Source organism: Centruroides vittatus, unplaced genomic scaffold (assembly GCF_030686945.1).
Source record: "Centruroides vittatus isolate TY-2023 unplaced genomic scaffold, ASM3068694v2 contig_986, whole genome shotgun sequence".
Taxonomy (NCBI): domain Eukaryota; kingdom Metazoa; phylum Arthropoda; class Arachnida; order Scorpiones; family Buthidae; genus Centruroides; species Centruroides vittatus.
In genome coordinates this window covers 1,859,701-2,003,879 of record NW_027122655.1, presented here as the reverse complement: position 1 = coordinate 2,003,879, position 144,179 = coordinate 1,859,701, and the positions used below count along the sequence as shown (strand labels likewise).

General features: G+C 33.1%; 4 protein-coding genes and 1 long non-coding RNA gene across 5 annotated transcripts; all 5 read right to left on the bottom strand.

The window, feature by feature from the left end:
- Positions 1 to 2,266: 2,266 nt before the first annotated feature.
- Positions 2,267 to 3,286, bottom strand: LOC136986020 (uncharacterized). Its single transcript, XM_067283471.1, has one exon. The coding sequence runs from the start codon at positions 3,269 to 3,271 to the stop codon at positions 2,267 to 2,269; it is 1,005 nt and encodes a 334-aa protein (XP_067139572.1). The 5' UTR covers positions 3,272 to 3,286.
- A 23,018-nt stretch (positions 3,287 to 26,304) lies between these two features.
- Positions 26,305 to 64,889, bottom strand: LOC136986019 (uncharacterized). The gene is made up of 5 exons (XM_067283470.1): positions 64,489 to 64,889; positions 64,296 to 64,339; positions 64,064 to 64,219; positions 28,809 to 29,386; positions 26,305 to 26,605 (listed from the first exon to the last, which is right to left on the bottom strand). Exons 1-4 carry the CDS (start codon positions 64,698 to 64,700, stop codon positions 28,815 to 28,817), a joined length of 984 nt encoding a protein of 327 aa, XP_067139571.1. The 5' UTR covers positions 64,701 to 64,889; the 3' UTR covers positions 26,305 to 26,605; positions 28,809 to 28,814.
- A 2,330-nt stretch (positions 64,890 to 67,219) lies between these two features.
- Positions 67,220 to 69,902, bottom strand: LOC136985983 (uncharacterized). Its single transcript, XR_010882410.1, has 3 exons — positions 68,048 to 69,902; positions 67,886 to 67,986; positions 67,220 to 67,344 (listed from the first exon to the last, which is right to left on the bottom strand). It is a non-coding gene; the product is annotated as an uncharacterized lncRNA (long non-coding RNA).
- A 365-nt stretch (positions 69,903 to 70,267) lies between these two features.
- Positions 70,268 to 130,862, bottom strand: LOC136985980 (doublesex- and mab-3-related transcription factor 1Y-like). Its single transcript, XM_067283404.1, has 5 exons — positions 130,761 to 130,862; positions 130,331 to 130,683; positions 82,079 to 82,252; positions 73,842 to 74,266; positions 70,268 to 70,490 (listed from the first exon to the last, which is right to left on the bottom strand). Exons 1-4 carry the CDS (start codon positions 130,805 to 130,807, stop codon positions 73,848 to 73,850), a joined length of 993 nt encoding a protein of 330 aa, XP_067139505.1. The 5' UTR covers positions 130,808 to 130,862; the 3' UTR covers positions 70,268 to 70,490; positions 73,842 to 73,847.
- A 6,606-nt stretch (positions 130,863 to 137,468) lies between these two features.
- LOC136986018 (tigger transposable element-derived protein 1-like) lies at positions 137,469 to 139,022 on the bottom strand. The gene has a single exon (XM_067283468.1). The coding sequence runs from the start codon at positions 139,020 to 139,022 to the stop codon at positions 137,469 to 137,471; it is 1,554 nt and encodes a 517-aa protein (XP_067139569.1).
- Between the last annotated feature and the right edge of the window lie 5,157 nt (positions 139,023 to 144,179).

The following is a 144,179-nucleotide window of genomic DNA, read 5'->3' as shown; positions in this document are numbered from 1 at the left end:
GGTTATTTTGGTTTCTTTAGTTGTTGAAAATACGTAATGATTACAGGATTTATAGGAATGACTTAAACATATTTAGAAACAAATAGAACAGCAAAGCCATTTTGGGACGAGACTACGTCTCGGAAAGCGCGAGAAACGCATGCGCAAATTTCGCACTCGCGCGTGTTTGTAGAAACAGTCTCAGCATTTCGTATTTTCTTTTGACCCGGTTCTCGGTCCCCTGACTGCCTACAAGTCTGGTTTATTTTATGTGCGCATGATTCGGGCACCAAATACTCTATGTCAAATTGCAACTCCTGACGTGTACTCCTTCATACCTCTAAGATGTGCAGCCGTTGACAGCAGCGCGATTTTAGAGACGAGACATAGTCTCGTCAATAATAAGTCATAATAAACAGTGTGGATTAATTAATAATTAATTAGAACTACTACATATACTAAATTGTCATTCAATATCAGAAACTACTTGCTACAGTCCTATGTTTTGTTATTTCTATCAGACTTTGGGATTTAGAGGTTACTTTTAGGTAATTTGTATATAAATACATAAACACTGTGTCATAATCTGATTATCTGTGTTTTTTAGGCTCTGATTACTCTTTAATTTGATATTTACACTTGAATGTAGTTTTATGTTATAATCGTTTATATATTTTGAATTTTTTAAAGATATTATCTTTAGAGGAAAGATCACTGTAAATTACATTGTAATGAAATCCCACAAACATTTCACAAGTATGGTACTTTCACTTCTGATGTTAGTTATAATAAACTGATTTTTGTATAATAAATACTTTGTATATATAGGGGAGGGTGGGGATGAAAGGGACAAAATTCATATTTTTATTTTTCACCGAAAAAGTTTACTTCTAATCAGTTTTATTTTTAGTGCAAAAGATTCATTGGGCCTTTACTTTATTCTGACCATATTGTGAATTCATCCTATTATATTGGTAGTTGAACATGTTCATGCTTTTAAAGATCTCTCCAGGTGTCCCTTTCACTCCCACGTCTGGGTTGAAAGGGACTACCAGCGTTTTAATGTAAAACTTGGAATTAGTTATCTCAATGTTTTCAAATTTCGTTGTAACTGAAAAGTGATAGGCTAGAGACTAAAATTTTTAAAAATTACAGTTTTAATAATATGAATTATGTGACATCACATTTATTTTAAACAGTTAAAGACTATTAATATTTTTAAAACAATTAAAGAATATCAAATCTTTTCAAACAAAAAACAATAACTAAAGAATATCACAATCAGTAGGCTATCACATAATTAAACAGTCTTTCTTTGGTCAATAGAATGTTTTTCGCAATCTATCCCAGCCGATATGAGGTGAAATCGATGGGAAATGTAAACTGTTTGCTTGCTCTTGCCGTTCCTCCTGCTTGGGATGGATGGGGTAGCTTTAAAACTATATCTTCCGTGGTGACATCACTGATATCATCCTCCCCAGGAAATATAAACTTGAAACATCCTAATATTTTTCCGTAAACTTGACTTTCAAGTCTTCATCATTCAGTTTCTTCAAAACTTTTTCCACGAAGTAAACAACAGAAGTTTTTTTTTTTTTTTTTTTTTTGCAAATCTGACTAAAACGAAATCATTGGGCTGAACATGTTTGACACTGTTTTCGATATCAGATCCCTCACTGGATGTTGCATCAGATGTTGAGGAAGAGCTGCTTTGAGATCCTTCATCTTCACTTTCGGTTCCTTCTGGAATAGGTTGCAACAGCTGCTTTTTAGATTTTGTCCTCCTTTCTTTGGACTCGTTCTTTCGCTTCTTTGCCTCTTTTTCCTCGAATGCTTGCTGAATTTTATCTTTATCAGGAGTATCAGTAAAAATTCTTGTTGAGCCCCTTTTGTTAGATTTCGCTGTTTTCTGTGCAGACGCTTTTGGGAACGGTTTGACAAGCTGAGGGAAACGCTTGTTCCACTTGTAGACTCTTGAGGACAAACGGGAAGTGTCTTGGACAGAGAAGATGTAGTAGGTACATCAGAAGTGGAAGCGATGCCATTGGTGTTACGGCTGTGGGTGGATTTTCTGGATTAGGGCGATTAGTAACTTCAGATTGCAGGAAGTCGTCATCTGTGAAAACCACTATTGAACGGGTATATTCCACTTTTTGCAAAACCGGATAAAATGTTGTTTCATGTAAGAGATGCGTCAAAGGCCTCGCTAACAAGAGCAGGAACATCATGAATCGCCATAGGTTTGCCGGGATGATTGATCATCCAGTTGTTTGCAGCAACATTATTTTCAATGGTCCATAGACAACAACATCCAGTGGCTAGTGTGTGGAGGTAGAGTTAGCAGCACTATTCCGTTTTCTTTGACGAATTTTATCGATTCAATAAAAATGTGGCTGTCGTGATTGTCAAAAATTAGGAGTACTGTATGGCTATTGCTTGTAGATGACCAAGCGAAGTTTGAGAAATGCTGCAAACACTTTAGAAAATTTTCAGCTGTCATCCAGCCACTCTGATGGGCTAGTCCGAAACTTTGAGCAGGCGCTCCTGCCAGCATAAAATCCTTGAAATTAACTCTTGGGAATACAAATGCAGGGGGAAATGCATTTCTCATCGCATTTACGAAACAAAGAACAGTAACTAACTGCCCCCTTTCACCAGACGTCACTTGGGCTACTTGCTTTTCCCCTTTTCTAGAAATGATGTTTGGGGGTTTGTGAACAGTAGTGAAACCTGTTTCATCACAATTATATATTCTGTCTGGAGTGAATTCATATCTCTTTAATACATCTTCTAGATTCTTGAAAAAGTTTCCGACGTTTGTTTTATTGAAGCTTGTACTTCGAGCCAAACTTCTCGCTTCGGGTGTTCTTATAGACAAATTCTTATTCTTGGTCATAAAGCCTTGCAACCAATCTAAACCGGTTTGGTTATTAGTAAACCAGGTTTTAGGAATTGTATTTGATTGTACAAGTTTTGCATATTGAAAAGCCAATTCCCTAGTTTGCAGTGTCGTTAAACCGTGATTCATTGATGATGCTTGCATTAAATACGATGTTAATTCCGCCTCCTGCTCTGTAGTAAAAACTTCCCTGTTACCCACATGCGGTAAATACACCACATTGTCTTTTTTATATTTTGAAACGAGTCTAGCCAAATGTGATTTTGCAATTCCATGGGCACTGGCTGTAGCCCTGATTGATGCTTCTTTTTCGACAACTTCAATTATTGCCCCTTGAATCACTTCTGACGTCACACGTTCTTTCTGTTTCTTTTTCTTATACTGTCGAGGCATTTTTTTTCTATTAAAAAATTTTTCATTAGAACATGCCAAAAAAATGTCAAATATGGGGTTGAAAGGGACATGCCCCATTCATTCCCTATTTTACAGCCATTTTCAACCCCCAGGCCTCAAACAACAAAACTACAACTTAACCTTCTGACCGTGAAATATAATTTAAAACCGATTAAATAAACATATTCTAGAGGTTTCAAAGTAATAATCCCGATTTAAGTACATTATCCAATGTGTATGTTTGAGATTTTACCCCTAAATGTAAGAAATGAAGAAAACTTACTTTTGCATGCGGGCATTCCAAACACTGGTGCTATGTGTTGGACCCTACAAACGAGTGAAAACTACGGACTACTAGTGTCATCTATCTGTGAAATAGCGAAGCTCCATAAGTAATTTAGCAGCAAGTTATAGAGGCTGTCTCTTTCATCCCCACCCTCCCCTACATTGTGATTGTATTCAGGACTATTGAGCGAATGAACTTGGGATTTTTTCCTCGGTCCAGAAACCTGTACTGGTCCCTATTGATCAATGTTATTTTTTATTAACAAAAAATAAAACTATTATTTTTTATCAATAAAGAAATATTCTAAATATTTAATTTGTTCAGAAAAGAAATTGTAAAAGGGGTCTGTCTATTCAGGCCTCCATAAAGGCTATCAATGGCTGTATTTGTATTTAATTATTCATAACCGAGTGATTTATAGTTATTTTATATAAATTGTAATTATTTTGTAAACTAATTTTTATCTATTGTTATTTTTTATATGAGATAATTTGTGGATATTTTGATGAAATGAATTTTGTATGGATAAAGAATACTTATTCTGTGGGTATGCTTTAATGCTCATTAATGGTAGAAGCAAACTTTAGTAATATTTGAAGTTACATTAATACAGCTTGAAATTGCAGAATGAAGTAGTACATCTGCATGATTCAATAAACAGTTTAAAGCTAGTTTAAATTATAAAATAGGAGCTACAGTTCAAACATTCGATAATTCATATCTAGAATTATTAAATTTTATCGAATGATAGTATTGGAAAATAATATTACTTTTCTGACTAGTATATATAACAAAGGGAAAGTATGGCCATCGTCAAGAAATGATCCCCCTAAGATTTTTACATTTTTGTCGAAAATTTTGAAATTTTGCAGGGAGGTTCATGTATGGGGGCGTTGATGCTGTTAAATTTTGGTAATTAAAGGTCGAGGGGGTGGGGAGATAAAGTAGGTCGTATGTGTCTCCAGTAGGGTCGGACTTAATGACGATTTTACACGTTATTGACATTTATAATTTTTTTATAAAACCCATCCATTCTCTCAAAATTAAGTTTTTCATTTTATAATAGTTAAAAATATAAAAATTGTTTTTAATAAAATATCATAACAGATGATGCCAGCAAATGTGCTGGAAAGTTAAGCAACTAAATGCTGGATTTTTTTATCATTCGATTAAATGATTTTATTCATAAAGTTTTGTGTGTGGTGTAATGCATGACATGAAAGCAACACATGAACGGTCTGTCAAAGAAAAGTGCCTTCCAGAGAGATTTCCTATGAAAAACTAACCTTATTTAGATACTATAAAATCACATTTCATCTTCCCGGATTTAAAATTTTATATAATTTTTTTCAGAAATTATTTGTCTGTCTGAGTTTCTATAAAAGGCAAGAAAATTCTTCTATTTATTTATATTTTTAATTTAAAACTTCGTTATATTCAGAAAATTTTTATTTAACGAAACTCAAATCGAAGAACGACAGAAATCAAACAGAAAATATTAAAATTTACTTATAATAGATACAAAGAGCAATTCGATTTTGTTTTCGCTTAAATACATTGCACAAATAATTTTTTCACTTGATTACAAAGAGGGAAAAACTAAAAATAAATTTCTAAATTAATATACTGCTAGGTAATAACAAAATAAAATATAAATATTACAGATTTAGTAAGTGAACCTCGTTTTTATCTTTTACTTGATAATAAACTTTGAAAATAATATTATCATTATTACAATTACAGAGCAACTTGATGTAACTCTGTATGATGTATCGTGGTGAATGCTCCAAATATTTAGGAGTACAATTGTTCCTTTAGGTATTGTAAATTCTCGAATTTTGCAATCTGACAATGTGCTTTAATAGAATTTTATATTATGTATGCAAATTTAATCGATATAACAAGGAAAAAATTAGTTATACGTACTACCTTAAAACAGAAAGGTAATACTGTCCTCCATCTTTCTGCTTCCATGATAACTGCTTGAGTATAAGGTAAACGTAGTCTATCCTCCCAAACTGGGCGTTCAGTACCAAACACTACATCTACTTTTTCCTGTACTTTTCTCTGTATTTTAGGATGTGTCGCTAATGCTAATATTATCCACGATAATGTAGTATCGAATCCAGATGCTAATACTGTGCCCATATTAACCTAGAACTAAATTTATTTGTCTTGTATTGGCTGCCAACCGTGCCAACCACCACGCTCTACCTTTTCAATTTTGTTCAAACTACACAGTAAGATAACGACTGGCTTGAACTAAACTCTGAAAAATATTTGATTTGAATGTTTTGTGATTTTCAAGATACAGGCCTTAATTTCGAGATCATTTCCCTTTGCTCCACGTGCACAGCCACAAATAGTGAGTTTTGTGCTCCTATTGTGCATCGTTTAAGCCAGCATACATTGTCATATATGGAGGCTTAAGACAATTCTTTATCGCGAATTCAGCTTTGAAGCCAGTTGGCAGCCAATTACAAGACAAATAAATTTAGTCGCATTTTTCTGAGTAACGTGGCTTTTTATAATATTTTTACGAAATTACGAAAACATTATAATAGATTTGATGTTTTCGTAATACGATAGATTAGCATATTTGCGTTAGCATATATAATTAAAATGTATATACAAGCTTATTTATTTTAATTTACTTTTTTACCTGTAAAAATCTAGTTTTAATTGAATCTCGTTCGAATGTCGCGTTACGAAGACGAGTTCCCTTATATTTACATGCTATGTAATAGCAAACATTCAATAAAGAATGTTTGCTATTATTTTTGTAAATGTAAGGGAAAATCAAATTTTCAAATAATTAAGTGCAAACTTGAAAATTTTATTCCACTTCTGCATTTCTGCAAATTTTGCCAAAATAGGCCACATATTTTTCATCAAATTCGAGTATGGAGAACGAGCAGGCAGATCTAAAACGTGGACTCCATAACTTAAAAGTGATTTTTGCAAGATTTAATGACGATTTTACTGGTTATTAGCATTTACAATTTTTATAAAACCCATCCCTACCCTCAAAATTAAGCGTTTTGCTGTTTTATAATAATTAAGAATAAAAAGTTTTTAATAAAATATCATAATAGATGGCACCACATGCAGTTCTAAACTATTGTTTTATACTAAAATTACTTTCGAATTTTATCACTAGATGGCGCAAATAATCAAATAATTGTAATACAAAGAAAACCATTACGTGTTCCACTTTCCATTAAAACTGAATAGAACACAAAAAATAAAAATTCAGATAGGGAATGAAGAAACTTCTTACAACCGAAAATCTATTTACTGCTTTTCTCGTCTACAATTTATTTTATAACAATTAAACTTTTTTACACCAGAGGACAATTTTGCTAGGCATGTTTCGATCAATAAATAAAATGCAGTTCATAGCCAGACATTACTAACAAAAACTTCATTATTAATATTTAATTGTAGGTTATTAGTTTTTAATTCAGAAAGTAATCATAAATGACAAAAATATCAGAAAATTATTAATAAAAAATAAAAATAAAATAATAACCCGCCCAGAAATCAGTATACCATTATATAGACTAAATTCCTGTCTTACTTATATTGAACAAGCCCGCAACCAGTTGCATAACTTTCTACGCAACTTTTTAAATTGCGTGTGGCGCCATCTGTTACGAGATGTTATTTAAAACGTTTCATACATTTAATTTGGCAAAAGCTTAATTTCCAGAGTAGAGACGAGTTTTATTTTTAAAAATTGTAAATGTTAATAACACAATCTATATTGAAAAAAACTTTAAAAATTGAATAAGAAGGCTGCATTTTAAAGGTTTTTGTGTCGAGATTTGAATATTAATTAAGTGCAGTTAAAGAAGAATACAAAATGGTCCGTAATAGAAACTAGAGTAAAATCTTCGTTAAATTTGACCCCAAATAACGTATGATACGTCAACCCCTTTATCTCCCCACTCCGTCGATCTTTAATCCCCAAAATTTAATAGCATCAATCATCCTAATAAGCAAACCTCCCTGAAAAATTTCTGAAATTTTCGACAAAAAGCACAAAAGTTATTAAGCTTCAAAGAGGGTGAACAAAATCGTGCTCCCCCACACACACACACACTAACATCCATTCATACAGAAAAAACTCCGAATTTTTGCATTTCTCGACGTTTCAAGACGCTCTGAGTCCAAAAATGTAAAAATCTGGGGGGGTCATTTTATGACCTGTCGCCTAAAAAAAATTTTTGCACTCGGGAGACCTCAAAACGTCGAGAATTGCAAAAAAGGGGGATTTTTCTGTAGAATGGATGTTAGTGTGTGCGTGTGTTTGTGTTTGAGTAGAGAGAACACGATTCTATTCATCCTGTTTGAAGCTTAATAACTCCTTTGCTTTTTGTCGATAATTTCTGAAATTTTGCAGGGAGGTTTGTTTATTAGGGGGATCGATGCGATTAAATTTTGATTGTTAAATATCGAGTGGGATCGGACTTAATGATGATTTTACTGGTTATTAGCATTTACAACTTTTTTTTAAAAAAAATAAAACTCGTATCTACCCTCGAGTAAACTTTTTGCCAAATTTTAATAATTAACAATGTAAGGATTTTTTAATAAAATCTCGTAACACAATTTTAAATCTTACCAATTTTAACCCAACTTGTTGCTAGATTTTTTTCATATTTATCGATAATGACAAAAATTATCTATCATTGTAACCTTCGAAAATGTAATTAATATAGTATTAAAACAATCCTGTATATCGTTCCTGTGTCAATACCGTGATATATAACTTCTGCTTATCTCGCTTCTTTAGTTAATTTCCTTTCACTCTTAGTCCTAAACTGACTTTTCCACAGCGATACGAAGCTGTTGTGTTCGACTGTGTCGAAAGTAACTTTATAATTGATATTCAATCACTTAGCCTGTAATAAAAAGTCGTCGTTCCTGGTGATTGGACACGACGAAAAGTGGAGACATTTTATTTTCTTCTACATATTTTCACTGTGTAAATATTATTAGCCATTTTTTAATTAAAAGATACGACTGTAAATTAAGTGACAGCGATGAAAATTTTTCACCTGGCAATTTAGATAAAAGTAATTGATAGAAGAATATTTTCTGTACTTGTAACTGATACGATGCATCATTTTGAACATAATCGTATGATACAACAAGCAGCAGAACATTTTACTCAATGACAGTGATGTGAAACTCTTGCCCATTATCATCTAGAATTCTAAATGAGAGTAATTTAACAATCTAAAATGATAAACAACCTTCTTAAATTGTTAGAAAAGTTTAATTTAAATGTATTAATAAGAACGAGAAAATATAAGTATAACTTTATATCAAAATCTCTAGATTTAAATTTATTTTATTAAGATAATATAAGTAACAATTGTAGTGTATAAGTTTAATAGCGCTAAAATATGCAAACAAGAAAAGATATAAAGATTGTTAGGTAATTATGACATAACTCTATGATATAAATCTGTTAAATCTTACTTTGATTTTTTTGTGTGTACAAAAATAACGTGGTTATATTTAAAGGAACAATGACATCGCAGGCACACTGATATTCTTTATTTCTTTTTTCTTTTATCGGACTTAAAGTCCCTCTTCAGTTGGAGTGAATGATTATAGTCTGTAAAATACGTTAAAATAAATACGAAAGGTACATTGGTTGTTTACAAACAATTGACCACCGCGCATCTAGGAGCAAAGCTGCTTCCGGTTTCTCACTTTTCAGTACGTTGACGGCCTACAATATGATTAGTCATTAAGTTATACATGTTTTTATTTTTTTTTCTTTGTTAGTTATCCGTTATGATAACTTAATTACTGTATGATCCTTCTCCCGGGTAATTCGAATGCTATGAGATGTTACTAGTTTGATGCACACCTATCTAAACACACAGCTATACCAAGAAACTTAACACCCTCGAATTCTTTAAAATAAGTACTCGAAAATTTATACTGATATTCGAGTTACCGCGTATACTGTTATATTTATATATTTATTCTTCATCCTATCACCCAACTTCTTTTGTGATTTTGTGACCAATCGATAAGTTATACTTTACGAAATCTCTTCACGTATGTAATTAATTAACCCTTTCAATCTTCTAATATTCACCATTGTAAATTGTTTATGTTCCTCTCCATTTATATGATTTTAAGGTTTCTTCGAAGTTGTACTTCGAAGAAACCTTAAATCGTAAATCCCGGATATTTTTTCTGCTAGTATTTTGTTCTGATGGTGATTATTTAGAAGAACATCTGTTTAGTGGGTGGTACAACCTTTCGCGTAACTCTCAAGGCTTTTTTCGGCTCCTTTTATTCTTGAAGCATCGTTTAGATTTAAGAGCAGACATTTTTCTTAGGAAACCATTCATCTCCGGGCAAATTGTATAGGTGAACCCTCTAAAAACAACTCCTTTCGTTACTTTACTATTATTAAGCTTCTCTCTTATTGCCCTTCATAAATTTCTACAAATCTTTCTTCGAGGATGTTACGTGGCTTTAGAACACCCCACTAGTATACTGGTTTGTATTGTGGATACGGGAAGAAACGGGCTGTTTACGCTTCGCTACGAATTAAATGTATGATCTTCGTTAGAAAAATCGGTTAGTTGAGAAAGATGGATGTTGCTAATACCGAGAAGAGACACCCTTAAATCCTTGTGCCAAAAAATGAAGGAACAAGTGAAGGGTATATCCAGTTTCTAGTCGCAATTGAAAATCTGCACTTTTATGCAGCCATGTTGGAGGATTGAACAAGAATGAAGTCATTCTTTAATGTATTTAAACTGGAGGGAAGTAATGTATGGTTCTTCAGAATGGTATACAATATACTTTTTTCTATATGGAAGCATTTATTTTCATTTGGCTCTACCTGGTTGGTGCTATATGGACTTTTGATGAATAAGGCGATCGGTCAAAAAGATGACCCCCTCCCAAGATTTTTACATTTTTGGACTTAGGACACCTTAAAACATCGAGAAGTGCAAAAAAAATTCGAGTTATTTTTCTGTGTGAATGGAAGTTAGTATATGTGGGGAGGCACGATTTTGTCCATTCTCTTTGAAGCTTAATAATGCCTGTACTTTTTGTCGAAAAATTCTCAAATTTTGCAGGTGGTTTGTTTATTAGGGGAATTAATGCTATTAAACTTTGGTGATTAACAGTCAAGTGGTGGGGAAGAGAAAGGGGATCGTGTGTATCTGCAGTAGGGTTGGACTTTTAATAACGATTTTACTCGTTATTCATGTTTATAATTTTTTATAAAACCCATTCCTATTCTGAAAATTAAGCTTTTTGCCATTTTATAACAGTTAAAAATATAAAAATGATTTTTAAATAAAATATTATAACAGATAACTCCACCAAAATTTTAAATGTTGCCGGGAAAGTTGAGCAACTGGTTGTTGCTGGTTTGTTTATGAAAGGAATGAAAATTGTTTGTTTATGAAATAAAAATTTTTAATAGTTAAATTGATATAACATTTATGCCACGACCTTCTACGTTACGAAACACTACGTACACTACGAGGACTTTGCTGTCGAAACAGAGAAGAACGTAAAAAATTACAGTAAAATGTATGTCAAAATCGCAACTTAAAGGATATACTTTTCAAGGAAACACTTTAAGGTAACATTTAATAATATATTTCGTTACTAAAGCTTTAAAATTCCATGAATTTTACCGTAATCTTGTATAGCTAACTCGACACTTACATTGCATTCTTACCTGCAAAATAAAACAATTAAATTTACTTCTCTTCTATGCTCTTTGAATAAGATCATAAAATTTTGCCTAATTTCACCAAGATTCTCACATTTTTTGACTCGGGGGACCGAAACGTCGATAAATGAAAAATATTCGGATGTTTTTCCCTGTATGTATGTTAGTGTGTCTATGAGAAGGGGGCGATTTTGTTCACTCCGTTTGAAGCTTAATAACTCACGTGCCTTTTGTCGAAAATTTCTGAAATTTTGCATGGAAGTTTATGTATTAGGAGATTGATGTTATTAAATTTTGGTGATTAAAGGCCAACGGGGTGGGGAGATGGAAGGGAGGTCGTGCGTCGTATCTCGAAAGAGATCGATCTTAACAAATATTTTACTCGTGATTAGCATTTACAACTTTTTTAAAATATAAAATTCGTCCTTATCCTCGAAATTAAGCTTTTTGTCATTTTATAATTATTTAAAAAGCTTTTATATAAATTATTAAATATCATAACAGATGGCGCCATATACGCAGTTTTAACAATAGAATCTGCATGTTTTGGTTGTTAAATTGATTGAAAAATCATGCCTCTTAGAGATTGGAATTTTTAATATTTTTTCGTATTTTTGTTTATTTTTCATTACAATTTTATTCAAAATAATCGTTTGTACTTTTTAAAACACTAATTTTGATATATAAGAAAATAATTATTTTATAAAAATATTCGTTAGATTCACTGACAAAAAATAAAATGACGTTATATAATTTGCTACACAGAACACATATACCGTATTAATAAAGACATTGATTATATTAAAGTACAGTATTTTAAAGTATTATGTCATAAAATAGGGAAATCTCCTACACACGTAAATTTCTAAGCCCCCATTTCTGGACTTCTGTTAGGTCATTGTAATATTTACAAATGGAATTAAATAATAATATCTACTTGCGGTCCCTAAATCTGAAGATTTCCATAGAGCGCTCGGTCTTTTTAATAAGGGCGATTATATTTTAAATTGTGTTTAAATGTATATAAACTTTTAAAAGTAACATTGGGAAAAAACACTGAGTGCATCGAGCGATTTTGTTACAACTGGTGTTTCATAAACTCATTTAGGGTTGTATATAATTTCAATCATCCACAAATTTCATACTAATAATCTGTATTATCTGAGCGAAGACTCTGTCATCAGCTGGTGGGTTCGAATCCACCACTGAATTTGATTGTTAGAAGTTTTAGTGGTCACGATGATACAAAATGTCACTAATTTTAAGGATTACGTGGCAAAATATCTCAGTGCCATTTTTACTTTCTCTGCTGTTGTATATAACAGAGGAAAGTATGGCGAGCGGTCAAAAAATGCCCCCCCCAGATGTTTACAATTTTGGATTCAAGACACCTTAAAGCATCGAGAAAAGAAAAAAAGAAAAGAAAATCGGGGTAACTTAACTTCTTTATGAAAGAATGTTAGTGTGTATGGAGGAACATGATTTTGTTCACCCTCTTTGAAGCTTAATAACTCTTGTGCTTTTCGTCGAAAATTCCTTCAATTTTGCAGGGAGGTTTATGTATTGGGGGATCGATCTATTAAATTTTGATGATTAAAGGTCGAGTGATGGTGAGATAAAGAGGGTAGTGTGTATCTCCAGTAGGGTCGGACTAAATGGTGATTTTACTCGTTATTAGCATTCAGAATTTTTTATATCCATCCCTACCCTCAAAATTAAGCTTTCTGCCATTTTATAATAACAGGGACTTATCACATTGCTACTGGTAACATTTTGATGTTACAAGTATCAGTGTGATAAGTCTCTGTTTTCTCTACTATCGTATTTGAGATATCAGTTTCAAGGTTTTTCGAGACAAGAAGCTCTTTTATAATATAACATTTTATAACAGTTAAAAGTAAAACAATTTTTTTAAATAAAATATGATAACAGATTAAATTCGCATTTTAATTAACCCACTTGTAATTCAGTTTATTTCAATTTGTTTTAAATCTTACCGAATTGTACTTTTATCCATATACAGGTTTTTATAATATAGCCAGTTTAATTGCCCAATTTTAATATCAATCTGTGTTAAATAATCGAATAATATCTATATAAAAAAAAGACTGAAGTGGGGACATCAGAACCCAAAATGCAATTCTAAATATAGCAATAAAGCCTGTATCAATTAATGATCCCTGTGTGATTTAAGTTACTAAAAAAGCCAAAACTTAGGCTTTGTAAATATTTTTATTTTTAAATGGTAACAGATGGCGCCACCAACTGTTGCTGGAAAGTTAAGCAACTCGTTGCTGGATTTTTCTTATGATATTAACAATTTATAGGTGCAGAATATAAGAAAGAAAAGATGGCATCTAACATCTTATTATGCCAGATCTTGTTTTTATCATATACCTTTGTCAATGGTACTAAAATGATACGAATTTTAAAAACTCCTTATGATTAATTTATATATAGATATATATCATTGGAAAAGAGTATTCGTAAAGTGCTCTTAACTGATATTCTAATAGGAAAAAATGCGTGCAAGATACTCTTCATACCAAAACCTCTTTTTCCTCTGCTTTGCAGGCCCGACGGGCGTTTATTCCTGTCCATCGTGGGTTCAATGATCCTGATCGAATCTGCCATTAAAATTTGTAAGGATGCGACTGTAACGGTCATGTACCAGAGTGATAGACTGCATCGGTCACCTGGCTCCTGTTTGAAGACAGAATTAATGGTTGTTTAAACAAATCTGTTTTACAAGAACTTTATAACAACTCTTCGTAAAGATCTCTTTCGTAAGTGTGTTTTTTTTTTTTTTTTTTTTTTTTTAATGATCGTCTCGTGAAAGTTCAACGAGATTTTTTACAACGAAAATTATTTCAATACGTCATGTTAAGTAGTGTTTCAAAAGGTAAGGCTAACTGAGGAGTTTGCGTAGAAATAATGTCTAAAAAGTTTTTTGAATTCACTATGATTTGGTAAAGACGGCGCTCGAAAGGTTATATGATGGTTTAATTGTCGGAACGAAGTGACGACTAATACTTGACTTCATGCATTCCTTGTCAACATTATAACTCTAGAATGAGTTGTCCGATTTTGATGAAATTTTCTAGGACGACTCACCATCACTCAGGGATGAACGGATTAAAATTTCAACTCTCAAAAATGTTCCATTTTTGTAGAACTGGAGATAGGGGTCAAAACGAAGATCGAGTTTTTCTTCAGTATGGATCATGTTGAGAGTTTAAATTTTAATCCGTTCATCCTTGAGTGATGATGAGTCGTTCTAGAAAATTTCATCTAGATCAGACAACTCATTCTACAGTTATAATGTTGACTAGGAATTAGTCGCTTCCTGCACGCACGTGAAGAAGCGTCGTCTAGTGGTCGGAAAATATGACAAGCATTAAAACAGTAATTTTGAAAAGGTAAATGTTATCGCTAACCAGTTACACAACAACAAATATAAAGAATCTTTATAGAATATTAAGTTAAACAAAATTTTCTTTTTAAAACGTGGAGCAGCAGCGATCAATATTGATGGCTTTGCGATCCATTCTCTCCTTCGTCTTCCTATCGTTAGTACGAAATTTCGATCTCTAAATAGAGAAGCTGCACAGAGATTCCAGATTGAGATGAAGTCGCTCAAATTCATCATCATCGATGAAATGTCAATGATTGGTGCAAGAATGCTTTACATGATCGAGAGAAGATTGAGGGAGATAAACCCCGAGAAAGATGAGCCGTTTGGTGAATTCTTTATCTATTTGTTTGGTGATTTTCGTCAGGTTCTTCCTGTTAAAGATACTCCTCTCTACTCGAGTGTTTTTTACAATGTAATGTCCCAACAAGGTAGGGACCCTGTTGGGACATTACATTACATTTGCATTTGATTCTTTTGAGAAGATCATTGAACTTAGTAATTCTCATAGACAAAATAGCGCAGATAGTTCCTTCACAGATGTCTTACAACATCTAGCTTCGGGTGATTTCTCTGATACAGATCTGAACATTCTGACGACAAGAAATCGAACCTCTTTATCCAGAGATGAACTTGATCAGTTCCGAACGGCAGTAGAGCTATATCCAACAAACGAGCAAGTTAAACAAAGCAACGAAAACTACTTGCAGTCAACTGGATGCCCTCTTGCTTATATAGCTTCTGAAAACACTCCACATATTGCCCCGCTTTCGCCCAAAGATGACTCAGCTCTTGGTCTCTCCAAGTATTTGAATCTCTCAGTTAATGCCAGAATCATGCGAGAGTCAACTTATGGGCGCAAGGCAGTCTCGTCAATGGTTCACTAGGAACTATACGCTACATATATGCTTCTAATGCTCGCCCTCCAGCTCTTCCTCTGTTTATTTTAGTGGAATTTTCGATAGCTATCAGGGACCTTTCATTCATGGTAATCTGTTTCCAATAATCTCCATAACACGCTCTTCGAACGATGGCAGTATGTTGCGATCTCGTAGACAGTTTCCCCTTACCTTAGCATACTCGATGACCATACATAAATCACAGGGATTAACTCTTCCAAAAATCAAAATAGATGTAGGGAAAAAGAGACAGCTACCGGTCTTACCTATGTTACATTGAGTCGAGTGAAAAAAAATAACTGACTCAGTATTTTTAAAGAGTTACAATAAAGATCGCTACGAGTCAATCTGTAAGTCCAAGGCCCATAGTGACAGACAGAATTTCAGGAGACGTTGGCATAGCAATTAATTCATGGCTTATTCTGACCTTATATTTGTACCTTTAAATGATCCAATAGAAATCAAATATATTGTTGAGAACGAATGATTCTTTGTTTCTTTTTTCCCTCATAATCTAGAAAATAAAGGTGTGAGCAGCTTCGTTCCGACTACACGCTGAAGCAACGTTACTTAACTAGTTATTAACAATTGAACAATAAGCGAATACATGCTTGGTATTAAGAAAACAGAAAATTCTCTATCAAAACGAGCATCTCTATAATGTTTGATGAATTAATTAATGGAGCAGACGTTGAAAATGTTACGCTATCTTACGTCTTGTTTCGGCTCCTTGCCTGTTAATCATACTATTTTAAACACCCTATAGAAGTGTATAATATTCATAAACGAACGTTAAGTTCTTCTGAAAGGAAATTCCGAGTCAAGGCTGTTTATAAAATACAACATTAGTACCTCTATTCAAACTAGGACAAACTCGTACCTGTTTTCATTATACACATTATAAATTCGTGATTATATGGATCTTGTTTTCCTTATAATCATGTATTTAATACATGTTAGAACTTTTATACTGTAATACAGGTTCGTTCCATACATTGGTATCATCAATTTATTTGTCCAGTAAAATTACGACACGCAATTAATAAAGCCAAGATTCTTTCTTTCTTCCCAAAAACTATCGAGTTCGGGCCAAGGTGTTTGCATGTTCGGTTTTAACTTTAGTTCTTCGAGACTTGATGTCACATAAACTTGAATTGTTCCTCTAGTGTTTGAATGTAAGAATTGTTTCCCCACCATCGCTTACTTTTACGAATGTAACTGTTGAGAACGTAGTCCGTGACCTACCTGTTGAGAATTCATTTTTAGAAGTTCTCGAGTATCGAGATTTTTGTTACTTGTTTTCTTTTAATATTAACTTAAGTAAGCCGATTTTATATCGACGTGGTTACGAATCAATTTAGAAAAGAAAAATGGAGTAAATTACGTTCAAAGAAGAGAAATCGGTTTTAAATTGAAAACTAAGCTTCGTAACGAGGAAAATTCCTTAAGATTTGTGTTTATAAGATAAATGTGTCTGTGTACCTAAACCTTACGGAGTTTATGAATAAAAAAATATATATAAGATAAATATTTTCCGAGGCGAAAACTTTTCTTGAAAGATTTCAGATTCTCGAGGTAAATATCGATCGGCGGATGCCTAAAATATGCAAATTATACGTCTGGGTGCGCCTCGTCGCGACGTAAATCAATAAAAAGACCAAAAGCTCCACTTAACACGCATTTGAGTCACCAGATGGAGCGAAGATACAAGAACTGGCGAACACCGGGCGAGGACATCTCGCTGTCTGTCCTCAAACTACAAGTCAACCGCTTTTTCACACGTAAAATAATAAAATTAAAAATTTCCCGCAACAAGTTGCTTAATTTTCCCGGAAACATTTGCTGGCGCCATTTGTTACGATATTTTATTAAAACGACTGTTTTTATATTTTTAATAACGAGTAAAATCGTTATTATATCTGATCCTACTACACACGAACCCCTTTATCTCCTTACCCTCTCGAGCTTTAACCACCAAAATTTAATAGCATCGACCCCTTTCATAAACAAACCTTCTTGCAAACTTTCAGAAATTTTTGACAAAACGAGCAGGAGTTTATTAAGCTTCAAAAGAGTGAACGAAATCGTGCCTCCCTCGCACACAAACATCCATCAGACAGAAATAAACCATCGAATACTTTTTACATTTCAAGGTGTCCTGAGTCGAAAACTGTAAAAATCTTGGGGGGGTCATTTTTTTTACTTATCGCCATACTTTTCCTCTGTTATATATAACAGCCGGAAAAGTAATAGGAGCGTAACAAATCTTGTATGTCACTCCTAGATATTCAACACGTGCTACTATTGACTCAGCAGGAATTTTGTTTTATATTTTACTTTCAAAAACAAGGTAGGTGGTTCGGCACCACACTGTTCTAATACTAGCAGACGTATGTAAATACGTATGTAAACTCCTCCGTTTTTCAACAGATTGGAATCGTGGAAAAAATATGGCACTTACCAAATTTTTCGACGATTCTTAGACAATTGGGGAATTGGACACCGAGTAAAAGCAATTTCCTACGTAATGTAAGTAACGAATTTCATACTGATATCAGTAGACCTACAGGTTTATATATTTACATTTGTGCTTCTATACTGTACAAAGCAATCTCAAACATTTCAGTATTTAAATTTATATTATTTACATATTTCAGTATACTGACGTGTTCTTTAACGCCAGGTGTAATTATATTATTTTCTTTATACAATATTTTTGTTATTTCTAACAATTTTACAATTATAATGTTGCAACCGAGAAGATTCTTTATACTTTAGACCAGTGCTGTCCAACCCACGGCCCGCGGGCCACAATCCGGCCCGATGTGACTTCCCGTGCGGCCCGCCAACTTTGGTTGAATATTCAAAACTTTCGTTAAGTAAAATTTCCAGCAGTAAAAATTCTAAAAACATCCACATAAATACTGCAAGTTTCTGGTAGACAAACATAATTTGCGTTCACATTCAAAATACAGTAGAGACTCGTAAATCGGCACCCCGGTAATTTAAAAATATTTTTTTGTCTTGGCCCGCGAACTAAAATAAATTTACAAAACGGCCCAATCTTGATTTTGGTTGGACACCCCTGCTTTAGACCTATTGCTGCTTCGTGTTCTTTTAGTCTTTTTTCCAGCTTCCGTTTTGTTTCTCCTATGTAACACTTTGGTCGAGGGTGTATATACTACACCTGCGACACCGAGCTGTTGATTGTTTTCTTTTTCTTCTTTATTAAAAATATACCATTTTTCTGTTTATAATATTGTGTTGAAACTTTAAAATAGTCATTATTAAATACAAATTCAATTAATTCAATGTTATACTTAGGTATATCGTACTTACACGGGCTCTGTTTATCTACTTTGTAATTATATCGAAGGATACACAGACTTTATGTCCAGGCTCGTCAATTTATATGTTGGCTCTATTTGTCTCTTTAAAAGTCTATTAATTAATAAATCGGTCCGCATTCTTAATACTACAAGATTTGTAATTAATTTTTAAATATTTCTAAATTATTTAATGTTGAAAATCTAAAATCTACTAACAGTCTGCATATATCTATGTATGGATATTAGTGTGTGTGAGACACGATTATGCTCACCTTCTTTGAAGCTTAATAACTCCTGTGCTATTTGTCGAAAATTTCTGAAATTTTTAAGGGAGATTTGTTTATTAGGGAAAGCGAAGCTATTATATTTTGGTGGTTAAAGGCAGAAGGAGTGGGGAATATAGGGGGTCGTGTGTATCTCCAGTAGGGTCGGACTTAATGATGATTTTACTGGTTGTTAGCATTTACATTTTTTTTATAAAAGCCACCCCTCTCCTCTAAATTAAGGTTTTTGCTATTTTATAATTATTAAAAATATGAAATTTTATTTAAAAAACTTTTTATAACAGATGGAGGCACCAAATGTTGCCGGGAAAGTTAAGCAATTTTTTCTGACTTTTTCCAATTTATAATTAAATCATTGCTATAGAAATATTTGTAGTTTTATATATTTAAATTTATTATATTTATCAACTTTACGATTACGTAGAATATGACTGGAATACGTGGACCGCGAGATGACCCCACTACAGTAGTTAAAGAATTATAAATATGAAATTGGCTCTGCCCGAATTTCTTATTCGAAAAACAAATGATTAATTAATCTCGGTGCAAAAAGTAAATAAATAAAGAGTGGTTGGAGGAAGGAAATACGAAACGACCGAAATTAAGATTTAGGAAGAAGGGGATGGGGTTGACTTTTACACCATACAACTGCACCAGGTTTTTCCTTTTGTAAATATTTAGAAGCCAGAGATATTTATTCGGTGGAATATCTTTTTACATGACTAAATCAAAGTCATAAATCCTAGATGTAATATAAATAAAGTACTTTATATAAAAAATTTGTAATAAATAATTAACGTAATTTCTGAACAAGCAGTAAATTTGGGTGTGTTTATTATTTTTTTATATTTTATTCCTACTTTTCCGGTTGTTACATATAACAGAGGGAAAGTATGGCCATCGGTCAAAAAATGGACCCCCCCCCAAGATTTTTACATTTTTTGGCTCAGGACACCTTTAAACGTCGAGAAATGCAAAAATATCCGTGTTTTTTTCCTGTATGTATGTATGCTACCATGTATGTGGGGTCACGATTTTTTTCACCCTTTTTTGAAGCTTAGTAACTCCTGTGCTTTTCCTCGAAAATTTCTGAAATTTTGCAGGGAGGTTTATTTATTAGGGGTTCGATGCTATTAAATTTTGGTGATTAAAGGTCGAAGGAATTGGGAGATAAAAGGAGTCGTGTGTATCTCCAGTAGGGTCTGACTTAAACTTCAAAAAGAGTGAACAAAATCGTGGCCCACACACTAACATCTAAACACACAGAAAATACCTACCCCAATTCTTTTGCATTTCTCGACGTTTCAAGGTCCCCTGAGTACAAAAGTGTAAAAATCTAGGGGGTTCATTTTTTGATCGATGGCCTTACTTTACTCTGTTAGATATAATAGAGTCGGGAAAGTATACAATTCGCCAAAGCCATTTTTAACTTTGTAGAGATACTTTCATCTGTTTTTGGCAGTGTTTAAGAATGTGTAAATTGTCTTTATCTTGGGTTTTTGTAAAATATATCGAGCATTCTCTCCCATAAAACATGCTTTTTTTATTGGTCTATTGCCACGTTACAGCCGACCGAAGAATTACGACCAGGGTGCTGCTCTTACTCGTGTATCGTTTGTAGCTCCTTCGAACTTTCGACTTTGTATTGCCGAAAATTTTTAGATGCTTTGTCACGTAATTCTCTTGCCTCGCCTTTGTTTTTTATAGTAGACGCCAGAGGAAAGTTGAAAGGTTACGTCTGAATGAAACGTTACTTCGCCAGTGAAGTTGAACCAAAAGAAAACTTTGATTTAATAAATTTAGTTGTGGGGAGAAAACTTTCGAATTGATTGTTAGAAGTGTTCGGTTGCAAAGCAAATTTCTTAGCAGATGTAATTCTCAACCTTCTTTAAATTAATCGAATCAAAATGCAAAATTCCTCTTCAGTGTTCGGCTTTTTGGTGATTTTTTAGATTTCTTTAGAGGAGGGGTGGCGAACCTGTGGCACGTAAGAGAAATCATCTGGCACGTGACGTATCATATGATTTTTGTCTTTTTCAATCATCCTTTCTGTTTATCACCTGATCATCCTTTTTCCAATCAGAGTTTTTTACATTTATTCGAATTAAAGCGTATTCGTTTAATTTCTTTAAATATCATTATTCGAAGTCTAAGACTTTGTCACGCATTAACATCTTTAAAGCTAAGTATGCTTACAATATGGCACGCAGACTCAAAAAGGTTCGCCATCCCTGCTTTAGAGCGTAGGTTACATAAACATAGGCTTATCTTATTCGATTACTCTGCTTCACACTTAAAAGCAATACCAAAGAAAGAAAGAAAATGAAGGAATGAATGCATTAAAGAAAGAGACAACCGAAGTATCGATTATAAACAATCTTAATCTCTTAAGAGGGAAGGAGATTGCAACTTTTCTCCTTCACAGATTTAGTAAGTGATTATATTTAATGTAGGAAAACGTTGAATATTCCCACGCGGGATTAAAATGGAATGAAAGGTGTCTTGTTATCAACATCATTTAGTTACGCCAAATTAATGACTTAAGTAAACACATATTTCGACAGATAGAATACGTATTATATATAATGTACGATAATGTATCTACGTCTAACTTTCATCCTCGTGTAAATAATGTTAATGGTATAATGATAATGGTAATTCTTAACAATACTTAGACCTAAATATTAACTTAAAGTCATATGTTACGTGATAATTTAGATCCGTGGTAAAATATTTTACATTTAAAATTGGAGCGTAGTTACGCCAAATACATCGTTTTCCTGTGCATTTATACGCCCTTTTTGATAATCCGAGATAAACTAATGTTGGAAGCGCCGATAAATTGGCGTAAAATGGATTGTTTGGAATTTGTCACGTGATAGACGTGGGTTCGATTCTAAAGCGGGATCCGAACCCATATCTTTATTCGAGCGGTTTTATTTGAATTTGTCTATTCGTGCAATAGATCAAAAAATACAAATGAACAAATACAATCGATGCCACACGAAGAAAGCGTGGATTACAATTTCTTTACGTTCCTTCCAAATCTCAATGTAACCCACTAAATTGCATATCTTTATACGTAGAGATCCGAACCCACGTCTTCGAGCGTTTATTCGCAGTTTCAGTTTAGTAGATTTATTAGCAAGGTATAAGTGAATAAATGCAAAACGGTATCACTCGGAGAAAAGACTTGGGTTCGAATCTTTACTTAAACCACTCGTAATGACTCGAAGACCTTAATGACCCACTAAATTTCTGGATACAGAAATAAAACTACACGCCAATTCGTAATAAAAGAAGTTGATATATTATTAATAAAAATAGTTTTTAAGAATCGTCTTGTGTTAAAATATATTATATAAAAGGAGTTAAATTAAATTAGTTTAGGACGAGACAAAAATGATCGAAACCTTAGCGTTTTTCAGTTGAAAGATGAAGTCTGTCGATGGCAGAAACGAATAGAAATTTTAGTGAACTGTAAAGGATTTATGATGTTGGGGATTGCCAGGACATCGATAATGCAAACGTGATTTTATTAATTCGGTTATAAAATACATTGCTTTATTTTTATATTTACGACAAAATCGATATTATACTATATTAATGGCCGAATATATTATAGATTTTTGTTATTTTGTGATTCTTTTCTTCTCTGATACTGTTAAACAATTAATATTGCTAAGGTTCTGACCTTGCAATATTTCCTGGCTGGAAGATTTCCGAATAGAAATCTTCCAGCCAGGTAAATGGACTTGGAGATTCCGAACGGTTGGTTGACTGTACTATTTATTAGTAATTGTTTTGCTTTCGACTTGTTTCCATTCACTTAGAAAATAATGGCAAGAATCGTGGGATATCGTGCCTTTTTCGGTACCCTAAAAGGGGGATTACCAGTTAAAAAGTTTGGAAACGCGTAATTTCGGTATTTTAACGTTTATTTTGAACTTAACACTCTGCCGTAGCTAACCCCACACACCTAAATTACGTAAACGTGCCCTTTCTCACATTCCGTAGCGTTAACATAATCTGTAAATCTGTTTTAATGTCCAAGTTATTTTAAACGGTTTGCATGTTTTTTTTTTTTCCTTTAGAATTTACGTGATGAAACCAAGATTTCGGTAAAATCTACTGGTACTCCAAACACTCGAGATCGCTTCACAACTGGATTATCACGCAACAATCACTAAAACAATACACTTGGCAAAAAAGACACGAAACGTGAATAACAGGGCTAATACGGGGCAATTGCTATTACTAAACCTAAGTACTTACTATCATTAGTGATGCCAAGTATGTTGACAGCAAAGTGTCTTTTTCAACCGAAACACTTCCCGTCATTAAAAAACAGCATCTACTATGAACAATGTCACGCACTTCATTCGCTAAAAGAAAGCTACGAGTTGCGTAACTTTCCTGGCACCATTTGGTGCCACCATCTGTTAAAAATATAAAAAGATTTTAAATATCATAACTATTATAAAATGGCAAAAAGCTTAATTTTGAGGGTAGCGATGGGTTTTATAAAAAATTATGAATGATAATAACCAGTAAAATCGTCATTAAGTCCTACCCTACAGGAGATACACACGACCTCCTTTATCTCCCCCACTCCCTCGACCTTTAATCACCAAAATTTAATAGTACCGATTCCCTTATAAACAAATCTCCCTGCAAAATATCGTAATTATCTTTGACATATTACTTCCATATCTCACGATCCAAACTGATTAAAATGCGTTACTCAATTCAATTTACGAGCATTACGGCAGTAACTGAGTGTTACGCAATTCCATAAGCTATTGTATATATCAATAGTTATATTTCATTGGAAAGGAAATATTTAAGAAATCGAATAGTCAGAAACCAGACAGAAGATAAATAATGGGGAAAAGTAAACTATGGAAATGCCAAAGTAAATGGAAATATCCAAACAAAACATTTTTCATTGTCGTCTACTGTTCTATTATCGGAAATTAATCGATTTATGCTATCATAGCTGTATATATATATTATCAGACGTCAGACAAGCAAACGGCTCAATCAAATAGAATAAATTTTATGCAATTACTAAAATATACATAAATCTGTCCTGCTATTTATTGTATGCGTAACTCGGTATTTCATGCCAGACGGTGATGTTTTTCGTTTCTATCTCTATTTTATGTTAATGCCAATTAAACTATATTTTCAAGTTTATAACTTTGATGCTCCTCCTTTACGAAATTTATGCTTAATACGGTGACTTCAAAATCAATTTTCTTTATTACATCATCCTATTTTATTGTTTGGATTTTTCATCCTAAATGAAAATTTCGAGCATATTTAATCTCACATCGCTTTTTACATTTCTGGACTTGGGCGACCTTGAAACGTCGAGAAGTGAAAAACATATTCGGGGTAATTTCTGTATGTATGGATGCTAGTGTGTGTGGGGAGCACGATTTTGTTCACCCTCTTTGATGCTTTTTGTCGAAAATCTCTGAAATTTTGCAGGGAGGTTTGTTAATTACGGAGATTGATGCGATTAAATTTTGGTGATTAAAGGTCGAGAGGATGGGGAAATAAAGGGGGTTGTGTGTATCTCCAGTAGGCTCGGACTTGATGACGATTTTACTGGTTATTAGATTTACAATTTTTTTTTTTATATAAAACCCATCCCTGCCCTCAAAATTAAGCTTTTTGCCATTTTGTAATACTTAAAAAATTTTAAAGTAAAATATGATAACAGATGGCACGAAATGTTTCCTGGAAAGTTAACTTAGAATAGTAAGGTATTTTCATACATTCTCTCTCCAAGTTTGTGCACTCTTCTGTGAAGATACTTGTGAAAAAAGTCATTTTTCTTGCCTTAAAAAATGATAAACTGTATAAAAAATGTAATTTATAACCCACAATTGAGCACATTATGATTTAATTGAAAAAAGTATGACTTTAAAGCGTGAAAACTAGAAAACATTTCGCTATTATTAATATTTTTTTTTGCTGATTTCAGAAACCTTAATTTAAATTTTCTTGCCCGTTTAAAGTACGCGATTTAGCGCGAAATGTAGGTAAAAATTTAACAAAATCAAGTATTTTGTTCAATTTAACGCTCTTTAACATAAGAGGAATGATGTATTAGTTAGTGTCGTTCTCCCCGACAATGCTTTTTTAAGTAAGTTACAAAGTAGTCTTAGAATTAGTTTAATTTCAAATCAATTTATTAAAAAACGCAGAATATTTCTTATAAACTTCCATCGTCACCAATATTTACATAGCAGAAACATCATTTTTTAATAGATGATTCTTTGCAGAAACATTTTAAAAAAATTCCAGACACTTTCGAAATTCCATGAAATTAGAAAAATAAAAACGCATTTTAATAATGTTTTCATGCAGTAATTACTTTTATTGTTATAATTAAAGAAGAAAGTATAATAAATTAAGAATTTAATTACAGTATTTCGAAATAGAATTTTAATTATAATTTAACAGATTATCATCCGTCATTCTCGTAGACCTTTCGTTACAATTACTTATTTTAAAATAAGAAAATCGGTCCTTTTACCAAAGAATTCACCCATTGGAATATTTGGGTGTTTTGCAAAACGATAACTTTATCTTGAAAACCGGAACTGGGTTGTGAAAATACGGGTCAAGAATAAAATTTAAATACCTTCGCGAGTTTTACGTTCGTCTGACGTTTGCTAACTTCGTGACTTCTTGTTTGAACCTACAGAAAAAGAAACCATCTTATGTTGCCAGCATGGTTGTGGAATCACCCTGGCAACACACGTCGCGTCGTAGTGTAAGAAAATAAAGAGGAGGAAGGAATTTTGTCTAGTATCCTCGAATGTCAGTAATTTACGTATAACTATTTTAAACTGTATACAGAATGAGTAATTTAAATTTTGCACCGCCCTCGTGGTATCTACTTAGACAACGAAGAACGATATCGACCGTAACATCAAAGCTGTGACATTAAAAATTATAAAGAATATATTTAGTGTCTTTTCTGTGCTCTACTTACTTTTTTTGCGATTTATCACAGCAAATTACCAAATTTGTTGAAATAACACTTTGTTAACACATACACACACACACACACACATATATATATATCACTATATGTTCATAAACACAGAGACAAGCCCATATTTTTTTCATGTTTTTTGATTAATTTCTAATACGTGTATAGTTTTAATGAAGTACGTTATAATTATAATTATTTATTCATATTTCTAATTTTGATTTTCTAACGGTCGATCGTTATTTTTTAAAATTTTAAACATACTCGTTATCAATATCGATGGAACAAAAGAGTGAATTATATTTATCACAATTTGTATCCAAGTGTAGATATTTTCTTCCTTATTATATCCCTTCTTAAACGTGTTTAAGGCACTTCCATCCCTGTCAAAGATAAACAAATATTAATAATTAGTTACTAAAGTTACGTTAGAATAAGTATGAAACGTTAAAAAGAGGTGATGAGTTTTCTGTTTTGCTAGTGTGAGCTGTATGATATCGTTAACTAAGTAAAAAGGGGTATCTAAGGAATTTGATTTCCGTACACATCCCCGTAAAAGCAGTGATCGCGGGGGTATTCAAGTGTAGTATGTGCTAAGAACGATTATATTAACGGTTAAAAACACATTTTTCTAGGTTGTTCGAATTTTACCCACCCGGTTGTATAAAATAGAACACATCAGTTGGATAAATGGGATATATTTCGGCCTCAGAACAAGCTACATACTCTTATCGACAGAAAACCTTTATTAAGACTACGAAACTAACCGGTCGGCAATAAATGAATAGAATGTTTGAAATCGTACTCTGTAATTAAACTTTTTAGCCGACTTCAACGTTAAACTTCCACACAAATGAATAAATTAGTGTTTGATTCAAAGTTTACAGTTGAATTTTATATTATCCACTACACATTCATCGTGAACCTGATTTTTGCATTTGTTTCACCGAATCCAGCCTTCTCCAGCAGTAACTTTCTAAAATAAATTGTTGGAATAAATCATCGTCTTGGGTTGAATCGCTATCCTCGTTATCTCTTCTTCGTTGCTTACAAGGAGAGAGTCAGACGTTGTCCTCTTCGATTCGAACGAAACTTGGCGAGTACCTAGTCCTAAACACAAACAGATCCTTGTCCAAATAATAAACCCACTTTTCAAGAGTTTCCGAAAAACGGGCCTCTGTAAATAGTGGGCGCAGTTTATAAGTCTTTGGAAGGTTCGATTATCCAGTTATTTACGCAAAGAAGTAAGTGTACAAACAAAAGTAATTGTAGGAAGGGAAGTAGATACACTCCACCTTCGTCAGGAGTTCCTCAGTTTAAAACCTGTTGCAGACGAATACTCGTGTATGACCTAACCCATTAAAGTCGCCTCTGTAATCTGTTTGATCCTAGAGCAAAAAAAATAAATGATTTCTGTAGGTGACGTGGGACCGAATCTTTTAGTACAATAACGCTTTTCTCGTTTCATTTCGTACGACGCAGTTTGCGAATACAATTAAACCTCGATTTAACGGAATAATTCGGGAGAGGGGTGTCCGTTATATAATAAAGTAGATTTTTTCCCAATGCCATTGTTAAAAAAAATTGACAAATAATTTAATTTATCTGTTTTTACTTAGGTAGATACATACTTAAACTCATACGTTTGTTAATTAAAAATAAGTCCACAGAAAAGTTTTCTATAGTTATGTAACATATAGAAAATTTTTTTGTAACTGCTTATATATTCACATAGTTCTGAGACTGTAATAAACAAGTATACAATCTAAATCGAAAGAAAGAAACAAACATGTTTTAGAAAATACATTTTACCAGCGGTAACTCTTGGTTTTGAAAAATAACCTGTTAATTTAATTTTTAATTTTTAAAATACTTATTACAGGCCTATATAAAGTGTTTCTGGTCTTATCTTATGTGAAAATAAACTTCGTCCGTTAAATCGAGGTTTTACTGTATTTTCTTTTCATCTTTCCTTTGTTTCCTTCCCAAAGTAATAACTTCGATACCTTTCACCATCTACCAAAATTTACTTTACTTTGAAGCCGAAGCGAAAGGTGATCGTACCCGAAATATCAAATATCGTCGTCTCCAGCCCAGGAGAAAGAATTTAAAATATATTTGCAGTCAGAAAGGGTGACCTGCAGAGTCGGAAATTTGGACTTAGCTCGGGAAAAGTATAGGTCGTGACCCAGAATGCCTATGTCGCGCTTACGACCCTACTCGTTGTCTTTAGTGGCCGATAAAACCACCCATACGTTCTTGCCCCGCAAAGCGTTTATTTTCTTTATCCTCGCCAGCATAGCTAAAGATGGAGAATTAATCTGTCATTTAATCTACACAGACTTGAAGATAAGTATTTTCTAGCGCAAATGACAAAGGTATAATATAGGAAAGTGCGCACGGACGGGGCGTAAACTCCTTTCCGTCTACACGCAGTTCGAGCATGCATTTTTAATCAGCGCTTACGTTTATCGCTAACTAACAGGCATTTATAGTACAAGGAGTTGAATATAGCCTAGTCAAAGTATGTATAATAGATAAATGGTGAAATGTTCTGCTTATCTAAAATACTAACACGATACCTACCGACCCTTAAGTGTCCGGAGAGCTAATTTCTGCGCTCCTGCCGCCCGTCACCAGACCGGAGGCGAATGCCGTGTGATATCCCATGGGCACAATGCCGTGTGTCAAACCGGACAGCCCCAAATTGGGGTTTTCGCCGTCGGTGTCCTCGCGTTCCGCTAGAGGATAATCCGCGCTTCGGTCGCGGATGAGATTGTGATAGTTGTAGACGCCGGTAGTAGTGAGCGAGTGACAGTTAGCCACGGTACCGTTGCTGTTCATATCCGGGGGACAGCGATAGTAGGGGAGGCATCCCAAGGGGGGATAGAACAGAGACGACCCCGACATACTCTGCTGCGGCACGCTAGGCCGGTACGTGTTAATAATCGGCTGGACCACGGTTTGTTCTTGCAGGGCGTACGTTCTCATGTCCGCTTCCGCTTCCCTCAGTCTACCGTAAGCCTCGTCCACGTTAAATCTGCAATCTTTCAGAATGACGTAAAGGAATAAATTTGCTTTGGGATACGATTCGGGTGAATGCAGGAAACATTGACACAAAAGATCGTAGAGCGGACAATGCCTGTTGAGCTTTGGCCGGGGTTATGGAGGCTGCAACGAGACAAATAAATTTCCATAATTAATTTTATAGAATAACACATTTAACGTGTTATAGGGGAAAGTTATTGGCCATTGATTGAACAAATGTAATTTGATTTCATTTTACAATTGCCAAAATTCTTAAACTTTATGCGATTCTTTGGGAATTTGAAAAAATAAAATTAATTTGCCCTAGTGGAAGAAGCCTTTTTGCATAATTGATTTTAATACAGTTTATAACTAGAAAATCAAGTTTCGAATGAAAAGCGAAAACAGAAAAATGAAAACCAAATAAATTTCTTTGAGTTTATATTTAACTACCCGCTAATATATCACAATAAGACATTTGAATTTTCCTAAAAAAAAGAACAGAGAATGGCAGTTTCCTGCCTTCTAAATGTAAAATTTGAGTATAAAAGTCATGAAAGCATTCCTTCCAGAGTGTTTTTGTTATACTCGTTTAAGGCAATTTTTAGTTTGCTTTATATAAACACAATTGATATACTAATCCAATTTTGTTCTATTGAGTTCAGTAGATGTAGTGATGAGCGCCAGCTCCCGATAATTGTGACTGCAAACGTATCGTATTATCTCGAAAACCATATATAGGCCTAATTGATATGACTAATTTGTATCTTAGTTTTCTTGGGGTATTTAAATCGGATGAAACTTGCAAAAAACGAATAACGATTGTAGTGGGTCGGAGAAACGCGTGTCCATATTAGCGGAGTAATTTGCTTTTTTTTTTTTTTTTCGATTTTTGGGAAGATGGGACTCGTTATAATTTCGACATGTGGGGTGAACAAAATTAAAGTAATACAGTACATTGATGCAAAATTGATGTTTTACTCACGTTTTAATACGGTTGGTGACGGGCGTAAAACATACAATTCAATGTGAACATCGAGATATAATGAGTCTGCCAGTTGTCGGAAAGAGTCAAACTCGCAGACCACCGAGTCTCTAACTGTTCCTAGTGACGATCTGCAGACTTTCGGGATCTGAGAACCACTAAAAAAACAGCCTTCGTATAAAGGCTTTACTGAATTACGAGTAACTATGAACCCTTTAACTAATTCGTATTGTACACGACGAAAGATGTCTCATGTGATTTCAGTACAGAAGATTCCTTTTCTTCCGCTCATATCAGAGGGTGGAGTAAAGTTCGGCATTCTGCTATTCGTATTTTATGATTGTTCGCACCTTTCATTCTATCAATCAACACATTAGAGATACAGCACGAGAGAGAATTTTATTATTATTATGTTGGGTTAAGTGAGATATACTCGGTTAACACTGGTGGCTGTTTACTATGCCGGACCAAAGTCAAGGCATAGTAACCAAAACAAATAAAAAATTAAAGAACTGTGTCAGTGGGTGTGTGTGTGTGTTTTCAGGAATTTCTTAACAATGACATGTATTCAATATAGTGGCCTTCTGTAATGTGATATATGTGTTTCTATTCAATTGTAATGTACCCAGGCTTTTGTGTAGTGTGTGTGGTATGATACCTGTAGAGGAGAGAATGACAGGTACAATAAGCACCCAATCTATCCTCCACAGATGTCTTATTTCCTGGGCGAGTTCTGTGTACTGCTGACTTTTTCAGTGCATGTGTTCTGTACATTGTGAGTGTTTGGAACAGATATGTCTATAATGTATGTGATTTTATTGTGTTTGTCAATGAGTGTGATGTCTGGTCTGTTGTGGTAAATTGTTTTATCTGTGATTATGGCTCTGTCGTAGTACATTTTGTGCTTGTTGTTTTCCAATACTGTCTGTACTTGTAGTATGGTTCGTGGATGTCTACTAATTTGTGTTTCTCTGCAAGCTCTTAGTGTATTATATTTGCTACTTGATTATGTCTGTATAAATAATCTGTCTGTGCCAAGAGCTTGCAACCAGAGGTGATGTGTTGTACAGTTTCTGGCATGATATGACATTTTCTGCACGTGTCATTTGTGAGTGTTGTATCTTTGAGTATGTGTTTTCTGTAGTTTTTAGTATTTATTACCTGATCCTGTATGGCAATCATGAATCCTTCCGTCTCCCCAAAAAAGCATCCCCGAGCTAACCACTGTTTGACGCAGTTTTGTCAACACAAATCCTGGGCCAGATCATAAGGATGCCTGCCATGGAGTGCCTTTTGAGCCCACGATTGCTTAACGGTGTCTATGCATTTTATATGTTATGTCGTGTCCATATGATGTGAGTGTAAGTTTAATTGTGTGTTTTTCGAGTCTGCTAGAGTTACTGCTTTATGTAACTGTGATGTTTCTTGCTTTTTGTAGAAAAACTCTCGCAGTGTCTGTATTTGTTTGTAGTGAAGGTTAACTATGTCAATCAGGCCACAACCGCCATCTTTACGTGGAAGGGTTAATCTCTCTGTGGCGGATTTAGGATGATGTTGTTTATGCTTAGTAAGTGTTGTTCTTGTTTTCGTTTGGAGTTGCTCGAGATCTGTGTGAGTCCAATGTATAACTCCAAAAGAACATGTGAGTACTGGGGTGACATATGTGTTTATTGCTTTAACTGTGTGTTTTGCATTTAACTGTGTTCTGAGAATAGCATTTAACCTACTTTGGTATTCTTTAATTAATCTTTTCTTTATTTGTGCATGTTCTATTAGTTTGGCCTGTTGGAATCCTAAATACTTATAGAACTCACACTTTTCCATGAATTCAATAACGTCTCCATTTCCAAGTGCAAAATCTTTTTTCAGGATTCCTTTTTCTATGTGAAGTGTTTTGCATTTATCTAGGCCAAATTCTATTTGTATGTCCTTGGTGTATGAATGTGTGATTTGTAGTTGATGATGTTTTTGTGCGGATGCATAAAGTTTTATGTCATCCATGTACATGAGATGTGACAGTGTAAACTGTGTTGTTTTTTTCATGTCTGATATTGTAGCCATATTGTGTGTTGTTTAACATGATGGATAATGGGTTCAACACTAGGCAGAACCAAAGAGGACTCAAGAAATCTCCTCGAAAAATTCCTCACCTAATAAAAATTTGGTTTGTTTGTATGGAAGTGTTACTAACCCTGAGATGTAGTGTTTTTCTCCAGTGCTGCATAGTGTTTTAAAAGAATGCAATGAGTGATGGATGTATTTTGTACATGTGTAGAATATGTAGCAGCCAACTGTGTGGAACACTGTCGAATGCTTTTCTGTAGTCTATACATGCCATGTGTATGTTTCTGTGTTGTTTGTGTGCTTGCCGTAGAATGACTGAATCTATGAGTAACTGTTCTTTGCATCCCCTGTGATTTCTACGGCAACCTTTTTGTTGTTCCGTAAGAATGTCGTGTTCTTCAACATGTTTGTATATTTTGTTTGCGATACAGGATGTCAATAATTTGAATAGAGTGTTGGAAGACACGTAATTGGTCTGTATTGTGTGGGGTCTGAGGTATTGTTGTTTTTAGGTTTCATGTAGGCGATGCCCTGAGTAAGAAAATTTGGTATATCTTGTGGATTGATGATGACGTGTGTTAGGTGTTTAGCAAGTTCCTGGTGCAGTGATGTAAACTTTTTTGTACCAAAAATTGTGAATGTTGTCTACACCAGGTGTCTCCCAGTCATGTGTTCTGTTCACAGTGTAGCGGATGTCGTGTATGTTTATTTCAGCACAGGGCATAGTTGGTATGTTGTGCAAGTTTCTGTTCTCCTCCTCGATCCAGCTGCATCAGCATTGTGTGTGACAGCACTGGACCAAAGAGAAGATCAATATGTTGTGAGTTCTGTTGGTGTGCCACTGTGCTGTGTATCAGTGTTTGTTTTGTTACCAATTTGTTTGTAAAAGTTTTTCATTGTTTTTGAATAATTTATTTTGTTGTTTTCGTAGTGTACATGTTTTGTATCGTTTGAATCTACGTGCTTTGGCTGTAAGTTTTTGTTTTAGTGTATCAATATATTCTGTAATGTGTGTGTTCTGATGATCATGTTTTGTGTGTGTTTTTATTTTCTTGAAAATGTTTTTGAGCTGTTTCCTTAATTTGGGTGTTATGTTGATTTTAGTGTATTGTGTCAGCCTGCCTAATTGCTGTCTAATGTCATTTATTTGTGTTTCTATTCTTCTCTGCCAGGCAGGCTTGTGATAGAATTGTGTGTTTTCTGTGTATCTCTCTGCGATTGTATTTTCAGTCCATGGTGTGTCACAACTGTGACTGTCCCAGCATAAACTAATGTATGAATGTCTGAGAGTGTAGAAATTGAATGAATGTAGTGTGGTAGTAAGTGAGCGTTTACATAATTTAGTGTTTTTCCTACTTCCTTGGACATGTTGATTTTTGGTATTCGTGGTCGTTGTGTGGGATCTGTGCCTGTATATTTAGTGAGTGTTTCCTGAAATATTAGCGAGAGCGTATTAACTAAATCTATGTCAATGTTATCAGTGGTGGATGAGAAAGTATCTGTAGTATCAATAGTGGTAGTTGTTGTGTGTGTGTGCTGTAATCAGTGCATGTTGCTAGATTATCCTGACAGGTTACGTGATCTTCATTAATGTTAGATGTTTCTGTCTGTTGATGTATTTGATCAGCAACCTGTTGTTTGATAAGTTCAAGTGTTGTTTGTGGGATAAGGTTGTTGTGTATAATTGTTCTTTTTTGATCATCAACCCTTTGTTCGGTGACAGTGAGATGAGGATATTGTAGTGTGAATCTATGGTGTAGTTGTTGTCTGTATGCTGTCATGTTTGTTTCGAGTTTTGTGATGATATGGTAAGTACGGATGATAAAGTCGTTCATTTCCATTGTCCATTTCATCCGTTGGCGTGGTTTTCCAGCCTTTGTGGTCTGTGGATGCATTGCCACAGAAACACCAAGGCTGGGTTTGTTCCTCACATCTGTTGAGGGCATTGCAGTAGCCATGCTTGGGCCGGCGCTGCTTTCACCACCGGTAACCAAAGGAGACTGTTGTATATTTTTCGAACATGAGTCTCTGACTAACCCACGCATGCGGACCTTATTATTATTATTATTATTATTAGAATTTGATAAAAAGAATCGACAAAAGGTCATAATCGAAAGTCCTCGATCTTTCACCTTCTGGCGTAGCCTATATATCTCCAGCTTATATATATATATATCGTCACCTTTATTTGTGGAAATAAGTGGAACAATTGCATATTTTCATATGCAGTAGACATAGAGGCTGGAGATATATACACCGGAAGGTGAAAGATCGAGGACTTTCGATTATGACCTTTTGTCGATTCTTATCGACAAAAGGTCATAATCCGTAAATCGTATTCACATCGACACTAAGCAAAACGAAGTGAAAAAAAAACTTTGTTAACAAACGTCGCGAAAATTTTCATGTATTATGTGTGAAATATGCTTCTTCATAATCATCATCTTAGCAATAAATATGGGAATGACAAACGTTTTGAGTTATGATATTAATACATTAAATAATATGTAAACACTTGGACAAATATAAAAAAAAATCTATTATATAAAAATCTAGTTTTAAAATTAGAAATAATAAAAATCCACGAGCTCCTTAAAACATGGGGTATAAACTGGAAAGATACTTTATCGAAAGCTTTAAAAAAAAAAAAAAAAAAAAAAAAAGACTGCAAAGAAGATTTAAAGACTGAAAGAGCGAAGATAATACTAAAAAGTAAAGTCTTGAAATGAAACTAAAATTACTAGAAGAGTTAAGCCCTTAGAATTAGAGCCGAAAATAGAAAAACTGCATTCAGGTTATTAATTAGATCCAAAAGGCTAATCAGAGAGCCTTTAAATGCGAAATAAAATTTTAAAAAGAAGCTTTAAGCGAGGGTAAAGTAGAAGAAGAAATACAGCTCGAAAGAGATTGTTAAGATAGACAGAACACTTTAAAATACGAATATTTAGAGATCTTGTACAATAATTTATAAACACATTAAGGATTTATAGGATTACACGACTAAGTAAACACGTAATCTCCGTACGTGCCTTATAATTAATTTCAAGATTCGATAGTATAAAGTAACACGACCGTAGAATAACCTACAGCTTTCTGGCCTACGGAATAATATTTAATCATAATGATTATAGAAACATTTAATATATAGAAAAATTGTAAAAGGTTTAATAAGTGATGCGTAACAATCGAAGGCTTCCCTTATTTGTTCGAAAATAATTGAAACTTTCAACTCATCATTAAGAATTTTGTACGAGAAACCTTATTAAAGCAACGGTGATGATTTCTTTACAAATTTATTCAAATAAAAGTTCTTGTTTAAAGGCTAACTCGTCGACCATATACAAACGTCAGGATAACACTTTATGACTTGTGACGTTAAAATTTGAGTAGAGAAACAACAAGAGTAATGAGACATTTGTAATTCTTGGCAGTTAACGTTAAAAAAACAAAGAAAACAATAAATTTAACTGTCAAGGGTTACACATGTTTTACTTTCCCGGCAGTTATATGTAATGGAAAAGTATGGCGATGGGTCAAAAAATGACTCCCAAGAGTTTTACATTTTTGGACTTAGGACACCTTAAAACGTCGAGAAATGCAAAAAATATTCGGGTTTTTTTTCCATTTGTATGGATGTTGGTGTGTGGGGGGCGCGATTTTATTCGCCCTGTTTGGAGCTTAATAACTCCCGTGATTTCTGTCGAAAGTTTCTGAAATTTTGCAGGGAGGTTTGTTTATTAAGGAAATGTATGCCATTAAATTTTGATGATTAAACGTCGAGGGATGGGGAGATAATGGGAGTCGAGTGTATCTTCACTAAGATCAGATATAATGGCGATTTTACTGGTTATTAGCATTTACAATTTTTCGTAAAATCCCATCCCTACCCTGAAAATTAAGCGTTTTGCCATTTTATATTTTACAAAATTTTTATATTTTTAACTAAAATGCGATAACAGATGGCGCCACCAAATGTTGTCGGAAAATTAATTAAAAATAAAAAATTGATTTTTTCTGGAATATACAGTAGTTTACATTATTAAACAGTTTCGCTTAGCTTTTAACGGCGATTTGCGTTTTCACGTAAGCGAAAAAGTTACGGGGAAAGTTATCTCCAATGTTGTTGAAAGTTGCGACGTGTTTCGCTAGCGATTATCGAAAGTTTCTTCTCGCAAATCGCTGATCGCAAGGCGGCTGAGTAACTAGTTAGTCTTACGTTGTTTGTTTACTTAGAGAAAGAATGGTAATTTCTGTAACCATTCTGTGAAATTTTTATTCATTTATTAATCAGTTTAATGATTTATAAATTATTACTTCTCTATCAAATTAACTACAGTTCTTTAGTTTTGTATTAGGGGGCACACACAAAATACTCGGGTGTGTGTTTAGGGTACACACATCCGAATATCACCAGTTTCGGATAGATAAATTCTAGCAAATCGATCCTCTCGACTATTTATTTAGTTATTAAGAGGATTGTTCTTCGAAGTAGAAACGACCAGGATAAAGTATGCCAAGATAAATGGTATCCATAATTCAAAGTAAGTTTTAAGAATGTAAGAATTTTATTTCCTAGACTTCTCTTAAACAGACACCATTTAAAGATACATAAAAGTCTATATAGTTACATTTTAATCGTTAAAATGTTTAATTGTCCATATCAGAAGATAAAACTGGCACAGGACCACGGTGCGTTTGAAATGTGAAGTCAACACATCTCGTGTACTTTACGACGAGTTATTTTTATTGCCTGATGCTTCCAAAATAAGGAAACACTTTTGTATGTAAATAGTTTTGCTTTGTCTATGAGACAAAGCTGGGTAGCGTCTAAATCTGATATTTAGATATTCAAACACGTTAATAGCCAGACTCTCACATATTCTCTTCAACTTACCATTCTCAAATGAAGGAACCATACAAAAGTTCTTTTTCTAGAAACGAACAAGGAAAAGCATTGTTACGTTAAAGCGCGTGATAATTCTTGTGTTCTATTATTAATACATTTAATACACAGGAGACTTTAAATGGTTGTTAAACGAAGTCATAGTAGGGGAAAATATTCTAACAAAATAGTGTTCATTACAACCAAATATATATACATTCTGATATAATAATAATTGCAAACAGAAATTTAAATTATTTAAATAGAAAAATCGTCGTGGCGTTATCGAAATTTGAATTGGAGACAGAAGCGACTGTCTGCGTCGTAATTCACGCCGTTTGGCCGCGCAGACGTTTATCGTACCTGGAAGTCGGTTCAAGGTCAATCACGTGACTGTCTGGAAGGACTGTCGAGGCGGAAGTCTTTTATCTCGTTTTCGAAAACACAAATCGTTACCGCTATCATTACGTAAAACAAGGCACAATTGTTTTTTTTTAAAAACAGCTGCTCTACAACTTTGCGCCCGGTCTAAATACACTATTTTGGTTTAATTACAAATTAAACAGATAAAAATTCATTTTTATATTTATTCTCTTAGGAAAAAACTCGTGACATGACATAAAGTTGTACTTTTTTGTTTTAATCGTTACAAATCGATAATTAATGAAGTTAAATTCTAATTTAATAAATCTAAAGTTTTAAAGTTACAAAAATGTTTTAATTGTATAGAAATCTTTGTTAAATATGTAAATTTTAGCGATTAATAAATGTCATTCCTTACAACATTTTTTGGAAATGGGAAATTTCTTCAAAAATTATTTTAAATGGTATTAAAATTTTGGTTTACAATCAAATTTGTAACTCGACCCGTTTAAAGACACGTTTACCAGCTTAATTTAATAATAATAATATTTCTGACTATAAATATAAACCCATTTTTATGTAATAAAATCTTCTCGAAATGTGACTAAAAACATTTCGAATAACTGAAAATCACCATCTTCGTTTATTAACAAAGGAATTTTTGCAAATAAAAACGTACACAAACAGAAATTAAATAAGACCTTCCCGTTCTGGACAAGCTCAAGAATTTTACTTTATCACTATCAATAACGGCATAAGATATTCCCAGAACTGGACGCTAGTTTATTTCTGCGGCCATCGGTTGAGCTGTCGAGAGATGTGTAAGATATCCAATTGGAACGTGTGTTACGTGGCACGAAAGTTGCCTTTCTGTTATGTCTCGAGTGAGAACAGTTGTGCTTACCGTAGTATTTTGCCATTAGTTTTGTAAACTATTCGTACCTATCCCAACACTTCCCCCCAGATAAGCTGTTTATAATACAAATTGTGTGGTTGCCAGATTCCATACGCAAAAATAGCTCGACTAGTAGTTGGAACAAAAATCAAACTTTATCAAACGTATTTCAACCTGAAAACCAAAACTGACGAGTTGTCTACCACAGCTTAAGGCTTTGTTTCCTGGCAATTACGTCAGATAAAAACTACCCTTAAAGGGTTGTCCATAAATTACGTCCGCGTGTTTCTTGAAATTTTTACTCCCCTTCGTCTTAGTTTGTCCAAGTTTCCGTAAACCCTCCCCTCTTCCGACGTCCAACAAAACTCCCCCTCGAAATATACATTTTATTATTTTTAAAGTGATAAACTGTATAAAATTTAATAAAATATGACGTTCAACCTGAAGCTCAACTCCTCCTCTCCCCTCGTCACGACCCCCTCCCCCTTCCAGTGTGGACGTCGTTTTATGGACAGCCCCTAATCAACCAACCCAAATATTGAAAGTTCTCTGCATTTTCGACATAACATTCGTCGTTTGGGCTATATAAACCTTGTCTTATACTAAATGCGTCATTGTCTCGTAGTCAATTGGAAGATAAAATATGCTAATAAAACGGGAGTCAAAACGAGCTGTAATAAGGCAGCATACTCTCTAAATGATATTCCTTACAGCTGATTTCCACTCCTGTATTTTACATCTGTCCATGTAAAAAATTAGTTTTATTTAATAAGAAAATTTAATCAGGTATAATATTAAAAATAATTAACTAAGTACTAAACTTATATAAAAAATATGTTAAATATCGGATGTTTCTCGTTTCTATTTTTAGTTACGTACAGCACCCGCGGCCCAATAACATCTGCCAGACAGAAAAACAGGAAAAAATTTGCATATATCTAAATTATTACCGTACTCTTATCTCGCTATAATGGAACTAAACAGAAGTCTGTTTATTATAAATAAATTAATAATGGTGAAAACTTATAAGCTAAGAATTTACAGCCTCTTAATAATACGCTACATACCAGAGCGGATAAATAATACGAGTTCATAACTACTAAAATTTAAAAAGAATGAAAACTTTAAGTAGTTTGTTGCTAATTCCAATTCGATAGAGCGCAAAACAACTATAATTACATAATCATATTTTGAAATCGCATATCTAAATTTGTATCTCGTATTTTCAGTAGGTAGCTGCTGTTTAGTTAAGTCTTTAGATTAAACGTTTCTACTAACTTAAAAGTTATTTATATTAGGACTTAATTAGTCTTTAGATTATTCTTCTGTTTACACGTGTATGAAATTTACGTTTATCTCGATTAATAAGAAAATACGATAGCATAAATTGTTAGAAAGCAATAGTTTGTGATATTCTACCAAAGCAAATAAAAATTTATTTAAACAAGGAATGTTTAATAATAATAGAAAAATGAAATACGGAGATATTAGGCGACACTATCCAATAAAAGGCATAATTAAACAATAAATTAATTTCGAATTTCTTTATGAACACATTTAAAATTTAATTTCCCGGCTTAACTTTATTAGAATTGATTACATCTCTTAATAAAACGCTCGCAAGGAGGCGTTGCATCTACGCCAAATTAATTAGTTTTCATTTTTTTTTAAATCTCACTTATTATTATGAAAATCTCCACATCTTTTATGCGATTCGTTATTCTCTCGATTTTTATAATCGTAGTCGTAATGTTTAAGAGAACTAGTTTAAAAAAAATTCAGCAACGAGTTTCTTAACTTTCCCCGCAACAGTCGGACAGTTCCCATCTGTTATCGTATTTTATTAACCAGTAAAGTCATCATTAAGTCCGAACCTAGTGGAGATAGATACACATGACCCCCTTTATCTCCCCAATCCCTTGACCTTTAACTACCAAAATTTAATAGCATCGATCCCCTAATAGAGAAACCTACCTGCAAAATTTCAGACACACAAATTCATACATACAGAAAATTCCCCGAAGTTTTTTTTTTTTTTTTTTTTTTTGCATTTCTCGACGTTTCAACGTGTCCTGAATCCAAAAATGTAAAAATCTTGGTTATTTTTGGACCGATCGCCTCTGTTATACAGGGAGGGTGTCTCAAAAACAAACCCCTCACTCTATGAGTCCAATAGCAGATACAGTTCATGAAGATTTTGGAAAGTAATATTTCAATTAAATTTTCTGTAATTTAACTTATTAGACTTGTATCTACGTCAGTAAATACCTAAATCAAAACTTAATTTATTAGTAATGGTCAGTCAGAGTGAGTACGTTTCTTTTGGGACACCCTGTATATATAACAGCCGGGAAAATAAAAACACAATGTGTAACACCGTAACCCGCGGAGTAGATTGCCTGCTATCCAGGTCATAAAACTTCACTTGTCTGGTTAAAAACAGCAATAGACGAAAACCGTAACACGAATAACCTTGAGTCATTCGGTCTGCCAGTTGGGGAGACAATGACCTTCTCCCCCGACTATGTCATAACTATATATTATCGACCGATCTACGTACTGGCCAATAAGGTGCGAGCCTATGTGCTCCAGAATAATATAGGGCCCGTGGCACAGTGCAAAATAAGCGATTGTTAAATAATCTATGGAACACACTAAAAGTGTAAAACAATACAGTCTTATAAATTTCTCCTTAAAGTTAAAAAGTAGACTACCGTAAAGGTAATGTGGCCACTAGCCAGCACATAACACAACTTTTTTTATATTAAAATATATTCTAAAAATTACTCAGTTTAGTCATACAGACTTTCACTTCAATGGGATGAATATGCTCTAGAATAAATTACATTTATGCATGACCTAAAAATGACCGATTATATTTTAATACGAGAAAAGAAGAAAAGGCAAAAAAAAGATTTTATACCAAGAATATAATCTTAAAAATTTGCTTAAAAGAGTAGAAATTGCCTCCAGTTTGCGTAGTTAATTAAACGAAACGATGATAATTAAGCCTATATGATTAACTTAAAACTCACGTCAATAAATAATAATAATCCATATAAAATTTAATAAAGCATCTCTACTCCTGTGGCTTTAAGTACGATTAAAACCGACTATATCTTAGTTTTTCGAAAATTTCTATTTAAATAAAAATAAAAAAATGTGGTTTTTGAAATTTAAAACGTTCCAACAAGTGTTAACGACAAAATGGGACAAAGTTTTTGTTGTTAACATTTCTCTTTTAAGTGAAATTTATAAGTTTATAAACATCAAACGAAACTGCAATTAAGGTGAAACATTATCGAAGTAATCTTTGTTCGATAAAATATCGATGAAAGTTGATATTATTAAATTTGAGCTGAAAAATTCTGCTATAGAAAGCTTAAGTAAAAACGTCTCTGTCGAAAGAGTGAAGCTAAAAGTTTTCTAGTTGAAAGGTTTTATCTAAGGATCTCAACCCCGCTAAACAGGGGCAAATGTGTGACTTTCAATTAGCGTTTGTATTACAAAGACGCTTAAGACGTTGTGTAGTGTATACCGACTTAAAAAAAAATTGTTTAATATACACTAATGGAAATATTTGTTTGAAAAAGGCGAATCAAATTTTTACTCAATTTTTTGTTTAACAGATAAATTATTTTCAACAAATACTTGCCAAAAATCTTACTGGACAAGCATAACTTTGTTCGCCTTGCTCTACGAAGGGACTGTTAGTAAACATTAATAGGAACAGACTTTCAATATTTAATATTTAACAGTTAATTCTTATATGGTCTAAAAGACGTTCAGATAATGTTCGAACAGGGTTGGTGTTTCGTCGTAACATATTTTCACGAAAACTCGACACTCTATAGAAAGTATTATATAGAAAATTCAATTAAACAGTATCTGAAGGTAAGTGTTTAAAACCGAGACAAGCTCTGATTAGAAATGAAATTCAATAAATTCTATAAGTAAACTAGATTTTTAAAAGTTACTGTCACAAGCCAAATAGAAAATTATTATTATTATTTTGAATTAACTTATAAATTTTATATTAGGAAAGATTTTCCATGGCACGTTTCTGGGATTTCATTGACGTCATTTCTTCTATTCAAAATTTTTAAGAAAGTTTAGAATTTCTGCAATACAAGAGTATATACTTCATATAATTCGAATTTTTCCTTGTATCTATATTAACTCTATAACCAAATACTCATGCTGTTTCGGGCAATCTACACACACACACTAACATTCTTACATACAGAAAAACCCCCGAATTTTTTGCGTTTCTCGATGTTTCAAGGTTCTCCGAGTCCAAAAATGCAAAAATCTTGGGAGGTAATTTTTTGACCGATGACCATAGTTTCCCTCTGTTATCTATAACAGCCGGGAAAGTAAAAAATATCCATTTTCGATTTATAAGATGTTTGGATGATCGAATTTCTTAAATGTAATAAAGTTAATTATATATCTAAAGATGTAGAAAAAAGATTCACTAGATTTTTATGGATCAATACGTAATTTTAAATCCTAACTGTAAATACAAAGCTATCTGCGTGAAAATGTCGGATTCATTGCAAATATTTTTAAAGCTATGCAATGAAAACAAAGCTCCCGGAGTAGAGTACCGCTGATTTTGATTCCACAGAAGAAATTCGAGAGTGATAATATTTTCGAGTTTAGATATAGATATCGAAGCTTCATTTCATATATAATAAGAACCTTAAATTTATAAAATATTTACCTAAATTTTCTCATAATTTTATAGTTGTTATTATTAGCCTATATATAGGCCTAAACTTCGTAGAGAAGTTAGGTGGAAGAAAACAAAAAAAAAAAATCGTTTAAAAAGTGTAGTTTAGTTTTATAGTCTTTCCGTAGTTTACACGTTTGTGGTATTTGCATCGATTTTCTCTTCGTTTATCTTTCGAAATTCCAAAGAAAATTTTAATATCTGCGCCGATATAGCGGAGCAGCATGGAATGCATTTATGTATCCGTACATATACTATTTTAAAAGTAGAAAGAGATTCCGAAGAGAAACATATTGAATACTTAAAAGATACAATCAGACAACTGCAAGAACTGTCCAAATAAAATCAACAACTCCCTACACCGGATCGACGACTGCACGATCTTATCATCATAACTTTAATTTTAAATATAAGCTCTCCACCTCAAATTAGTAGTGTTTGGCCCGTGTACATCATACTTTTCATGTTAGCAATAGAGTCGTGCCGACCACCTACCTAACTCCTTTCGGGGAAGGGAGAATTTTTGAATTTAAATAACGTGACTTCCTGGTAACGTAATGTCTGGTCTTGAATTTCATCTAATGCCGTTCTGGAAATTAAGGAAAGACAAACAAACTGACAGTCAGTGGGAATTTTAAGATCTACAACTTTTTTCAAATTGCAGTCCAATAACTACCAAACTTTTCTAAAAATCCAGAAAAGTCTATAACAGTTACCGCATGAAAAGAAAAGCGTACAAATATTGTAATGAAAATATAAATAAAATATTTGCATTACAATGTTTTTAAGGTTAGTAGGTTTGCCGTCTTGCTGCAATACAAATTGTAAAAATATTCTTACGTATTTTTAGCAGAAACGGGGATTTAGAGGTGAATGCAATAAATTGAAATTTTTAAACATATTCTCTAAGTGTAGAAATATTATACCCCGGCATTTACCAATTTCTCGGCACTTATTAAATGTTTACCGGAACTACTTACTAAAATTATTATGATTCTAGAAAATTAAGTTACTCTAAAACTTTACACTTATTCTCGTTAAGAATTATATAATTTGATTGCGATTTTTCGCTTTTAGTAGCTAATCCTTTTAAGCATTTACAGTATGAAAAACATGTTTTCCAACTAACAATTTACTTCAATGTAAAACGTCTTTGTAATCCAAAAAATTATGGTAGACGGTCTCACAGCAATTCTCGGTTAGAAATTGCTGTGAGACCGTCTACCATAATTTTTTGGATTACAAAGACGTTTTACATTGAAATCTAACATACAGCAATCCAATTATATTGTTAACAATTTACTGATGAAGCAAAAAACAAGACAGCAGTAAATTTCAAGCTCGGTGCAGAAAACAGGATTTTCAGAAAAGTTTGAGAGAGAGAGAGAGAGAGAGAACGTTTTTGCATTTCTCGACGTTTCAAGGTCCTCTTAATGTAAAAAATCTTTGGGGGGTCATTTTTTGCCCGATGGCCACACTTTCCCTCTGTTATAAGCTATATACTGCCTAGAAAGTAACAAAAAGCTAAATTCGGCTTTCAAAATGCATGTAAGCATTCTACAAACTGACTTAAACGAGTACTATTCATCACTTAATGAATGTTAGAATGGTTGCCGACATGTTATGTTACAATATCTATAGGTTACTAATGATGCAGTAAAGAAGTAATTCTCTCTTATTCAAATAGAAGTCTTCAGATAACAGGTTACACTTAATAATTAAAGATAGCAAGTTAGTCTGATGGTTGTAATTTTGTTTTATATAACAGCTTTTTATCATTTTTATTCCTGTCGCATAGAGAAAAAAAATTTAAATAAGTAAACGTATCTTCGAGGATATCTAAACTATGCGACAAAATATTATATAAGTGTTACGAGCCTAACACTGTGTCAAGTTCCGATAAAATATGTTAAATGCGTACTTTTTATCTGTTGGAGTAGCTGCCGAGTAGTTTTATATAAGTTAGCTTAAGTCAACTTTCTTCAAAACAGTAGTATTAAAAAACCATACTACTTTACAAGGTAAGTGTTCTAAAAACTTTAACGGTAGCCAAACAGTCACGAGAAATTAAACAGTACGTGGAGGGGATTTTCCCCTTTATAGCCTAAAATAATAAAATAATGAAGTATAAAATGCATTAGTGTGTGATATTTCTCATAAGCTATATTTATATTAGAATTTCGAAAACGTTGGAAAATTACTCAAAAATTACAAAGTTTATGGAAATAACTTGCATGATAAGTAACTTCTACTATAAAGTATACTTGTACTATTAAAAAATAAACGATTTTCCACGTCTCATTCTGAGTTAGTATTTATCACACTACATTCTCCACCAACGAAAATCAAAACTAATCTAATAAAACTATCGAAAACTATTTTATCTACAAAAACCCTTCATTAGCGTTTTTGTAAATAAAATATTTAACATTTAAAAACCTGTTGAAAAATCTATTTTATTTATGCATATAGGCCTATACAATTAATTTCGAGAAAATTGAATGACTGATTGTTAATAGTTTAAAGTGTAGTTCTTAGAGTTACAATTTAAAAAATCCAGCAACAAGTTGCTTGACTTTCTCGCCAAACGTTTGGTGGCGTCATCTATTATCATATTTTATTTTAAAAACTTTTTATATTTTTAACTATTATGAGATGACAAAAAGCTTAATTTTCAGGGTATGGATGGGTTTTATTTTAAAAAATTGTAAATGCTAATAACGAGTAAAATCACCATTAAGTCCGACCCTACTGGAGATACGCACGACCACCTTTATCTCTCCACCCCTGACCTTTAATCACCAAAATTTAATAGCATCGATCCCTTAATACACGAACCTCCCAGCAAAATTCAAGAAATTTTCGACAAAATGCACGGGAGTTATTAAGCTTCAAAGAGGGTAAACAAAATTGTGCCTCACACACATTAACAACCTCCATACATATAGAAATTACCCCCGAATTTTTTATTTTTTTATTTATTTTTTTTTTTTGCATTTCTCGACGTTTCAAGGTTCCCAGTCCAAAAATGTAAAAATCTAGGGGAGTCATTTTTGACCCATCGCCGCACCTTCCCTCTATTATATATAACAGACCCGGGAAAGTAATAAGGCAATGTAACACGGCGATCTGCGAAGAAGGAAAGGCACTCTACGGGACACTGATGGGTATTTAGATGGAAATACGTCATAAAGAGCGGAAAACACGTGGCTGGGCCCGATATGAAGAAACGGCTATAAAAATAATTAAACGTAGGACGTCTCCACATTGGTTTGGATAGACTAAGACTTCAAATTTTATTTGGCATAGTTTCACTTTTCGAATGTTTGTAAATAATTTTGCCAATAAGGTAACGTAATCTCCATTTAAAGAAAATTGATATAGTTTGCCAGAAAAGTATAGCAGACATCGAAAGTTAGTAATTATCAGAAACTATGTTAAACGAGGTAATTGACATGTTTTTCTTCGAACCATCCAGACAATCCGTTTTTATTCTGTCTAGACTAGAATGGCGATTAGTATGCAGACGGGCCATCAACACGACAGCACAAAGACGGTCATCTACCCATCTACCGGATAGATTTTGGTAAACAACTGCAACCGGTATCTTCGTAGAGGTCTAACAATTCCGTACGGCCCATCTGAAAGCCAATACAGTAGATATTTATAGTAATTTACAAGAAAGCCACTTTGCCCGTGCGTCTAAATTTCATTCAAATTGTTAAAGATCGCCCCCTGCTTTTCTTTGAGTTGGCACGTTTTAATGTTTACTACTGTATTTCCAAATTTAGTTTGAATCGAAACGTAATTTCATTCTAATAAGGTACTTCCCTTCTACACTATATTATCACGAAGTTACTAACAAAAAACATATTCCTCTTCCATTATCGAGAGCAATTTTGGTAGAAAAGAGGTGAATGGAACTAATTTCATTCACAAAAATAAATTGCTCCCGTAGTATCCATCTACTATTAAAACAATACTTCTCCCTTCCCACTAGTAAAACTGATCCATGAAGACCCTCTCTTGTTAGAGCCGAATTATTCAAAAATAAAGCTTCATTTTTTGCAAATAACTGGAGGGAATTTTGAGAAGTAGAAAGAAATTTCCATAAAAATTTTATCCACTCGCACTAAGTTTCGCACGATCTCGCAAAAAAAAAAAAAAATAAATAAAATAAAAAACTATTAGGATTACTCAGATACTTCCGGTATTTTGTACTTTCATACACAAAGCGTATCGAATTACACTTATAAATTCCCATATTTTAATAACAAAAGGGACTTTGAACTGATTAATAAACAATAAGTGGGTGTTGTAACCTTTGTAGTGTAATTTGGGAAGAAAACTTTGTTTACATCCTGCCATTGATCGAGGGCATCTTATTAAAAAACCAAATAGAAAAAGTTTCCATTAGAGTAATTTGACCTATGTAACTTAACATAATAAAGTAATTTGTAGTTTATTGTTGAAATTTTTATGAAATGTTTCTGAATTATAAAAAAATCCAGCAACGAGTTGGTAACTTTCCCTGTTGTTAAGATTTTATTACTAAAAAATGACTTTTTTATATCAATCATACTATTAATGAATAAAATTGTGTGGCACCATTACAGATTTTATTTAAAACTTTTTGCCATTTTTAATAACTAAAAAGATTAAAAAAAAAAAAAAAAAAAAAAAAAAAAAAAGCTTAATATTGACAGTAGAGACGAATTTGCTCCCCCCTTCAAGCTTTAACCACCAGAAATTAATAGAACAAATGCCCCTTACACACAAACTGCGTAACAAATCTCATCCTCAAATTTCTTCATCATTACCCCATCCTGAGATATTAAACCAAATAAACGCCAACACACACATTTCGGGTATCTTTTTTTTTTTGTTTACTTTTTTTGGTTCAGAAGCGTCAAAACATCACGATTCTAAGAACCCGGAGGATAAAATGTGACATGTTTACAATATTATACAACAGCCGGGAATGTAACCCGTGTTACGTTAAAACAACCAGGAAAATAACAAGAAAGTAAAAATTTCTTATGATTACAATACTCCCCCTGTTATCGTATAAAGTAAAATAATATAAACCAATTTCTAGACTCTTAACCTTAAACCTACTTAGAAAAAAGTAGGTCTAAGTTCAAGGAGAAGTGAAAGCTGCGTATTTTCATTAAAGTAATACTAGTTCATTTGTGGTTTTTATCCTCAACGTCAGAGAGGATGTTTGAATGTCAAATCACAGAAAATGATAAGTCTACAACGATTTGTGCGTATAAAATAGTAATTAAAAATTTGGCAGCGACCAAAAACTTCGCAAGTCTCAAAACTACCTTTAGAAAATGAAAGCCATGTACTGTACAGTATATACAGTATATAATATTTTTTAAAGTTATTTCGGGTTGATTGCTCAAACTCGTATATACATGCGAAATAGGCGATTCTAATGATTCTCTAGTAACTTTAAAATTACACTACAAAATTTCAACAATTGATAGATGGAAGCTTGTTTAAATGAGTTTACGTGCAGCATGTTTCCAATTTGAGTGCATTGAAATTTGTCGCTAAAGTAAAAATGAACCCACTGTTGAAAGGACACGCTCATTCAAGCAGATGACGTAAACAATAGGTTATCGATCCGTGACGGATTATCGAAAGTTTATTTAACAATTTCTACGGATCGTAAAGGTCTTTTATGTTGTACAAATTTAAAAGTTCGTACTGTGTGGGCTGTAACGCCTCACTACAATCTTCAGTTAAATCTAAGGCGCATTAAATACTTTTCTAATGAACTTTTTATGAACCGGTAGCCTCCTTAAGTTTAAAAAAGGATGCTAAGGATTACTATTTCCTGTTACTAGTCGCGACAGATTTGTGAGACAGTAACTATGGAAACCAGACATTCGTGCCCGACATCTTGCCAGACATCACGTGATTGATTTCGAAACGGAAAACAAACGTCACAGATCAGTTAAACAAGAAAACTTTTCGTTGTGGCAGAGATTAGAAAAAACTAGATTTATTAACGATTTTAACCTTTTTGTTGATTCTAGTACATAACGAATACATTCTTATCTGACTTGTGACCAGTTAAGAATATTTTTAACTAACTGTTTACCATTTTTCTTGTACATCATTTCTCTATCAATAGATATACAGTGCGAGGAGAAAAATATTCCAAAAATTAACTGCAAATGCTAACGACAATCTGTTGAACTTTGAATGTAAAATTATGAGTCACAAATTGTCGGGATGGGCAGAAAGCTGCGATTTGCCATGCAATCGAGTTTGACTGTAACGCTCGCCATTGATCAGTTCACTTTCTAAAAGAAAAGTTTTGAGTGAAGAAACTTTAAAATTCGAACCTTAAAATGGATCTTAAACGCATTTCGAACAGAACTGGATAGTTTTGCAGCCATTAAAAGCTGAGAAAAACGAAAGCAAAATGCTCTCCTTCCTGTTGATAGCTTAAAATACTGCTTGTAACAATGAGGATTTATCTTAAAACATCTTTCGTGTGAAACGTATCAATAGATTTATGAGAAATTGTCTAATTGTCCGAATCAAGTACGGGATATTATTTTAATTATTACTTAACTAGTTAATTTTAATTTCTGTTTTCCCTTAATCTTTCTAAGAAAATTAACTATTCGAGGTTGAGAAATGGCTTTTTGCTGTGTTTTATTGTAAATGGAGATTTTTTTTAATGTGTTATATTACATTTTACGAAAAGGAATATCTCGAAGTTCTCGGAAATGGAAACATTCCAACTGTTTTATTGCACTTTAGAATAAACACATAATTCTTTAAATTTCATCACTTTTTATGAAAAATAAACATTCACGATTCTTATCCTGTTACGAAGAATCAGAACATTCTCCAAATATTCGAAGGGATAAGATAGGATCCGCCGATTGAAAAAAAAAAAAAAAAAATGTTTTAATATCTGGAAAGCTCGTTCGCGTTCATTGCTTTATGTTTATGAACAATGAAAAGAGCCCTATTTCCTCCTCACAGTCAGGAATATTACTATTAACTTTGCAAAGGTGCACCTATCTATTGAAATCCACAGAGCACAATTGAATATGCGTATTGCAAAGATAGGTGAATCGTTGCAAAGTTAATAGTAATATTCCTGACTGGTTGAGAAGGGAATAGGACTCTTCATCGATGGGGTGGATGAAATGAATTAATGGGATAAAACAACGCAATACGTGGTGATACAAAGGGAGAATTTCCCCACGAGAGAATTTTCTGAGAAATTAGCCTCTATTTAGGAGTTATATACCTGAATAAAACATAGAAAACTCCATGCGGCCAGCCCGTAGATCAGGTAGAATCGTCGATCAGTAGTTTGCCTACTGAATGGTGTTCAGTAGTTTTATCTAATCGGCTTCTAGTGGGCTGTTGTAAAAGTTAGGAATGTATCACCGACTTGGCATTGTTTTATGGTTTTCTAAAATCAAAAGGGAGATGTCTGATTTCCTGCCGAATGGTTATAAGTTAAATTATGTTCGTTCCAGGTTTGAAATTGATTCGGGTTCTCAAATCTTTTCATTTTTTGTTTCCAACAGGAGATTACGGTCCTGACGTAATTTCTTATTCCTCCCCTTGTTATCTAATTTTATTAAAAATTATAGTTATCTTGCATATGAGAAACGATATACAGTGATATTCTTGATTTATTAAATATAGAATATTGATTTAATTACACACATTTGGATTCACATTTAGGTCTAATTCTTTATGATTTCATTTGCAAGATACTCTAATTCTAGGAAATTATGTCCATCAATTCTTCTGAAACCACTACATCGATTATTTGTTAATGCAAAGTACTGAACATATTTTATGGCCGATCTCGAATTTTGTCAATTCTATAACTTAGTCTGCACAGATTCAACGAGCATTGGTAACGAGCACTATCTGATGGATTCGGGTACGCATTCCTCCATTGCAACGGCCTGGCCATGTGACCATCTGTTTTATTAGTGTAGGTCAGCGCTGTCCAACTTATCATAGCCCGCGGGCCATATTTTCTTCACCAAACATTTCGGGGGCCAAGAAGGTTGATAAATGAAAAGTCAGTTTATGTTAATTAAAGAAATATTTTATTTATACTAAAAAGAAAACTTTAAAATATTCGTAATATATTAATGAGAACATTGTGGCCGTAATTTTCACATAGTAAAATAATTTTAATATTAATAATAATAATTTAGTAACAAATTTATTCATAGTAAAATGTACTCGCGGGCCGTAAAAATAATTTGGTGGGCCGTATACGGCCCGCGAGCCGCCAGTTGGACAGCCCTGGTGTAGATAATGGACTTTCGTATTGTTTTTACTTTCCCGGCAGTTATATATAACAGAGTACGGCAAACAGTCAAGAAATGACCTCAGAAGACTTTTACATTTCTGCAATCGAGATCTTCAATCATCGAAAAATGCAAGCAAGTTGGGATTTTTTCCTGTATGTATGAATGTTAGTGCATGTGTGCGAGGCACGATTATATTCACCCACTTAGAAGCTTAATAGGTCTGATTCTTATGCCTTTTGTCGAAAATTTCTGAAATTTTGCAGGGATATTTGTGTATTAGGGGCATTAATACTATTAAAGTTTGTTGGTTAGAGGGGTCGAGGAGTAAGGAGATATCACGCATCTTATATCGAGTTGGTCGGACTTAATGAAAATTTTACTCGTTATTAGCATTTACAACTTTTTTTTATTATAAAACTCGTCTTTACCTCAAAACTAAGCCTTTTATAATCGTTAATATAATATAAAAATTTTAAATGAAATATAATAGCATCGTACATAATTTGAATTCTTGCCGAGAAAGTTACGCAACTCGTTGCTGGACGTTTGTCTCTAGTTACCTCTTGTAAAGGTTATACAGTATATATCCAAATACGGTTAAATTCTGATCGCGACGTCGATCTACCAAGTCATTGTCTGGTTTATGTTTAATGAAGTGAATCCACATGTGGGATTAACTCCAATAAACAAAGATATTAAGTTAATCCCGGTTTGAATATCAATCAAGTTTTATAATTCTAGTCCCGATAATCTTAGAAAACTTTTTCTGAATTAACTACTTGATAATGATAACATTTATCAGTGTGAATTGAAGTATACACCTATTCAACGCTGTCACATCACGTGGTTTATCGTCTTTTGATCTTTGGAATTCATGTTCCACTTATTAATTCTAATTATAAAGGTTTTTCTTTGAAGATAAAATGTATATCGATTAAGTCAATGAGCATTTCCGTTTTGGGTAAGAGAATCTTACCGTTTTAAGTATCAGAAGACGATAGTTTACCGAAAATCCTAAATTTCTGAATCAGGAAGAAAGATGAGAAGTAAAAATATTTTTGAATAATATTCTAACCACAAGTTGCCCTTTCTAATGATGATTTTGTTGTGTTACATCGAAAATAATCAACTATTCATCCAGGCATTAACCTTTACTTGCTGAGCTATTAAATAAAGAATACAAACCTCATACAATAAATACATTTATTGTACATTATCAAGTTTGATTCATTGACTGGGAAATGTGTTGAATTCCCAGAAAATATAGAAAAGCAATCTCTTGCAAAAATACTAATTCTGGATTGTCGTCTCCATCTATTTGAGTATTTGTGTTCATAGCTTGGTTGTCTATCTTAAGGACTTCACAGAACATAAAAGAATCGTCACGTTTATTAATTATAAATTCACCGTAAAAAACACTATTTTAAAGTATTCTACGTGTAAAAACATTCTATCAATCAAACAATAACATAATTGATTTTAAGTATAAAAACTTTTCCTTTAGTTTTGTCGAACTACCAATTGTTCGGAAATACAGTATACTCGCTATTTGAACAAACGTAAGTGATTGACGAGCTGGAAAAATTTCCTTTAAACTATTCCTCATTATCAACGTCTGAATACTTTGGAAGCAGATAAACACTAGAAAATACTAATAAATACTACGCTAAGCGGAGTGGAGAAAATGATAAAATTACGTAAGAAACAGCAACAAGCATCTTATGGATGTTTAACTGATTTTTTTATGATACATTTCAGTGAATTTTTAAGGTCAAACACGTGCAATTTTACCAGATTTATATAGATTTATATATATATATATATATAATGTTCGAAGAGGATGAATAACTAACATTACACACGAATATGATACGTAGGCTATTATTCCACAAGAGAAAAATTGTTTGTAAACTATTACAGCTTTATAAATTCTTACATCTGATAAGATTTTGACGTATGAATTAAGTTTCTAACAAAGAATAGTCTTAAGAAACCGGTATGACTAGTTTTTGTTTAGTTTATTAGTCGAAACTGCGATGTAACAAGATCAGAGATACAAGAAATAAGACAGTGAATATTTCAGTTTGAATGTATTATATTGTTATATGAATAAATTACTGTTTAAATTTATTGCTCGATCATCTTTGTTCTCTGCAATCGTCGTCGTAAGGATAGGTTTAATAAATAGAGATCAATTTGTTTTTATTTTGTAAACAAGGAAAAAGAAAAGATAGAATTTACCAGCAATAATAGGGAACGAGTCATGATGAAAAGATTAATTACGTACAAAAAATTCAGTTTTAAATAAAAGAAATTTATTCTCTAAAAAAGAGATGAAATGGTATATCCTTTTCTCTTATAAAATACGTAAAAAATTAAACAAGTAATTAAGAGCGATTTGATTCTCAATTTTAAGTAAATTTAAGGAAACTTCGCTATCAGTTACGTAACCTAAGATCAATCTAAAATTAAATTCCCACTGTCCAGTTGCAGATTAAAATATACACTGGCTTAGTCATAGGCATTGATCAAAACATCTGAGATAAATTTACTCTAAATCTAAATTTATTTTTAGGCCAACTTTCGGATAAATTAATTACTAGGTTACTTTAATGATATTAACATCTCATTTTTTACGTAACCTAAGTTTAACCTTGATTAATTGATCAGCAACTTGATCAGAAGAGAGTTATGAAGAATAAGTGTTAATTTAAGATCAACACCCACTTCTTACATTGTAATGAGTAAAGGTTACTTATCCTATTTCGTGGATGATAGAAAATATATAAAATATCAATATTTAACATTTTTCTAACATGGGGATCCTAAATTTACGCGAGTGTCATTTTTAATATCTTAATAATGGATCAACAACGACTTAGAAATGTGTCCTATATTTGTTCCGAATTACTTAACTCGAAAATCTGGAAATATTAATAAACCACAGGCTCATTTAAGAAACAGAATTCTTTTTTTTCCAATGAAAAGTTGAGTACTAACACGTATCGATAACAGTCTACTTGTGTAAATATCGTCTACTACTAGAAATACTAAAAATTGATCAACACAAAAACCAGGAAAGATTCAAAAATCCAGAATTAATTAAGAATATTGATAAGTATTCAAGATACGTGAGAGAATGAGGATAATTGAAAGGTTGAATCGAAAGGTATTATGTTACATTTTTTTTAAAAAAGTCGATTTTTCTGCACGAATCAGTGTTATGTATCGAACTTTAGTACACAATGGGTGACAATGATGGCTAGCCTTTCAGAGCAGAGATATTCGGTAGATGAAGGAGATATGTTAGATTGACTTGTTGTTTTCCAATGGAAGAAAGTGATATGGGTTGATACCACCTTTTTACATAGACTTCTGTCGATTCTGAAACATAACACCTTTATCTATTAAAACAGTGTTAACAATAGCGCGAGATTCTACTATCGTACAGTGATGTTAAGCATATTTTAGAAATAGAGTTTGCTGTCTAAAGCTAAAAAGCTTGCCCTAGATTCTATGGGACAGAAGTAATGCAGATACAGAAGATACTGAATACAAACCTATCTCACGAATAGAAAAAGTTCTGGGAAAACACCAAAATCTCTCTCTCTCTCTCTCTCTGAGCAATACAAACTAATAATCATCGAATCCAATAGAAAAAAAAATCTGGAAATTAATATGAAACTGCATTTTAGAGATATTGAAGTCCTTGCATCAACAATAAATCTCGCTAACAGGAAAAAAAAGATGAATTAGGTGAACAAGTTCACTTCAAGGATGCAGTCAAACGAATACAAGTTGATAAATTTGGTTGATATCTATTCAAAAAAAGTTATGATCTTTATGCGCCAGCATGTTAATATTCTTCGATACAAATCTGTGCCATAGGATGATAGCATCCCCAGAAAAAAAAAAAAAAAAAAAAAAAAAAATGGAAATCTTACGAAAGAACTTTATGTTTCATAACTTTTCTTTCGTAAGATTTCCAATTCTTTTTTATGCAGATTAAGTATATTCTTGGAAAATTTCAATGGTATTACCACAGAATTTTAGAATACAATAACCATATTTTACACGATGAGTAAAATCATGTATGAAATGACCAGATTAAATAATCAATGATTCATCAATGATCAGATCAATGATTAAATAAATAAATTGTATTTCGTATTGCCAAGAGTTGTCAGCCTCACTTATTCTCTGAAAGAATATTATTTTTGTAATGTTGCATTTGAAACATTTGATTTTTAGTAAGTCGCATCTTTTTCAATTTTTGTTTACATTGCATGATGCACCCATTATATTCTAGTTAAGAAAATTACTCTTAAATATAGAAACATAATTTTTATCTGTATTATACTACATTTGTTAGAAATATAAAATAATAAAATGTTTTATGACACCCGCTTTCAAACAAAATTGGTTGATTCGTATTGCCAGTGTAGTAAATAAAGGTTTATGTGCAAATAATTTACTCTAAACCACAGAAAGAAGCAAATAAGTGAAAATATATGGTTAAAAACTTAAAACTTCAATAGCTCAGAACTTACTTTTTGTAACATAACACCTTCATCCATTCATCTCTCCCATTTAAACGCTATAGCTCCATCCAGGAATTTATTATTACAACCAAAGTTCATAACTGCGGTCAAAGTAAACATCCGGGTAAGTGCCAAACGACACACATGCGAACATAAATTTCAGAATAGTCGATGAACTGTTGCCAACTGGTTGATACGCTATTATTATTATCATCATCATCAGCACCAGCAGCATCGTAACACTCTACTAATGAAGAATCGACACTAAATTATCATCTGATCACGTGTAATAATAAAACGGAGTTTGAGAGAGAAAATATTGAATTATGATAAGGTGTATTCATTCTCCATTAGATATGACGGTTCTAAGCTAATCCAGATTCCCTTGATTTCTCACGACTAGTTCAAATCAAAGTTTGGTTCCCATTCTCTATCCTGAAGTGGATCTCATAAGTCAAGCCAAAGCACCTTAGGAAAATTCGACAAATCACATAATTGATAAACGAATAGTGGACTTCTGGTAGACAGAGCTGAATTACTTTTATCTTATTTACTAAGGGACTTTCCATAAGTGACATCACACTGGAACGGAGGGAGGGGGTTACGACAAGGCAACAAGGGAGAGGGGATGGGTAGAGGTTTAGTAGAGGTCCTTTTATTTGATTAAATTGTTTACATTTTATTATATTTATTTCAAAATTTCTTGTATGTTTCTTTTCTAATTATGGTATCTATCATTAATAAAGTGATGAGGGTTTTAAGGGGGTTGAGTTTTGTTGGACGTCCGAAAAGAGGAGAGGGTTACGGAAACTTGAACAAACTGGGACAAGGGGAGAAAGGGGAAGTAAAAATTTCAAGAAAAATGCAGACGTAATTTATGGACAGTTCCTAGTTTAATTTGTTTTTAGAAGAGCAATAACGTAATTTATAATCATACGAACAGGAAGTAAAACAATGCAACTGAAGTCCTCGACAGCTGTCAGTGTTTTAGGCTGTAACTCAATTAATTACGGTATTATATGTTGTTAGTGTCACGTTGATTCTCACTAGCCATAATTTACCATGTAAAAAATAAAAATTTTCGACTATTTATACTATCCTAAAAAGCAACAGCTGCTGTATGTAAACCCTACATGTAAATAAGAATGCCTTGAGGCCTTTACATTCAGAGATAAGTTTAGAACTCGAAAAAATGTTTTTTTTTCTTTTTTATAGCGTTAAGATACTAATGAATTATTCCACCCTCAGAAAAACAAATATATGTATATTAAAGAGAGACACCCAGGTAAATTGTCAGATTAACTGCCAAAACCGACATACAGCTATTCTTCAGACAGGTATGTTAATGATTATAGTTGTGATCCAACTGCACGACATGTAATGCCACAATGCCATGTAAACTTCTAAAAAACATAATTCATATGCAAACCAAAATTGTTTGCATTGGAATTCGTAAAACGAGGAAAAGTATTCTTTAATAGCAATCTAATTAACCTAATATCCAACAAAAACATAACAAAAAGCTATGAAAATACAGTTCGTCTTTTAATAGGAAATATTTATTAAACGATATTTTTAAAAGACCAAAATTTACACATAAATTTAGCCCATATACTGTATTAATTAAATTGAAACAGATATTGAAAGATGGCATCTAACAACATATCACGCTGTATGTTTTTACATAAACATTCAAAAAGGTTAAGTACTTAACAATGACAGTTCAGCATCTTTGCAAGATTAACAAGATTTTTTTCGTTACATTTGCTTTCTTGAGATGCGTAAGTGTTTGACTGATATGTATAAAGCAGTGTTTTTCAACCGCCGGTCCGCAGAAAAATATTACACCGTACTGAAGCTGGCGCGCTTGATTACGGGTGATATTTAAATAGTAATGCAGAGTTACTATAAGTACTTTGTTACGTACAGTAACTCTAGGTAAGAATATATAAGCTTAATAAATAGGCATAATTCTAGTCGCATATAGTTAGGCCTAATTGAAATAATTACGGTCCTCTAAAACAGTGGTTCTTAACCGTTTTATACTCGCAGCCCACCAAATATTTCAAAATGTTTTTGTGACCCCCATTTTTTTAAATAATAATTTATATTTATTAAATTATCTATAATAAATTGATTTTTTTATTATTGCTTTCTTTTTTTTATGTATTAAATGTAAACCATAAGTTTATTATTTCATTATCTATTTAAATAACATTCAAACTTCACAATTAAACATGAAAACTCATTGATTTTTAACAAAAAATAAAATAAAAAACATGTCGCTAAATCGATCCAAAGTCGATGCTAAAACTAAACTAAAACTAAAACACCCACAACTTGTAGTAAAGATTTTGCATATCTTATTTTTTTTTTATTATATTCTGAAGGAAATTTTGCATAATTTGGCGGCCCCCTGGCAAATTTCTTACGGACCCCCGGGGGCCGCGGCCCCCTGTTAAGTATCACTGCTCTAAAAGAAAAAGGGTGAAAAACACTGGTATAAAAAAACTTGTTTATTGCTAATCTTTTATATTATTGCTTTTTTTTCAATTACAAGCGTTACCTTAATTTCTTAAAAATATATACAGTTTATAATAATGAATTTTAATTCCTATTATCATAATATGAAAGGAAATTCGAATTAACTAGGAACAACATAAAAGACAATTTTACCCAAGGAAAATGTGTCTTTTTCTAAGCCACATATCGGGTAAAGATCCATTATAATCCTTCAAGATCTTAATTTTAAAATGTTTCACTGGATTTCCTGATCTTGCAACATAATTTAAGTTCAAAAAATACTTTTAAAACCCGATCATCAAGCTCAGAGTTTTTGAAATATTTGAATATGGTCCGTCAGTTTGCAGGTTACAGTATGAATTCAGTGATTTATACCATATCTCTGTGGGCTGGTTTTTCCCCGGGTTTGGTCTTCTCTGCTGTGGCTCTTATGATTAGGCCACACTAGGCTGTCGCGGTAATAGAAAAAAAATTATGTTTAAACATAGTTTTGTGGTGGCCCTGGGCACCGGCCTCTGGCCCCAAATGCCCTTACGTAAATTCGGCCCTGCATAAAAGTTTTTTCAATTTATGTATGTTTAAAGAGATCTCACTGGTGCTTGAAAAAGAATAACTTTAACATGAAGACTGAGTGATTTTAAGTCTGGTTAGTCTGACTAAGTCTGATTAGTTAGAGTGATTCGATTAGCTAGGTGTATACAGCAAAATACGTTGATTTTTGTCTAAATTTTAATTTATTGATTAAAGAGTTGATTTCTGTAAGATTTTCTTATTTTTTGTTAACCCTCAATACCAAAATAATCCCGGGATCGACTAAGTATAATTCCGAAATCCCGGGATTAGGAATAAGGGCCGGAATCGAATTCCCTACCTACACCTTACTAGTAATATAAGTGATATAAAAGTGTTTTTGTATATGATATGGTTGTTGAGTATATTCTAAAAATTGAAAAACATTTAGGATGTATAACTGGATTATTTCCATACGGAATATGTGATATTCAGACACTATGGAAGGATATAAAAGTTTACTATTCATGTAAGAGGAAGGAATTCCCAATATCCGACAGCAGGATATAAGTGAAACCTAAGTTTTCGGAAGAAAACTTTTAGAGAAGTGTGGTGTTTTCTGGAACTGCAGACACTAGAAATAGTATAAAAATGAGAGTAGAATATTCTTAGCTGTGGAGTCTGATTTAAATGGAGGTAACGATATGAAAGCTGAAAATTATCATAATTCCGAATAATAATTTAGTTAAAATTCAAATTATATTGAATAAAAAGCAGACGATTATAAGTTGTATTGAAATTATGGGTTGATGTACCGAAGATTTGCATCGCAAATTCTGCACTGATGATGTAGAAAGTAAGTCATACGTTGGTATAAAAATGATTTATTTGATTAAATATTTCGAACTAAGAGAAATCAGCATTCAAAACTGTGTTCGGGAATTTCAACGGATTAAAAGCACTACTTTGGAGGAATATTTTATATATTTATAACTACGAATCTTCTGTCAAAAATCCAAAATTTAGTTATCAAAAACTTTGAAATTATTATATATAATTAAAATATGAACGGTTACATTATAGACCTCTAAGGGAGTTGAGTTTTTCAAAAAGAAAGTATTAGATATACTAACGTAAAACAAACGCCAGTAAATCTAATACTTTCTTTTTGGAAAACTCAACACCCTTAGAGGTGTATAATACTATAATAGGTTTGAAAAACAGTTCTCTGGACATTACTTTTTTAAACATTGAAACTCTAAAATATATATCAGACATCTTAGCTCAACCATTATCGCACCTGATTAATAAATCTTTCGAAAATGGCATTTTTCCGGAAAAGTTAAATCAAAACTTAGTTTTGCCGTTACATAAGAATAAAGGATCTAAGTGGGAGATAGAAAACTACCGTCCAATCATAATAGTATCTATTCTGGAAAAAATGTTTGAGAAGACTTTTCAAAAGCTGGTGGTACGAGATCGCTACATGCATTCAATTCATAATTTACATTTTAGGGAATCAGTGTCGGAATCCTACCGCACTGACAATATTGGTGGGATATGTGAAATTTACACGAAACAAGTCCTGTTGGAGAGTTATAAACACATAAAGGATAACAAGGAAAACATCTGTCTCGGAAATAACATTGGTGAACATCGAAAATCATCAACACGGGATACTCGCAAGATCTGTGGATATAATCTTCCAATCATTAAACTTAAGGTGGGAAAATCTGCATCGATCTTCCAAATGATTTCCTATCGAAATAGTTTGAGTAATAATAATTTAAGGAAGACATCATGTTATAAAATCTTCAAAAAACAATGTAAAAAACTTAAGTTATAGTGATTGTTATTAATTAATGTAAAAGGACATGAAAATTTTCAGCTCGCGTCTTGGTTATTGTTTAACTAACCCTCTTACTGCTTTGTTTTATTTGTTTTAACATACTTGAGAAAGGCCTACTTGGCCACAGTGTTTTTTTGAAAATAAAATAAAATAAATACACGAGAGAAAACACTATCAATTATCGAAAAAATGTTGGTTTGTTATTAAAAGAAGGACTTCAGATATTTAAAATATTAAATAGAAATAATCTAATTTATAATCATTCATGATATTAGTAATTTTCACTATTTTAAATTGCAAAATTAAAGATTTACAAATGGATTTTTTAATGAGATTATAATTAAATTGACTCGAGTTTAACACGTAAGTGATAATAGCCCAGGTCTTATCACTACACTTTACATACGTATAGCAGTTCTTCTTAAAGCGCTCCTTTAAATGATAAACACGAATAATTTTCTGTAAAACAAGGCGTATAAATTTTTGATAAATTGAATATTGACGGTTCTATATTAAAATTACAATTATTACAAAACTAATTCATTTAAGACTATCATCATCCTTAAACGAAATTTTTTCTCTCCCCTTTTTTCAATAATAACTCGTTAAACTATTTAAATTAGATATTTAACAATTCATAAAGGCATCGTTATAAAAGGATGATATCAGACTTGAAATCTATGATGATATTAATTAAAATGAACAATGCTGTATCATTTATTTGCATATTATATGAAAAATTATAATATATCAGGGTATTGGTAATTTTTACTTTTCTAAATTGCGAAATTAAAGATTTAAAGATGGAATTTTTAAAATGAAATTATAATTAAATTAACTTGAGTTTGTGATAAGAGCCCGAGTCTTATCACTCTCTACACTTTACAAGAAACAAAAATCAAGTAAAAGATTTAGCACTATGCGTTTAAAATTATCATCACGTTTTGCTTATCTTATCGGGATGTTAAATTCATGTACTTCTCAACAATTATATGAATATGAACATGAAAACAACAACAACAAAACTATCGATAAGGAAATGGAGCAAATTAACATAATTATAAATATACAAGTTAGTAGGATAACTTGTCCAATGATGCCACGTACTTCGAATTTAATTCATTCTAGGAGGCTGTTCGAACTCCGAATCAATTTTCCCTATTAGAAATAACAGAAGCAAATGAACCGTTCCCAGACCCTAAACGATACCTATTTCGATAAACGGATAATATGCGTAATTTAAAGTAAAAATAACAGAACTAAATGCGAAAACACTGTATAATAAAATAAAAAAATACCGTACATTTACGGCTGCATCCTAAACGTGGCCACCAGAGTGACTATAAGTCTACCGCTTTCGTGCTTGGCGATAAATTCCTTTTTCATCTCAATCGTCGATACTGCCACCTTCCTCTTAGGATTCGTTGCTTCCACACACTTGACGGATGCCACGGTTAATAGGTAGGGGTTATATACTGTATGTTACAGTGAAACAGTTTGGTCAATCTGTACTATAGCATTCACAAGATCTTAATTTTCGGCTTGATCCGAATAATTGATGGCCGAATGTGAAGTTCCTCAGACAAAACATACTTTAAGTCTGCCATTTGACCAATCTTGAGGTACAAGACAAGGCATTTTCAAATGTTCTTGCACTTTGTAACGCCAAACTATGGAGTATAAATGCAAGAAGAATGCATTTACACTTCACTTTATGCAAATCATTAGTGAATGTGGATTTATTATTTTAAAATGAACAATTTGTTTCACATTCACTGATTACTTTCGAGTTTCTTTCGAATTTAGCGTTCCAATTCTGAAACGTTCGAAGTACGAGGTACCATTGTACTTGAATTTTCAATTAGTCTAACTGAAAATTTGAAAACATATCCCACAATTAAAACTTTCATTTGACTATGCAAAGTTACATTTTAAGACAAAATCTTACGTATCAACTGTTATATAACATAAAAATATATAAACAACGTTAACTAAATATATATCTGTGATAAAAACGATATAATGTAGTAAAGATTTTAATTACTTTATTAAATTGTATACGAAAACATGATTTAAAGAACTTTTAGAAGTATAAAAGTTAATAAACTGTCCCCCATACTGTTTATCCGTAAGACAAATTTTTCTTAACATTAACAATAATAAATATTTAGTAATATTTATACACAATTCAGCGCTAAGAAATGACGATAGACATTAAGCTTAAACATTCTTTAAGAACACAAATAACAGATCGGTTTTATAACTCTTTTCAAGAAATTGATCTGACTTGAATTACATAGTACTTTTAAAATAAACCAGCAACCAGTTGCTCAACTTTCCCGGCAACATTTAAACTTTTATTTTAAAAACCTTTTTATATTTTTAACTATAATAATACGGCAAAACGCTTAATTTTGAGGGTAGGGATGAGTTATATAAAAGAATTATATATGCCAAAATAACCAGTAAAATTTTCATTAAGTCCGACTCTACTGAAGATAGGATGTTCCTTCTATCTCCTCATCCTTCGAGTTCGTACTCGACCCCCATTTTTACATTTTTAGACTCGGGGATCTTGAAACGTCGAGAAATGCAAAAAATTGGGTTTTCCCCTCCATATGTATGGGTGTGTGTTTGTGGGGGGACACGATTTTGTTCACCCTGTTTGAAGCTCAATAACTCCTGAAAATTTCTGAAATTTAGCAGGGAGATTTAGGGGATCGATGCTATTAAATTTTGGTGATTAAAGGTCGAGGGGTGGGAGATAAACGGGGATGTGCAAATCTCTAGTAGGGTAGGACTTAATGACGATTTTACTGCTTATTAGCATTCATAATTTTTTTTATAAAATCCATCCCTACCCTCAATATTAAGGTTTTCGTCATTTTATAATAGTTAAAAATGTAAAAAGTTTTAAAAATAAGATATCTTAATCGACAGCGCCATCAAAGACTGCTAGAAAAGTTAAGCAAATTGTTACTGGATTTTTGACGTGAACTTAATGACCTTGAAATTTAATTCTAAAGATTAATTATGATAATTTTTGAAATATATTTAAATGGCACTTTTAAAATTAAATTTAAAAACTAATATATGAAAAATATGTTTATAAAATTATAAATATGAGGAAACAAAATAGTTATAATTACCACGAAAGGGTTTAAAACTGGAACTCGACTTATTGGTCCAGGTGTCTAAGATGGGCGACAAGGAGCGACTTATGGGCAACTGGTCGGATTCGTCGGAAGGGGGTCTACCCATTGCTTCATCTTGTTCTTGGGCTCTTCTAAGAGCAACTTGGAGAGCTATATATAAATATATACACATACACACATATACTATACATACACATATATATAACATAGCCATTAAAAAACATACCCATAACGCGCTGTCGATGAACTATCAAAGTGCACTTTGAGCACCTGCACAAAAATAATTTGGACAGTAGCGTTTATATACATATATATAAATATTGTGTTGTCGTTATATACGTATATATAACGACAACACACACAAACACACACACACACACACACAGACAATATACATAACACAACATACACGCACACACCTGCAAAAACGATGTGGACAATAGCGTTTATGACCCTTGATTGCAATGTTGGCATTGTGGTTTCTGCATCTGGCACACACCGGAACCCGCCTGTTGGTACTCGTCGTCGACGGTACTTGCGGTCCATCATCGTTCGGAGTAATCACGCTACTCTCATTATTTTTCCGATTATCCACACCCACGGGATCCAACCGAATTTCGCTATTGTCCATACTTAAACGTAGGTTAATAGTTCATTCATATATATATATATGTATGTATATATTTCCTAAATAAATAAAGCAGCTACTGGTCTAAAGATCTGTCAACACATCGGACATTTGCTTTCGATCCCACCTATGACACGGCCTCCAACGTTCACTTCCGTTAACTGCAACGGATTTTCACGCGACATCCTTCGCCTAGCGACGGTGGCGATCCTAGCGTTTGTCTCCCGGTTACGCTTTCCGGAAATGGTTACCAGATGGCGCGACACGATTATAACATTTAAACACTAGTCCGTCATCGTATTTAATTTTCGCTAATTAAAAACAAATAAAGAAATGTTTCGATGTAATTCCAATGAATAATTATATCTGGCCTTGTTTTTTTTCCACTAGAATTTGTAATAATTATTGCTTTTATACTAAATATTTAAAGATGATATTTCTACCGTATTTTACAAAATATGAAAAATTTTATAGGCAATCTTTATAACTTTTAAATTATGTATTGTTTATTTTTTGGATTGTTTTATTGTCTTTAAAAGTAACAGTGGAAAAATATTATCTTTCTTATGTATTTTCTTGTATATTGTTACGGGTTTTATTGTTACGCGCAGGTGGAAATCTTTAGTATTAAACAGACTTTTCCTATTGTCTCTAAAATAAGTAAATAAATAGCTACTTTTTAATTTTTACGACAAGAAAATTACTTTCGTTTTTAATTTTAGTGTTAAAAAATAGTTTTAAATGATTAATCTCTTTATTATTGCATCGAGCGATAATACTGTATTCAAGTGTTATCGTATTCAAAATGACTGGAAGCGTATAAAACATCGCGTCATATTATCTTACAAAAGATACGAAGTAACACAGATAAATATGCAACGTGGTATTCGTATTAGTTTGCAGAGTCTGACTAGATTAAAAAGTTATTTAAATTATTCATTTGTAAAGTATGTAATAAAAGAATCGAAACAATTAAATTAGCTTGGTATATTTTGCATTGTAAATACGAGTTTAAAATAAACTTTATCGTACTGTCTTAATTGTTAAAATATTAACGTAATAATGTTTTGCTTTCGTAAATGGGTTCTAAATCTTAATACCGAGATTACGCTTACGCGGATTGAAAAATATACTTTGTAAAACTTAATTTTCTTTTATAAGAAATTCGAGTCTAAAACGTTTTTCAATTTCGTTTTCTAATTTTTAAACCTCGAAACGTTTTCGTTTTTAATTTGTTAATAATTAACAAATAAAACGCTAACATTTATTAATATTTGATCATCGGAATGTGTTAACCATTAAATATTTTTATGCATGAAAGTTTGATCCGTAAAGTTATTTTAATCTCCAAACTCAAACTACTATAATTTTTGAATTTATAACATTAAATTTCAGCTGAAAATCGATATTATTTTGGCACGAAACAGAAAATTCAATTTTTCGAGATTTCATTTGCGTAAGGAAATAAAGTTTTTACCGTTTGAAGTATTTACTATTCTGTTTATGTAACTCTTTAAACTTTTTAACCTTACGATAAATCGGCACCTGTAACTATTAAATATCCGTTACTACCAGTGCCTAATTTGCTCTTTAAAAGCATTAATATCTTACCATATTTTCTCGAGCTTGTCGAGAAGAATGACGTCTAATGAAGAAATAATAATAATAATAAATCGTATCTTCTCCAACCTACAGAAGTGTTGACGACACACATTTTATTCTCGTTAGATTAAGTAATAAAAATTCAGTACGTTTTACATTACAATGTAAAATTTGAGAACATAAATTAACGACGGTTACATTATAATATTCCATCAATTATTTGACACGAAAAATTTTCTTCTTTAATGAACGTATTGTAATTAAATTCTATCATTCCGGGCAAAATAATTTAGAATTTTACATCTTTTACGAGAATATTTATGGAAATTTGAAGTATTATACAAATCCAAATAAAGACGTTTAAGATGTAAAAAAAAATTGCGCCAAGTAAAACTTATGTTTTACTTTCTCTTGGATATCAATTATTTTCTGAGGTCAACTGGTTTTACATTGAAACCACCTATTAATAATTTTTTATCTCATGACAGATTGGTTTAGAAACAAAATTATCTTCAGTTATTTGCTCCAGATGACTCTACCTGTCGTTTCTAAAAGTTTCTTAGGTACAAAGCGACTTTATATAAATTTATTAACATTTTATATTTTAGTTGTCTTTTTGTGATAAGAAAAACTGTATTTTTTGAAATTTTTTAATTATATTGAGGTTTTTTTCAATTACGAGCTATGTAATTGAAGGGGCAATGAGGAAGGAACATCGGAAGATATGTGGAATGACCCCAAGTAACACGGTGACGTGTTACCCACATAGTTACGCAGTATACCAGTGGAATACCAGTACTCTTATCAAGATCAGTATATTATGCTAAGTAATTTGACTGGCTATTTTATTGTATTACAAAGCAACTCAAAATTCAATGCATTTTTATACACAAACACACACATATTTATACTTTTAATAAATCATTTATTTGCTGTATGTAAAAAATTAATACATTTCTCTGTTATCTGAATAAACTATACATTTGATACATCGAAATATATTTTCTTGCTGGTCGTTAATTAATAAGCTGATCTTTTTCTGTCCCTACAAAAAATAAACTCGGTAATCATCTGTTAACATAACATTCTTAAAAAGTTACTTTAAATTTTACATTCGTAGTCGTTTAAATCAGCAAAAAGGTGTAAATTTATTTTTACCCGTAGATCTGATCTTTTTTTATTTGAATTTTTTAGCCAATTTTTAATTACATCTTCTATGTTTACTATTTTTGTCGAGGAAAACGTGACTTAAACAGCAATTTATTTAATAAAAAAAAGCTCAATATATTTGTACCTTACTCAATTTTTTTATAAAAATTTTTCCACTAATAACTGCATCCTTGACGTTTAGTGCATGAAAAGATACAGTATCTGTAGCAATACTCAAAATATTAACGTTAAAGTATAAATTTTCATATTAGCTAATGTAAATAAAGAAATTAAATTTGAAAATTATCAAACAAATTTAACAAACTTTTTGCTGACCGTGCTATCGAAGTATTCTTTCGATATTCTCAACCGCGAATCGGCTTCTGTAATGCTTTTCATACTTTCTAATAGAAAAACAATAGGAATGTCAAGTTTACCTAAATTATTGCTCTGTTCATATTTTCCCAGAATTTTTTCTTGGTTTATGAGCACTTGTAGCAATTTTGAATGGTTCTCCAATCTCATTAGCACGTGTATTCTATGTAAAACAGAAACATTATAATAATACAGTACACATATTAAGTTTTTGTTATTGTTACCTTCTTTTTTTCCTTAACCCAGTTAAACTGTAACCGAGCTAACTTTTTCTTCGTCTAGAAACTCCACGAGTCTAAAAGACAAGAAAAAACATTTGTGAAATTTATGCCTACACGTATTTTAAAAAAAAGCATTGTTTATAAATGTAGCTTTAAAGTCGAGCTTACTTGGTATATCACTGCAGGTGAAAAGGTGAAAGGTCACCATAAAGTCCGGGAATAGCTTTGATCGTTATACAATCCGGGAGTATAGAGATAAGGGAATTAAAAGATTTGCGGTACACAATTAATACCTTATGGATAGCAAATATAGTATCAGGTTACCTGCTATTTTAAAAAAATATTATAAAAGGTTCAATCCTGTTTAATTAATAACGTTACAGTCTAAAGCCTTGGCCGGTTAACAAAAGATAAATACAGTAAACAATAAACAGTTCTTAGAACCTAATTCGTAAAACGTACTTGTGAAAGTATTGAAAAACTTACCAGATGTACAATATACAGGAATTGTTTTCTTGCATAATAGATTATAGCAATGTTTTAGCAAAAACGTTAAAATGACCGCAATTAAAACTTGGAAGTGAGCATGTGTATATATTGTACTGCCACTTTCGCACAACACAATGCGTTTGACGTGATGTAAATTATGATAACGTCACACGTTGTTAACATGGAAACAAATTTCCAAACAGGGTTTATAAAACATGTTTTTTTGCCAATAGTATATTCAAAAAGATATGATACAAAAAGAAAATTACAAATACACGAAAATATTATATTAGTATACAGTACGAACACTGAAGTTTAATAAAACTATAAGATTAGTCTTTACCACACAACTAAGTGCATAGATAGACACGGCTTTTCTTTACATCACTCTTTATTTTACGATATCTTAGACGCCGATACGCGTTTCTAACTTACGCCCATCATCTGTCGGCTACAGAATAGAATTTAAACATATATCGATCATATTACATTTAATTTGTTATAATAGTAATTTACAAACGTACCTTTATCTTATAGACATTTAGCGTAGTAGTACAAACTACTATACATACTTTTGAAACATACATATGTACACCGTTAAAATTATTGTGACTTAGTGCACTAAACAGCACTTAACATTCGCCGGCACTACCGGTTTCTACCTAGTTGTGTGATAAAGACTAACAAATAAAAGAAGACATAGGGTTTAGACAAAGGCATAAACTAAGACTAAAAAGATACTAAAAGCAAATTTTTATATTTAATTTTACGCAAGTTAATTTTTAACTTGCGTAAATATGAAATAGCAATCACTATTTCATAGTTAAATAGAATTATATAATTGTTTTTTATACTGAAGTTTTAGTACTTAATAAAATGGAGCACGTAGCAAGAGAAAAACACGAGTTTGCCCCGCAAAATTTCCACTGTGCACGAGTTAATCAAAAATATCCAAGAAATCCACGTGAAAAACGCGACCCGTGTTGGTCGGGAACATTCTTCTATAATAATGGACAAACCAATTATAGTCAATTACAGAGCAACCACGATTAGAGACGAAAGAATCTTCCTCGGCTTCGTCACCTAAACATCTCCAACTTATAAAAATCAGATGTAAATTCTCGCATAAATGAAGCAACTTCGCGACCACGCGAGTCAATAATTAAGTTTACATTTTCTCTGTTTAGGACAATTAACACTATAAATATTACTAAACGGTTCAGGAATCACGTTTCTCCAACGAATTCTAGCATTAAAACTACCAGCAATCAATATACTCTCACTGTTTTCCAATAACATACCAACTAAAGTATGCAAAGAAAACTATAAAATTTCCTAGTTCGGCACGAAACTTAACAGGGATGAGAAAAATCACTCTGATATATAACCACATGAAAAACAGGACCGTATCGTTAATAACGCTGTTCCGAGATAAAGACTAACCCTCAAAATATTCACTTAAATTCAGGCCTCTATTAGTAGAGCCATACCAAGTTTATTTCAACAAATCTGAAAGAACTTTGGTAATGAATATACATATAAGTACATATAGGCCTATGTATGTACTGTAATATAATATATAGATATATATTTATATACATACACGCGAATATATAGATCCTACTTATATATACATCTGCAATGTTCGTATACATACGTAAGCAAACCCTTAACTGTTCTTTTTGTTTCATTTATATCGATTGATACAGACCACACTTGATAAAAAGTGAAACGTTTTTAAAGTTTTAAGGAAATACTTTATAATTATTTATTCAATTTTTATTTTTAACTTTATAATTTGTTAATTTTCTATTCGTTAATACATACATATATATTTTTTATTTTGAACATAAGATAATATCAATGAAATAACAACACGTATTATATTTATCACAGCTTGTATCTCCCTGTTGATACTCTTCCTTTCTTCTTGAACGTATTTAAGGCACTTTCATCTCTGTCGAAAATCAGAAAAAGACAATAATTAGTTACCTTCCTATTAAAGTTACGCTACGCTAGAATAACTATAAAATGTAAAGAAGTTACGAGTTTATTTCGCTAGTGTGAGGCTTGACTTAAATGTTATAATGTCTATTCGACGTAATGCGTAACGATAATCGCATATACTTTTATCTACTAAAGCGATTACGTAGTTACCAAGCCAATTTTCGTAAGTATATCACGTAACTGCATTACGATTACAGATCGCGATATAAGTCCTACAGATAGAGACGACTTTCTGTTTTGCTCCTCATAACCCAAGTATCGTAATGTTACAACTCTTTCCGTATCAAGAAAACTTGCGTGAAGATTTCCGTTAGTATAACTAGTATAACACGATATGCTGGCGTAACGTTGTTTTTTGTTGGTATACTACAAACCGAAAACAGTTAATGGTTATGACAATTAAAAAATTACTTATTTCCAGATACGTTATACGGAAATGTAGTGTTATCAACAACTTCATTTTCTACTAACTACTATTATATCTGTGCTATTAATGCTGGTGTTCGAAATACCATTAAACTATGACCTTAATTTCATTTTGACTGTAACTACAGCACCTAATGCACTTTAAACAAAACTTTTTCAATAATGGTAAACAGAAAGATTAATTAGACATTCATAAAAACTTTATACTGAGCTGAGAAGTAGCCTACTTGAACAAAGATCGTACTGTACAGTACATCCTTGATCATCTTCTTTGAGAGAATACTTTGTTGTTATTACCGTATTTTACGGACTATAAGACGCACTTTTTTCTTCGAAAAATTGCTTAAAAATTAAGGTGCGTCTTATAGTCTGTAGCGTCTTATAGTCCGTAAAATACGGTACTTCGCACTTGGTACAAACTCCTGCTTTGTAAGATTTGTAAAAAGATACCGTGTCCTTCGGTTCGTCTTTTCGCAGAGATGTTCTGTACCGAACGACAAGTTTGCCTCCTCTTTCATATACCCAATGTTTTTACTTTTGCGTAAGGCACATTTTTTGGGGGAATTCGTTTTTTCGGAGACGGTGTTGTAGTTTTTAAGTACGTTCTTGTATAAATGCGTTAATTCGTACAGATTTTTCGACTTGCACTTTGTCATTGCGTTTGCTACATACAATGTATGCAGCTGAGATTTTTGAAAAATTTTTCGATAACGCTATGCGCAGCATCTATTTCCCGAACATTGGAACAATAACATTCCATAACGGCTGACGACATCGAAGCATTTTCTGTTGCATGTATGAATCCGATCATAGTACGATATACAGTACACCAGGTGCGGTCCGCCGGAACAATTTTCAGTAAAATATTCACTAGTACGCTTGCTATATTCTTTAGTACACTTCTACTTGCTATATGCTATCTGTCTCCTAGTGCTTCGTGATAGTTCTATTTCGTCACCAACATTAAACTTCGCCAAGTTGAATATTGCAAATTTTCTTTTACAATAAAATACAGAAGTTTTAGATTCAAGACAAGACTCTTTGTAGATCAAAACAAATTACTGCTATTTCAGGATCGACTGTCTTCTTGTCGACATTTTTTCTTCGTTGTGCTTCGAAAAACCTTCCTCGATTGTTCTCCGAAATGTCTTCGCCATTGTTTTTTTCCTCTCGTGTTTCTTTTTGTTTACACACTTCATACCGATCCTTCTTTGATAGGAGAAGCCGACATTAAATTTGGTATTAAAAATGGTTTGTAAAGCCACGTTTTTCTAGAACGATATCATCAGTGTCTTTGTATATGTTATACATGAGCGAGAGATTTAAGTTACCTTCCAGGAATTCGTAAGGATCGGCCTACAATAATGAAAAGGAACGTTCGGAGAGCTATCGAGGAGGGTTTTTCGGTATATGCTTTCGAATTCTTTCTTATGCTTCCTCACTAAATTTTGTACCAAGTTTCATTCCCTCTCAGCAGACGATCCAATTAGTGCCACCCTCTTTTTCAAATGAAAGTAATTAATTCTGTGTTGACTGATTTCCAGAGTGGCCAGATAAAATTCTTTACATACACAAACTTTTCTTTGCATACACAAAGTGCAACAGAAAATGCTTCGATGTGTTCGCCTTCGTAATCGTAAGCATAAGGATATGTCGTAAGTCTCTCAGAATCAACACTATCTGGTCGGTTCCTCTGTTTTAGATAACTTTCTGTTGTCTTGTCGTAGAAATTTCACTATCAGAAATTTTCCAAAATTTCTGGAATATTATCTTCAATTGTTCTGATGATATCTTCTCCCTGCATAATTAGCGACAGTTTCGAAGACAGTCTTTACGCTATTGTTCTTGGCATGCAAGAATGAGGCCTCCACGAGAATTGACGCTATACTTTCCTCACAGACGCTTTCCATAATCTTTCTACCTCGTGGTTCTGGAAAAAGCATAAAAATGAACTTCGGGATACAGCATTATTTAAGGAGTATGCAATTTTCTGTATTCGTATTGCTGACAGCATCAGTATCAGTTTTAGGTGGGTCAACATCAGTACAAGGGACAGTACGATCTCTGTATAAAATATACTGTAGGCCCTAATATAATAGTTCAGACTAACAAAACAGATCTTTTAAATCGAAATTTTGGCGTATATCAACGTCAGAAAACAACAGAAAATCGCCTTCGTAATCCCAGATGGCCTGTACGAATTTCTCAAAATGCCTTTCAGATGAAGTGAGCCCATCGACGTGCCAAAAATTAGGAAATCTAAAATAAAAGAAAGCTGTTATATATATGTACAGTACGTGGATGACACGATAGTATTTTATAGTAATATATTGAGTCATCTCGATTTATTGGACGAAGTATTCATAGACTTTGTGCAACACACATCAAGGCCAATGAGGAAAAATGTATTTTTTGCTATCACCCATATAAAATATCTGGAATATGTAATCGAGGAATCGACTTGCAGAATTGATTCAGATAAAGTAAAGGCTATTGCCAGTATGAAATTTCCCTAGACTGTAAAAGTATTCGAGTATGTGTAATTACTGGGTGTTACTTTAGCCGATTTATTAAAGATTTTCTACAATAGCTTCACCTTTAGTCTCTTAGAGGTTCAACTAGAGTTAGTGCTTTGATGAATTAAATTTTAAATCAAATCTTTGCAGGTTTCCATCGTTTTATTACCAACCAGAATAAACGTGCTATATACATTCTGATACATGTGACAGAGGACAGAGAGGTGCTAGAAAAGTTATTTTGCTGCGTTATCTTTGAGCTGTATATATATATACATACACACATACACAGCTCATGTAATATGTTCATGAGCTGTGTATATATATCATTTCATGTTAGCTATATGTGCTGTACTTACCAGTCATTAAGTTTCCAGAGAGAGAACATTATTGCTCCTATCGATTGCCACCAGGGTGGAAGAAGTGGAAGAACAAGCCGGTTGGTATTTCACGGGCACACTTCCGTATATTAAACCGGGCAAACCCAAATTCGAGTTTTCGCTGTCGGTTTGGTCGCGTTCAGTAGTAATCGTATGATCCGAACTCCATTCCGGAATTTGACTAGGACAATTGTAGGCGTTGGAGACGAACTGAAAGCTGGATCCCATGCTGTTGCTATTCATTTCCGGAGGATATTGGTAATATGGAGGGAGGCACCCCACGGAAGGACAGAGATGAGAAGTTCCCGGCGAACTTTGCCGAAAAATGCTGGACAAGGACGCGTTAAAACTCGTCTGGGCCATGGACGATTCTCGAAGAAAGAAAATAGAGATGTGTTTTTCGGCTGTAAAATAAACAAATGAGATTTTGTGACGAACTAAATGTAAGCTATACTCAAATGAACTTATTTAAAGTGAAGAATTATATCTTTTGATTATTAGAGGAATGTTATTATTGAGCCAATGTTATGTTTTTATATAGTCTATCTATGTTAGTATATACACGCAGCAGCAAAACGCATTTATATATGTATACGCCACATTAAATTTACGTTTCTAACGCGAATACTCTTCGTTACGAACACGGACATACGAAATGCACTACAGTTCATGTTAGATTCTTGTCGAGCCGACTTCTTTGGAGTGTCATCGGATGCAATCAAATCGATTTCAAATAATTTTCTCAATACTGTATTTTCTGTCACGTTCTTAGAACTCGATTTGACTGCACAATTTTATTACGACATAGAAAATTTCTATGTTAGCTAAACTGCCTCTATCGGAGTTCGTTCAGTGTCACTGTTGACATCATTCCGCATGACTGTTCTGTAGACAACGGTTTAGTCCCAAACCCGTCGTACCTGTCGATCCTTTCATTTACTTTCTCATATTATCGCATTGCTTACGACAGTCTGATAATTTTCTACGTAGTCAATCGGCGAATGACGTGTAAGCTCCGTCATAACCTGGATTGGCCGGCGACAATCAACGAGCTTACACGCCAGTCACCGATTGTCTATTTACAAACATTCTATCACAATAGAAAATACTAACGGTATATGGCATGGGCAAATGCACATGGGCAAATGCGGCTTTTTTTGAGTTACATGCGGCTCTTGCTGAAAGTGTTTATTTCTGTTTTTTATTATTATTTTTACAATTTATTTTTATAATTTTGTGAAAACATGTTTATTTAAAAAATTCAATATTTGTTTTATATTATATTTATATTATATAATAAAATCGCGCGCCTTACCATACTATCCTCCACGACAGTACAGAACTGCGGCTCCCATGCATTTTGCAAAACCTACATTTCGGCTTCCATTGAAGTCTTGCTTGCCCACCCCTGATATATAAGTTGACGAAGCACTTGCAAGTATGTTTCTGTATCGGGGTCGATCACACAAGCCAAAGCTTCAACATTTGTGTCTGAATTTGATGCCGTGAATTTTAGTCTAAAATGGATGGTTTGGAAAGTTTCGAATGAGACATAATATCACATTCGTCTTCATTCTCTGTTTATGGAGAATCGTCCGGAGTCGATTATAATACAGTAGCACAGTTGAGGTTAAGCTTCCTTTCATTATCATCACTGGTTATTCATAAAATATTTTTAATGTAGACAAATAACATTTTTGTTTCGTGCTCTCCCTAACAGAACTTTTGTACTTCAAGGATGAATTATGTTTCGGTAGCAGATTAGCAAACGAATATTTAATAGTTCTGTTGTGCAGAGAATTTGGCAACTGTAAAAAATTGCCAAATTCTCTGCGCAATAGAACTATTAAATGTTCGTTAAAGCTGTCAAATCAAGAGATTTCGAAATATAGATATTGCAAAACTTCAAACTGAATTGAAATGAAACAGAAAAGTCTGAATGACAAAAGAAATTATGATAGAGTGGCTGCGAAAGCTGAACAGGAAAATATTCAGCTGGATATTGAATAGATAATGTTTCATCGTATCTAGCTGGAAAATGTCGAGATTATATTGCTACCGGCAAATGTCACTTCTCTCTCTAAATCTTTGGAATAAAATGTAATTTTGACTTGATCAAAATTATATTTTTCTGTATTCGATGAAATCAACTACGATTATGAAGCATGTGATCGAAAATGTAGATTGTGTAGTATCTTAACGGTAACAAAGCAACTTAATGTCTTCGAAGTCGTTTCACGAATTTCAACTGTTTGGAGATATGTGGCAGAACCTTTGTACTTATAATTTCGCGGCAGCTAGTGCGACGATATGAAGACAACTCGGTCTCGTGAATGCAAGATTTACCATTACCGCAAGCAAATGTTCATATCGATTCTGTCATTCCAGCCAAGTGTATAAGTCAAGATAAAAAAAAACAATCCTTCAATCACTTTCTGAGAATCGAAAAAGGCAGAATGAACATGACTACGGCGATGGCTTTAGAGTGAAAATGACACCCTTATATATCCACCAGGAGTACGTGGACAAAAGCAATATTATGCCAACAGTAGTGCCACAGACGGTACAAAGTTAGCAGAAGATTTAATTTTGCATTGTCAGAAGATTACTACCATCAATTGTAAAAAACGAACAAACTTAACTGGGTTTTTAAAAAATACAGACGACGTTTTGATAATTCATCACTTACTATAATGTGTCCCTTTGATCTCACATAAACTAATCTGACATTTTATTCTTGCCGAAATCTGAAATGATTTTTCAAGTCAGCAGTGAAGTTTGCTTTACATCCCAGCTCTTGTTGATATAAGAGGAACTGAATTAGCAGAAAATGCTGCCAGAAGAGTTCATTATTCTGGGCAACCAATGCCTATTTAGGCTTACGTAAGTCTAAGATATGACGAGTCGAATGAACAAATTTATAATAAACTACACGATATAAAATTAGTTATAAATTGGACACTAGACGAAATATATGACAGTAGATATAAAAGTTATTACAGTATTACTCGGTTGAGAATTGGTAAGACACAATGCACTCCCATAGGAAACGGAGGAACAGGAGAGGATATTGTTCGTCCGGTATTTAACATCTCGTACACAATAGTCGCAATAAGTAGCATTATAAAATACATTTACCAGAAAAATTTAAATTGTCTAACCGTTGTCGTTATCTTTTATCCGTTATAACTTAAGATATAACGGATAAAATTTTGCCCATTTACAGTACATAATACCACCAAGGGCCGTGGAGGCCAAACAGGTAGCATTAGGGACAAACTTCTGTCAGGAAGGCACAGGAAATGAGGAGTATACGTTCGGTTGTGACGGGTACCGTCGATATCTCAACAATAGCAAAGCTACAGATACATTTCGTAAATCGCACAACGTAGTCAGGTAGCACGAGGCAGTCGGCTTCCAGTGCTGATTCTTTTCTGCGCAGAACTACGCAAGTGAGAATCATACTCTGTTGCCGGACGTCGAGCCTGACTAGAGTGCACGTTTTGTGCCACGAAATATTCTACCAATCGGATCGGTGACGATTGGCTTCAATGCCATACGTGTTGTGGACTTGTGGACTCGCCGGCTGTGTGATACAGCCAGCAGAGGCGCCGGAAATTGGGTCACTTGAGGCACGTCCTAACTCCCCAGGGGCCCCAAACAACAGAAAATTCGTGACTTCTAGCCTATTCAAATATAAAAGAAACTAACGAACGATATTTGTCCATTGACCTATTAAGAGTTTGAAGCTCCGTGAGCAATGTACAGTACCGTGCCCTTTTTCATAGTTTGGGGGCGCCGCTGGCAGCCAGCGAACAAAATCTCAAAAAACAGATTTGTACGTTTTGTCTGGATGGTTAGACGATTGGTTTATTTCTATTTTCTTATATTTATAGTAGTGCATACTTTGACGTGCGTAAATGACATTTCTTTTGATGCTCGGAAAGTCCCAAGACGTTGTTGTTATGGTACTTTTATTATTGTTTACAACAGTGAATGGAGGCAATGTTCTTTATGCAAAAAGGCGTTCTGTTAATTTTCCCAGTTCAATAAATTTCGTTCTCTTATTTCGTATCGATGGCGTTCTGTTTTTTTCCCTCGATTATCTGATCAGAATTGACCATATTTTTAAAAATAATTTATTATGTTATATTTTCGACATTTTATTATTATTATTTTTTTCCTACGAGTATTTTAACCGAGAATTTGTTTAGTTGCGGGCAATAATCTTTAGTCCGTACAGAATTTATTGTGATAAAGACTAAGAGCTAACTTTTGATTTTAAATTTGACTAATCGTTTTCAAATGTATCTGCTTTCGCTTTTCATCTATCTCACTCCCTTTCGAGATTAACGAAAGACGGGCGGACAGAAACACGACGGTGGAAATTTGTAGGTCAAATTTTTATTGGTCTTTTTTATCAATAAAAATTATATTTCTTCAAATATAACTTTTAACATATTTTAAATTTTTATATAACTTTATTTTAATGTATCTATGGTATCAAAACAAAATTCGATACATAAATTTAAGTATTAATAATATTTCTATTTTAACATTTGGAATTGCTTTGTCTCCCTGTTTTTATAAATATTTAAATTGAAAAATAATTCTACTCGCAATGTTCTTTACACAATAGTTTTCATTCTCTTGTTTATTTAGCTTCGCGTGTAATCCAATCTTTCGATCTTTTTCCGAAATATGTTTTGTCATATAAACGCATCTTAAATATAAATAAGCAAAAATTGACATTTCGCATTACGACAATTTGGCCACGTGACAAATTCGTGCCTTTTTACAAGTGATGTTATCGACAAGCTTATTCCAAATGTTCTTCGACTCTTCGATACTCTGAAGGCGTTATCGGAAATGTAGCCTACTTCGTTTCGCCCGTGTCTGTATATTCTCCAGTAAAGTATTTTTATTTCTGTTTTCTTTACTTTTAGTTTAAAAAAAAATCTCGTAAAACTTGCTAATTTTCTTCAGGTATGTTATAAGATATTCTCCTATTTAATATATAATACTCTTAAATTGTGTGATGTATATATATGTCAAAGCGCTGCATTCCCAGTTAATTTTGTTTACACCAGACGAAAAGATATAAATCGATACACGCATTTTTATCCGTTTACTTATGCGTTTGTAAACGGATGAGCATTTGATAATTCTCTTTACTTCGTGTTCAGGCTGCCGGGAGAGTAAAACAACTTAATAGTATTCTGTTAATTATTTTGGGAAGAATGGGGAATAGTAAAAACATTTAAATAATGGGGAAGGTTGTGACAAGTCGGACAAGCGGGAAAGCGGTTGAACTTCAATGGACGTCCGTTATATTTCATTAATTTTTATACAGTTTATACATTTTATTGTCGGAACGAAGTGACGACTAATACTTGACTTCATGCATTCCTTGTCAACATTATAACTCTAGAATGAGTAGTCCGAATTTGATGAAATTTTCTAGGGCGACTCACCATCACTGAAGGATGAACGGATTAAACTTTCAACTCTCAAAAATCATCCATTTTTGTAGAACTGGCGATCGGGGTCAAAAAAAAGATCACGTTTTTCCTCAGTATGGATCATTTTTGAGAGTTGAAATTTTAATCAGTTCATCCTTGAGTGATGATGAGTCGTTCTAGAAAATTTCATCTAGATCAGACAACTCATTCTACAGTTATAATGTTGACTAGGAATTAGTCGCTTCCTGCACGCACGTGAAGAAGCGTCGTCTAGTGGTCGGAAAATATGACAAGCATTAAAACAGTAATTTTGAAAAGGTAAATGTTATCGCTAACCAGTTACACAACAACAAATATAAAGAATCTTTATAGAATATTAAGTTAAACAAAATTTTCTTTTTAAAACGTGGAGCAGCAGCGATCAATATTGATGGCTTTGCGATCCATTCTCTCCTTCGTCTTCCTATCGTTAGTACGAAATTTCGATCTCTAAATAGAGAAGCTGCACAGAGATTCCAGATTGAGATGAAGTCGCTCAAATTCATCATCATCGATGAAATGTCAATGATTGGTGCAAGAATGCTTTAAATGATCGAGAGAAAATTGAAAGAGATAAACTCCGAGAAAGATGAGCCATTTGGTGGATTCTTTATCTATTTGTTTGGTGATTTTCGTCAGGTTCTTCCTGTTAAAGATACTCCTCTCTACTCGAGTGTTTTTTACAATGTAATGTCCCAACAAGGTAGGGACCCTGTTGGGACATTACATTACATTTGCATTTGATTCTTTTGAGAAGATCATTGAACTTAGTAATTCTCATAGACAAAATAGTGCAGATAGTTCCTTCACAGATGTCTTACAACATCTAGCTTCGGGTGATTTCTCTGATACAGATCTGAACATTCTGACGACAAGAAATCGAACCTCTTTATCCAGAGATGAACTTGATCAGTTCCGAACGGCAGTAGAGCTATATCCAACAAACGAGCAAGTTAAACAAAGCAACGAAAACTACTTGCACTCAACTGGATGCCCTCTTGCTTATATAGCATCTGAAAACTCACCAGATATTGCGCCGTCTTCGTCCAAGGATGACTCAGCTCTTGGTCTCTCCAAGTATTTGAATCTCTCAGTTAATGCCAGAATCATGCGAGAGTCAACTTATGGGCGCAAGGCAGTCTCGTCAATGGTTCACTAGGAACTATACGCTACATATATGCTTCTAATGCTCGCCCTCCAGCTCTTCCTCTGTTTATTTTAGTGGAATCCGATAGCTGTCAGGGACCTTTTATTCATGGTAATCTGTTTCCAATAATCTCCATAACACGCTCTTCGAACGATGGCAGTATATTGCGATCTCGTAGACAGTTTCCCTTTACCTTAGCAAACTCGATGACTATACATAAATCACAGGGATTAACTCTTCCAAAAATCAAAATAGATATAGGGAAAAAGAGACAGCTATCGGTCTTACCTATGTTACATTGAGTCGAGTGAAGAAAATAACTGACTCAGTATTTTTAAAGAGTTACAATAAAGATCGCTACGAGTCAATCTGTAAGTCCAAGGCCCATAGTGACAGACAGAATTTTAGGAGACGTTGGCATAGCAATTAATTAATGGCTTATTCTGACTTTATATTTGTACCTTTAAATGATCCAATAGAAATCAAATATATTGTTGAGAACGAATGATTCTTTGTTTATTTTTTCCCTCATAATCTAGAAAATAAAGATGCGAGCAGCTTCGTTCCGACTACATGCTGAAGCAGCGTTACTTAATTAGTTATTCTTAAAGTGATAAAGATTTTGAGGGGGATTGACTTTTGTTGGTGGTCCGAAGAGAGGAGGGGCTTAAGAAAACTTGGACAAACTGGGACAGTAAAAGAATTTAGAAAAGTAGGATAAAAATTCTTTCTGTCGCGTTATTTAGCGCAAAATACAAGCAGAAATCGAGAAACTCGTATTAGGGGATGGGACAGATGAACATATTTCAAGGTGTGAACTTTGGCTACATAAATGAAGTGCGAACAACGCACATTTCGAGAAAGCATTTGTAAAGAACGAGTTTGTCTACGAATGCAGCATTTGCCACCATTTATTGTTCGCGAAGGAGCGAAGGATTTAACGAAACCCACCGAGAGCACGTGAATATTCTTCGAAATGACACTCGAAATAACGACACCGAATCACTCTGGGAGTTTAAACTTTGTCCTGTAGTTAGTCACGAAAGGTCGTATTCGCGTTTGAACTCTCGGCAGTGTACTGACACTGGCTATTTGGTTTTTTTATGCTTTCGCTATTTTTATCTTTTTGTGCTGCAATTTGAAAAAAATTGTACGCACAAATTTCCACTGTCGTCCGTCTGTTCTTTCTTAATCTCAAAAATGGAGTTAGATAGATAGAGTCCGAGACCAGATGAGGAATGATTAGGAGGAGGAACCCCGATTAATATATACGATCTTCCAATGCAAACCGAAAGTTACGTTATTTCAATTCAAAAATTTCCCTTCGAAAGGAGATAGATGACCGGCACGACTCTATTGCTAACAGAAAAAGTATGATGTACAGGGGCAAACCACTACTAATTTGAGGTGGGGAGCACATATTTCAAATTAAATAAATTTAAAAAATACGATTAAAAGTTGTAGCCCGGCATTGTGACCATGACATAATAAATAATTGCTCGTTTATAATTAATTTCTATTTTACTTTGCCTAATATTGTATAACAATTAATTTCTATAGTACCTTACCTTCTACTATTTTACCACGAGCCGCCAAGACATCGAATCTGCACTGTTTCAAAATAGTGTAATATAGGAATAAAGTTATTTTGGTGAAGGATTCTTGCGGATGGCGAAACATGCCCACGAGAGAGTGTAGACTGTCCAATATTTGTTGAGACTTAGCGGGGTCTACGGGTCTGACTACAACAAAAAAGAAAGAAACAAATAATTACCAGAATTGATTTTTTAATAACAACAACAAATATCAAGTATTACATAAAAGTTTTTGATGAATTGACTAACGAATAAGATATATTCAAACACAATTTGATTGGTTTTTGTGGTCACTAAAGTGTTAAATTTGATTACGAGATTCTTTTGTAAGTAGAAAAAATAAAAATAAGATTAATTTAAATAAATATTTATCACCTTCTTAACGACGTTCCTTCTATTTATAAATTTATATTCTATTAATTTTATTATTCTGTTCATAAAAAGGAAGCGAAATAAAAATATTTTTACATATTTAATTTTTAATAAATTTTAAAACTAGAAGTTTCGTTAAAAATATTAAATAAAACATCAAATATTACAAACTCTCTCCCTCTGTCATTTGCAAATATATACTATATTAAGACATTTGATTTGTTTTTTTAAATGCAAAAAACATAAGAATTTTTTCTTTTCTTATTAATCAAGAATAAAGCTTTACTCTATTTTCCCAGTTCTATACATAAATTCTATATTTATAATTTTCAGAAATTCGACTAAAGCATCACTTTTAATATGTTTTATATTTGTTTCGGTGTTTCACGGGGCTTTTTTTTGTACAAAAATAGACTCCTCTATATAGATCTGTTATGTTTCTACTCCTGTAGTAAATAAAGTAGTGACGGCGAAAAGTACGACAAAGTCTAAAATCCGCGGTCCTGCAAACGTCTTATTATACATTGTCTGGAAAGCAACGTATAACTCATTTACAGTTTTGGACTCAGCGGACTTTGAAACGTCGAGAAATGCAAAAAATTCGGGGGTTTTTCTGTATGTAGGTATGTTTGTGTGTGGGGGGCACGATTTTGTTCACCTTCTTCGAAGCTTAATAACGCCTATGCTTTTCGTCGAAAATTTCTGAGATTTTGCATGGAGGCTTGTTTATTAGGTTTATTAGGTGCAGTGACGCTAATAAATTTTGGTGGTTAAAAGTCGATGGGATGGGAAGATAAAGAGGATCGTATGTATCTTCAGCAGGGGCGGACTTAATGATTTTACTGGCATTAACATTTTTTTTTTTTTAAATAAAAACCCATCCCTACCTTCAAAATTAAACTTTTTGCCATTTTATAATAATTAAAATTTAAAAAAATATGATAACAGATGGCACCACTAAATGTCGCCGGGAACGTTAAGCAACTCGTTGCTGGATTTTTACAATATGAATAACTCTCACCTATAAAAACATTATAATTTTGGGAAATATTCAAATACACAATTCAAATAGTATTTTTATACAAAATTGGTCTTTATTTACATTTCTAATCCAGTTTTAATATAAAGTTAAAATAAACAATTTAACACGTACGTCAAGATCTAGATGTACAGTACAGTACGTTTAACCAGAGCTGAAGGATGTCAAACAGAGCTAGAGGATCACAGACTGCTATATCTCTAAATGCAGCCATTTAGAGTCTAAGGATCCGTAATGCAAACAATGAAATAACAGTAATGCTGCATAACTCTCAATTCGTGTCGAATATAGTCTCTGGCCAGATTTACTTCATCCCCGATACGAATAGAAGATTCGATAGTGTAAAGTAACATGACCGTAGACAATTTTACAACTTTCTGACGCAAGGAATAAGACAGTGTCGGTAAAAATAGCAAGAATATTTAATTTAAAAAAAAAAATCCTTCACCGTAATGAGAAGTTTAAAAAATTTAATACAATAAGTGAAATGATTATGGTTAACAATAGAGAGCTTCCTCATTTCATCGAAATTAACCTATCAAACAGCATATTTAATGAAGTTATGTAAGAGAAACCTTATTACGGTGATTACTTTTTTGCAGGTAATAAAATTCCACTTAAAATAATTTTTATGAATGTTTAAGAATTAATTTGTCACCGACAGGAATAATAAAATGCCATTTGTACGAAAATTTTATGACGCGCGAATGACTTTAAATTTGTTTGGAAAAAGTAATTTCAAGATCGCACTGATAGCTAATGTGTAAAAAACAAATTAAACAAAAAATTTGACTGTCAACAGACAAAGATGTCTTTCCTTTTACTAATTCGACGGAAAAACGATAAAATATGCGACAATGAATTACAGTTGTTGGAATTCTGTAAAATATTTATATAAATATATTTTTCTGCTTTGTTTACCATATGTTAGTCAATTAAACATAGTAAACTTAAATAATTAAACTGGCTTAATATTAAATGTCTTTGCAGTATACGATTAGAGAAATTGATAACGATAATGATGTGCAATTTGCTAATTGACATTAAGAAAATTACTTAGTGACCGGCGTAGATGATGACGATAAACTTTGATTATTTTAAAAACTTTTTATCTAACGAGATAACATCACCTTCTTAATGCTAAATAATTGGTTAATCTAGCGATTTAGCTACTTAAATAAAACGGATGGCGATTTCTCTAGCGGTTTTGACAAACTTTGTGCATTTCTTAGTTTTATAAAGAGATTTTTAAACGATACCTTAGTGTAATTTTTTAAATACATATCACATTGCATTATTCGTATCCACGCATTGCAATCTATGCTTATAGTACAACAATCACATTTACAGTTCATATACTATCAATATATAGCAATTCCTGTTTACCGTTCGTGGTCTCGTACGAACCGTAAATCTACGTTTACGGTTCGGGTTCAATTACAGAAATTCACGTTTACAATTCTTTCTATTGTATTCGAGTAATTTTTTTGTGTTTAATAATGTTCGTGATTCATATTTACCAGCTTAAGTATTTAATAAGAATAATAATTCCTATTTTTTCTACTTAAAACAATTAATTACAAATGAATTTTCCTCTTTAGCTAAGCAATAATTACGTACGCGAGTGTACGTTTATCAGCTTTAATAGACGTTACGTCCTCGCTACGTAAAAAAAAAATTCAATCTCTGCAACGAATTATCTAAAACAATGATCCGTATCAAATTTTCTCAAATATCAAAATCGTCGTTATACATTATCCAGAGTATACGGCAATATCCCGTCGTATTGCTGTATGACGATAGCACCCTAAAACTAATTTTCTCACAATGTTTGAATCTGCATTCGAAAAATAAAATAGCATCTACATTACTCAGTATCATTCAATCTACGAGACGTTACAACTTCTTAAACGTTCCTCCTCCTCTTATAACTGAAAGTTTACCAATTTATTTACCAGAAAATTGAACCTTAATACATATTTGAGGAAGGTAAACTTTGAACTTATCGCGTAATTGAGAATTTCAGTACATTTTTTAATATGAAAGATCTCTTATTGAAGGTAATGACGGCATGGACTGTGGATTATGAAGTATGATTACCGAAAAGAACACGAGGAAAAAAATGTATTTAACGTTAAAGTAGTCAAAACGGCGAGAGAGTATCGAAAAAAGTATTTGTGCCTTGTTTAGCTTGTATGAAAGAAAACCCACCGAGGAAGAAAATATTGTAATTTCAGCAAAGCATCTGGATGAAATACAGTTGTTGATTGGCTATTATTTTTGGACTCTGTGAATGTTATAATTCCTAGAAAATAACGGTATCTGAATCGATTATATATTCGACTTTAAAAAACGGAATAGAAGCATAAGAGCTAAATCATACATAAAGTAAGGGGCGTCCATAAATTACGTAAGGTATTTTGGGGTGGGGGGTCAAAAATTTCTTACGATTTCTTACTCAGGGGTAGGGGGTAATAGATCTCGTCTTACGTAATATTCTTATTTTTTGATCTCGTTGAGTGGTGGAGTTTTGAATTTGGCTTCAATTTGGCGGTTTCTATTAAGAACGCTCGTTGTACTAACGCCATCTCGTGTGACGTGATAGAATAATAACGCTAGCAGACTCACTCTCTACACATTTTTTATCATGGGAGAAAGGCCGTGTGGTGGTTTCTCGCTCTTTTTTTTTCCTTTTTTTATTAGAATAAGCGCACCACTACTACGGGTGTATAACACTAAGAATACATAAACCAAAATACATGATACAAAGTAAACATAAAATTATTATTCGGCTTTTAGTGAAAACTAAAATATAATTTCTAATTTATAGTTTTACAAATAGTCTTTTCTTCCATATTTTTTGAACATAATTGTAAAAAGCATCAAACAGGCTTCTGAACAAGCTTATCGAGTGGATCTAAAATTACCATGCTCAGTAAGTAGTTGAGCAGTAGCAAACGTTAAATCTCTAAGTGGTGGTGAGAACCTGCATTCAACACTAGGAAAATATAGTCTTGTTATTCTACCAGTTTTACTGCTCAACCATTGTTGATTCCAATTTTGCATAACGTTGTCATGAATATAAATTTTAAGGCTGCTGCGTGAGAGGGATGTGAGTGTAGTCCAAGTTGCAGCTGACGTGGCCTCAAAGTCGGCCTTCTCATTTCCTAGTATGCCAGTATGGCCAGGAACGAATATAAAAGTTATCTTATTAACAAGATTTTTAATATGGTGCTGGATATATGTGATTTTATTGCTATTGAAATTGGGATTTAATAGAGCTTTTAGGACAGACTGGGAATCACTGTAAATGTTGATAGACAGTTTTTGTTTGGTAGTTAAGTGGCCACTGAACAGCTTGGTAGACAGCATCTTGTTTCAGCTTGATACCATCTATCAAGGTATCTGCACAGAACCTTATAACATATTTTGGGCAAAATATGTCAGTTTGGAGGAAGATACAGATACTTGAGCCGATATGAAGGGGGCTTTTGGACCCATCTGTGTAGATATTAATGTCTGCATGGTTATCCGTGGAGGAAGCAGATGACACCAAATGTACCCTGAGGATAACCTTGTTTACAGGGTGATGATCAGGGATAGGGTAATTGCAATATGGTAGCATTTAGCCGTAGATAGGAGTAGAGCCCGTTGTCGAGCCTTTGATGTTTGTAGTTCTGATGTAGTAGTTTAGAACCTTTTCTACAATGCATAGTGGTAAAGGAAGGCGCTCTGCTAGTATCGGAGAGGTATTAGTACAAACAGTTCTGCAGCACTTTGAAATTCTGATGGAAAACTGTCTTTGAAGAGAGAGTAATTTAATTGCTACTGAATTTTTACTAGTTACATGATCCCAGCTAGAGGCCTCGCAAAGTAGCATTGGTAATATTTCCCCATTATATAGAGTTTTACAAGCTTTATGATTTAGTCCCCAGGTGCACCTAGTACATTTTAGCAGCATGTACAGTAGTTTATTTTCAATATGTAATATGTAATCAATATGGCAACGGAATGTGGTTTCTCTCTATTCTCTCTTCTATTTTGTATGACATTTCTGTTTACACATGCACTAGTTAGTCGATCTGTCAAAGTTTTCTGCGTCCTTTTGTGAAAATTAAAATTAATATAAAAATGAATATTATGACGTGCATTAATGATGATAATAATAAAAAGATTCAAGTATCGACACAAAATCCTTTATAATGCAGCCATTTAATTCAAATTTCTAACGTTTTCGGCCATTTTGAAAGGTTTTCGTGTCGATACTTGAATAGTAATTAAGTGCAATTAAAGAAGAAAATAAAAAGATTGTTAATAATTAGAAAAATAAAGTTCTTAAAATAAATTGTTCATTCGAATTCATTAAATTTTTATATTTTTAAATTTGTTCACGTAAAGTGTTTAATAAATAATAGTGCATATTAATTAACTAATTAATAATTATATATTTTGGACCTAAGGTTTTTAAGGTTTCATAAAAAATTTTTTTTTGTTAAAATCTTTCTACAAAATAATGCCTAAATATTACATAAGTTAGGGAAGGAGAGGGAGATCAAAGAAAATATTACGGTTTCTTACACAGAAGTTGGTGGGGTCTAGAATGGTCGAAATCGCCCTTACGTAATTTATGGACGGCTCCTAACCGTTTACAAATGTGTTTAAAATGTAAAAACTCATCGTGTAAAGACTGTTCCACAAAGTCCGTATTCTGAATAGACCGATAGAAAAAAGAAACGACCAGCCTAATGGATGGGGTAAAAACAAGTTTGACGAGTAGCGGAACTCTAAGGTGTAGCCAATCAAAACGAATAGAACCACGAAAATATTTATTCTTATATACAAGTCAACGAGTATTTGACACGATCAGAAAAACTGGAAATTCCCCATCTGGACCTAGCATCATTAGCATTAGGGGTAAAAGGAAGATTAGAGAGTTTATTTAGAATAAGAAATATTTTTACTAAATGGAAAGAGGCAACAGAAGTTCATATTGGCAGATAAGACTGAATATTGGCGAAATAAATGGATCTTAATACTGTTTTAGAAGAAACTGATTTGCAAAAAACGCCAAAGAATTCCGCGACGAATAGCTAGAGAATTAATGATTTTATCAACATGTCCTTTGAATGTAAGCTTGGGATCGAAAATGACCTCGAGGTTATTAAAAGAATTAACATATTTTATGGGATTATTGTAAATATATGGGCAACTGAGTACTATGAATTAGCGAAAAACACACCATTACAGGTTTTGGACGTTAATTTTAAGATTAGTATTTCCCAGAAGGGAAGTCAAACAGAGTAAATCAGTCTAAAAGGCATTAGAGTCTTGGTTAATCAACTTAATATCGTCGGCACAGAATATTACAGGTGAAGTAATTTGATCAAATATATTGTTTATATAAGCTGGAGGAAAAAAACACTGCTTAAAGTTGAACCTTGCCGAATGCCGCATAAGAGAAAAAGATCCAAAAATTCAAAATCAAGTTTAATTTTATAATACGTAGGAAATAGAACCTGCATATCAATCCTAGCTTAAAAATTACTATTTCGAAGTATTCACTAAGACTTGAGAGGAGGAGATTGCGAATTACAGAATCGAAGATAATCAGATATAAATGTTATTGATATAGAAATGCATTTCGGGTGCTAAGACTCCTCATCGGCCAATTTAAAGAGTAGGACATGGCAGTTAACACTATGAATATTTAAAATATTGTAATAGGACAAAGATTACAGTCTGGTATCAAATAACTCAGTGCGCGAGTATACAAAATATTAGATATTTTTGTGGCTTAATTTTAACAATAACGGATAATACAAAATTTAATATAATTAAATTTGTACAATAAACGTAATTGGTGGTTGTAGTCAGTCTTGTACAGTTAAATAGAGACGTTATCTTAATAAACATGATATTAGTTTTTACTGAATTTAATTTTTCTATTAGAAGACTACGTTGAAATAAGTTCGCATTTTATTCTTATTGGCCTTTTACATTATGTTATTTATACTGTTAAAATTTTGCCAGAAATAATAGGACTTTAGTTGTTGAAAGTTTAGACAAGTAGGTCCAGGAGAGCACAACTGGAGAGCGCTCTCTTATGAGTGGAGAGTACAACTCCAAACGTAAGAAGGCAGTGTTCTCTTGCAGTGCTGAATTAAAAGTAGTAATTTAGAAGAAATTGTTCAGTTTAGTCTACAATATAAACAAATTTCGAAACTTTCCAGCATGGCAAATGAAATAGAGATGTGATGGAAAGAGTTTTTGTCTTTAGATACAGCTATAATATTTGATGAGAGCCATTGTTTGGAAACAAAACTATTTTGAACAAATCTAGAAAATAATCTGGATAGAATAACTGCAGATGTTGGTTTTAAGGATTTATTAAAATATAGCAGGAATTTGATCAGAGCTATTATATGAGTTATTTAAGGTATCTAGGCTCTAGAACAGGGTTGTCCCAACTTTTTTCCTAATAAGCCAAATTAGAAATTTACGCACATTCAGCGGGCCAACGGGACGCATATGTTTTTAAAAACTTCAAAATGTTAATATCAAATTTTAATAAAAATATATAATTACAAAAACTACTGTATTATTGAACATAAAAAAAATTATACTCACAAAAATAAAATAAATTCAATCGTCAATATCTGCTTTTATGGCACTAGTCTTAATTCTAAGAATGTTAGTTAAATGTGTATCAATAACCTATTTCTTTCAGCAGTTTTGATGTTTTTCATGCATCAATTGTTCACAACAGTATGTTATGCATGTGGGGTAGTACAGTTTCTAGTAACCCAATTATATCATTACGACATCAAAGTGTATTCAGTTTACGACATACCTATCAAAATAAATAAAAATGTACCTAAAAAATTTAGGGTGCAGTAGGCAGCATAAAAATTTTAAGTGGGGTCGCGGGTTGGACATCCCTGCTCTAGAACTTCGTTAAAACAAAAAAATAAAAAAAAGGCATGTGCATGGTACTTTGATTTACGAGTTTAATTCGTTCCGTGACGGAACTCTTAACTCAAATTACTCGTATGTCAAATCAATTTTGTCTATTGAAATACAGTAGAGCGTCGATAAGTGGAACCAATTGGGGACTGGGGTCCTTCCAGTTAATGATTTGTTCCAGTTTCCGACTTTGTACGAAAAAATACATTAACCTGTCCGATGTTCAAATTTTTCTCCGTTGCGTGTCGCTTCGTGTTGAATTTTCGTCGATTTTAAGCCTAACGAAAATTTTTATAATAATCATCGAGGCTATCGTATCGTTAAAAATTATTTCTGCATTTTGTACAAACAAAATAAATATATTAAAGAATATAAAAAACATGAAAATTATACTTTAGAAGTAAATTTAGTATCAAAAACATTCGATTCAGCACGACACAGTCCGACTGAAAATCGTTCCACTTTCCGGCCATTCCACTTACCGACGTTCCACTTATCGACGCTCTACTGTAAACTGAAATGCTATTAATCTGTTCCGAATCCACCCCTAGAAAACATTGCAACTTTTTGTTACTTGTTTTTAAATAAGAAAAATGTACTTATAAATAACGAATAATGTATAAAAATCACAATAGAATGTACTAGAATAAATGTTGCGATGTTCGTTGCGTAGATAAAGAAAGATAGAAGATGAAAGATTCGAGAAATTAAAGACGGTGGCATTGCACACAACAGGGAAATGAACTAATGCCTACGTCACTCGATCACTAGAGATGTCAACTCCCCATACTTCCTATGTTAAACAAAGTCTACGGCCAGACCAATCCACGACAGGACTACAGATTCGGAAGTTAGTAACTCCTAAATAGTCTCCCTTTGTTAGATGTCACGACACGAATAGTCGATAAATCAGATTTCAATGCTCATGCGGGAAAGATACTAATTCCATTTTTGGTACGCATCGCAGTTCAATTAAATCAAATTAATTAATAAAAGCCGCGTTAATTGACATTCACCTAATATAAATTGTACCCAAGAATTCGTGTTTAAAGCTGTTTAAGTCAAATTATATTTAATAATAAATTTTTGTACTTTTTATCACTTCTCATCAGTACGTGGTTGGCGGTCGACATATTTAACAGTATTAATTAAAAGCAGAACTTTTAATAAACATATTTTAGAAAGGTAATAATACAGCTATAAAAGGTACTAAACCAGCAACGAGTTGCTCAACTTTGCTGGCGAAATTTGTGGTGGCGGCATCTGTTATCGTATTTTATTTTAAAAACTTATATTTTAACTTATAAAATGGCAGAAAGCTTAATTTCGAAAGTAGAGATGAGATTTATAAAAAATTGTAAATGCTAATAACGAGTAAAATCATCATTAAGTCAGACCCTACTGGACATACACACGATCCCCTTTATTTTCCCATTCCTTCGACCTTTGACTACCAAAATTTAATACCATCGATCCCCCAAATATCCTGCAATCTTTCAGACATTTTCGACAAAAGCACAAGAGTTAAGCTTCAAACAGGGTGAACAAAGTCGTGCTCCCACACACACTAACGTAAATACATACAGAAATTACCCCCGAATTTTTTTGCATTTCTTACGTTTCAAAGTGTCCTGAGTCGAAAAATGTAAAAAATCTTGAAGAGTCAATTTTTCACAGATGGCCATACTTTCCCTTTGTTATATATAACAGCCGGAAAAGTAAACAGGCTTTATTTTTGGGGTCAGGAACGGATTAATCCATTTTGTATTGTTTCCTCCGGAAAAATTTGTTTCGGATTTAGAACAAAACTTTTAGGAATGAATTATGTTCGAAAATCGAAAGTTTGACTGTATTCTACACATTTTAAACATTATCATCTTGAACAATATAAAAATATATGTAATCTAAGTACTTTTTATTTATTTATTGTACCTATTGGTCGATACGACGAGTTTTACGGAATTTAGAATGATCGAGAGCGAGTTTCCGGGAATCTACTGTATAATATTTAATTTAGATTAAAATATCGACTATCAAGAGCTTCCAACTGACAAATTCTAGCAAATCAATCCTTTTATTTTTTACAATTGTTCGTAGGGACTAAATTAATGAAAGACTAGACGACAGAGACGGTATAGACCCGCGGTCGCCAACCTTTCTGACCGCACGGACCATTAAACTCGATTTTGAATCATGGGACCCCTATCACAAATTTTTTTAAACGATATAAACATCTATAGAATAATGATCATAAACGTTCCATTTTACTTTATTAATATGAAATTCACTTGTTTAATTAAATAAATTAGTGTAAAGTTTGTTGCTGCTTGTTTGAAATAAGTTTATGGATTCTTGGCTCTTTTCCACGAAGAATGACAATCGCACTCAACATTATTTATTGATTTATTGACATTATTATTTATTGATAACGGTCATTTAGTGTTTGATTTTAGAGTTGAATAAAAAGCCCCCAATGAGTGAGAAGATGCAACCAAGCATTGGATTTCTTTCGTAATACTTTGCGTAACTTCGAGTTCATCAATGTCCAAATTTCTCCACAAACCATCAAAATTTTCTCGTGGACCACCGGTTGGCGACACCAATTATGCAAAGATGAAAATGATAAATGATTAGTTCATTTTCATTCTGTGATGCTTTCTAAATAAACTACACAGCCACAAGAATTATCAGAACATTTTTTAAGGTACATTTTTGCTCCCTCCGAGAAGCAAAGCTGGGGGTAACGCGTTGTTTACGTCTAGAAGAGATACGAAATTGAACTGCCTGTTTAAATATTAAAAAATACTAAGAGCAAGACCTCCCCAAGTTCTCTTATTCCCTTGAATTTTGTAGGCAAAATTATATCCTATGCTAACGAATAAAATACTGTGTTCAGTAAAACGTGTGTAAACAGGAATCGCAGAGTATCGAATATTTTTTCCGGTTTGGCAGGTTTTACCGTACACTGTAATCTAGGTAAATATTTTAACTTTCACATAACCAGAAGAAATAAATACTTATAAATCCAGATTCGGACAATTACACAAATAAGGGATTTCCAAATTCGAAATTCCCATTATACATTTTGTGTCCAGTTGCATGTTATAATATGCGCCGAAACATGGGTAAACGTTACATCAAAAACGGCATACGATAACCACGTTCTTTTTACATTTAACAGACAAAATTATAAAAATCCAGCAACGAATCGCTTAACTTTTATCTTTTGGTGATGCCATCTATTATCATATTTTATTTTAAAAAACATTTTATATTTTTAACTATTGTAAAATGGAGAAAAACTTAATTTTGAGGGTAGGGAAGGGTTTTATAAAAAAAATTCTAAATGCTAATAACGAGTAAAATCACCATTAAGTCCGACCCTATTGGAGATACACACGACCCCCGTTATCTCTCCACCCCTCGACCTTTAATACCCGAAATTTAATAGCATCGATCCTCTAATACAGGGGTGGCCAACTTTTGTGTACATAAGATCTACTTTTTATCTTAAAAATGTGTCGCGATCGACTTGTGGTAGGCATAGTCTAAGTGGCGAGGGGGGGTGTGAAATACATACTATGTTTATACATTGTGCTTCAGTACGAGGTGCACTCCCGCGAGCACTCCATAAAGAAAATAAATTTCCAGACCCAACTTTTGATATTTGCAGTTACGAGTTCATTCCATACAGGCGGCACCTAAAAAAATCGATTTTTTGACACTTTCAAGATAGATTTTTATTAACTTAAAATATAATTTAATTTTTTTTATCAATTACAATGTATAAATTGTGGTACTATTGGTTCGTAAACTTGAAAAACTTGTTATAAAACTGCACAGTACGGCTGATAATTTGATTATAAAATTTTACTTTCGCGATTTTTTTTTGGGCGAGGAAAATTTATCATGGAAGAATGATATAAGATTTTTAGACTTATTTTTTGCTAATCTATCAAAAGCTCGCGGGAGTGCTCTTTGTACTGAAACACCCTGTATATCTATCTACGTAAAAAACAACGTAATTATTTAACGGGCCAAAAAACTCACGTCCAGGGGAATTAAAACAACATGCGTAATTATTAACAATATTTATTAATTCAAATTAGCTACTGATGAAGACAGATTTAAAATTTATTTTATTCCGTTACATTAATGGGAGGACTGAGTTTGCACGTCTCTTACCAAGGAAACATAATTAGGTGTATATCCTGACAAAGATGATAATAATGATTCTTCAGTATGGAACTCAGTCAGGACAGAATGTTTAGTCTTCGTTAACTTTAAGTATGAAAATGCCAATTCACACTGGTATGTAGTTCCGAAACAGGAATAAATGTATTTGCTACATTTGGTGATACTGGGATATTTTTCTGAATTGACGTATTTCCAAAAATCCAAAAATATAGAGGTCTGTTGCCAAAAACGCTCACTTATCGAGTAAATAGATAGGTAAGAAAAGCCATAATTTAATTTAAAACATAAAGAACAGGTACTTACATTTTAAACAAATGAAAAATTGAAACTCAACGTTGTCACCGTGGATAAATAATATTGATTAATAATAATAATATTGTTAATACTAAAGAAAAGAAGCTACCGCATGACAGTATCAAATATTCAAGCTAAATGGCTGTGTTTTCTACGAGTCCAGTCATAACTGCATGCATATTGTTGCTTTTGTGCGTTACGTTTACAAGTTGCGTTCAGTTACAAGTGTAAAACATTAAGTCAAAGACATCGCGAGCGATCGACCAAAATTGGCATCGCGATCGACCGGTCGATCGCGATCGACTTGTTGGCCACCCCTGCTCTAATACACAAACCTCCCTGCAAAATTTCAGATTTTCGACAAAGTACAGGAGTTGTTAAGCTTCCACACACACATTCATTTTTCGATGTTTCAATGTGTCCTAAATCCAAGAATGTAAGTAACTTGGGGGGGAGTCATTTTTTTTGACCGATGGCCATACTTTCCCTCTGTTATATATAACAGCCGGGAAAGTAAAACGCATGCTAACATTACACAACGAAAATATTCAAACAAAATAAGAATGCTAACTAATGCGAGTCACTAGCCTATATTCCAATATAACGGCATCGCAAAAAGTTTATTAATTGAAATAATCATCTTTAACCACAATTTTAATTTCGATTTTTAATACAAGTGGAGAACGCTCTTTAGAGATAAAAGAGCAATTAAAAAAAACACGGCGAATATCTCAGTCACGCTATCATTGAAATTTGAATTCGAGACAGAAGCGACTGTCTGTGACGTAATTCACGCCGTACAGCCGCTCAGACACGTTTATAGCAACTGCCAGTCGATTCAAGGTCAATCACGTGACTGTCTGGAACGAAAACTCTGGCGTTTTCGAAATACAAATCAACGCAACTACGGCTACGAACATAAAATACGATTCTTAAAAAAATTCCTGTTCGCCATGTCCCTCGCGCCTGTTCCACTCAAGGACTCGCGCCCAACTATAAAATATCACTTAAAATTATGGTACCAGTACGTAGAAGAGAGTTATTTGTAATAACAAACTCATTTTTATTAAATTACAACTTCAATACATGAAAATTTATTTATATATTTATGATAACAAAAAATGTGTTCCTAGCCCAAAGTGCTTTTAACTTAGGGAATGTCCATAAATTACGTCCGCATTTTTCTTGAAATTTTAAGTCCTCTTCTTGTTCCGGTTTGTCCAAGTTTCCGTAACCCCCTCCCCTCTTCGGACGTCCTACAAAACTCGATCCTTCTTAAAACCTTCAAACCTTCATCACGTTATTAATGATAGATGATATAAGTAGAAACAAAACAAACAAGGAATTTTAAAATATAATAAAATGCATAAACTGTATAGACTTTAATGACACACGGAGCTCGACCTTTCCCCTTCCGCTTGTCCCAATCTCCCTCCCACCGTCTGTAAGTCATTTACGGACAGCCACTTACAAAGTCAGTAATTTAAGAAATTTAAAAGTTGTTAAATTCATTAAGTTTAACATATCTTTAATTTGAAATAAAAATATCAAATATATATAATAAATGTTTTTGTCTGTTTTTCTTACTCGGTTAAGTATGTGACTTTTAAAGATCGGTAAATGTCATTCGTTAAAGCACTGTACATCTTTCATGATTTAACTCGATTGTTAATCATTTTTAATTACTTTAAAAGTCAAATTTATTACTTAATCCGTTTAAGGACGGGCATTAAACATCCCGAAATGCTATCAAAATGTCTTGAATGGAGTCGAAACGAGATCTAAAGTATCTGTAGGGACGTTACTTGCCCCGCCCTTCCGTTAAAGCCGATTAAAGTCCCGTTTTGTTTAAAAGTTTTTCATTGCTAAATTCTATTATTGATAAAAGTTGCTTATTTACTAAATATAAACCAATCTAACATTTGTTAGTTAATTACTTTTAATCTATAACATTAAGAGTTAAATACTAACTATTGTATACTTATTTACATAAAAACATGTCACATGTTTGTCGTTTTTAATTTTGATTCTGCTAAGCATCTGCGGCCCAAAACTACGCAAATTAACAAAATTTAGGATATTTTTATAGTTTAATGTCAATTCCCATTCGATTGCGCTCAAAAGTAAATATTTCCATAATAATTTTAGGAGGTTGGTAGAGAAATTAGGGAAAATTTATGAATCGATGGTAAGTTTTATGTTTAAAAGTTCGTTTCTGTTTCAGATACGAACTGTAAGTCACACAAGATCTGTCAACCGTAAAAACACCTTCGGTGCTCCAGGGCGATAAACGTCAAAAATCAAAAAGCACGTAGGCTACGTAACCAACAGCAAAGAACTTATTTACACATCATTTTCTAATATTAAGCATTCAAATCTTCCAAATTAGAAAAATGTGTCTGCAGGATATCCAGCCAAATTGATTTACAGAAAAAGAAAATAATAAAAAAGTATTCGAATAAAATAATAAAGAAATTTAGGATTGCTCTACGAAACAAGCACTTAAGATTCAATTGTTCGTCTCCTCGTTTAACAATAGAATAGTTGTAATACACTGTCGTAAACGCCAGTGAGACGTTGTACCTAACCATTCTTAGAAGTAACTTTCATTCCGAGTTTTCAATTGCTATTTATACGCATTCATGTTTTTTTCACTATAAAATTTCGAAGCAAGAACCCAAATAAAATTTACGATCATCATTTTCTTTGATTGTTTAGTTATTAAAAACATTTATTTTCAACTTAAAAATTACATAATAGCAATAAAAAATTGGAGGCATTATGTTTCGAGCGAGTGTCAACACATCGTAAAACTTGGCCGGGTCAATTTCAGACGGAAGTTAAAAAAAATCATAACACGAATAACCTTGAGTCGTCAGTCTCTGCCAACGTAGTAAAAAAGCTAGCGACCTTCTTCCGTCACCTATTTGAAACGATGCCAGCACCTCCGACCCAAAATTGTTTTCTTTAATATCTTTGTTTCTACGATGTCGTTAATTTATCTTCCATTTTAAAAGTAATCGTTGAAATTTATTGGGTTTGAAAAACAAAAAAAGGCACCGAGTAGGAAGAATTCATCCCTTCTCTCTAATCTAAATAGTCTTGAAACGAAATTGTGGAGGAATCTCTTAAAATTGGACTTTATTTTGTATGTAAGGAAATATATCCAAATGTCAATAACGAATAAGGGTTTTCACTGTTTCACCTTCACACAAAATAAATTTTAATAACGTTGAAGCGGTACTAATAGCATGTCCATTCAGATATATTTGTACAGTAAGATAAAGCCAAGAATAGCGAGGTTGAGGCCGAAGTTTTCAACGCGAAAACCTGTACGTCGGACGTTCAGCGCCGCTTTCCTGTAAGCTTAGAAGTTTGACAATGGCGTTTGGAATGTCGAGCATGATTCCACTGACTTTCCAAACGCTATTGCCAAACTTCTAGGCTTACAGGAAAGCGGCGCTGAACGTCCGACGTACAGGTTTTCGTGTTGAAAACTTCGGCCTCAACCTCGCTAATAAGATATTTCCGTAAACTTTGTTAGTTTAACAACTTTCCAATAGAATCGTTTTTAAAATAGAATTAGGCCTATATTTATAAAATTTGAACGAAACTTTTTATTTGACGATATCATTATATCTTTAAGGTTTTTCTTAGGGATTTTAAATTCCAAACACGTTTAATTGTAAAAACCTATTACTCGCTCGAGAAATTCTGAACAACACTAACGAGTAAGATATATTAAGGCAAAATTAAAATCGTCTGTGGCGCCATCCTTTAGGAAATTCTGTTAAAAAATAAATTTCATATCATTAATTATTCATAAAAGGCAAAAAGCTTAATTTTGAGGACAGACGAGGCTTATAACAAATGATAAATGCTAAAACGAATAAAACCTTAATTAAGTATGACCCCTTTCATTAAGATACCATACATCACACACCCTCTACAGCCCATCCCCTCGAACTTTAACCGCCAAAATTTAATAGCATCAATGCCCCTTACATACAGATTCCTAGCTAAATTTCTTTTCTTAATAATTACCCGTCCTGAGTTATTAAACCAACACGTACACACGTCTACGGAGTTTTTCCAGTTTATTTTATTTATTATTATTATTTTTATGATATTTTTGAGTCCGAGGGGTCATCGAAAATGGGTATTAATTTACATGTATATATTTGAAAATCCGTATCAGTTCGGATTTTTCAAAACTCGATTGTATTATTGTTATTACTATTTGCTGTAGCCAAACAGCTTTTCCATGCATCTGTGAATATTTTAATAGTAAATTTTAACTGTAAGCGACTTTTTTCGACTCCTCTTTTCCCCTGATAAATAAAAGGGAGTTTAATTTTAAATTTAAAAAAAAAAATCAAAATATAGTAGAAATTTGGACCCGAGTGTCAAAGACCTCGGATAGCTTAAATATACTAAATACAGGGTGGTTCGAAAGTCAGAAATTTAAAAAAATTAATAACTCACAAACTATTTACAGTAAGATGATGCGGTTTTCACAGAAATGCTTAGAAAAAAGCGGGATTTTTTTAGGTGTAATAAAAATTTTATACCGAAATTGTTACATTTCTTGCCATAAATGATAAGATTACATCATTTGGGTAGTTGTTACTAATTTATGGCAAGAAATGTAATTATTTCGGTATAAAATTTTTATTACACCTAAAAAATCCCGCTTTTTTCTAAGCATTTCTGCGAAAACCGCATTATCTTACTGTAAATAGTTTGTGAGTTATTAATTTTTAAAAATTTCTCTGACTTTCGAACCACCCTGTACTTTTTCCTAAATATCTTATGCCGAAATGGAAGTATTATTATATGGCGTCACACGCAGTTTTAATGCAATTCATTGTTGGATTTTTTTCCAATTATATTTTTATTACTATGATCAACCATATGATTTCTATGATTTTATTCCTACGACAATGATATACGCCAGTTGACGTATGATATATGTCGGTATTCTCTAGAAGTCTAGATCAAAGTATTCCATTATTTTCGTTAGCTTTCATTTTTAATGCAGTAGAGAAATAATAAATTCTAGTTGATTTAAAAAACAAAATCACGTCTTTATCCACGAAAAGATGGCGGATTATCCGACTAAAACGAAACTCTAATTTCTTTATCATCTTCACGACTAGGTGCATTAATAGACACAAGGCATTTTTACATCATCTTTATTCTGGATCTTCTATAGGCCGATACGCGTTTCGAGCAAAGGCCCCCCCATCCGTCGGCATGACTTGCGGGATTTTCCTCAGGTGATGCTGACACGTATACCCGTTAAATACGTAATTTTTAAACGGAATGTATACGTGTCAGCATCACCTGAGGAAAATCCCGCAAGTCATGCCGACGGATGGGGGGGCCTTTGCTCGAAACGCGTATCGGCCTATAGAAGATCCAGAATAATGATGATGTAAAAATGCCTTGTCTATTAATGCACCTAGTCGTGAAAATAAAAAATAATAAAAGGAAGACACGGTATCGGAGTACATAATTCTTTTCCTTATCCAAAATAAAGTGGATAAAGTCTGAATTTTGTTTTGTTTCTGCTCTATTTATACCTTTTTGAATAATGTCTGCTTTATCTGCCCGTGACTCGGATAAAGTTCCAAATGAGTTGACTGTTACTTTCTTTAACCCAAAGACTTGGATTAGCCGAAAAATCCGGTGGACGGGCTTTAGCCTAACATATACTGTATACGATATTGTATGCACGCTATTGTATGCCAACTTGGCTTGGGAGAAAAGTGAATTTTGTTACGAAAAAGGATATAACGGATGGAAATAGTAACGTTAAGTTTTATTTATTAATTTTATAAAAGTTGAGAAATTAAATAAAACAATGAAATGTAAAAATAAGAATGAGTTTTTTGGTACTTGTTTTATCAGAACGTTTAGAATTACTTAGAATTATATAGAATTACTAAAGATTTGCATTTGCAACTTTTGGTCGTAAATTTCGTTTTACACTGACATATTTTACAACCTTGGCCTGCCAGAAATAAATCAGCATTTGCAACGGAAATAGTGATTTCTTTTTAGTAATACTGTGATTAATTAAATAGATTAGGTTTACAACAAACTATAAACTAGTTTCTAGAAATGCTTTCGGCAATTGTCCTATTTTCTGCTTAATTACTGTTTTCTAACAGTAATTAAGCAGTAACAGTCAACTACGACAGCAGGAATGCTGCGAAAATCTCCTTTCCCTCTTCAACATCCAGGATTTGAACTCGAACCGTGCTGTCTATTTCAGCTGGCGGAAACTTAGATTTAAGTATTAATTAGTTAAGTATTTCGTTTTCTTTGCTTTATTTTACGAGTTCCCTTTTGATTTCGTCTATCATCGGCATTTTTTCATTTTGCAACTTCTCAAATTTTTTTACGCGTGTCTCACTGCAGAGCTTGCACAGACCCTTAGCATTTTGTCCCTGCGGGTTTCTTTCAATTCCTTCCACTTGGTTTTTTTCAACGTATATACGATGATTTCCGCCATTGGCTGACTGTTGGTAGTCATCATCACTGTCTTCAATCCACTCGATATTCTCCCGATTCGCTTCAATTACCACTTTGGCCATCGTCTTCGATTTCAAGACCAACAAAAGTAGCTTCGGAAAAGTACGACGAGAGTAAACAGACTTAACATCACAGTAAAACACAGCTTGATAAGGAAAATACTTTACTCCATCATGATATGCTTTGTTTGGACAATGCAACACTTGGGCGATGTCTTCGGGAAGTCTTTTAAGGATAACTCGCTCCTATTTAGGCGTTAAAGACTCGGAAAACTCCACGTGGCCAATGCATCCTGGCCAGGTGAGAACCCACGTCCGAACTACCAGTGTTCGGGGCTTGGCCACTGGTGGGCCCTAACGAAAAAATGAAAAGATATGTTAAAGCCTACGACTAGTTTTACCCAAGACATTTTTGAGAATAACCGGAATTGTTTATGTTTTTATCAGAAAATTTTCATAACGATCACTCATCCATCGCCAACAGGTAGCCTTCATCGTGCGTTCGACTGAATCACAATGGACACAGGGGAAAAAGGATTCATTTAGCGTCCAGAGAGAGGAAAGAGTAAAAAATAATAAGTAAAATTTAAAAAAACAGACGTACGTCAAAATCAAGAAATTATTTATAAGTAGTAAAACTACAATTTTTACAATTCTCGCGTTATAAAAATATATATTTGACCGATCCAACGTTTTGTATGACGAACCTTATCGGCAGGGACAAATGCATCAAGTTTTTGCATCGAAACTCACGGAGATAATATAAAGCCAGTCTATTGGCGACGATGGATGTCCAAAAACGGAAACAATAACGTAATAACACAGACAGAGACGAAAACTAATACTGTAATAATAAACTAACGTGTAGAAACGCTAGCACTTAGTCTTCGATGAAAGGGTCTGCTCCGAACAGTATACCAATACATTCAGGTTCCGACATTGACGAAATTTGAAATGTTTACGATAAAACATTTCAAAAGCATCTTATTTTACGGCATATAAAACGCAACTTTCATTTTCAAAAAAGGGTATAACATCGCCCTAAGGGGCTGTCCATCGCATCTTTCCTGAAATTTTTACCCCCTCTTGTCCCAGTTCATCCAAATTTCCGTAAGCTCCTCACCTCTTCGAACGTCCAACAAGACTCGACCCCCGTTAAAAACTTCTTCATTTTATTAATGATAGATACCATAAGTAGAAACGAAATAAACAAGAAATTTTGAAATGAATACAGTATAATAAAATTCATAAACTGTATAAAATATAATGAAATAAACAGACGTCCACTGAGCTGGACTCCCCTTGTTCGATTTGTCGTAACCTCCTCCCTCCCTCCAATACTGAGATCATTTATTCCAATTTCCTGAAAAATAAATCAATTTACACCAAATATAATGGTTTCGTAGACTACTACGAAGCTTTGTGACGTCAGCAGACGGTGGCAGAACGGGTGCCAGAAGCGCGCGCGTAATCAGCGCCATTCGACAAAATAGCAATTTAAAACGATTGTACCATAAAAATACCATTCCTTGTATTCTCTTCATTCATCTCTGCACCGCAAAAATCAATTCCAATTCGTATCAGATGAACCGTTGCATTCCCTTGTGACAGCGCATCGCGTTGTTGTAGCGCGACAAAAGTATAAAAATAAACTGCAAGTTGTAAAATTTTCTTTATTTCGTAACAATGTTATTCGGACATTGTGCAAATGCATTTATTTGATGAAATTCTGAAATTTTTCTTATAAAGATAGCAATTTACGCATTCGACATCATGTCGTAATTACCGAATTTTTGATAGTCTGCGCTTTATTTCTTCCCAGTTAAACAATCGGCTCGGCGTTACGGTGATTATCTTCAGCCTTTTGCATTGACGGGTGTAGAGATTGATCGATCAGATTTTTAAAATCAAATAAATTAATTTGATAGCATTGCTTATTATTTAGAACAAGAGGCCTCAAAAAGTAGGTAGGCCTACGCTTGAGGCCCTCCAAATGCTCGCGTAAACTGCGTGAAATTTCCCGATAAGGGAATACTGATAAAGAGGATTATTCACACCAATGGTGGAGACATCTACGTCTATTTTTACCACTAACTAGAAATGTTAATACGAGATGTCCGTAAGAAGAGTTAAGGGACAATTCCCAAGTATCCTACATGTAACATTTGGACAAAAAAGTTAAGTTAGTTGCCCGAGAGACATTTTATTTGCAAGGGATGCCAACCCAAACGTATAGTAATTTCTACATTTTGTTATTGATTAAATTCTTTGTGTAATATATCCACCAGTAACTGCATATTCCAGTCATCGTCATTATAATATTTTAAAACTTGCAGAAATAATCCCTAAAACAAATGAAATAACACTTAGGAAAGTTCAGCAGTTTCGTAACGTTTTACAATATATAAAGTATTAGTTTATGGAAATTAAATCTTTATCTGTATAAAACTATTTCCATTAACTAATACTTTATATATTGTAAAAACACTCCGAAAATAAAATTAAATTTAGTAAATTGCGTAAGAGTATTCTTGATCGTCGGCCCTCAAACAAACTCGTCTAAATCTCACCTTAAAGGCCACAAAATGACGCAGACATAAATCGGTCACTGAAAATAATTTAGTGAAATTTTAAACAGTAATAATTTAGTTAAATGATATAGAAAATGTTTGTATTTTTCTAAATATGTCAGAAATGGCTTTATATAAAACTCATTCCTTCCAAATTTTACGGTTTAGTAAACATCGGATTTAACGCTTCGTACGAGTCGTGTCCGAAAGACTTCTACACAGAATTTAATACTTCTTCAACAAACAAATGTCATTCTTTGTTGAGAATGACATTTAGCACTTCGCAAAATTCTTGTGTGGAATTATTAAATTAGAAATTATACCCGAGGTTGAGAAATCCGAGTCGTTAATTCATTCGAAACATTCTTCATAATTCTTTCATGCTATAGTGATTTTGAATGACTTATACTTAAACAACAACCAGTTTCTTAACTTTCCCGGCAACATTCGGTGGCACTATCTGTTATAAAATGGCATGTTTTAATAAAACATGATAATAGTTAAAAATATAAAAAAAAGCGCAATTTTGAGAGTAGGAATGGATTTTATAAAAAAAAAAATTGTAAATGCTAATAAATAAAGAATAAAATTGGCATTAAGTCCGACCCTACTGGAGATAGGACACGACCCCGTTTATCTCCCCACCTCCTCGACCTTTAACCACCAAAATGTAATAGCATCGACCTCTGTAATAAACAAACCTCACTGCAAAATTTCAGAAATTTTCGACAAAAAGCACAGAAGCTTCAAAGAGGGTGAACAAAATCGTGCCTCCCACACAAATCTCCATACATACAGAACCCCCAATTTTTTTTTTTTTTTTTTTTTTTTTTGCATTTCTGACGTTTCGATGTGTTCCGAGTCCGAAAATGTAAAAATCTTTGGAGGCCATTTTTTGACCATGGTTATACTTTCCCACTGTTATATTAGCCGGGAAAGTAATTAAATTTTAATTGACGAGAGTTGATTTCATTACGTACTAGTTGAAAAATTTCTGTTGTATCAATCTAAAATTAAAGGTATTTTCTCGAGAAGTTAAACTTTTAGTTTCAAGCCGAGGGATTTCGTTTAAGGATTTCACTTCGACGAAAGATTAAACGGAAGTAAATGTGAGATCTTCAATTACCGTCTACATTACAGACAATGACTAACTTGAGGTGTTGTGTTATACTGTATAAACTGTCTTAATAAGAGATTGTTTAACAACATTAATTAATTAAACGTTCTTTCGAAACAATACGAATTAAATTTTACTCAATTTCTCTTACCAAATAAATTACTTTCAAATACAACTTAAAACACTCGTAAAACAAAAATCTCCTTGAACAGAAACTTTTTCGGCTTGTTTGATAACCAGATTCTTTTAAACAAACATAAACAGGAACAAACTTTAAGTATTTAATATTTAATTCCTGGGGATTCAAAAACTGTTTAAAGTCTTATGAGATACAGCTGAAGTTTCTCATCATCACACATTTGTCAAAAAGCAAATTTCTATAGAAACTAATCTCTCTATAAATTAAATACTGTACTATCTAAAAAATTAAGACAGCATTCTATTTAAACAGATATCTTCAAATAATAGAGTTTATGTTCCTGAAATAGAGGTTAAATTTCTCTACGAAACTAGAAATTCTTGAACAAGTAACTAGATTTTTGAAGTTACTATCATAAACCAAACAAAAATAATCTTTTTAGCGAAAAATAGTTTTAGAAAAAGTTTTGGTGGAATGTTTCCAGAATTTTATTGGCGCATTAAAAATTAATAAGAAATTCTAAGCATTTTTAAGATTAAAATAAAAGAATGTCACTTAAAACTTTCCAAAAAAAAAAAAAAAAAGCCATCGTCCAGACATTTTGCAAATTTAAAAACTTTTTCCGTAATAAAACACAAGTAAATTAAAAAGATTTTATGGATAATGTTGGTTTTAAGTTTTGCTTATTTCTGATTATATCGGTATAGTATAAATATATTGTCTCGAATCACGGAAGAATTAATCTAAAATCTGGTTAACTCTAGGTCATTTTGTTTACTTGGTTTTCTTATGATTTTTTGCTTACTGTTTACAAATTAACTGCTTTGACATATTTCAAGTATTTTTTTCTCACAAGAAAGGAAAAATGTTTCATAAAACACGCTTCTGCTTTAAAAATGTCTCGAATTTCTTTTCTTAAAACATCTCGGATTCTAAATTGGAATCTTCAGAAGAATTCAGAAGTTGCTTCTGAAGATAAATACATGAAATTATAGTAAAATTTTAAATTTGGAAAATACAAACGACTAATTTGAAAACCATCGTAGGCTATATAATACTTAGAAGTTGAGATTAAAATCCTTTTATTCTTGCAAAAAAAAGTCGATTTTCAACTTGTAAGATATTAGAAATGATAGTGTTCAGGGCCGTCCCAGAGTTGTTGGACGCTCAGATACAAAAACAACATCGCCGCCTTAATTAAATAATATTAAATTATGAATTCGATACGCGAAGTTTACTTTTATAGCTGTACATACAGTACGTAATAATTAACTGTTTAAAATTAGTCAAAATTTTACATATAATAAACGATCTGCAACCGTCAGCAACGGCCCAGATAGTGTTTTACGAATTAATTCTTAGTAATGTAAAAAGCGTCTTGACCGACGAATAAAGATATTGAATAAAGGATGTTGAACAGTCTAGTCTTTTCGTCTGCACTATATTGTTTCAAATAACATGCAGAAATTACAAAAACGTTTTTCCGAAAGGCTTGAGAAGTAGGTCCTATTATTTGGACAAATAACTATTTATGTTTAGGGTTACGTGCTGGCCAAGTTTCGTTCGAATAGGAGGGGACAACGTCTGGCTGTCTCCTTGTGAGATATAAAGATCGACTAGTGGCCGAGGGAAATTCACAAAAACGAGGGGTATACTGTACAGAAACGTTCGCCCCCAGTGGCATAGTTTGACACAATCAGAACTCTACTTTCAATAGCAATAAACCAAGGCCTCTTGTTAAAGCAATTTAATGTCAAAACAGCCTTCCTGGATGGAGATTTCAGGGAAGAGGTCAACGGTATATGCATCAACCAGAAGGTTTTGATGGATGAACTAAGACAGTTTGCAAGTTGAACAAGAGTTTATATGGTCTAAAGCAAACATCTCGTTTTTGGAATGAAAGAATACAGACTTTTTTAATTAAAAGAGGATACATGTTAAGCCAAGCAGACTCTTGTTTGTACAGAAAGTCTAAACTGTGTTAATACTGTACGTAAATGACATCTTGACCTGCAATCAATCCATCAAGATACAGAACAACAGAATGTTCTAGAGGAATTGAAGTCAAAATTTAAGATTAGATATTGCGAAAGCAATAATCAGTTAACAAACACTTGACCAAAGTTCTGCCTACTGCCAGCCTTGAGCGAAACAAAGTCAGTTTGAAAATTTGCTAGAATTGTTGCCTTGAGAATTTGTTTCCTTGGTTTCTTTGGCTTAAGAAAGTGTGTTGGAGATTGCATTTAATATGTAAGCAAACACCAAGGAAAACTCGAGTGGGCGCTGTATTCGATCGGCTCCAGAGGGTTTCGTAGTGTATATGAAGAACGGATAGCTTTTCGTTTTGCAATGATATAAACAGTAACGTTTTATAGTAATAAAGGATTGATTTATTTATTTTTGATAGGAAAAGAAACTCAATAGCTCTGTATTGCGAAAAAGAAATTATTTGTTGGTAAAATTCAGAATTGTTTTGCTAAAGGGTTTTAGAGTTATTTTCGTCGTGTTAAGAGGATATTAGTTTCGTAATATTAGTTTTATTTCTATTGGCCAATGGTATTTTATTCTTTTATTTATTTAGTTCTTAAGATCTTTATTATGTGGATAATTCGGGTTTTAGTTACTATTTAAACTGGTACGATGATCTTCTGGATCAATTTAGTGTATTTGAGTTGGATACTGCTTTGAAAAGATTCATGTTTAAATAGTACGGATTTTGATGGGATCCCTGTGGAATTTTAGAGTATTGAGGCTTTGAGGCAATATCTTATAAAGATTTGATACTGGAGAAATTCCGGAGTCGTGGAAATCAAGTATTCTAATCTTGATTTTTAACAACGGGACGTGAGATGTCTCTGGTAACTATAGAGGGATTTGGTTGTCATCGCTTCTTTCAAACTTGTTCTGCACTATTCTCTACAAATGATTGATTCTATGGTCAGATAAGGTATATTACATGAGAATCAGCTTGGTTTTCGGGCAAGTTATTCAACGTAAGATATTTTTGTTTTAGGTTACGTTCGCTGTGTCGGATATGCGGTTATTCAAAACACCTTTTTAAAAACGCGTAAGAAAGTGTATGCCTTCTTTATTGATTTATCTTTGCATTTGATAGTGTTTGTAGGAACTTGTTGCGGGCAAAATTATTATGTTAATGTTTGTGTCTTTACATGCTTCTTTGTACGAAAATTCTTCGCTTATTAGTAAGAGATGGAGGTGTCTGTTTTTCGTTAATGTTTTCTAAGACCGTTGTACTTAAGCCCAATTTTGATTGGTATCTTTTTGAACGATCTTATTGATGTTATTAACTCCTCAAATGATAGCATATGGTTTTCAAATTAAAATACTTATGCTGACGATATTGTAATTTTATCTGATTCTGTGGGAGGGTCTCAAAGACTGATTGATTTGTTGACTACTTATTTACATAAAAATTTTTTGAAATTAAATTTGAATATTTCCGAGATTATCGTTTTCCGAAGAGGTAGTAAAAATTCGAAGGCGGATAAATGACGGTTTAAAAGATTCCCTATACAGGTCACTTCAAATTACAAATATTTAGGAGTAACCTTTTCGAATAACGGTTCATTTTAGACGCATTACTCTAATAAGAAGATTCGTTCTGGACTACTAACGAATAAAATTTTTCAATTGGGGAAATTGCTAGATTACGAAACTTGAACGATTACTTACACTTATTGAAAACTGTGGTTTTGCCTTCTTTGTTACGTGCTTCAGAAATCTGGGGTTTTCATTTAATAAATGATAATGGTATACAGATCGAGTTTATTAAAAACTTATTTTGTTTACCTCGTTGCACACTGAGCTGTTTACTTAGGATAGAATGTTCTTTGACTCCTATAAAACTTTAAATTTTTATAAGGTTAAGAAATTGGCTTATTCTGAGTGGATATATATATTACTGGAAGAAAAGATACAGGGAAAAACCAGTCGTGGAAGACCTAGAATGAAATATGGTATAAGTGACATAAAATTCTGTAAATGTCTCCAAATTCTTTGTCTGGAAGTCTGTATATCTTACCGGGAAAACTCAAAATCCGCTAAAACCCGAATTGTCTACTTGGGACTGTTTCAACAAAACTCTCGTAAATTGTAACATTACCTGATCAATACCAGGTTTTAAGAGATTTTCGAGAAAACCGGAATTGACAGCGAGAATTGTTTTATTTTCAGTTATTTACAGATTTTACTTGTTGAAATTAATTTTGACTGATATGGATCAGTTAAGTGTTTTTGCATGTTCAGGCCTGCACGTACTGTACTTCAAAGAGATTGTTTTATCCCTCAAGCTACTCTTCCTCTCACAAGTAGCAAGGAGCCCAGCAAAACTGCTCCACCTGTACTGACTGTCCTGTCCTGGACTAGTGGAAGTATGTGTGGGACAGTAGCTTAAGTCTATTGAGAGCTGATGACAAGAGCGGATGCATTTCTTATTGTGGTTTCGCTTTTTTGATTGTATTCGGTTGGAATGCAATAATTTATTCATTTTCACCATGAATAGTCCAGCAACCTAATGAGGATCAAAATCAATCGGAGAATGGGAGTGTGTCGAAGGAACGTTTTCTGGAGCAAATTCTTCGCTTGGAGAGTGAGAAAGACTCACTACAACGAAATAACCAGAGAAGTTTACAACAGACTTTAGAGTGAAGTTGAAAAAGCAAAATGTGCAATGGAAAAAACACCTTTACATTACACACCGAACCACGTTCGGTATTGAGCAAAGAGCAGGGCTCAAGACTTCAGCATTGCCATCAGACGTTATGGAAAACATAGATGATAACGATCCCCAGATAGTCACCGAGCACGACAGAACAAAGGGCGTCAATTACTCTTAAAAAGACCTCCCGGACGGCATTCCCCTAGGTAGATCGTCGAAGTATTGCGTTGCCGTAACTTAAGAAAACAAACGAAAAACAAAGACTACCTAATACTAGAATTTGGAAAAGAGCTTTGCTGAAATTAGTCCCAAGTAGACAAATCGGTTTTAACGGATTTCGAGTTTTCCCGGTAACATATAGACCTATATAGATTAAAAAAGATTTCTTCAGGTCCAGAAATTTCTCTAATACAATTCCTAGTCCTTGAAATTAACTGACACTGGAAAACAAGTTTCATTAACAGGAATGCTGATCAAACTTATCTTTCTTTCAGATAATAAATATATTAATAATTTCTAAAATTTGGATATTTTATTATACAGGGTGTTCCGCTCGGAAGTCCAGATTTTAATTCGCCATAAAAAAAAATGAATGGTTTAAGAAATATAAAAGAAGAAGTGGCATTTGGTGGGAGAATAAGTTTTACAGATATTTGTCTCGTACTGCAAGATAAAGCAGAAGTCGAATCGTGAACATTATTGTCCAGTCATAGCTTTGCCATAGGAGAAAGCGCAGGTCATGATCTGTTATGCCTGATAGCGTGATAGCGTGATCGCCAAGATCTCTCGATCTGACCTCATTACATTTTTTTCTGTGGTGTTACACTAAAGGTATGGTTTACAGGGCCTCACGCTGAATAGCGCCAAAATATCCACTTGGCGATATTTTTATTAAAGTGGCTATAAAATTATAATACTGGCGATCCCCTGTAGTTTGATCCCCTGGCATTTTGCAATGCTCTTCTCCCTGTTGCATTTTATAATTCTTCACACAAACAATCAATATTAGTTTTTAAAATTAATCTGCATTATCAGTAAAAGAAGCGAATGTCTGTAATAACTGTATAAACATTGTGTATTATTTTTATTTTGTTTAAAGTGATTACAATTTATAAGGTCTGATTTTGAGTGATATTAAATTATTATTCTATTGCATTGTAAGATTGTGTGTAATAAGACTTGCTTATTAAATCTAAAACTATAAAAAAAAAAATGTAAAAATTAAAAGTAAATTTTGACTGACGATATTTACATTAAAATATGTATGAATGAAATACATCGAAGCTATACAATTGTCTTTGTGTTCCGTTTAACGACGGAGGATGAAGACAATTTTGTAACTTCGATATATTTTATTTGTTTATATTTTGATGTAAGAATTAAAATTAACTCATTTGATACGTTTTGCAAAGTTTAAAAACTGCTTAAAAACTTGGTCTTTAAGTCTAGTATCAAAACATAACAAATAAAAATTGATGAATAGCACTTGTGCATTCATTACATTTCTATTATACCCACTCTACATATTAAGTCAATATTTCACTGTAATAGTTTTATTCTTATTATCAACAAGGTATCTTTATTTCAATTGTAAAATAATACAACTTTTGAAAAACTGGAAGAACGATATGTCTTCAAGTACAAAATACCCCAAAGACATGCATTAACCTAGTGTTTCTCAAACTTCACCTTCTGGTAACCTGTTTAATAAATTTTAATGTCCCATTTACCTAATTTGCATAACTTGCTGTCACTATATTTGCCTACATCCACAGCGATCTGTGCACACGTTGTTGAGAAATCTGCTATACGAATTATCTCAACCATCTGGACCTGAAAATGTCTCTATTCAGCACTACACACTGTGTAAACATTTACGGTGTTTTCAGATGATGCTTTCAATGATGTCAAATAAATAAAGAAAGCAGTTAAATATCTCAGAATGGATAGATTTATGGGAGAAGGAAATTACACTTGGACAATCTGCCAAGGAGAGATACGTTCCAAGACGACTTTCTATAAGAAACTGGCCCTATTTATCTGTTAGATATGCGAAGAAAACGTGGAAAATTCCAAAAAACCAGCCCGAGATGCAAACCTGCGACCAACTACCAGCCATTAATAGAGTAAGAATATAAGGAAGCCAGTATTAACAGACCCCAGACTCAGCTTGTGTCGTTTTAAAATTTCAAGTAATTTAATTTCTGTCTTTGCTAAACATCAAAATAATCATTCATGACACTGCAATTTTATTTCTATTAATCAACATATTGCATGAAGTTTATAATTGTATGTGCTATCCTATGAAGACAACATATGGTTAAATTAAAATGTTCTTTTAATATGAAACATTTTAAATATGAAACAACCTGAAAAGAGCTACACTTTGTCAACCATATTGTAAGTAAAATAAAAGAAAAAAAAAATCAACAAGACAGCCAAGGAAAAATTCCCTGACTTTTTCACAATTTTTGACGAATTCCCTGCGTTTTTCCACTAATAAACATCACCGATTTTCCCTGACTTTCCTGATGGGTAGGAAACCTGTATATAACAGCCGGGAAAGTAAAAGTACAAAAAGAATATTTCAAATAGACATAACACTTGCAGACGACAGTTGTAGATGTAACATATACATCGAGTTGCGAGCTTTTAACACAAGCAGACTACTTAACATCGACAACAGAAAACCAAATAGAAAACATACATAAAAAACTTGCATGCAAACATAAACTACTTCATACCTAGCAACCATACTACAAATACATACCTCATACGGTCATAGAAAAAAGCACACGCATCACATTCCAGAAGTTTGCTTTATTAAACACAAACACAATCAGGAAATATGTACATACACGAAAACCAAATAACTGCTTTTTCTGCATTATGCCTTGAGTTTTGTCCGGCGTAATACAGTATTTCAACACTGGTATCAACACGAAAAACAAAATCCAGTAGCAACGTAATAATAATCATTACATAGTATATTGAAGTATAGTATAGTATAGAAACATAATAAATATATAATAATTACGCAGATATGATTAAAATATTTATTTATATTTCATTCAAAATTTCCGCACGTACACAACTCATCAAAATAACGAGACGGTCATAAATTAAATCTAAAGCTTTGCCACCTTAAGCGTGTCTCACTTGGCTAGACAGAAGGTGCGACCTGAAATTTTATTCAGACATTTTTTAAAATGTAACAAGAGTTTAACTGTCATTTAAACTAAACTTTTATGTTTAAGTAATCAAACTTGAAGTAGCCTAAAAAGAAAGGTCAAGTTGTCGTGGAATGTATTTCGGAACATGGAAGTGAATAAAAAGATGACTGTTTCGATGGGCTTTGCCTTCGATTTTAATTAATTTAACATGAAAAAATATAATCAGTAGAGATTTTCTAAATTAAAGTTTTACAGAATTATAATTTTAAAAAGTTCGCGAACTGCGTGGTGTATAACCCTTTCCTTAACTTTCAAAAAATTTTGGCATGGTTTATTCCTTTGAATGTTTGTAAAGAAAGGCGATTAATTTTTAAATGAAAATAGACTCATATAATCCTCACTTAGAGTAATTTAAAACAATTTATTAAAAATATAACCGGTTTCGAAAGTTAGTAATTATTAAAAACTTAAACGAGGTAATTTATGTGTTCTTCCTGAATCATCCAGACAATCTGTGTTTTTATTCCGTCTAGACTAGAATAGCGATTTGTATGCAGACGGGCCATCAACACTACAATGTAAAAACGGTCATCCACCAGATAGATTTTGGTAAACAACTGCAACCAGTATCTACGCAGATGTCTAATGATTTTGCTTAGCCGATCTGAGAGTAACACAATAGCTATATTATTATAATAAATTGTTTTAAAAAAAAGTCCTTTTGACTCTACGATTGAAATTCATTACAACCAATAAACACCCCGATATATTCTAACTGGCTACATTTTGATGTTTATCATTTCTAATTTTGGGTTGCGTCCAAACGTAGATGCACTGTGATAAAGTGTTTTCTTTCCTCACGGCAATATTACGAACTTAGTCATGAAAAACACATTCTTCTTCAGCCATTAAAAGCCATTTTTGTAGTAAAGAAGTGAATGAAATGAATTTCACCTATAAAACAGATTTTCTCCATTAGTAAATATACACCCGTTTTATGAAAACAACGATTCATTTTCAATTATAGCTGATCCACAAATTTTCCCTTTTGCTAGAGCATAATCATTCGAAAAGAAAGTTTATCTTGATTTTTCACGGCTAAGCCGAGAGTAAAAAGATAGTCATGAAAATATTAATTTCCCTCTACGTTTTTCTCGATGTCGTGAGTAAAGCTATTAGAGTAACTCGGATTTTCCTGTTATTTTGTACTTTTATTCACGAAGCGTATCGAATTACATATAAAAAAATTCCGTAATTTAATAATAAGGGTGACTTTGAACTGATAATAAATAATAAGTGGGCAAAGTAACTTCGTAGAAAATAAAATCTTGTTTACATCCTGGCATTGGTCGAGGACAGTTTATTAAAACAACAAAATAGGTCAAGTTACCGTGACAATAACTTTTTCCTTGTAGCTTAACCAAACAACGAAAGTAATTCGTGAGTTATTGTTAAGATTATTACTAAATGCCACTGAGGCATGAATCAGTTTTTTGATTATTAAAAAAAACCGCTTTTAGATAAAAACTAAAATAAAATTTGAAAGTCTCACCAAACGTTTCTGTTAACAGTTGATTGCTCATGAATTTGTGAAGTTTTTATATTCTCGGAGATATTTTTAATGCCAAATCCGACAGAAAATAACTTTTTATATTGATTACACAAATCAATATAAAAAGTTATTTTCTGTCGGATTTGTGTGTTTAAAAATTAAAAATCTGGGCGTATCCATTAAAAGCTCGCATGTCTAAGGATTTTTTTTTTTTCCAAATTTATCGAGTCGATTGCTGAAGGTTATATACAGACGTACAATTTGGACTATTAAGAGTTACGCAAGATTAAATTATGACAGAAACTTTCAACTTTTTTCAACGTGTGTGTAAGTTTTCGTGCTAACGTTAAGAACAGGCACACAAAACGCATGATTTCTATTTGGAGTGCATTAACATTTGTTCCTAAAGCAATAAAAATCGACGGAACTCACTATTTAAGGACTTATCGTTCACGCCGATGAAGTAAACAAGAAGTTATCAATCTGTAACGAATTATCGAAACTTGTTTTTAAGATTTGTACGGAGCCTACATTTGAATGAAGGCGTTATTCTCCGTGTCGTACTGTACAAGTTCATATTGAGCGTGAGTTACATCTCACAGTAGTAACAAGGCCACGTTTCAGCTGACGTAAGTCGACGAAAGCTTTAAATACTTTTATAAGTTTTTTTTAGGAACCGGTGATCTCTCATTATAAAATTTTTCCATTTTTGAGACTAGATTAATAAAAGATGCGAGTCGCGGAATGATTCGACGATTACTATTTCCAATTTGCAGCCGCGACAGATTTGTGAGACGGTAACTATGGAAACCAGACATCCGTGTGTCTGACATCTTGCCAGACATCACGTGATTGGTACGAAAGAAGGAAAACAAAAGTCACAGATTATTTAAAACAAGAAAAAGGTTTGTTTCGACGGAGATTTAAAAAAAAGATTTTTATTAATGAATTACCTTCTTGTTTATTCTGTTCCTCTAACAACAGACCTATAGTACGAGCGAGAGGAGAGTAAACGAAGAAGAAAGGAACGCGAAAAGGAAATACGTGAAACAGGTCTACTTTACTTTCGAAGATTAATTTAAAATCGTAATGACAGGGCCGGTTCAGAAGTCGGATTGCCTTTCGGACCTCCACTGTGAAATTTCTAAGAAAATTTAATAACGGAGGGTTTTCTTTCCATGCCACTCTGTCCAGTATATAACTATGTGTAGTTAATATTCGTAAATTATGTTTTTTTCCATTAAAAAAATTCTTTGTGAATATTTTGGGACCCCACTAATATCTTTTTCCCCAGGACCCACAAACTCTCCAGCTGGCCAGCATAATGATTGTCTTTGTTCAACCCCGACCATAAAATTATGACTTCATGAATTGCTAAGATAATGTAAAAAAAAAAGTAGGGTTTTTCACAATTAGTTGTGTTTAACGACAACAATGCTCTGATAACGCCTCTTCTAAAGCCGATATTTCCATGGGAAAAACCAAAGTTCAAAATTTCATCTTGAAATGATGCTTACAAGTAAGATACATTACATTTCTAGCAGAACAGTTTTGATGTTGTGACAATCTTTGACACCTACTATAAACTAAAGTAAAACCTTTTCTCTCCTGTTGATGGCAAAAATATATAGGCTTATATATATTTACAGCAGATAGTGCACCTTTGCAACTGACTTCTGCGCTTGTAAAGATTTATCTTTTAAATCTTTGCATTAAAATAACATAGTAATAGACTTATGGAATGTCATACAATGTGACTCAGCACAGAAAGACTACCACGTATTACAGAGTTGTTATGCAGATTACAATCTTGTAATAAGACTTAAGTGTTTCAGATGTCCGAATCAAATTACGCAGAATGTATTTTCATTAAGTATTACAATATCAAATATAGTCAAACAGTTAATTTTTGTTTTAATTCTTTCTGAGAAAATTAATTATTGAAGAATTATAAATGGTTTATTACTACGTTTTTGCTGAAATAGAAATTCTACTAATATGTTATATTAAATTTTTGCGAAAAGGAAAACCAACAAAGTTTTGAGAAGGGAGGATTTTGTTTTTAATTTTATTATGATCTGTAAATAAAAAATATAATAAATAAATACAATAAAATGCATAAACTGTATAAAATTTAAAACAGAAATTGATCCTTATTTCGTTATGAAGAATCAGAAGCTCAAAGATCATCTTGCTTCTGATTCTTCATAACGAAATAAGGATCAATTTCTGTTCTCGAAGGAATAGAATCCAATAACTTTTTGTTTTGATTGTTTTAATAAGGAGCTGTCCATAAATTACGTCCGCATTTTTCTTGAAATTTTTCAATTAAAAATTTCCAAGTTTCCATAATCCCTCCCCTCTTCAAACATCCAGCAAAACTCAACCCTCCCTTAAAACTTTTATCACTATTAACTCTTTCATATGGCCATCTTCTGTGGCCAGGAAGATGGCTATTAATTTTTTTAAACAATTTTAAAAAATTGAATTGTTTTTAAAAAAATTAATCTTTGGTTGTTCTTTTTTAAAAAATTAAATTTTGGTTTACATTTGTTAAGTTAAAGTTTACTTTACATTTGACCGAATTCCCGTCAAGGAGAAGGAAGCGTTCCAAGAAACAGATTAAAGTAGGTCTTTTGTTCTTTCCGCACTGTGCGCACTAAGAGGGCCTGTTTTAGCAGGCCCGTCATGGGTTCGATAGGGGGCGACCAGGTGATGAGGGACAGGGATCCGACATATCCGGACGGACCACCACCTGAAAAATTTTAGGGAATTCGACTCGTCCGGATTCGCTCCCCGGTCCCCTAGATTGATAGGCTGCCACCTTGACCGCTTGTCCATCCGGCCGTCATAAGAAAGGTTCGGTCAATAGATCTTTCTATCTGGAACTATCTGCGGGTCAGAGAGCCAAAAATAAAGTTCTGAATTAGAGGATCCGTCTGTTTTGATCAGTCCATCTTGTTCGATCCGACTCTCAAGTTCGTCCGGCTGCCTTTTATTATTTGCTCACTGTCTATCATCGTTAATCCCTTCCTCGGATGCTCCAGCTATTTCTCCAACAGTCCCTTAAGTGTGATTATCGTCTACACCAGTCTCCAACGTCTGTTAGTCTTTGCCGTGTTGTCTTTCAGATCGACTCTTCCTCGATATCATCTAAACATATTTTCGAACTATTACTGAGTAGTGTCAGAATCCTGAAGTAATCTTCCCACAATAATTAGACATAACCACTCGACGTGTTAGTTTGTGCGCGTAGACTTCACCACTTAGTACCCATGTATGTGCATTACAGTAGTATGGTCATACTTCCATGTCAGTTACTAAGCCGAAATACAGAGATAATAGTTAAATTGGCTGCCGAAAATCCGTAAACTTCATAACACCCAAGAATTAACCCAAGTTCCTTAGGGTTAAAGTCAACTTATAGAGATTTCTCCACCACTTGGCGTACCAACTTTTTAAATATTAGTAGACCGACAATACAATATATTGTTGATTTGCTAATAATGTTTAAAAATGAAAATTCTGCCGTATCCTAGCTACCAGCTCAAGAAAGGAATTTTGAATATAATAAAATGCACAAATTGTATAAAATTAAATGAAATGAAACGGACGTCCACCGAAGCACAATCCCTCTCCACGCCTAGTCATAACCCCCTACCTCCATTCCAGTGTGGAGGTCATTTATGGACAGCCGCTAAGTTAGCTGGGGGGGGGGTTCGTCTTCGTTGTTTCTTAATTTGTAATAGGTACGTGTCTTTCAAAATTAATACGTATATTCCTGATCAGTTGAAGAACGATAAAAGTAAAACTTTTTGTTTTGTTGTCCTATTACACATCATTCATTGACTTGTGGTTCCTATTAAACATTAAAACCATAAATCAATAAATATGTATATTACAGTGTGTATATTACAGACGAAGTGGAATTGGCAGTGTTTTGTGGTTTATCCAAAATCACAAAGAAATTTTTTTTTATTCTGCTGAATAACGCTGGATGTTGCTACGCAGTAAAATATTTCTGTACCGTAGCATAGAGTCAAACTCGATTTTGATCAGGGTTATCTTTTTTCCATTTTTCTCGTGGTTTTTCATGAGTATTTCAATTAGAAGCGTAATTTCTTATTCCACATCCTTGCTACCAGATTCCAGTGAGTCATCCAGGTCGTTGTTAATCAACAAAATTGCCACGTGACACTATCGTGCCAATAAAATCAATCGATATTCTTGACTCGCTAGAGTCAGTATAGACTAGATTCCGTGCATATTCAATGTTTTATAGTTTTATTACATTTCAGAATATTCTTTGATCCTAAAAATTGATTTCTCAGATTTCCTCCGAAACCACCCAATTGATTGATAAGACTGCATTATGCAACGACCTATCTCTAATACTCGCTAAATGCAGTACGAACCTAGTCTGCTCAATGGACACAGACGACGAACAGTTACAAACCACTCATTATAAACTACTAGCTTTATCCACGCAACCATCTATTTTTTAGTAATGGTTTATTTTAATGTTGATGTATTATCGCTTTCGTCTTTGATTTTACTTTTCATCTGTTATTTTTGTTAGTTACGCGGTCAGTTTTTAAGAACTTCGTATTGAGGAAGAAAGACAAAGGTTTGTTGTTTTTCAACTATTTGTATATATAAATGTTATGGACTAAGTGATTAATACGAGCATTATTCATCATGTCCAGTTATTATGAATAATGACAAACAAAATCGAGCACCGTAATAAATCTCAGGGTTTTTTTTTTATCATAATTCATCAGACTGACAGGTCACGATGGATACGGCAGGAAAAGTGATAATAGGTTACCTCGAGGAGTGATCATCCGACATACGCTAGCCAATCGGCACTCTCGTCTGAGTTGTATTGCATTTAGTATCGAATTTTAAATTCATGCGACCAGCAGTTAATCTTGTGCATTTTAATTTTACTTTTACCTCTTAAAATGGTGTTTTCTTCTTTGGAAAAAGCAACGATGGTGGAGCAATCGTTAAGTAACATAAATAACCGCTTCGACAACCGATTAAACGAGTTAATGGTAGCAAAAGGTCAGAACAGTCAAATTTTTACCAAATCAGCATATTTGTCAAAGATACAAAGAGTGAAAGTCAAAAATGACTTCGAAGTTACCGGAAGAATATAGGCGTTTACGTAGATATGACGTATTCGTCGGAGAAATAGAGAAATTAATTGTGCCTGTAAAAGAAGGTAATTTGATTAAATATTACGTTCACGCTGAAGAAGTATTTCAGGTATTGCACGATGACCATATTGTTATTCGCTATGGCGGCAGAAATCGTATGGAAAAAGAATGAAGTGCGAAATATAAAAATATTACAAGGGATGCGAGATAAGTTCAAGTAAATGACGATCATATGTGAAATTTGTCAGAAAAAACAGAACGTTCCTAAGGCTTGGTAATTAAACCAATTTTATGTAACGAAATGAACTCAAGACGTCAGGTCGACCTTTTAGATACGCAGTCGCCAGCCGATCGGCAATATAAATTTATACTCGCGTACAAAAATCACCTCACTAAATTCGTTCAACTACGACTGTTAAAAACCAAAACGCTGAGTATGTAGTCTATGATCTTTTAGACATTTTTACAATTTTCGGCGCACCGAGTATTCTACAAAGCCATAAAGGCGGAGAATTCGCCAATAATGTCATCGAAGAACTTCGTAGTCTGTGGCCCGAGTTAAAAATGGTGCGTGGAAAGCCCGGGCTCGCACAAAGTCAGAGTTCAGTATAAAGATGTAATCAAGACGTAGAAAATATGCTTAGTTCTTGGTTGGAGACTAGCAACACCAACAAGTGGTCGGAAGAATTACGTTTTATACAACTGATGAAAAATCGATGGCATCGTACTTGTTAAGCTATAGCTCCATGAGGCCATTTTTGGAGCAACGTTAAAAGTTGGACTAAAGAATTTTATACCTGACGAATCATTGACCAACATACAAACAAAGATTTGGAAACTCTCTTTAAAACTAACAACAATTAATTTCTTATATAACAAATAATGACATTCCAGAAGTTTCCTTTAAATTGATTTTTTGATTTGAGTATAAATTTGTTAATAATGTCTTTCGTTAACATTTAGTTTAATTAATACAGTTAATACTTACTTTTAAAAGATCTCGTGTCGTTTTTATAATACTTTCAAATAATTCACAAAAATTAAATAATTCTTAATGAAAAATGTGGAGTTTCTTTTTCAAAATCAAATTGCCCAAACGGAATGTAACTATCTTCATAATGTCTGGTGTATTTAATAAATCAGTCAATATTTCTCATGCTGCACGGCCATTTTAGTCATTATAAATAATGCCCTATTAATCACTTGGTTCATAACACACATATACATATATCAAAATTTAATATTTAAATCGAAAGTTGTAAATAATTCGTTTACCTATTTAACTGGATATTTCAATGGATAAAGACAAATTTTTTTTTGCTGATTAAAAGCGTTGAGGAAAAGAAATTCAACGACGTTTAATTTATTTATATAGATGTTAAGAAGCCATATTTATCAAAATAATATTCAAATACGTTAAATCCTGATCGTGACTTGAGTGTCCATTGTTGGACAACCGCATCATTGTCACATTTTATTTAACGAAGTAAATCCAGACACATAATTAAGTTCAACAACAAAGATGCTAGATTAATCCTCTTTTCCAACGTCGATCGTCTTCCATAATTCCAGTTCTACAGCATCACAAATTTTAATCAGAATTAACGATTTGAGACAGGTAAAATTTATCGATATAAACTGAAGTCTAGATATACGTCAATACCATCAACACGAAATCTATCTTCTTTTCATCTTTAAAACTCGTTATTTAGAAATAATAATTGAAATATAACGAGCAATTATTTATTGTGACATCGTCGCAATACCGGGCTGCAATTTTTAATCTCCTCCAAATTATCCGATACGTGTAAAACAATATTTAGATTTAGTCTTGTAGGCTTTGTAAGATACGTTTTGAAATTTAAAGACATTATAATCATTACGGTGATGCCTTCCGAGCTCGTGATTAATACGCAAAGGTTAAATTGGGTTGAACAGAAAGTTTTAATGTATTTTTAATAGCCACGGTTATCTGAAATAAATGTGTGATTTAATTATAGCAGTTGTGAAATTTAACACATCGTTGTTACTGATGTAAGATATTGTTCTGTTTTAGAATGTTTAATTTAAATTAAACATTACTACGTTAAGTGGTGTTGATTTACATTTGTTTTAATGCGCACGATCATACCCACACACAAAGACAAACGTGACAAGAAAGAAAGACGATTTAGAAAAGTTATAAAAACGTGGATAGTCCGGAAGATAGTCGCGTGAAATTTTCATAATTCGTCTGAGATTTATGGAATAAATTTGAAATTGATTTGCCCCTGCACATCATACTCTTCCTGTTAGCAACAAAGTCTTCTGGTCATTATTTAACTTCTTTCAGAAAAAAAAATTTTGAATTGAAATAATCTGACTTCTGCTTTGCGTGGGAAGTTCGTGTATAGTTAATCGGGGCCTCCTGTCCCCAAAGCTTTCTATATTTGGTCTTGACTTTCATGTGTCTAACTCCGTTCACGAGATTAAGGAAGGACAGCGAACGGACATGTGGACGACAGTGAGAATTTATAGGTCTATAATATTTTCAAATTGCAGCCCAACAATTTAATGAGTCAGTTCTGTTTTGAAAAATATAATCAGACGATGATGACTAATCGAAAATCCTAAATTTCTGAATTATGAAGAAATATAAAACGTAAAAATATTTTTCAAAATTATATTGGACCATAATTGCCAATTTTAATAATAATTTTTGTTAGGACCCATCAGAGATGATTACAGAGACATTCTCCATTCGTATGAGTTACTAACAGACTTCTGCGCATATTATGCTATTAATTAAAGATTCCAAACCTCGAACAATAAACGAACGTGTTTTTAAATTTGATATTATCGAATCTTTCATTTTCTTCAAAAAACTTCAAAATATCGGCCACGATAGAGTTTCATTTAAGTTTTGCGAAGAACTTCGGTTCCAATCTTCAAGATTTACCTCGAGTATTTACATTTCGATATCATTCTTCATTCGTATTGGCAAACGAAATATTCGAGGATTAGACCCATTGTAAGGGATCTAATTAAGATGCACCACGCAACTTGTGTGCTGGTAACAATAACGGATGAAGGAAGGTTCTTGTTACGGCCGTGTTATTATTAAAGGTGAAAACTGTATCCGTCTTCACTCAAATTCTTTTTTTTTTATGAGTCAGCTATTCATTGGCAATAAATTGAGAAGATTCTCGAGTAACTAACAGTTTAAAAATCAAACATGCTAGAGAGATCTTCAACTTTTGATTCTGATAATCTATGGAAACATTTGTGCTGACTGCCTGAAAGCTCATTTTAAGAATTTTACGTAACATATGACAACCTTTACGTTTTTTGTTATTGAAATATAAAAGTGTGTCGTTTTACTGATAAGTAGTATTAAAAACTAATTATTACGCCTTTGTGTCTTTTTTATCTTAATTTAAATTTAATTTGTATACTAGTACTTTTTATATATTAACAGGACTTATTATACTGGAAAATATGGATGCAGATATTTAGTCTTACAGATCAAAAATAATGTTTTTTATTTAGTTCACCTGAAACACTTTAAAGTGTATTGTTCAGGTGAACTAAATAAAAAACATTATTTTTGATCTGTAAGACTAAATATCTGCATCCATATTTTCCAGTATAATAAGTCCTGTTAATATATAAAAAGTACTAGTATACAAATTAAATTTAAATTAAGTATTAAAAACTACTTATTTCACAATTTACAATGCGTAAAGAACATTCTAATCATCAAATTGTACTTAAATTATGTTATTGAAAAAAATTATGTTCGCTTGGATTTCTTGCGAACCGATAACTTTTCGGGCTTTACAGCTATTTCAAAAAACATAGGTAATCGAAGATACAGAAAGATTTTCTTTAGATATCACCACAATCGCTGTCGTCGTCTAGATATTTTATGGATACATTGACACCACGTAGTCTAATATATTACTATGTTAATCCCAACGAAAAAACACAAATAAAATTACCTCAACAACAATTATCTTATCGAGGTTTAATTTTTAACATATACTTCCGTGAATTTCTAAGTTTCGAAATATTTTATCAATTATATCTAAATTCTAAATCATACTTATATGAAGTCAGAAACAGAGAAAGCAAGCATTAGACAGTCATATGATATGTATTATTCAACTAAGAATATATAAAATTCTATAGCTTTCATTCATATAATTCAATAAATTAGCTAACTAAATTCACAGAAACTCTTAAATATTTTGATATATGGGTTAAATTTCTGACATTTAGGTTTCGTACAACCGGTATCACTAGTTTCTGTTTAGCTTATTGGTCAAAATTACAACATAAATAGTCTGGAGATGCAAGAAATAATGCACTAAACAATTCAATATATATTATATTGTCGTATGAATAAATCAGTTTATTTACATTTACTTTCGAACGCCTTTCTACGACGACACGGTCAGAAACACGATGACGTTTAATACATATAAATCGGTCTACTTATTAAATCGGGTTACGCAATAAAATAATTATTTCGTTTGTAAACAGGGTAAGAGATAAGGCAAAATTTATCTACAAAGGTTGTAAATAAGGAAGTCGTGATGAAAAACTTAATTACAAACTAAAAAGTCATGTTTCATTAAAAAAAACTATATCGTAAAAATAATTATAATATTCATTTTTCATACTAAATATGACAGAGATCTTCGAGAAAAGAATATTTTTATATACTAACTTTGTCTTTTTATCATTTAAGTGTATTTTCTTTATTAAGTACTAATATGCCATCAATAACGACCTATTTGTATGAATATTGCCTACAGTTAAATATCGAGCATGACGGAAAATCGTAAAATAAAATTATTATATTTTTAACTAACTCTAGTAAACATGTTAATCTATGAAGTTTTAAAAAATACGGCCAATGAATTCGAAAAGGCCAGATGTATCCCATATGCTCTTTTCAAATTCATTGACCTTATTTTTAAATTAAAAGTTAAAATTAATATTAATTCATTCCTAGAAAGTATGTTGTATTAACAAAAGTTAAGCAACTTATTTTCATGCGTAGAGAGTATTGAGCAACTAATTTAACTTACTGATAAAATCAATCGAATTCTTCCATGCGAAAAATAATTTTTCTACAAAGAAACAAACATACTACAGTATACAAAACGAGCAATTATTTATCGTGACACTGTCACAATGCAATCATATTTTAAATTTAATTAAAAAATATATGCTCTCCATCTCAAATTAATAGTGGCTTGCCCCTGTACATCGTACTTTTCAATTAGCAACGGAGGCGTGCCGGTCATCTAACTCCTTACGGGAGAAAATTTTTGAATTGAAATAACGTGACTTCCGATTTGGACCGGAAGCTCGTACGTAGTTAATCGGGGCCTCCTACTCCTAAGGATTCCGTATCTCGTCTCAACTTTCATCTATCAAATACCGTTCTCGAGATTAAGGAAGAACAGACAGACAAACGACAGTGTAAATTTATAGGTCTACAATGTTTTCAAATTGCAACCCAATTAGTCTATATACGTTACATTGGCCAATTTGAAAGTCGACGTTTATGTTTATCTTATGCAAAGTCGGAACGTTTAAACTGCGAATTAAATTATACTAATTACATCCACTTTACGTAGTTTTTAATATATTTTAATTTTATTTTAATACTTCAGAATATTTCTTCTCCGTTAAATTATAGAAAATGGATAAAGGAAACGGCAACCACGGCTTTTTTTTTAGACAAATAAAACATTTAATTACTAATTTTCAAAATAAAAAAAAATGCAACAAGTTTACAAATTTAAATATTAATGAAATATTTCACGCAAACAAATTTATCGATAGTCGGTTAACCCAACCCGAGATTCAAAGTGTGCATCGTTACGGTTGTGTAATATAGAGCTCTAGCCTACGGACCAATCGTTACGCAATGCACCTCGACACATTTAAGGAAAAAATGACCAAATTCGTAACACTGCGAAAGCCACAGGCTGCCACGTGTACCAACATTTCATAAAATCACGTATGACTTTCGTAACTGTTCCCTATTCTCTTAATAACAAACAATTTCTCCATATATAATCTCCAAATTGATGTTTAGACACTAATTGTAATTGAAATTTAATCATCACCGAAGCCAAGTTTTTAATCAATAAATGGTTTTAGGAAAAGACGTTTTTACTTTTTAATCAAATTTTTAAGATATTATATTTTTTAAAGTACTTAAATTAAAAAAAATTGAATATACCAAAGTTTCAAACGGCAAACACGTCGATTTAACTGTTTAAAAGTGAAACAATCAATAGCGATTTACCTGTCGAAAAAATTCCGAATTAGAAAACACAGCGATTATTCACCACAAATCTAATAAACGTTTAAACAAAAGTAAAATCAAAAATTCATAAAACAGTTTGCAAATTTAATAAAAGTTTTAATTAACAATTTCAATAATTTGTCTATTTTATTGTGGGAGTTGCGTGTATCGTAGTTGTACACACGCGATAAACCAGCCGATGTACGAGTATCGACAGACGTCATTCGCGTCATCGTCCTCTGTCGAAGACGTAGTGAAAACTGACGCGACTGAGTGCGGCTCGGCTAAATCTAACTTTGTATACTTCGTCCTCGTTACTTTTCTCGTCGATTAAACGTAATAAAATAATCGCTACCGCTTTTCGTTTCTCAATTCGAACCAAAAGCGTGTGTACCGCAGAATTGTCAAACTGGACGCCCGGTTGTATAATGCATACGCAGCTTTAACCAGCACCGAACTTTCTGTCGTAGGTATTTTGAATGAGCCTTTTATATTCTGCTAATATAATAATCATCTCGTCAGTCGTAATTTTATCGTTTACACTTAGAACAGTATAGACCAGACATGGCCAACATACGGCCCGCTTAATGAATTTATGAAGCCCGCGATTAATATTTAAATATTAGCTACTTCTAATAATTAGACGAATGGATTCGCGATACTTCTTTATTTTTTAAAAAAAATTCCATTGTAGAGATTTATAACTTTTGTTCTCGTCTGTGATAGTGCCAGAATAAAAAAGTGATAAATTTAAAATATTAATTTTATCAGAAAATAATGTGTTAAGACAGTAATTCAAGATATAGGCCTACAGGTGATATTCAATTTAACTTAGTAATTTGTGTGCTTTGCTAGAAATATAATATTAATATATTTAAGCATTTATTTACTTATATGATTCGTTTTTGTATTTTATATTTTTTTCATTTTAATATTTCGTTCGGCCCGTGAAATAAGTTCTCTTTCCAATTCGGCCCGGGGGCAAAAACTGTTGGCCATGCCTGGTATACACACTAAAATTCCTATTTGGTAGATTCTATATATTCTAAGAAAAACTTAATTACATAGATCTAACCTTGAATACCTAACAATGATCTAACCTTAGATTTTTAGAAATATTTTTAATAGCGTTAATACGATCAAAAATTATTCTATCCTCAAAAAACTGCAATTTACATATATTTAATGCAGGTCCTTGAAGGAAATATATATACATATTATCGGTTGTGTAGGCGTGTATAAAATGAGGAAAATTAACAAACAACAAACAGCCAGAAGCTAAGAAAAAAATCCAGCAATGAATTGGACAATTTTACCGAAAAAAGTATTTAAAATTGCGTGTGGCGCCATCTGTTACGAGATTTTATTTTAAAACTTATATTATTACTTATTATAAAATGGCAAAAAGCTTAATTTTGAGGGTAGGGATGAGTTTCATAAAAATTTGTAAATGATAATAACCATTAAAATCTTCATTAAGTCCGACCCTACTGGAGATACACGCGACCCCCTTTATCTCCCCACATCCTCGAGCTTTAACCATCAAAATTTAATAGCATAGATCTCTCTAATACACAAACCTCCCTGCAAAATTTCAGAAATTTCCGACAAAAAGCGCGGGAGTTATTAAGCTTCAAACGGGGCGAACAAAACCGTGTCCCCCACACGCACTAACATCCATACATAGAGAAAACCCCGAATATGTTTTGCATTTCTCGACGTTTCAAGGTCACCCGAGTCCAAAAATGTAAAAATCTTGAGGGGGAGGGTCATTTTTTGACCTATGGTCATACTTTCCCTGTTATATATAACAGCCGGTAAAGTAAAAATGTGAAAAAGTATTCTTAGTAGAGAAGCCCGAATTGGACAAAGACAGACATTAAAATTTCAAGTTATAATAATTCTTAGCAGTAACTGTTAAAATTTGCGTTTTATTGAATAAAATGCAGCCGATTAAGATCTGTACTGAAGCTGATTGCGTTGTTTGCATCATATATTCTGTATCGATAATACAGGAAACGAACCTTGTGGTAATATACAGTACATTAAATAAATAAAAGAGCTAAAGTATTCTACTTCGGAGATCGATATCGATCAATATACGCAAAATACTTTACCTAAAACCGAATTACCCAACATACTTGTAATTTTGCTGGTAACTATAAATTGAATATTAACAGCACCTTTTTGTATTTTATCCCGTTAAAAAAGCAATATCTATCTAAAGCTTTGGTACAAAGCATTAAATTTCAACAGTTTAAAAGCACCAATTTGAATAAATACAATTTTATAATTTGTAAATTATACATCTTCCGCGGAAAATCCAGAATTTAGTTATCGAAACACTTGGAAATGAATTGTAGATTGTTAAAGTGACGAGTTAAATGATAAAAAAATTAATCATTTATTGAAAGCTTGTTTATTATTAAAGGAGAGGCAAAGGTCTTCAAATATTTAGAAGAAGATTATTCGACTATAAATTAACTTATCTAATTTGTAATCAGTCAAGGTCACCTGGACGTTTTCACTTTTTAAGTTGCGAAATTAAAAATTTAACGAGAAAGTTATTGTAATAAAATGATAACCGAATTTGTTAAAACTTGATTTATAAAGAGCTTACGCCTTTTCTAAAGCTACGCCCCCTTCTAATTTATTAATATAATTTAGTAAGTATAGACGTTTATCTTAAAGCGATAAACGTGTATAATTTTCTGTTTAAAAAGTCTACAGTTTTCTGATAAATTCAAATCTGTATTCGAGTTATAATTACTAATTCATCTACGATCATCTTTAAGGGAAATTTGTCGAGACTACTTTATCCAATTTTTATCAATAATCACTAATACCCTTTAAACCGTCGAAACTAAGTACTTAACATTTATAAATGCCCGTCTGTAGAAGGGATAATTAAATATATTTTAATTTCAATTAATATTATTGTATGATTTTTCTCACAGGCGTAACAGTTTATAACGTAGGGAAAAGTAAAATTAACAAGTTAAGGAACAATGTAACCGAGAAAATATTTAGCATTTTGAATTTGTAATTATTAGCGCATAAATTTATCAGAAAAATTATATATTTGTCAACAGCGTAAGCAAAACTATCAAACACAGCAAATAAACCATTATAAATATAAAATAAGGGAAATTAAACTGGAAATTCCCATTAGTTTAAATATCAACTGATGAAGTATTTATAGAATTATACACCGTAATTAAATAAAAGTCGTAAAGATTAAATTTTCAAAATAAAATCCGATATCTACCGCTAGTATACATATACACATAAAGTGTTAAGTAAATTATATACTTACCTTAAATTGGCGGTAAAGACCGTAAAATATAATACTTTAGAAACTTTATTTAAAATTTAATTAGTTAAATTGTATACGAAGAGATAATTTAAAAACCGTTAAAAAGTACATTATTAAATTGTTGGTCACGACGTTTATTTATTAGTAGTAATAATCATCGATATTACTAAAAATTATCGGTAGCCATTAAACGTACGACCTTTAACGAGCAGGAGTAACGGATCGAGTTTTTCTTTCTTTTCCGGAAAAAAAGAAATAATAATTAGTTTCAAGGATCAATTCGAACCGGAATTACTGGGACGGAAAACGTCAACGATCGACAAATAAAAGTATATCGAATTTTATTAAGAACTTAAAGTTTCTCGTCGATAAAAATCACTTTGTAAAGTGACGAAAGAGTAAATAAACAGAAAATCTTTAAATACAAAGTTGAACAAATGTATACAAAAGTGATATAAAGACATTAATTAACATTTAATACATTCATTAGTACGATGATAAATACACACACGTAAACAGCGAAACCTGCTAATGTGACCACCCGCGAAATACGACCACTTCGAGCCGGTCATATTAGCAGGTATTGGCTGCATATACAAGCTTATATTAGTTTGCTAGAGTTTGCTTTTCTTAAATTAAACTTTAAAGTATAGAAAACTCGACCGAAAAATTTGACCACGATCATTTTTATTAAAGTAAATTACCGGTATAAACGGTTTCGTGGTAGCGAATAAAAGGCGGAAGTGGCATTTGGCGCGCGAGAAATAAGAACAGGTAAGAGTAAATATAAGAAAAAGTGGTAATTACCGTTGAGCACTGGGTTGATAGTGAGACGGGAAGTGGAAGCACTTTCGGGGGTGTCCAAAACGGGTGTGGGCTGTTCGGAAGCGGCGGGCTGATCTTGGGTTTGGGCCCTCCTGACGGCCACCTGTTTGGCCAGAATGGTCTTCTTCTCCGACAGAATCATGCAGCGACAGCACTGGCAAGAGCGGTAGCGGCAGTAGCGCTTGTGGCCCTTGTAAGCGTTTCTTTGGCCGTGGTTCCTGCACCTTCCGCATTTCGGAACTCGCCGGTTACTTCCGTCGTCGCTGGCCGTCAACACCGCTTGGGCTCTGCTGCCGTCGTCACTCTCCCGGTTATCCGACTCAATTTCGTCGCGTCTGTGGTTAAATGCGGATTAATATGTCATAAAGTGATAAATTATATTATATAGACTGTTTGCTAAATTAATAGTTACTCATCTAAGAATCTGTCAACGCGTCCGATGTTTACTTTCGTCCCCATTTGCGACCTCGACTGCCGTCGCACTCCCTTCTCCACTCGACTTAACCGCGCCCGAACCTCACGTGACCGTGCGTCGAACGAACGTGGCGCTCCTGACGGCGTTTTCTCCCATCGTTACCAGATGGCGTCACGCATTTACCGGACTTATTAAACACAAACCCGAAGATTTCTTCGAGTTTAATTTATTCCCGTTATAAAAATGTTTTCGTATAATTTCAATGCGTAATTATCATTTAATTAACGTTTTTTTCACCGGACATTTGTAATAATTTTTTCTTTTAAAAACTTATGGCAAAAATTCGAAATTAATAAGTCGATTGCCTTCTTAAATACTAATGCATTATTTAAGATTGCAATAATTGCCATGGTTTATAATGGCATTATTTTCGAGTAATCGAAAAATAACCCGTCGTTGCTTCCCTACCGCCCACCCGTGATTAATAAAAAAAATTCGACGACCAGTTTCTTAACTTTTACGGAAAAATTTGCTAGCGCCATCTGTTATCATATTTTATTACAAAGTTTTTATATTTAAACTACAGTGGAACCTCGCTTAACGAGCACTTCACGCAACGAGCATTTTGCATAACGAGCAAAAACAAATTGTAAACATTCGCCTCGCTTAACGAGCGATGTTTCGCATAACGAGTGACGGGGAAGTTCCAAGAACCTCTCCGAAGAGGGAAAGTCCCGAATTGTGCGCATGCTCCATCAATCTGTATTTAGCACTCGTTCTGCTAGCATCTTAGTGTCGCTTGTGATCACATATTTTTCCAAACTTGTGTTTACACATACCGTATTTTACGGACTATAAGACGCACTTTTTTCTTCGAAAAATTGCCTCCAAAATTCAGGTGCGTCTTATACTCCGTAGCGTCTTATAGGTATTTTTTTTTTATAAAAATTGCTTAAAAATTAAGGTGCGTCTTATAGTCTGTAGCGTCTTATAGTCCGTAAAATACGGTATTACTTATAAACATCAACAACCAAAGCCCGTATATAATAAACAAAATGATATGCCAAATTCTTAGACTATGTAAAGGCTATAATTAAATAATAGAAATTAATTAATTTGACTGGAGGTAGGCAGTTACGCTGCCATCTCGTATTAAAGTTTAGAAATGTCTGAATTAAAAATTAACTATTTATAATTATTAAATTTAATACGAGATGGAAGCATAACTGCCTACCTTTAGTCAAATTAATTAATTACTATTATTTAATTATAGTCTTTACGTAGCCCAAAAATTTGGCATATCGTTTGGAGTGTTTATCAAACATATTATCTGTGATGTCTTTTTTGTCTTCTGCAAATTGAATTCTCATTTTAGGTTGGTTCATTTTGCACTAGAAGAAAAGATGATGATGATTCACAATCCTTAACAATGTTTATTGTATAAGTTTCTTTGAATAAACATTATTCATAAAACATTTAAGTATTTTATTCGGCGTGGAACGCATTATCGTATTTTACATTAATTTCTATGAAAAAAATTGTTTCGCTTAACGAGTGTTTCGCATTACGAGTACGACTCTGAAACGAATTATGCTCGTTAAGCGAGGTTCTACTGTATTATAAAATGGGAAAAAGCTTGTTGCGTAATTGGGTGTAATCCTAGTTCATTCGAAAACGTCATTTTTTAAAATCCCCGATATTATTTGTCATCCAGGACCTCAAAGTCGAGAGCTTTCTCCACCCAGGTAATCTGCGTGGTTCTCCAGAATTAACCGGAAAAATTTCAATACGAATAAACTGAATATCGATACAAGAGTTTGTCAAAAACATTTCATTTCAGGTAAGCGATAAACCAGATTATTAGTTATCGATCAATGATTAGATAAACTTTTGCACCAGTATCGTAAAGTGTGTACGAGCCAATTGCATAAACACCTTTGTTAATACCGGCAAAATAAAATTAAATAATTTTAACAACCGCAGATTTTAGTTTCAATAGATAATGATTGTGTTTTACCTATATTTTTCACCTTTCGGTTTGTTTTCTTACTCTCTCCTTGTAATAAATATACAATAAAGTTAATATTAGTGTTAAGTAAAGATAATCGGTTAGCGGATAAAGAATTAGAAATTAATTTTGAACCGATTGTCCTTCCAGTCTAATTTACGTAAATAAAAGTGTATTTATTAAGATATATATCAATAATTCCTATTGTTCGCTTACAAATAGCTAAGTTAAATTATTTTGGTGAGCAACATTAACATTTCATTAAGATGCTACTTTCTACGACGATTTTTTTTTTTTTACATTAGTAAGAAATAATCATTACATAGCCGTTCCTTACAAATTCTTATTTATATATTATCGTACCATAATTATAAATTCTTTTTAATATTAATTGTTTAATATTAATAATTTTATGGTTGACTACACCTATAACACTATACTCATGGAACTCAAAATCATGTATAAATGCACGGTTGGCACAAACACTGCGTGTATACATAATTTTGATTAACCTTAGTATAGTGTTATAGGTGTAGTCTAACCACAAAATACGGTATGACAATTCGTTTATAATTAGCGATTATGGCATTCGTGGAAATTGGCCCACTCGCTCCGCTCCTGTGCCAAACTTCCATTCATGCCATAATCGTCTATATATTATAAACTAATTGCGTAATATACTATTATATATATATATATAATATAAGGATATAAGGATAATATATATAACAAGGATTTATATATATATATAAATCCTTTTCAATAATATATTATCATTAATATATATTAATAATAATATATTATTGAAAAGGATTTTTACCCGAAAGGAAAACCTTCCTCGTTGTATGATGAGTCATCACCAGACAGTGCCAACATTATGAGTGAGAGTGGCCACTTTCACTCATAATGTTGGCACACAACCCATTGCATATAAGGAGCGTTGTGAAAGTGCACGTAATCGGGAGAAATACAGCCACTTGTAAGATAGCTATAGGTCTGTAAAAATTTGTAAGCTTTCATTTGTGAAAGAGCCCGTAATAATTTGTCGTCAAAACCAAATAGTTTATGATATCACCAAATTCTACTTTAGGCCACGACTCTTGATGTACAGTACAACGAAGATGCTTGGCTTCGTATGATCGATACCTTGATATAATGAAACTTTCTCTGAAAAGCATCTTTTTTTAACTTTGTCTATGATATAAAAACACTGCAGTTCTATTAAGTTTAAATTGAAAAAAGAGCTGCCGTCCTGTCAAACAACAAACCACGTGCAAGCTAAGCAAGTGGAAGCTAGACCACAAACATGGGAAAGAGGTGGAGCAAACGTGAGTTTTATCACGTGACATGCGACCTTGAATCTTCTCTATAGGATGGGCGGGTGATGAGGGACGGGGTCCGACATATCCGAAGTCCCACTCCGCGAAAAACAAAATTTAGCGATTAGAAAAATAACAAAGATAGTTCAAAATGTAGATTTAACAGTAAATTTTACATTATTTTGTAATTTCAAGGGGGGAGATGACACTCGGAAATTTTCACTTAAAACGCAGAACACCATAATATTAAAATCAACATACAGTACGACCTCTGAAAGTTGCCACCCAAGGGACCGAAGGAAACTGGTAACATACAGAACTACTATTGAACAGCTTATATTATATTAGAGAATATCATACAGAAACGCACGGTAAAAACACGGAAAAAATCATTCGTACAAAATTAATATATGTACTGTACTGTACAGTACATATGTATTGTTTTCTTATGGTTTGTTCGTTCTTTCTGAAAAAGAAGTCAAATTTTAGTCTTTTTCTTATTGTTTAAATGAAGGTAAGTGGAGAAAGCACTCTCAATACTGACTTCACCACTCAGCATACCTAGGCATTTTTCCATAGCAAATGATTTTAACTGCGTTATTAAATGAATAAAATCCACTTCTCTCTGAAATTCTTTTTCTGAAAATTCCCTTTGGGTTAGATTTATTACAGATTGCCATGTCGTCATCCACTGCAACAAAATCTTCAAATTCAACTCCCTCTAATTCCTTCATTAGAGGTGGCTGTCTAGGGGAGCTGCAACATCTTGCTCTTGGGTTGTAACAAATCCAATTTTCTTGAATAACTTCTGAATTGTTTCAGGCCAAACTTTATTCCAAGAGGATCTAATCCAGAGAGCAATAACTGATGCAACAGATGAATTTGCCTGTGCAGACATACTATAGGTTTGCGTTTCAGTATTGACCCACTATAGAAGCTGAGCTCGGCAGTGCACTTTGAATGTTTTAATTATCCTCGGTTAAGAGGTTGAATTTTTGTCGTAGGTGTTTGGAGGCAAACATTTCAGTTTTACGTTTGTAAGATGATTCACTTGGGAATGACTAGGATAACTGTCCACTACCAGGAGAATGGACCGTTTCTTCTTCTTCTTCTTCTTCTTCATTTCTTGGTTGATACCTCTTATCCACTCCTCAAATACGACACCAGTACCAAAAAGATTTGTTAGATTTCCAGGTGATGGAAAGATCTTCTTGCTGCAGGTTGTTGAATGAGCGTGGCTTTGCCGTTTACCAATCATCAAAAGTTTTAGTTTCTCTCCGATTAAACTAGCACACAGCAGAACTGTGAAACATTTTTTAGAAAGTTTTCCACTCTTATCTCTATCACCTTTCATAACAAGGCTTCTGTTAAGCATCGCCTTGAAAAAGTACTCACACTTGTCAGTATTAAAGATTTCGTTAATACCGTTATCTTTGAAGCTATTGGCGAAGTCTGGAAACTTTTTAATGAACTCTTGAACAACTTCTGCTGGAACTTTATTAGATTCAACTTACTGGGAGATCTCGTTTCGCAGTTTAAATTTCTCGAGTCAATCACTTGATCCTTGGAGATCGGACTCTACGAGCTCCTTTGCGAACTTTTTAACAATTTCTTGGATCATTGGCCTAGGAGATTCGGACATTAACTGCCATCATTTCTTCGAACCAGCGTAACGTGGCTTCTTTTGTAAGTCTCTACTTTTTTTTTATCGTATCTGTCCATATACTCGTACTCATCCTTACGTTTTTAGATATTGCTTACTGTCGTCTTGCTTACACTAAAACAGCGTTTTTCAAAGTGGGCGATAACGCCCCCTTGTGAGCAGTGAGTTAATCTAGGGGGGCACTGGAGGCAGGGTACTGAACGGTGATCAAAGGTAAAAGTTCCCTTTCCTCTGTCAAACGGATAAGAGGAAACATTGCATTTAATGGTTTCCAGATGTCGAGAACAATGTACGCAAGGGCACAAAGTGTGAGATTCATAGAAAAGTTTTCCTAAGAATATTTCCAATCCTTTCTCACACGGGGGGCGTTTGGTATAACTTTATGGAACAAAGGGGGCGGTGGATCGAAAAAGTTTGAGAATCACTGCACTAAAATGTTTCGCTGTCTTTCTTTACTACTGTTTTGTAGAAAACATAAAAGATCAACCTTCTCCTTCAATGTAAGCTATTTCAGTTCTTTCCTTTTCACCATCACGACTCAATTAATAGCAAAATTTTCTATTCAACTTGCGCAGAGAAAAGACAAAAAATTAAAGCCTGGTTCTTTTTCATACAACTGCTTGACGCCTTGATGGCCGCTGCAAGGCGATAAAATAGTTCGATTTTTACTTTCCCAGCTATTATATATAACAGAGAAAGTATGGCCATCGATCAAAAGAATGATCACCCTCAGATTTTTACATTTTTGGATTCGGGACTTTGAAACAGCGAGAAATGCTAAAAATCGTGAGGGAAGGTTTCTGTATTTACGGATGTTAGTGTGTGGGAGCACGATTTTGTTCACCCCATTTAAAACTTAATAACTTCTGTAATTTTTATCAAAAATTTCTGAAATTTTGCAGGGAGGTTTGTGTATTGGGGAATCGCTGCTATTAAATGTTGGTGATTAAAGGTCGAGGGGTGGGGAGATGAAGAGGGTCGTGTCACATCTCGAGTAGGTTCGGACTTAATGACGATTTTACTCGTTAGCATTTACAATATTTTATAAAACTCATTCATATCCTGAAAATAAAGCTTTTTGTTATTTTATAATAAATTAAAAAAAAAAAAAATTTAAAATGAAAATATGATACCAGATGGCGCCACTAAATGTCGCTGGCGTCTTTTATATCTTGTACTGTAGTTCCAAATACAGGTACAGTGGTACCTTGGTACTCGAACATAACTTCAGAAAGAGGTTCGAGTACCAATATGTTCGGACTCCAAATCATTTTTTCCCATTACAAATAATGTAAAATGGATTAATGCGTTCCAATCCCCAGTTGATTCGCTAGTAACATAACAGATTAGAGTATAAATGATATTTAGTTTTTAGGTAAGCAGTAAATAACACATATATAACTCTCAATAAATAGTAAAAACATTAAAGAAGTCATTTTAACATACGAAAACTTACCTTTTTGATTGCGATATGATGGCGTAAGTGGATGGAGGTGTGAGGAGGAAGAGCGGGAGTTACTGCCGAGAAGGGGAATCCCCTTCCATAAAAACATCTGGTAATGGAACTTCGGGGGTTGCTTCCCTTTTCTGTCGCTTTTGGGCAGGTAAATCTTTAATTAAAAACTTATCCATTGTCTGTTGCTTCTGCCTTTTTTGCAGAATTTTACGGAAATGAGACATGACATTTTCATTGAAAAGGTGTACAGCCCTATTGGCTACCATGGTATCAGGATGAGATTTTTCAACAAAAGCTTGCACATCCCCCACTTAGCACAAATTTCTTTAATCACTGAACTTGGAATATCCTCCTTTTCTTCCTCCTCTCCCGAAGACATATCCTCAGCCAAAATCCTTTGTTGCTCATTTTGAAGGTGCTCCAACTCTTCTGTAGTAAGCTCGGTACTGTGGTCTTCCACGAGCTCTTCAATATCCTCATTGTCGACCTCCAAGCCTATGCTTTGTCCAATAGAAACAATGTCATCCACAATTTCTTCATTAAAGCCCTCAAAATCTCGCTCTGGTACACAGTCGGGCCAGAGTTTCCTCCATGCTGAATTCATGGTACGGTATGTCACTTGGTTCCATGCATTGTCAATAAGATGAACGCAATTAAGAATATGGAAATGATTTTTCCAAAATTCTTTCAAAGTTAACCGAGTGTCATTAGTGACTTCAAAACACTTCCGAAACAAGGATTTAGTGTACAATTTCTTGAAATTAGAAATGACCTGTTGATCCATTGGTTGTAGCAAAGCGGTTGTGTTAGGTGGCAGATATTTAACCCGAATAAAGTCGAATTCTTCGACTAAATCCTCCTCCAAGCCTGGAGGGTGAGCAGGAGCATTATCTAATAGGAGAAGGCATTTTATTGGCAAGTTCTTTTCTTGCAAATATTCTTTCACACTTGGTGCAAAAACTTCATGCACCCACTCAACAAAAAATTGCCGAGTCACCCAGGCCTTTGAATTAGCACGCCACATAACAGGCAATTTACTCTTCATAATATTGTTCCTTTTGAACACCCTTGGATTGTCGGAGTGATAAACCAACAATGGCTTAACCTTAAAATCTCCACTTGCGTTACCACACAGCAAAAGAGTAAGCCTATCTTTCATTGGCTTGTGCCCTGGTAGTGCTTTTTCTTCCTTTGTAATATAGGTTCTCTTCGGCATTTTCTTCCAAAATAGCCCAGTTTCGTCTGCATTGAACACCTGTTGAGGTGCATAACCTTCTTCCATTATAAGTTTACTAAACTCGGCGACAAATTTCTCAGCCCCTTCCTTGTCTGAACTAGCTCCCTCTCCATGCCTTACTACGTTATGTATTCCACTTCGGTTCTTAAAATTTTCAAACCACCCTCTACTAGCCTTGAATACAAAAGCACTCGTACTTGTACCAGGGGTTTTCTTCACTAAATCGTCATAGATTTCTAGCGCCTTTTCACAAATAAATGTCTCACTAATGCTATCACCTCGTAACTGTTTCTCATTTATAAAAATAAGTAGCAATTTCTCCACTTCTTCAAGTATCCGAGGCCTTTGCTTTGTCAACGTAGTCACTCCTTTTGCAACATTAGCTCTTTTTATTGTTTCTTTATTCTTTAAAATAGTCGATATCGTCGACTTAGCCATAGAATATTGGACAGCAAGATCCGAAACACGCACTCCATTTTCGTGTTTAGCAATGATTTCTTTTTTCAGTTCGATTGTTGTTCTCACTGTTTTCCTTTTCACTTGACCACTTTCACTTTTATACTTCTTGGGACCCATGTGTAAGGGATAATAAATCAAAAGAAAAGGATGCTAATCCAAAAAATATAGCACAGCGTAAGTTAATGTGCATGCGAAACAATGACTGTCTCGTAACTGTCTGTCGTGTTAAGGTTAATCATATTCGTCATTGTAAACGGCGCTTTAGTTAGGCGCTATCCGTTCTTTTTGTGTGTCCGACCGTCAAAGGACCGTTCGGGATCGAGTTTCATAATTTGAACCTTAATCTTGTCAGTTATATGTATACAAAAGGTAAATTGTTTACAAGCTAAGTCTTTGTTCATTGTCTGACAAATGTACACTTTCGTTTCGTCAATTGTTCACGATAGGAGGCGTTTTTTGTGTAAGATCCAAGTTGGATGTATGTGAGTTAATAAATGTTCTCGTTAATTTTGTATCGCCCCTTTTTGATTCGTTCACGGTTATGAGAAATCACCACACGTCGACTTGGCGGGCTTTCCCGTTCGAGTACCAAAATTTTGTTCGGGAACAGGGGCATTTTTTTTTCGAAATTTTTGGTCGAGTACCGATTTGTTCGGGCTCCGAAACGTTCGAGTACCGAGGTATGACTCTACTATACTCTTCACTTTACGACCAATCGAGTTTCGACCTGCAATTCGAAGAATCCCCTTTCTCAGCTTGAGTGTCGGTCAGTGACGAATGGTGACATGCGCACTAAGCGTACTATAATAGGCAAATAGCGTACTATCAGCGCCGGATAAAGGGGCAGGCAAGCCGGGCGACTGCCCGGGGCGCCAAATTTTGAGGGGACCGATATAAAAATAAAATATTTTTTTACATTCATTATTTTTTTTTAGATTTTATAAATTAAAATTGATCATTTTTCATGAGACATCGATTTTTTTAGCAAGCAATAAGTTGTTTTTTTTAATAATACCGAATACAGGTCACAACGCTAATTATTTTATTATTGTCAACAGATATAAATAATATTACAATTATTCAAAGAAAACTATTTGTATAGTCAGAATTCATAATAACTAAAAAAAAAATTAATAGACAAATACAAAAATTTACTAATTAAAATAATGATATCTAAGAATTTTTATGGCTTTTATCACACAACATTGATGCAGACAAATGCTTTTTAATCTCTAAAAAGTTTATTTTTATTTATTTTGAAAAGATAATTTGTAATCAGTATCACGTATCACAACAAATATAACTCAAAAAATGGACGAGATCAAATTTATAAATTACAAATATCAACAAAATTAATAAATTATGAATAGTCAAAGTGATACTGGCGCCTGTCATACGCTTTAATGGTTAAATAACTTTGTCTTTCTGTAAACGTTGCATTAACAACACTTGCCGTGCTTTAAATAAATAAATTTTTTATACAGTTCTTCATTGTGTAATTTTGATTTTTTGCCTTTTTTACTTTTTTTTTAATTTGCAGTAAATTTGTATATTCTTGTATGAAAGGGCGCCAAATTTTGTTTTGCCCGGGGCGCTCAAAACCCTAGAACCGGCCCTGCGTACTATAATAGTCTTTTTATGAATAAATTTGAATTTGAATATGTTGAATTTGAAAAAAAGTCTCTTTAAACCGAACAATTGCTTTAAGCTTACAGTTTAAAGCAATTGTTTGGTTTAAAGAGATTTTTATCAATTCAACGTATTGTGCAGCTGTCATTACAAAATTCAATAAATTTAAAGTTTGTTGCATAATTTGGATAATTTTACAACGAGCCTATGGGCGCGTTTTTTTATGCAGCGAAAGTGTAGAGAAATGACGTAACGAGCATCGTTGGCCATTTAGAAACGGGTTTCAGAGGATTAGCTGTAAAGCGCTTCTCAAGCGCTGCATAAAAAAACGAGCCCTATATTCCCGGCGCAAGTTCCTCGTTTATCGACCAATTCGCTTAACGACGTAGTCGTCGGAACGGAACTCGGTCGTAAAGTGAGGAGTACCTGTAATTGTTTTTGCTTGAATAGAAGTCTGTTTGCCTTAAAAGACCTCCCGGAAGGCATTATTTCTCCCGCACGAGTATGGCTATTCCATCTAAACGGCCAGCTAATTGGACACATGCGTCCATAATCTCGCTCTCTCGGAGTAATAGCCTATATGCCTAATAGTAATAGCCTTAGCACTCCATATTAACCATTGTATGAAAGAAAGAATAATTGTTTTTAATGTCAAATTGTGTTGGTCGTCAGTTAATCGCGTGTCACGATATTTCTAAAACTTATTGTTTTATGTTAATTTTTCAGAGTGTAACTATTCGTAATTCTTTTACAATGGCGACGATATAATCGTTTTTCAATATTACGCCATTGTCTTTTTTTCCCTGTTGATATAAAACCTACCGCATTCGCCCAATTCACTCGTTTGCATATTTTTACCCTCCGATTTATTTTGCCCAAATTTATTCGAACTTAAATTGTAAGCATTTTAATTTTCAAATGTCTCTTTTATTGTTATTTTAATTACTTTCGGGTTACTATTTTTAAATAGCGTAAATTAATAATTGTTTCCAACTTTAAGTCTATTTGTAATTTTTCCCTGAAAAACCGAATAAATTATGTCTTTGTAATTCGAACTTTGCTAGGAAAACAAAAATAATAAAGCTATTTTGGCTATTAAATTAATTAATTTCACCCTACCGATAATTTAATTCTTGGTTTACCAGTTTCTGTTTATTACTTCCAAATTCTTTTTAAAAATATTTTGGTATCTCGCGGTCTTTATATACGTAGTATATAGCCCGGAAGTATTTCTTACCACCATAAATTTGAATCGATAGTCTAGGGCAGTGGTTCTCAATCTTTTTGAAGTCGGGAAACACTAAACTTTCACATTTTTTATCCGCGGAGTAGTTACAATACATCAGCTTTAAAGTAGGGGTGCCAAACTTTTTTGAAATCAAGCGCACTCGGTCTAGTAGATGACGACATTGGCGTTTGCTAATTACATTCCCATAAATTAAAAATTATTTTACATTGTATTTATTTTTCTTTTGCAACAATTTTTAATTGTATATTTGTTTTTTCGCGGAACACTTGAAGTGGCTTCACGGAGCACCCGTGTTCCGCGGACCACGGATTGAGAACCACTGGTCTAGGGCCTGGGCATACTATAAGTATTCTTTATTAATAAGTTTAGGAATTTGTGGTGTCGCACTACTTTTAATGTGAGTCTTATTTTGAAAGAAACCATAACCATTAGGAAATGATCTCTCGATCCAAGGGTACAAAACCGAATTATTAATCCCAGTTTTGTACCCTTTTCTCCCTTCCCCGATTAGCATTATTTTTCGCCTCTTTCGACATTTTGCACAAAATTACAAAAGAAATTCATTAATTTGATTTAGGTGTTGACAGTTAAACGATTTCTAACCGATTTTTCCCGCCCAATTAACATTCGGAAATTGAAATTATGCTTTTCATTGGATGACAGATTTCAACTGTGAAGAGTTTTGAATTTGAATTCGAAAATTATTCCTTCCCAAAATTTTAAACCTGCTGTGATTGGTTAAAAACAAGTCAGTTAACTAACGGTGGTTTTAAAAAAGCATAAATAGGCAGTTTCCTTTGGCATCTCTATTCTTTAAAGTTCTGCATCTTTTTTATCATACTGTAAGTACGGTGCCGGATTAACCAATAGACAAATAAGACATGTCTAGGGACCGTAATTCGGAGGGGCACGGCTGTTTAAAGACTGATTAATGACTATAATTATATATATTTCGTTATACCAGAATCTCTTTTATTTTACAATTATTATTGTATTAGTGTTTTTATTTTCTATCATTAATAAAAATTTTAAGTGGCACTATCTAAGATTTCTTTAAAAGCAACTTATTTAAATGGGCCCCAATTTAAATTTTGTGTAGGGTAGAGACTTAATCCAATACTATGTAAGTGCATGTATATATAGACTATATGTTTATATTTAAATACCATATTGACTTGAATATTACGTGAATACGATAACTTGTAATTGGGATATAAAATTTCATATAGTCTTAAGTTACATGTGCTCACGGGAAATGTGTTGGAATTGGCAGCTAACAACGAATGTCGTACAGTCGGTGGTAAATATACTGTAGATGTGGACTGATCGTCCAAGCGATCATTTGGAAGAGTGATCGACAAAGTTGAACAACTTTGTCGATCACTCTCCCAAATGATCTTCCCTGGTCGCAAGTTCGACAGTGAGATCACTGTCGAACTTGCGACCAGGGTTTCCAAATTTGCACCCAGTTGGGTTACTTTAATGCGTATTGTGCATTTTTGGGTTGATTTTCATATAGTTTACATTTTGAACTTAATTTACAAATCATAAACACCTGCATTTGCAGTCCAATTTGACGATGGCTTTCCACTAGAGATGTCACTGTGTAGTAATTGATTTTAGTTGTAAAACTTTGGGTAAGGTGACCAGACGTCCGGCATTGTCGAAATGCGAAATGTCTGGTTGCCTCGATCACGGGAACATAGATAAGGTCTGGTATTTTCTATTGCGAAAATTTTGAGAAAATCAAAAAATTTGCTCTGCACGTAGAAGATTCCGATTCTGTCGCAGTTACTCCAATTAAGAACTTTGTTTTGGACGCTAGTGTTCGGGAAGAACCGGCTATACATTCACACAGATTCCCAGTTGGAATCACCGAATTAGAAAGGAAGCGTCTTCAAAAGAAAAGAAGCGGAAACCGCCTTCCTCAGACTGAAGGTAGATCTCGTCTTCAATTTTAGAATTTACAATTTTTTAATTCAGTCCTTTTGTCGAATGATTGCGATTCAAGCAACAATATGTAAAGCTTCATGTATAAGTTATGAACCAAATGATTAATAGGGCATTATTTATAATGCATAGCCATTATGGGTGACTAAAATGGGCCGCGCAGCATGATAAATATTGACTAGATATTACCAATACAGCTACTACATTACGTTTGGAAAATTTGATTTTTTTTTAAATCTCCACATTTTTCATTAAGAATTATTAATTTTTTGTGAATTATTTGGAAGTATTTTAAAAACGACATGAGATCTTTTAAACGTATTATTAACTGTATTAATTCAACTAACGTTAACAAAAAATATTAACAGATTTATACTTCGATCAAAACATCAACTTACACGAAACTTCTGGAATTTCATTTTTGGTATAAATTTTATAAAAAAATT

Excerpts from the sequence above, each read along its gene's own strand:
- LOC136986020 (XM_067283471.1), bottom strand. The coding sequence starts at position 3,271 with ATGCCTCGACAGTATAAGAAAAAGAAACAGAAAGAACGTGTGACGTCA.
- LOC136986019 (XM_067283470.1), bottom strand. The coding sequence starts at position 64,700 with ATGGACAATAGCGAAATTCGGTTGGATCCCGTGGGTGTGGATAATCGG. Across the intron at positions 64,220-64,295 it reads TCATCGACAGCGCGTTATGG|CTCTCCAAGTTGCTCTTAGA; the intron begins GTATGTTTTTTA and ends ATTTATATATAG. Across the intron at positions 29,387-64,063 it reads CAGTTTTAAACCCTTTCGTG|AACCCCGGCCAAAGCTCAAC; the intron begins GTAATTATAACT and ends TGCAGCCTCCAT.
- LOC136985980 (XM_067283404.1), bottom strand. The coding sequence starts at position 130,807 with ATGGGGACGAAAGTAAACATCGGACGCGTTGACAGATTCTTAGATGA. Across the intron at positions 82,253-130,330 it reads TATCAACCCAGTGCTCAACG|TCAGACCCGTAGACCCCGCT; the intron begins GTAATTACCACT and ends TTTTTGTTGTAG. Across the intron at positions 74,267-82,078 it reads TCGTGGTAAAATAGTAGAAG|CCGAAAAACACATCTCTATT; the intron begins GTAAGGTACTAT and ends TTTATTTTACAG.
- LOC136986018 (XM_067283468.1), bottom strand. The coding sequence starts at position 139,022 with ATGGGTCCCAAGAAGTATAAAAGTGAAAGTGGTCAAGTGAAAAGGAAA.